At 37.1% G+C, this 144179-nt stretch overlaps 5 protein-coding genes and 3 long non-coding RNA genes across 8 annotated transcripts; 3 read left to right on the forward strand and 5 right to left on the reverse strand.

The window, feature by feature from the left end:
• Positions 1-393: 393 nt before the first annotated feature.
• LOC116725869 (complement factor H-related protein 4-like) lies at positions 394-2098 on the reverse strand. The gene is made up of 3 exons (XM_032572267.1): positions 1884-2098; positions 1285-1470; positions 394-644 (listed from the first exon to the last, which is right to left on the reverse strand). The coding sequence occupies exons 1-3, from the start codon at positions 1951-1953 to the stop codon at positions 394-396; spliced, it is 507 nt and encodes a 168-aa protein (XP_032428158.1). The 5' UTR covers positions 1954-2098.
• A 5047-nt stretch (positions 2099-7145) lies between these two features.
• On the reverse strand, positions 7146-16557 carry LOC116725188 (complement factor H-related protein 2-like). The gene is made up of 5 exons (XM_032571095.1): positions 16400-16557; positions 13645-13833; positions 8882-9067; positions 8045-8230; positions 7146-7531 (listed from the first exon to the last, which is right to left on the reverse strand). Exons 1-5 carry the CDS (start codon positions 16470-16472, stop codon positions 7338-7340), a joined length of 828 nt encoding a protein of 275 aa, XP_032426986.1. The 5' UTR covers positions 16473-16557; the 3' UTR covers positions 7146-7337.
• Positions 10423-12054, reverse strand: LOC116725191 (uncharacterized). The gene is made up of 4 exons (XR_004340342.1): positions 11837-12054; positions 11514-11708; positions 11197-11376; positions 10423-10487 (listed from the first exon to the last, which is right to left on the reverse strand). It is a non-coding gene; the product is annotated as an uncharacterized LOC116725191 (long non-coding RNA).
• Positions 16558-18393: 1836 nt separating the features above from the next.
• cfh (complement factor H) lies at positions 18394-51455 on the reverse strand. Its single transcript, XM_032572270.1, has 31 exons — positions 51314-51455; positions 51018-51200; positions 50809-50914; positions 50646-50722; positions 49361-49543; positions 48336-48518; positions 48013-48207; positions 47696-47875; positions 46824-46991; positions 45224-45391; positions 44744-44914; positions 44469-44654; positions 43101-43271; positions 42686-42874; positions 42088-42273; positions 41391-41576; positions 40665-40856; positions 37833-37889; positions 37418-37606; positions 36819-37004; positions 35988-36173; positions 35003-35193; positions 33669-33796; positions 33411-33568; positions 24011-24199; positions 22585-22782; positions 21214-21384; positions 20799-20987; positions 20201-20386; positions 19353-19538; positions 18394-18587 (listed from the first exon to the last, which is right to left on the reverse strand). Exons 1-31 carry the CDS (start codon positions 51381-51383, stop codon positions 18394-18396), a joined length of 5202 nt encoding a protein of 1733 aa, XP_032428161.1. The 5' UTR covers positions 51384-51455.
• Positions 27033-28751, reverse strand: LOC116725190 (complement factor H-like). Its single transcript, XM_032571097.1, has 3 exons — positions 28541-28751; positions 28224-28403; positions 27033-27516 (listed from the first exon to the last, which is right to left on the reverse strand). Exons 1-3 carry the CDS (start codon positions 28743-28745, stop codon positions 27329-27331), a joined length of 573 nt encoding a protein of 190 aa, XP_032426988.1. The 5' UTR covers positions 28746-28751; the 3' UTR covers positions 27033-27328.
• On the forward strand, positions 38417-40465 carry LOC116725192 (uncharacterized). Its single transcript, XR_004340343.1, has 2 exons — positions 38417-38980; positions 39530-40465. It is a non-coding gene; the product is annotated as an uncharacterized LOC116725192 (long non-coding RNA).
• A 1509-nt stretch (positions 51456-52964) lies between the features above and the next one.
• On the forward strand, positions 52965-53603 carry LOC116726515 (uncharacterized). The gene is made up of 2 exons (XR_004340610.1): positions 52965-53077; positions 53206-53603. It is a non-coding gene; the product is annotated as an uncharacterized LOC116726515 (long non-coding RNA).
• A 24174-nt stretch (positions 53604-77777) lies between these two features.
• Positions 77778-82643, forward strand: LOC116725305 (kinesin-like protein KIF11). The gene is made up of 9 exons (XM_032571261.1): positions 77778-77872; positions 80547-80682; positions 80756-80928; positions 81002-81127; positions 81386-81541; positions 81640-81779; positions 81854-82014; positions 82092-82210; positions 82286-82643. The coding sequence occupies exons 2-9, from the start codon at positions 80562-80564 to the stop codon at positions 82424-82426; spliced, it is 1137 nt and encodes a 378-aa protein (XP_032427152.1). The 5' UTR covers positions 77778-77872; positions 80547-80561; the 3' UTR covers positions 82427-82643.
• Positions 82644-144179: the final 61536 nt, after the last annotated feature.

The following is a 144179-nucleotide window of genomic DNA, read 5'->3' on the forward strand; positions in this document are numbered from 1 at the left end:
TTGAGATTGAAAGTCTAGTGATTTTTTAAAAGTCAAGTTTAAAATAGACGTTTTGAGGTTGTAGAATGATACTCTCATTGGATACTAGTCAATCAAAAATGATTGTGTTTTTAGTTTAGTAATTTTTTTTTTTTTTTACTGTTCTCAAGTAGAGTTTCTTCTCATTCCTATGAAACACTTTTTATCATAATTTTGAAAATAAGATATTTAATTGTACTTTTTTTAGATACTTTAAATGTACAGATTACTCAAGAATGTTAACCTTTTATTTTTATTGTTTTAAACAATGTCAAAAAGATCTTGTAAAAAGATAGTTATTTGCTTTGATATTATGCAATTGCACATTTTATTATTGTTGATCGCAGCTGGAAGAATCATAAGCAGCAGAGGTTTTTAAGTAAAGAACTGGAACAGCAGAAATATCAGAATGCAAAATGAAATGTTCAAATTTAACTTACTCAGGCATCTCATGTTTCCTTTCCATACACCTTTGTCGCAGGTTTTGAATGGGTCACCATCCATAGTGTACTTATTCTGACAGATATATTCAACTCTGTCACCAGTTTGATAATCTGCATCTGATCTGTTGAATAATTTGGTATCTCCATTTTCAAGAGGTGGTGGTGCTGAACAATGTACAGCAGCTGAAAGAATGTGAACAATGAGAAAAAAGTAGTTTGAGATTGTGGTTTATTAAACTTATATCATTTATGGATTTGTTGTTTGTATCCTAACTGAAAGAGATTGATTGCTGCCAATGGCATTTAGTATAAAACTCTTTTATACATTTCTCTTATCTCCATCTACAAACACTACTAAGTTTTCTTTCAAACAAATTATATTGTTCATACATAAATGCTTCTTTACCTGCGGATAGATAGACTTGGTCCTGACCCAGAATTTTGTTTGGAAATTTCTTTTGGGCTCGTTTCTTTTTTTTGCTCCATGTAGGGAATTACTGGTCAAAAAGCAAAAATCTGTACTGTCACTACCAGTATGCTGTGAAAAACCTGAAATTGTAGCTTCCCTTTGCCAAACATGCTAATGTCCAACCGTTGAGCACATAATTGGACTTATGACCAGAAATAAATAACATGTGACCTAGCCTCCTGTCTGGTGTTGTCTAGTGTTTTTAAGCATGATGACCAGAGTGTCACTTAGTCAAATAAGTTATTTTAATTGTATTAAAGTGTAAATGCTGACACCTTAAATCAGCTTGGGTGTTAAATATTTTTAAAGAAGTGAAGTTTTTAGGTAATAAAAATTGTTCAAGAAGTAATTTACTTGTGCACTCAGGCGGTGGAGTGCTCCACTTTCCGTTTCCCAAACAGCTACTTGTTGAACTCCCTTGCATGATGTGGTCTTGTTGACGACAGTCAAATGACAATGTATCTCCTTTACTTATAGCATTGCCTTGTACAGATGAAGTGATGCGAACAGAACTGGGTATGTCTGGTTTCCTGCATTTCTCTGCCAAAGAACAGAAGTTTACAACATCAATGAAGTATGTTATAACTCAGTGAAACTAAACACCAATTTTAACAGTATTTTTTTTTAAACCAGTAATTATAAAGTTGTTAATTTAAATTCATCATTTACATTACATATCACTTTTATGAAAATGACAAGAATGAGTGAGATTGTCAACTATGGGTCAAAAGTGTTGTTGATCAAAGATTTTAACCATCACAAATGTAAATGTTGCTTTACAACAATGCATGCAAATGGAATTATTTTGTAGTGGCATTGTGGATTAATTTGAAACATAATATGAAGTCAATAAAAGTTTAAAAACTATTTTTAAAATTAATTGATGTTAAAAGCATTCTATAAGTGGATTGGTTCTGTGTTTGCAAGCTGCACCAAATAGGAAGTGAACACACCAGAGCAGTTTGGAAACGGGGTATCCCACTTCCCCGTGTCCAAGCACTGAACTTCATCAGAACCCTCCATGTCATAGTCATCTCCACAAAAAAAACTTAATTTATCTCCAGGATTCACTAGATTATTTCGGGATGCACTTCCAAAACGTCTCAGTCCGTCACCCAATGGGTAAACTTCACAAGGAATGCCTGAGAAAACCAGAGCAGATCAGATGAAACACAAGTTTTACTAAAAATTCTGTTTAAATTTTATTAAACCTTTTAGTTCATAAGCAATAAAAAGTGCATCTGTCAAACTACCTGTCATTTTCTTGAAGCATCTGTGCTTCAAGTGCATCTGTCATTTTCGTGAAGTGATGTAAAAATAAAAAACTAAATTCTATTTTTCCTATTTTTAGCACCATTTCCTCTTACCTGGACATATTTCCATTACGTGAACGCTAACAAATCCTTTTGTACCAAAGTACTTAACTGTACTGGTGTTATTTATATATTTTTTGGAAAATAAGTATCTCACAATTTAGGGGAATTAACATAAATACTCAGGGAGAATTTATATTGTAGTGTTTCCATTGGCTCTGGCTCTGATCTTAGATTAGGCTGGCTGATTTAAAAAGATCTGACTTTATGAAACTTGACGTAAAACAATGAACTAGAACAGAATAGAATAACTTTATTGATCCCCAAGGGGATTGGACCAAAAAAGTTAAATAAAAACTCTTTTAATAAGGGCAAAATAATATGTTTTAAAATACTTCGGTGCAAGTGAACAGAATAAGAAGAATAATATCATTTACTTTATTATCGGTTGTTATTTAAATTGCAGAAATATATAAGTAATAAAAAAACATCCAAGATTACATAAAATGATTTTTTTATTCTTGGATTTTTATGCACCACAAATCTGGAATAAGCTTCCTGTTCACTGTAGGAGTTCTCTCACAGTGAGCACTTTGAAAATAAGGTTGTTACTCTTACTCTATTGTTTTCTTTATTTTTACCTTTTTAATCTTAGTTTCATGCATGTTTCTAACTTCTTTATATAAGCAGATTGAGTCTGAAAGGTGCTATATAAACAAAGTTGCCTTGCCTGAAATAAAACTTTCTTTGTGTTTTCTATAACAATGGCTTTAAAACATGAATAAAAAGCAGTTTCTTACCGTTCTGTGACCAGGAAAATTCCACGCTTAGAAACGCCTGGAGAACCCAAAAAAATGCATTAATTTCCAACTTGCAAACTTAGTCCTCTGAGTGATACAACTCTACTTAGTCCTCTGAGTGATGCAACTCTACTTAGTCCTCTGAGTGATGCAACTCTACTTAGTCCTCTGAGTGATGCAACTCGGCCTAATTATAAGTCCGCTGGAGATGAGTCAGTCTCCAGGCTGATTCAAGCCCAAACTACCTTTGATACACAATTTCCCAAATTACTTTAAAAGAGGCACAGTCATGAATCCTCAGGGGAAAGAAAATAAATAAGAACCCCAGCATTTACGGCAGAGTTAGCGCAAACTCCTCTGTCTGGATCAGCCACGATCCCCTGTAATGTGTATTTTTCCATCCAATTTCTAAACAACAGACTCTTTTAGAAACAAATCTATCTAACCCTGCAGCTTCGAAACTCCGCGTGGCTGCACACACCCACAACAATCAAGCTCCCCCCCCCTTTCCAAGCACACGGCGCTGCAGACAACAAAGGAGTAATTAAAAAGTGTCTTACCGCACCGATCCGAACGGATCGATCGGGGAGAAACCGCCACCCGCCAAGATTCCGCACCGGCCGAGCCCCCAATTATTAAAAGAGGATAATTTAATGTTAACTTTGGACAAAACGTTTGGCTCTTTCCTCCTTAATCTCCCGGATCCTCAGCAGGCGGCGGCGTGCTGCTAAAGTGAAAACAACAACAAAGCGCGTTGACGTCACAGATCACAGAGTTTAATCTCATACAAAGCAATCAACAACAAAGCTGCAGAGGAACAGAGATATGCATTTTTTCTCATAAAAATAAAGACAGACAAGGGGAAGACAGACAAACACAAAACAAAGACGAACAAAAAGGCAAAGACGCATCTTTGGAGAGAGCCGATATAAAAAAGGCAAAAGGTTGGCCGCTCTCTGTATTTTTTCTCCTGACACGTAATCTTATAGTAAGGAGGTGTTTTTCTATTTAATTTATGCACTCAAGGCGTTCCTCCTGTTGACCAACTGGAGACTCCCTTAAGCACTCAGAGAAACTTGGAACTCCCCTAATTTACAGCAAAGATCAAAGGCCATCTGGCTTCTGGCGAAACAAAGAGCGCATCGCTGCGCCCTGACCCCCCGTGGCTCCCACGGTCATTCTGAGTACAGAACAATCCTGAGATAAAACTTCACAGATACCTGTGAAATCTAAAGTCTCTCTGCCCTGCCGGGAATGCTAATTTTATGGCCTCCTGTGCTGTGGGTGCTTGCCCATCTGGCTTAATCCCAAATGCTCGACACAAAGCTGTTCCAAATAAGAGTGCTGAATATACCTTTTACACATGTCGTAAGATTAACTGTATTAAGCACTAAAAATAATCATTTTTCCTTAACAGTAGTAAGTAGCAGATGAGGCTGAGACTCTGGCAAATGGCAAAGAGCAAAATCTTTATTGCACCTGCAGATGGGAAACAGCACACTTCAAGCTGCAGTGAGTTCTGTTTCGACTTGGGGCTGAACGCCCTCTCATTATTTAGGATACATCACACATTACGTGATTACACAACCTGGCTCAGTGTCAGACAAAAAGAATCTATAAATTGCTTATCTGTGAGTTTCAGTTGAGCAGGTTTGCATGCACATTCGCACCCCAACTACAGAAATATGCTCTGTGTTTCCTGTGGGCAAGACGGCCTTAGGTTTATCTTAGCAAAACATAGTGGCTTGACCTTTCGATAACTTCTGCTTTCTTACTGTACCATGACGGGTTTTCCCAAAAAGGTCTCTCTGTAGGTGGATGAACAGATATTGCGTACCTGAACTTCAACTGAACTTCTGTAAAATAGGAACATTGCCTTAGCATCTCTGACCACTGAACATCCTGTTGTAACTGATTTGAGGAGGGTCAGAAGAGCATATTTCCTGTTGAGCTGCAACTGAGTGCAAACCTTTAATAAAAACATCATAAAATGTACATTTAAAATTATTAAACATTGTTAATTATTATTTTTTCCTTCACAAGACATTTAATGTGATTAAATGAGTAAAAGAATTAAATGAAAACGTAAGAAAAATGATAAAACAATTTTTAGTTCACAGTTCCGCTCCTTCAGCAGGCGTCTTCTACAAAAAAAGCTAGAGGCATCCATTTATAGGCCTTTTTTATGCACCTCTCATTCCACACAGTATAGGCAACATTGGAGTTGAATCCAGAACCCTTTCTCTTCATTAACTAAGAGGGATCTTCCAGTTCAGACTGACAAATTCTCCTCAAAAAGTGCTAACAAACAAAAATGACACCCCAAGTCTCAGGCTGCATTCACACTGCAGCACCAAGTGACCCAATTCCGATTTTTCTTTCGTTTTTTTTTCTTGCCTTAATGCAACTTGTATCTGATCTTGTTATGACACAGGTCCGATTCTTTTCGAATGTAATGCATCGGATATCCAGTCCACTTGGATGTCCGATGCGTATCTCCTGATACGCATTGGACTACGTATGTGGGGCACTTTCAGGTCATTTGGAGTTCACACCAGAGAACACATACAAGTTGTGACCACACCAAAAAAATCCCATTTGACAAAAAAAATTGGGTCACTTCGGGCTGCAGTGTGAATGTAGCCTTAGACTCTAAGCAGCTCAAACCCACAATAATCCCCTTCTAATGAAAAGTTTTGGACATAGTAATAATTAATCATCACTGATGTAAAAAACCCAACAGTATAATTTCTGATAATTTAAGAGGTGAACCTTAATGTAACAAAAAGATCTTATCTTTGCTGAGAAATTACATAACCAAGCTCAGATAAGTCAGCTGAATCATTTAGGTGCACAAAAACTGCCTGAAATTGAGCACATCGAAAATTTTTATTTGTAAGCAACAAATTAGAAAATGTCCCTGGTGAGATAAACTTGGTTGCAAACTGAAACAAGCCCTATTACATCACAGCTCTCTCCCCTAGGTGTTTCCTTCTTATTTTGATCCGGCCATTGTTTCATGAAAACCAGACCATACTCGAAATGTATGTATTGGCATCACAAATTTGTTTTTGTTTATTTGTTTTAAAGTTTCACACATAAGATCAATGCCACTTTGCGTGTTTTACACGGATTGTCCACTTGACATCGCAATAGAGTAACTGAAGCACCACAGAGCGTCGGCTCGTTAGTCGATTAAATGGATGAAAAGCCAAATATATCATGGACATTCTTCTTACCATCACAACAGAATATCTTCTGATAAATTATTATTTCAGTTCAATCTAGTAGAGCAGTGTTTTCAAACTTTTTCAGGCTGAGGATCACATCACAATCATTTAACAAACACTCACAGACCATCTGACTTGAAACTGACCCACAATTACACAACCAACCTGAAATGGAAATATTAGTTTCTTGACTAATCTATAAGGGTGTTGCTGTTTTATAAATGTGACTGGCTACAACAAAACCACGTACAAGTCTCTTTGGGGCATTTTGAGTTATTTTAAGATTCTTAAAGTGTGGACTCTTATGTTTTACAAATTTTGTCAAACACATTGAAATAAAAACAATAAGTTGCTTTACTACAAGTGTTGAGTGAATTAAAAAACATTTAGGGCTATTTGTAATTTAGAAGCATAATAAAAGAAAAATAGACTTGAGTTCTGCACCATTAAATTATTCGCCCATTTCTATCAACTGCATTAATCTATTGTATTTATCTGCAGATTAAATTATTGTTCACTAAATAAAATAACTGTTGACGTGTGGTAGAGCATTATAAGCAAATAAAGTCATAAAAGACAAAGAACAGTTCTTACCAACTGAGACTCATTCAAAATCAATCAATCAAATTTTATTTGTATAGCACATTTCAGCAGCAAGGCATTTTAAAGTGCTTTACATCATATCAAACACAGAAACACAATGCTAATCTATAAGGGTGTTGCTGTTTTATAAATGTGACTCTCCACAACAAAACCACAGGAAATAAAAAAAAATGACACAACAGCAATAGCTTCTATTGGGGTGAAAATCACAGTGAAATGTTTTATTTGAATAAGCACATATTAAAAGAAGAATGAATAATATTTCACCATAATGAGCATAGAATTTAATATTCTTTCAGTTATTTCACAATTTCATTGTCATATTTTTATCCATTATTTATTAATGTAGTTTCTTGTTTTACAGTGTAGTATTTATTTGTTTAATTTTCAGCATTCTGACGTTCCATAGTGGTTTACATATTTTTGTGATTACATGTCTATATCTAGCTCACTGAAAACTTTTACTCGCAGGTAGGCAGGGTCATCTGACCATCAATACACTGAACACGCAACGGCACAGAGCCAACACGTATTTTACCCCTCACACAAAGAAATGTGAGATGATCCAGATGTGGTGCATACATCTTAGTTATATCACCAAAACGAAAGGTAATACCATGTTCACTCAATGATTCCTCGTTCACAGTGCAGGGTTCTGAAAAACAAAAAATAGTAAAATAGAATTAATTTTGTTCTATAAACTAAAACAATAAATACTTGCAAATATTAATATATTTACTTTTTAATATTTACAGACGTTTTGAGGTTGTAGAATGATATTCTCATTGGATACTAGTCAATCAAAATTGATTGTGTTTTTAGTTTAGTAATTATTCTTTATTTTTTACTGTACTCAAGTAGAGTTTCTTCTCATTCCTATGAAACACTTTTTATCATAATTTTGAAAATAAGATATTTAATTGTACATTTTCTAGATACTTTAAATGTACAGATTACTCAAGAATGTTAACCTTTTATTTTATTGTTTTAAACAATGTCAAAAAGATCTTGTAAAAAGATAGTTATTTGCTTTGATATTACGCAATTGCACATTTTATTATTGTTGATCGCAGCTGGAAGAATCATAAGCAGCAGAGGTTTTTAAGTAAAGAACTGGAACAGCAGAAATATCACAGAATGCAAAATGAAATGTTCAAATTTAACTTACTCAGGCATCTCATGTTTCCTTTCCATACACCTTTGTCGCAGGTTTTGAATGGGTCACCATCCATAGTGTACTTATTCTGACAGATATATTCAACTCTGTCACCAGTTTGATGAACCGCATCTGATCTGATGAATAATTTGGTATCTCCATTTTCAAGAGGTGGTGGTGCTGAACAATGTGCAGCAGCTGAAAGAATGTGAACAATGAGAAAAAAGTAGTTTGAGATTGTGCTTTATTAAACTTATATCATTTAGGAAATATATTATTTGTTGTTTGTATCCTAACGGAAAGAGATTGATTGCTGCCAATGGCATTTAGTATAAAACTCTTTTATACATTTCTCTTATCTCCATCTACAAATACTACTAAGTTTTCTTTCAAACAAATTATATTGTTCATACATAAATGCTTCTTTACCTGCGGATAGATAGACTTGGTCCTGATCCAGAATTTTGTTTGGAAATTTCTTTTGGGCTCGTTTCTTTTTTTTTTTGCTCCATGTAGGGAATTACTGGTCAAAAAGCAAAAATCTGTACTGTCACTACCAGTATGCTGTGAAAAACCTGAAATTGTAGCTTCTCTTTGCCAAACATGCTAATGTCCAACCATTGAGCACATAATTGGACTTATGACCAGAAATAAATACCATGTGACCTAGCCTCCTGTCTGGTGTTGTCTAGTGTTTTTAAGCATGATGACCAGAGTGTCACTTAGTCAAATAAGTTATTTTAATTGTATTAGAGTGTAAATGCTGACACTTTAAATCAGCTTGGGTGTTAAATATTTTTAAAGAAGTGAAGTTTTTAAATAAAAAAAATTGTTCAAGAAGTAATTTACGTGTGCACTCAGGCGGTGGAGTGCTCCACTTTCCGTTTCCCAAACAGCTACTTGTTGAACTCCCTTGCATGATGTGGTCTTGTTGGCGACAGTCAAATGACAATGTATCTCCTTTACTTATAGCATTGCCTTGTACAGATGAAGTGATGCGAACAGTACTGGGTATGTCTGGTATTCTGCATTTCTCTTCTAAAGAACAGAAGTTTACAACATCAGTGAAATATGTTATAACTCAGTGAAACTAAACACCAATTTTAACAGTAAAATGTCACCTAATTTGTTTTTGGCCCAAGCGTTAACAAAACGATACAAATGTGGTTCTTGTATGTATCGTGGGCATGTAACCTCTGGAGTGGGAAAAAAATACATTTTCTATTCAAAAAGTCGAAATCAACAGTATAAATCATACATAGGACTAATGGAACATTAGCACAAATACTTTTTTAACTGAATAATCAATTGATGACATTTGGGCTTTTAATACCTTGGCATATCGGATCCGTATTCCAGTCTCCATTGATTCCACATGTAACATCAGCCACCGTTGTTTGCGTGTCCAGAATCCAGTGTTTCTCCCCACATGTGACTCTCACTGTTTCTCCAGGTAAAAACATGTTTTTGTATGGAGGGTCGTGGGTTGTCCCAGGGATTGATGCCAGATTCAGTTCACATTTAATTACTGGAATCATTGAACATATATTATTATTTGTCAGTTTGTTAGAAAGGGATGCACTTCATATGTGTACCTCAGACTTTACTCCTCTGTTCAATCAAGTCATTTGTTGTTGTTACTGTAATCATACTCACGTTTACATGCAGGTGTGGGACTCCAGTCTGCTTTTCCTGCAAATTTTGTGCATCTTGGAGTTCTCTCATCAGCCCGTTTATAAGAATGATCACATCTAAAATCTAAGATTTCTTGTTCTTTGTACTCCTGAGCGGCACCAAGCACACGGCCATGTTCAATCTGAGGGACGGAACATCTTATTGCTGTTGATATCAAGCACAAGTGTTATTAGTGCAATTCTAATGGAAAGGTAGACTGATAATTATGCCTTTCAATCAGTTTGAGATTTGATTGGCTTATTTTTAAAACATATTAAGAAGGTATGTAGGGAGGTGCTATATAAAATCAACTTTTTTGAGTGTTGTATTATGTTGTAATTCAGTCAACAAAACATACACAAGGTGTTGCTTTTATTCTTTTAATAAAAAGAATAAGAAATCCTTGAATCTGCCATGGCAGCCATTCCAGGGCGCTTACACTCCAGCTTCCACTTAACAGACCACCTGTCCCTCGCTTCTTCCCCACTCAGCTCCTCCAGACTAGCGGCAGCAGCAATTGACAAACACCCAGTAGAATTGTGAGTCTGCTGAGCACAAAATATGAACTACCTCTCAATCGAACGCTCCTAAGAACGGCTGTAAAAGCAATTAAGGCTAAGATTGTTGTGATGATGTGCTGAAAGCGAATGTCGGAAAGATTAGAAGGTTCTTAAAGACAAGGGGGCCAATTTCAAGGCATCAAATTGTGAAATTACATTTCTTTCTCTACTACTGCTGGTAATTCTGGAGTTTTCAATATTAGGGTTTTCACACTGTCTCCCTGACAAAGAAAATAACATTAAACATGGAGTTTAAACAGCATGATATTTGCTAACAAAAAGATAATAAGGAAGAATCTAAATGCAAAAAATGTGAATAGAAATTTTGCTTGAGGAGCATTTGAAATTGTTGCAGTTATTCATTGATAAAGTTTATTTTTCTGCTTTTTTTCCTCCTTGTTTGAGATTTTTGCGTTGCTACTTTTAACTAATGATTTCATCAAAACATTTTTTCTAAATAATTTGGGGTATATAGAACATCAACAAGTGTTTATTCAATAGTGTATGAGTCCGAGTCCTAAGATTTTTTTCAATATCTATTTTTTATTCCATATCATAATAAATATAAATTTTTTGCTTCTACTTGGCAAAGAAGTTGAGTTTAAAAAGGGTAACCTCTAATGTTGGTGTTTTATGCTTAATTTCTTTACTCTAAGCAAGAAGAAAAGATGCCAAGTTGGTTTTTGTTCAGGTTGTTTGTTTTTTGAGATTTGACTCGACCTTCCAGATAACCCTGTCACAAAATGATCCACAGAAGGACTTCTCTCTTTAATGGAAGTGGATAAACCACCTTCTTTTTAAAAGTAAAGAGGATAATTTACAATTTTTTTTTCAAGATTATGAAGTATTTCATGTAAAGTGGCCAGGTAAATAAAATGAAAATCTAGTTTTACAGTAAAACAACAAAAGACCATTTAAAGTGAACAGTACCACGACAAAGTGGTTTCGGTGTCCATCCGTCTCTGGTACACGTCGCTGTTCTGTCTGAACTTGCAGGATCGTAGTTGTAGTCACAGCCATACTGTACTCTGTCACCTAATTTGTTTTTGGCCCAAGCGTTAACAAAACGATACAAATGTGGTTCTTGTATGTATCGTGGGCATGTAACCTCTGGAGTGGGAAAAAAATACATTTTCTATTCAAAAAGTCGAAATCAACAGTATAAATCATACATAGGACTAATGGAACATTAGCACAAATACTTTTTTAACTGAATAATCAATTGATGACATTTGGGCTTTTAATACCTTGGCATATCGGATCCGTATTCCAGTCTCCATTGATTCCACATGTAACATCAGCCACCGTTGTTTGCGTGTCCAGAATCCAGTGATTCTCCCCACATGTGACTCTCACTGTTTCTCCAGGTAAAAACATGTTTTTGTATGGAGGGTCGTGGGTTGTCCCAGGGATTGATGCCAGATTCAGTTCACATTTAATTACTGGAATCATTGAACATATATTATTATTTGTCAGTTTGTTAGAAAGGGATGCACTTCATATGTGTACCTCAGACTTTACTCCTCTGTTCAATCAAGTCATTTGTTGTTGTTACTGTAATCATACTCACCTTTACATGCAGGTGTGGGACTCCAGTCTGCTTTTCCTGCAAATTTTGTGCATCTTGGAGTTCTCTCATCAGCCCGTTTATAAGAATGATCACATCTAAAATCTAAGATTTCTTGTTCTTTGTACTCCTGAGCGGCACCAAGCACACGGCCATGTTCAATCTGAGGGACGGAACATCTTATTGCTGTTGATATCAAGCACAAGTGTTATTAGTGCAATTCTAATGGAAAGGTAGATTGATAATTATGCCTTTCAATCAGTTTGAGATTTGATTGGCTTATTTTTAAAACATATTAAGAAGGTATGTAGGGAGGTGCTATATAAAATCAACTTTTTTGAGTGTTGTATTATGTTGTAATTCAGTCAACAAAACATACACAAGGTGTTGCTTTTATTCTTTTAATAAAAAGAATAAGAAATCCTTGAATCTGCCATGGCAGCCATTCCAGGGCGCTTACACTCCAGCTTTCACTTAACAGACCACCTGTCCCTCGCTTCTTCCCCACTCAGCTCCTCCAGACTAGCGGCAGCAGCAATTGACAAACACCCAGTAGAATTGTGAGTCTGCTGAGCACAAAATATGAACTACCTCTCAATCGAACGCTCCTAAGAACGGCTGTAAAAGCAATTAAGGCTAAGATTGTTGTGATGATGTGCTGAAAGCGAATGTCGGAAAGATTAGAAGGTTCTTAAAGACAAGGGGGCCAATTTCAAGGCATCAAATTGTGAAATTACATTTCTTTTAAGTTTTGATTGGTACATACAACTTTTTTATAACAATTGAAGGCAACAGTTTGTTGATTGTACTATAAAATTGCATGTTTTGCATGGAAAAATAATCCCTTCATTTAATAAATGGTATCAAATATATTTCAAAGTAATAATTTGATTTTAAAAATGTCAATATCTCTCAGTTCCTCTTTTCCCAAGTTGTTTTTACCAGTTTATTCATAGCTTCTTCTTGTTCAAGACAAGCTAATTTGTCTATTAACGACTTAAATATCCCAAAATCATCATGGAAGGATACTTGAATAAAGTCTTAATAAAATAAAATCTTTTCTAAAACCAATGATTATAAATTTGTTCATTTAAACTTCTCATTTACCCAATACACTTTTATTAAAATGCCAACAATGAGTGAGATTGTCAACTTCGGGTCAGAAAGGTTGTCAATCAAGGATTTTAACTATCACAAATGTAAATGCTGCTTTACAACAATGCATGCAAATGGAATTATTTTCATAGAGGCATTGATTAATTTTAAACATGATAAAGTCAATAGAACCTTAAAAACTATTTTTAAAATTAATTGATGTTAAAGGCATTGTATAAGTGGATTGATTTTGTGTTTGCAATCTGCACCAAATAGGAAGTGAACACACCAGAGCAGTTTGGAAACGGGGCATCCCACTTCCCCGTGTCTAAGCACTGAACTTCATCAGAACCCTCCATATCATACTCATCTCCACAAAAAAAACCTTAATTTATCTCCAGGATTCACTAGATTATTTTGGGATGCACTTCCAAAACGTCTCAGTCCATCACCCAACAGCTCAACTTCACAAAGAAAACAACAAAAATGAACAATATAGACACAAATGAGGTAAAACATTACAACTTGTTGCTGGTTCAACAAATCCTTGGTGGAAATCTAATCACTAATCTAATAAATAAAACCATCATTTAAAAGCTCCATTTTTTATTCACATACATAATCTTTGTCCTGTATTAAAATTTGTTTTTGAGCACAAAAAGGAAAATCTCCAAGGAGGCAAATACTTTTTTTTACATCACTTCAGATGAACGTACCAGAGCATGATGGGAAGGAAGCATTCCATTGGCCGGTTGGTAAACATTCAATTTCCTTTGAGCCGTCCAGCTGATAATCAGGACCACAGAGAAAACGCAGCTTGTGTCCAGGTTTCATCGTTCCACCAGTCGGTGTTAGTTCAGATACATACAGATTAGGATCCGGTACACCAATTTCACAAGTGTTCACTGAAAGAAAAACAAGGAGTTAATAAAATAAGAGAATATGTCAGAAATGTAAATTATTAAAAAAGAAACCAGAAAATATCAGGATCTGGATTAGTTTCCCCCTTAGAACGGCCATTTAACAGCCGTGCATTGCCTTTTTGTCCAAGAATATTTCCATTACGTGAGCGCTAACAAATCCTTTTGTACCAAAGTACTTAACTGTACTGGTGTTACTTATTTTCCAAAAAATATATAAATATCGCACAATGTAGGGGAATTTACATAAATACTCAAGGATAATTTATATTGCAGTGTTTCCATTGGCTCTGGTTCTGATCTTAGATCAGCGTAACCCGGGTATAAATTTTAACTTCCATTCCCACATTATCCGGTTTCTCCACTCCCTGTCCCATTTATCTCAAATCTCGCGATATCTTTAATGTAATGTCAGCGATTCTCGCGAGATTTCTACACAACCAATCGCTGTTGGGAATCAGTGTCACATGTACCATCGCAGCCTATCTGCTAGGTATATTAGCAGAAGCCGGGAGGTATGAATCATTAGGACGCGTTGGGAGGAGCAGAGCGGCAGGTTAGTTGAGCGTTGTGTCATTCATCATTCACCTTAAATCTGTATGATGCTTACATAATGTGCTGAACTGTAGGAGCCAACTACTGAGAGCCATAAAGGAGGTGAAAAAAATCTGTTTGTGTGAGATAAAACTGCGGAGTTTGTGAGTGTTTCCGTGAGTGATTTAGCGTTAGCTCATTGTCACTGTCTGTTGGTGTAGCTGCTAAATGACTGACTGTTAACCCATTTGATGGACAATAAGGTGCCTTAAATATTTATTGAGCACTTGTTTAGATTTTTTTTTTTTTTTTTTTTTACATTTCATGTTAACTAATTTATATGGTGCATATTTATTGGATTTTTCATGGATGTAATTTATATTGAATTTTATAATTATTGAAAATGCATATTAACTGAAATGGACTGTTTTAGAATTATTTATAGTGCATAGAGTGCCATTTAATGAATTTGTGTGCACACCATAATGTTTTGATTATTTATATATATATACTGAGAAAATGGTCCTGTTTCTTATTCAGACCAGGTTTGATGGCGAGCTAGAGCCCAAGAAAAGATTGCACTTTTGGTGCTGGAAGACTTCTGCTTCTCCTGCCAGGCTGGTAGGAGGCTCCTTGCAGCTAATGAATAATTTTGTCCCCACTCTGATCTGACTTTAGTCAGCTGATGACCTGCACTGCACCAAGCACTTTAATTGTAATCTGCTTGGGACCTCTAATCAACCCCAGCTTGGGGGTAGATGAACTGAAGGGTGTGGGTCCATTTATGTTGGAACTGTGGGATTGATACAATTTGTTTATTGTTTTGTTTGTCTTTTTTTGCACATTTTTATATGGCCATTTGGATGTTTCCACTGTTGTAAATATGTATATAATTTTTTCACACTATAAATACAAGACACTCGCAAGTGCAACTTCTAGTCTGTCTGCTCCTTCATGAGTCGCACTTACCTTCTGTGAAAACTAGCCCATTGATCTTATTGGTCACAATTCATTTACATTTATTGAAAATATAGTAAATTATCTTTACAAATATGCTACATTAGGCTGGCTGATTTAAAAAGATCTGACATTATGAAACTTGACGTAAAACAATGAACTAGAATATAATATACTTTATTGATCCCCAAGGGGAAATTGATTATTTGTTGAGAGCTTCTCCATCTTAGGTAATAAATACAAAGTTTGTAAAATATATATATACTGTACCTAAGAGTGATAAGTTCAAAATGACTAGATATAAATAAATAACAAGCAATCACATGCAATATATTAATCAATAAATAACCTATAAATGAGTGCAAGATGAGTATAAAATAACTAAGCTATTTCTTCCCCTCATGTAATAATTATCATAAGTATTTATAGTGTTTGATGCATACTAGATACAAAACTCTGTTCAGAGCCCAACTTTCCAATGTCCTGCCTTTTTCATAAAATTAAGTACAAAAGACATAGTTAATAATAATGTGTGTGTAATGACTGACACACAACATGCATAAATCTTTCATTGCAGTTAATGAAACAGTGGGTTTGGACCAAAAAAGTTAAATAAAAACTCTTTTAATAAGGGCAAAATAATATGTTTTAAAATACTTTGGTGCAAGTGAACAGAATAAGAAGAATAATATCATTTATTTTATTATTGGTTGTTATTTAAATTCCAGAAATATATAAATAATAAAAAACATCCAAGATTACATAAAATGATTATTTCTTCTTGGATTTTTATGCACCACAAATCTGGAATAAGCTTCCTGTTCACTGTAGGAGTTCTCTCACAGTGAGCACTTTGAAAATAAGGTTGTTACTCTTACTCTATTGTTTTCTTTATTTTTACCTTTTTAATCTTAGTTTCATGCATGTTTCTAACTTCTTTATATAAGCAGATTGAGTCTGAAAGGTGCTATATAAACAAAGTTGCCTTGCCTGAAATAAAACTTTCTTTGTGTTTTCTATAACAATGGCTTTAAAACATGAATAAAAAGCAGTTTCTTACCGTTCTGTGACCAGGAAAATTCCACGCTTAGAAACGCCTGGAGAACCAGGAACATAAACCACAGAGGCTTCATTGCCTGTGTTGACTTGATGTTTTCTGAGGAAGTTTAATTAGGTTGCCCCATTTTTATTTCAGCTGCAGCTCAAAAGGGTGACATGGACAGCCCACATATACGTCACTGTTTTTCTTCTACCAAGATGAACCCACCACTCATTTAAAGTCTCACATCCTCACACATTTATCAAGACTTAAACTTATATATATTTTTAAAAACAGTTAGGTTAGTCTTCTCTGTTTAAATATAACCTTTGCCTTTAAGCTACTGATTATTTCTAGGAATCTTGAGATTTTGTTTTGCTTATCAACTTTTGAAGGTCAGACTGGATTTGTTTACTATTAAACCAACGTTTCTGTCTGAACTGTTAGTTAATCATGTACATTTTTGTTTGCTTGGTTATCTTGTTCACGTTTATTTAAAATCCCCTGGCACCTTCGCCTTGTTTTCATGAAGGACAGTGGAACACTGGACTCAGTATTGTGAAACTAAAGCAATTTAGTGGTAAGATGATGATCAATGTATAAAGAACACTGTCTTGTGCAGTTTTATCAAACATAATTTTATATAGCTCTCTAGCAAATGCTGAGAAATGTATTACAATATATGCAAAATAAAAGTTTTGCTGATAAAAGTCATGCAAAAACTTGAATAGTCCAAGCTTAAAGTCCAGTGCTGACAGGAAACATAAACCCTGAGCTCCCCTCTTTTGGTTCCACTCCTTCAGCAGGCGTCTTCTACAAAAAAGTCTAGAGGCATCCATTTATAGGCCTTTTTTATGCACCTCTCATTCCACACAGCACAGCCAACATTGGAGTTGAATCCAGAACCCTTTCTCTTCATTAACTAAGAGGGATCTTCCAGTCCAGACTGACAAATTTACCTCAAAAAGTGCTAACAAACAAAAATGACACCCCAAGTCTCAGGCTGCGTTCACACTGCAGCACCAAGTGACCCAATTCCTATTTTTCTTTCGTGTTTTTCTTTTCTTCTTGCCTTTATGCAACTTGTATCTGATCTTGTTGTGACACAGGTCCGATTTTTTTCGAATGTGACCCAGACCACTTGGATATCCGATGCGTATCTGATCTTTTCAAATGTGACATGAATCCTAAAACGTTATTTATACTCGACAAATGTCACTATTCCTTGCCCTGATACGCACAAGCGAGAAGAAAAACAACAACTATGGTGGACTATAGTGAGGATTAAGTTGTTACTGTGCTGGTTCCGGTCAGACAACAACTTCAAAATCGCAAGATGTTCTCCATCGTTAGCATCCATGAGCACCAAACACTGAGCACTTCTTCTTCTTCTTTATGGTAATTGTCAAAACACTGAACATGCTCTCTATTATTATATTGTTATTGTGCCCTCTACTTCGTATGTGGGGCACTTTCAGGCCATTTGGAGTTCACACTACAGAAGACATACAAGTCGTGACCACACCAGAAACATCCCATTTGACAAAAAATTGGGTCACTTCGGGCTGCAGTGTGAATGTAGCCTTAGACTCTAAGCAGCTCAAACCCACAATAATCCCCTTCTAATGAAAAGTCAAGGACATAGTAATAATAAATCATCACTGATGTAAAAAATGTTTTATAAATGTTACTGGCCACAACAAAACCACAGGAAATAAAAAAAAATGACACAACAGCAATGGCTTCTATTGGGGTAAAAATCACAGTGAAATGTTTTATTTGAATAAGCACATATTAAAAGAAGAATGAATAATATTTCACAATAATGAGCATAGAATTTAATATTCTTTCAGTTATTTCACAATTTCATTGTCATATTTTTATCCATTATTTATTAATGTAGTTTCTTGTTTTACAATGTAGTATTTATTTGTTTAATTTTCAGCATTGTGAGGTTCCATAGTGGTTTACATATTTTTGTGATTACATGTCTATGTCTAGCTCACTGAAAACTTTTACTCGCAGGTAGGCAGGGTCATCTGACCGTCATTACACCGAACACGCATCGGCATAGAGCCAACAGGTCTTTTACCCCTCACACAAAGAAATGTGAGATGGTCCATATGTGGTGCATACATCTTATTTTCAACACCAATTCTAAAGTAAATACCATGTTCACTCAATAATTCCTCGTTCACAGTGCAGGGTTCTGAAAAACAAAAAATAGTAAAATAGAATTAATTTTGTTCTTTAAACTAAAACAATAAATACTTGCAAATATTAATATATTTACTTTTTAATATTTACAGACTACTGTAGGATCGTATTCTGGTTCTAACCTGACGATGAAGATCAGTAAGTTTTTGCATCTTACTTTTTACATTTTACTTCTCATTTATAAAATATTCTATCATTCTTTTTTATCATTTAAAAAAATGTATCCAAGGAAAATAACTGGATGATAGGTTTCATCTTTAAAAAGTTTTAAATTATAATTTACAAATTTCTCAGGGGTTGAGATTGAAAGTCTAGTGATTTTTTAAAAGTCAAGTTTAAAATAGACATTTTGAGGTTGTAGAATGATATTCTCATTGGATACTAGTCAATCAAAATTGATTGTGTTTTTAGTTTAGTAATTATTCTTTATTTTTTACTGTACTCTTGTAGAGTTTCTTCTCATTCCTATGAAACACTTTTATCATAATTTTGAAAATAAGATATTTAATTGTACATTTTCTATATACTTTAAATGTACAGATTACTCAAGAATGTTAACCTTTTATTTTTATTGTTTTAAACAATGTCAAAAAGATCTTGTAAAAAGATAGTTATTTGCTTTGATATTATGCAATTGCACATTTTATTATTGTTGATCGCAGCTGGAAGAATCATAAGCAGCAGAGGTTTTTAAGTAAAGAACTGGAACAGCAGAAATATCACAGAATGCAAAATGAAATGTTCAAATTTAACTTACTCAGGCATCTCATGTTTCCTTTCCATACACCTTTGTCGCAGGTTTTGAATGGGTCACCATCCATAGTGTACTTATTCTGACAGATATATTCAACTCTGTCACCAGTTTGATAAACAGCATCTGATCTGATGAATAATTTGGTATCTCCATTTTCAAGAGGTGGTGGTGCTGAACAATGTGCAGCAGCTGAAAGAATGTGAACAATGAGAAAAAAGTAGTTTGAGATTGTGGTTTATTAAACTTATATCATTTAGGAAATATATTATTTGTTGTTTGCATCCTAACGGAAAGAGATTGATTGCTGCCAATGGCATTTAGTATAAAACTCTTTTATACATTTCTCTTATCTCCATCTACAAATACTACTAAGTTTTCTTTCAAACAAATTATATTGTTCATACATAAATGCTTCTTTACCTGCAGATAGATAGACTTGGTCCTGACCCAGAATTTTGTTTGGAAATTTCTTTTGGGCTCGTTTCTTTTTTTTGCTCCATGTAGGGAATTACTGGTCAAAAAGCAAAAATCTGTACTGTCACTACCAGTATGCTGTGAAAAACCTGAAATTGTAGCTTCCCTTTGCCAAACATACTAATGTCCAACCGTTGAGCACATAATTGGACTTATGACCAGAAATAAATACCATGTGACCTAGCCTCCTGTCTGGTGTTGTCTAGTGTTTTTAAGCATGATGACCAGAGTGTCACTTAGTCAAATAAGTTATTTTAATTGTATTAGAGTGTAAATGCTGACACCTTAAATCAGCTTGGGTGTTAAATATTTTTAAAGAAGTAAAGTTTCTTTAAAACTTCACTTCTTAAAAAAAAATTGTTCAGGAAGTAATTTACTTGTGCACTCAGGCGGTGGAGTGCTCCACTTTCCGTTTCCCAAACAGCTACTTGTTGAACTCCCTTGCATGATGTGGTCTTGTTGACGACAGTCAAATGACAATGTATCTCCTTTACTTATAGCATTGCCTTGTACAGATGAAGTGATGCGAACAGTACTGGGTATGTCTGGTTTCCTGCATTTCTCTGCCAAAGAACAGAAGTTTACAACATCAATGAAGTATGTTATAACTCAGTGAAACTTAACACTAATTTTAACAGTATTTTTTTTAAACCAGTAATTATAAAGTTGTTAATTTAAATTCATCATTTACATTACATATCACTTTTATGAAAATGACAAGAATGAGTGAGATTGTCAACTATGGGTCAAAAGTGTTGTTGATCAAAGATTTTAACCATCACAAATGTAAATGTTGCTTTACAACAATGCATGCAAATGGAATTATTTTGTAGTGGCATTGTGGATTAATTTGAAACATAATATGAAGTCAATAAAAGTTTAAAAACTATTTTTAAAATTAATTGATGTTAAAAGCATTCTATAAGTGGATTGGTTCTGTGTTTGCAAGCTGCACCAAATAGGAAGTGAACACACCAGAGCAGGTTGGAAACAGGGCATCCCACTTCCCCGTGTCTAAGCACTGAACTTCATCAGAACCCTCCATGTCATAGTCATCTTCACAAAAAAAACTTAATTTATCTCCAGGATTCACTAGATTATTTCGGGATGCACTTCCAAAACGTCTCAGTCCGTCACCCAATGGGTAAACTTCACAAGGAATGCCTGAGAAAACCAGAGCAGATCAGATGAAACACAAGTTTTAACTAAAAATTCTGTTTAAATTTTATTAAACCTTTTAGTTCATAAGCAATAAAAAGTGCATCTGTCAAACTACCTGTCATTTTCTTGAAGCATCTGTGCTTCAAGTGCATCTGTCATTTTCGTGAAGTGATGTAAAAATAAAAAACTAAATTCTATTTTTCCTATTTTTCGCACCATTTCCTCTTACCTGGACATTTTTCAGATGTTTTCCACTGGCCATTCTCACATGTTGCGTTGCCTTCTGCATTGGCACCAGGCGCAGTGCACGCATATTGGACCACTTCTCCTGCCAAGTATCTTTTATTAATCATGTCTGCTCTCACTGTCAGTCGGGGGTCACTGAACTGCTCACAAAAAGCTGAAACACATTAAGACAGTTTTGTGAGAATTTGCATCACAGAGGTTGTTTCAAAGGACGGCCACTCCTCTAAATCACCTGGAAGTCTTATTTTGGTTTGCTTACAGAGCCCTGTTCTTAATTGCAAATCATGTTATTACTCCAATTTCTCATTTGTTTTTACTCATTCTTCACACTGCAGTTCTTGCTGGACCTTTTTATGAAACCTTCATATTTTTTTATGTTATTTGAGGGAAAGAAATGTATAAAGTGATTTTCAGTGAACTAGAATATGCATTCTGATGAAGCTCGTTTTACAGATTAAATAAACTTTTTCAAAATAATCTTTAAGAAGGTATTAGAAATACCCTCATTTCTGTATTAAGATGTTTATTTGTCTGATGTAATGTTTCCATTCAATGTAAGTTTAAAATCATCTCAGTTGAATACAACATAATTTGTTTCAGTGAGTGAATTGAGTTACTGAAATAAACAAACGTTTCAATAATACTCTGTTGAATAAGACTGCATGTTATGAACAATGGGTAACATAAAGGAGGGCATAATTTAGCCTTTTCTGCTAAGAAGAAAAACACTCAGCCAGATAACAGCTGAGTTTGCATTTTAGGTTTCAAAATAAGCTGAACCATTCTAAGGTACAATTTTAAAATGGGCTTTTTAAAAAAATAATATATTTTTTATTTTCATTCAGCCTCTTTGCCGTTTCATACCTTTTGGTAGTTTGCCACATCTGGATGGTGCCATCCAAACAGATGAAGCCTGTTTTATATGGAATGTGCTTCAGTTCATGCCAACCATTGAAATGTTTTTTTATATGGTTGATAAACCACAAACTTAAAGTAATTTGCACATTTTACAATTGCCAAAAATAGAGGTTTAATGAAAATAGAAGTTTCATAATTAATAATATTTACTGGCAGGAATCCAGTCAGACTTCTTTTGGTCCAATCAGATCATAATCTGTCATATATTTTGGTGTCATTTTAACTAAACTATGGCTTAGTAAAATTTTCTACAAGTTTCATGTTTCTTAGATTTTATGTGCAGAAATAATGCAAATACTTGGTATGTACGCAATAACTAAAGATGGCGGGAATGAAATGGTTTGCTTACAAGTATCAAAGGAAGGAAATCGTAACTCAGTCCTAAAACAATGCCATTAATAATATTTTGAGAACACTTTGAATGAAATGCACATACGGACACATGTGATGTTTCTCGTTTCCCATTTCCCAGCTCTGCATGTAATGGTGGCTTGTTCCTCCATCGTATACTTGTCACGGCACTGATAAGTCACAGAGGAGCCATCCAAGTATTCCTTCTGGTATAAAATGGTGACAATTGCATTCTCAACTTTGGGTGGTGGGCCACAGTGTTCACGTTGAGCACATAATTGAACTTATGACCAGAAATAAATACCATGTGACCTAGCCTCCTGTCTGGTGTTGTCTAGTGTTTTTAAGCATGATGACCAGAGTGTCACTTAGTCAAATAAGTTATTTTAATTGTATTAGAGTGTAAATGCTGACACTTTAAATCAGCTTGGGTGTTAAATATTTTTAAAGAAGTGAAGTTTTTAGATAAAAAAAATTGTTCAGGAAGTGATTTACTTGTGCACTCAGGCGGTGGAGTGCTCCACTTTCCGTTTCCCAAACAGCTACTTGTTGAACTCCCTTGCATGATGTGGTCTTGTTGACGACAGTCAAATGACAATGTATCTCCTTTACTTATAGCATTGCCTTGTACAGATGAAGTGATGCGAACAGAACTGGGTATGTCTGGTATTCTGCATTTCTCTGCTAAAGAACAGAAGTTTACAACATCAGTGAAATATGTTATAACTCAGTGAAACTAAACACCAATTTTAACAGTAAAATCTTTTTTAAAACCAATGATTATAAATGTGTTCATTTAAACTTCTCATTTACCCAATAAACTTTTATTAAAATGCCAACAATGAGTGAGATTGTCAACTTCGGGTCAGAAAGGTTGTCAATCAAGGATTTTAACCATCACAAATGCAAATGCTGCTTTACAACAATGCATGCAAATGGAATTATTTTCATAGAGGCATTGATTAATTTTAAACATGACAAAGTCAATAGAACCATAAAAACTATTTTTAAAATTAATTGATGTTAAAGGCATTGTATAAGTGGTTTGATTCTGTGTTTGCAATCTGCACCAAATAGGAAGTGAACACACCAGAGCAGTTTGGAAACGGGGCATCCCACTTCCCCGTGTCTAAACACTGAACTTCATCGGAACCCTCCATATCATACTCATCTCCACAAAAAAAAACTTAATTTATCTCCAGGATTCACTAGATTATTTTGGGATGCACTTCCAAAACGTCTCAGTCCATCACCCAACAGCTCAACTTCACAAAGAAAACAACAAAAAAGAACAATATAGACACAAATGAGGTAAAACATAACTTGTTGCTGATTCAACAAATGCTTGGTGGAAATCTAATCACTAATCTAATAAATAAAACCATTTAAAAGCTCCATTTTTTATTCACATACATAATCTTTGTCCTGTATTAAAATTTGTTTTTGAGCACAAAATGGAAAATCTCCAAGGAGGCAAATACTTTTTTTTACATCACTTCAGATGAACGTACCAGAGCATGATGGGAAGGAAGCGCTCCATTGGCCGGTTGGTAAACATTCAATTTCCTTTGAGCCGTCCAGCTGATAATCAGGACCACAGAGAAAATCCAGCTTGTGTCCAGGTTTCATCGTTCCACCAGTCGGTGTTAGTCCAGATACATACAGATTAGGATCCAGTACACCAATTTCACAAGTGTTCACTGAAAGAAAAACAAGGAGTTAATAAAATAAGAGAATATGTCAGAAATGTAAATTATTAAAAAAGAAACCAGAAAATATCAGGATCTGGATTAGTTTCCCCCTTAGAACGGCCATTTAACAACCGTGCATTGCCTTTTTGTCCAAGAATATTTCCATTACGTGAGCGCTAACAAATCCTTTTGTACCAAAGTACTTAACTGTACTGGTGTTATTTATATATTTTTTGGAAAATAAGTATCTCACAATTTAGGGGAATTTACATAAATACTCAGGGATAATTTATATTGCAGTGTTTCCATTGGCTCTGGTTCTGATCTTAGATTAGGCTGGCTGATTTAAAAAGATCTGACATTATGAAACTTGATGTAAAACAATGAACTAGGATTTAATATACTTTATTGATCCCCAAGGGGAAATTGATTATTTGTTGAGAGCTTCTCCATCTTGGGTAATAAATACAAAGTTTGTAATATATATATATATATCCATCCATCCATCCATTTTCTGTTCACCCTTTGTCACTAATGGGGTCGGGAGGGTTGCTGGTGCCTATCTCCAGCTACGTTCCGGGCGAGAGGCGGGGTTCACCCTGGACAGGTCGCCAGTCTGTCGCAGATCAACACAGAGACATACAGGACAAACAACCATGCACACACACACTCACGCCTAGGGAGAATTTAGAGAGACCAATTAACCTGACAGTCATGTTTTTGGACTGTGGGAGGAAGCCGGAGTACCCGGAGAGAAACCACGCATGCACAGGGAGAACATTCAAACTCCATGCAGAAAGATCCCGGCCGGGAATAGAACCCAGGACCTTGTTCCTGCAAGGCAACAGTGCTACCAACTGCGCCACTGTGCAGCCATATGTATATATATAATATATATACATATATATATATATATAAAGAGTGATAAGTTCAAAATGACTAGATATAAATAAATAAATAACAAGCAATCACATGCAATATATTAATCAATAAATAACCTATAAATGAGTGCAAGATAAGTATAAAATAACTAAGCTATTTCTTCCCCTCATGTAATAATTATAAGTATTTATAGTTTTTGATGCATACTAGATACAAAACTCTGTTCAGAGCCCAACTTCCCAATGTCCCGCCTTTTTCATAAAATTAACTACAAAAGACATAGTTAATAATAATAATGTGTGTGTAATGACTGACACACAACATGCATAAATCTTTCATTGCAGTTAATGAAACGGTGGGTTTGGACCGAAAAAGTTAAATAAAAACTCTTTTAATAAGGGCAAGATAATATGTTTTAAAATACTTGGGTGCAAGTGAGCAGAATAAGAAGATTAATATCATTTACTTTATTATCGGTTGTTATTTAAATTGAAGAAATATACAAATAATAAAAAACATCCAAGATTACATAAAATGATTATTTATTCTTGGATTTTTATGCACCACAAATCTGGAATAAGCTTCCTGTTCACTGTAGGAGTTCTCTCACAGTGAGCACTTTGAAAATAAGGTTGTTACTCTTACTCTATTGTTTTCTTTATTTTTACCTTTTTAATCTTAGTTTCATGCATGTTTCTAACTTCTAAATATAAGCAGATTGAGTCTGAAAGGTGCTATATAAACAAAGTTGCCTTGCCTGAAATAAAACTTTCTTTGTGTTTTCTATAACAATGGCTTTAAAACATGAATAAAAAGCAGTTTCTTACCGTTCTGTGACCAGGAAAATTCCACGCTTAGAAACGCCTGGAGAACCAGGAACATAAACCACAGAGGCTTCATTGCCTGTGTTGACTTGATGTTTTCTGAGGAAGTTTAATTAGGTTGCCCCATTTTTATTTCAGCTGCAGCTCAAAAGGGTGACATGGACAGCCCACATATACGTCACTGTTTTTCTTCTACCAAGATGAACCCACCACTCATTTAAAGTCTCACATCCTCACACATTTATCAAGACTTAAACTTATATATATTTTTAAAAACAGTTAGGTTAGTCTTCTCTGTTTAAATATAACTTTTGCCTTTAAGCTACTGATTATTTCTAAGAATCTTGAGATTTTGTTTTGCTTATCAACTTTTGAAGGTCAGACTGGATTTGTTTACTATTAAACCAACGTTTCTGTCTGAACTGTTAGTTAATCATGTACATTTTTGTTTGCTTGGTTATCTTGTTCACGTTTATTTAAAATCCCCTGGCACCTTCGCCTTGTTTTCATGAAGGACAGTGGAACACTGGACTCAGTATTGTGAAACTAAAGTAATTTAGTGGTAAGATGATGATCAATGTATAAAGAACACTGTCTTGTGCAGTTTTATCAAACATAATTGTATATAGCTCTCTAGCAAATGCTGAGAAATGTATTACAATATATGCAAAATAAAAGTTTTGCTGATAAAAGTCATGCAAAAACTTGAATAGTCCAAGCTTAAAGTCCAGTGCTGACAGGAAACATAAACCCTGAGCTCCCCTCTTTTGGTTCCACTCCTTCAGCAGGCGTCTTCTACAAAAAAGGCTAGAGGCATCCATTTATAGGCCTTTTTTATGCACCTCTCATTCCACACAGCATAGGCAACATTGGAGTTGAATCCAGAACCCTTTCTCTTCATTAACTAAGAGGGATCTTCCAGCCCAGACTGACAAATTCTCCTCAAAAAGTGCTAACAAACAAAAATGATAACCCAAGTCTCAGGCTGCGTTCACACTGCAGCACCAAGTGACCAAATTCCGATTTTTCTTTCTTCTTTTCTTCTTGCCTTAAACATAGTGACATAAATCATGCAAAATTCAGGCAAAGTAGGTAAATTTGATCAACACGTCAGGAGAGGGTCGGTTGGTTTGTAAGCTAGCTGTTTCAAGCTTCTGTAAATACCGCCGTCTATGAGCCCCAAACAGGTGTGTTACGTTCACAGACAAATTAGCTCGAAAAAATGAATAAACTGGCAAAAGCAACTTGCCAGTTTATTCATGTTGGGAAGACAACTCAAGTGCTCCGTTCAATACTCCTGATCGTCACTTCCGATGTACATCATGGCACTTCAAATTGAGTAAGTGGAGTTGTTGCAGAGGGTCAATATTTCCTTTAAGTGCCTTTCAAACCATGACAAGGTTCTCACAATAGTTCGCAAAACACAATTAAATTACTCACAGATGTTCTTACCTGGACATTGCTTTATCCCTTCCCAGACTCCTCGATTACAGGTGATGGTAACAGATTCCTGATTCCCTCTCAAACATTGGTATGTGAGTCGGTGATTGTTGGAGTAAGTTTCTCTACTACTGCTGGTAATTCTGGAGTTTTCAATGTTAGGGTTTTCACACTGTCTCCCTGACAAAGAAAATAATATTAAACATGGAGTTTAAACAGCATGATATTTGCTAACAAAAAGATAAGGAAGAATCTAAATGCAAAAAATGTGAATAGAAATTTTGCTTGAGGAGCATTTGAAATTGTTGCAGTTATTCATTGATAAGGTTTATTTTTCAGCTTTTTTTCCTCCTTGTTGTTTGAGATTTTTGCGTTGCTACTTTTAACTAATGATTTGATCAAAATATTTTTCTAAATAATTTGGGGTACATAGAACATCAACAAGTGTTTGTTCAATAGTGTATGAGTCCGAGTCCTAAAATTTTTTTCAATATCTATTTTTTATTCCATATCATAATAAATATAAATTTTTTGCTTCTACTTGGCAAAGAAGTTGAGTTTAAAAAGGGTAACCTCTAATGTTGGTGTTTTATGCTTAATTTCTTTACTCTAAGCAAGAAGAAAAGATGCCAAGTTGCTTTTTGTTCAGGTTGTTTGTTTTTTGAGATTTGACTCGACCTTCCAGATAACCCTGTCACAAAATGATCCACAGAAGGACTTCTCTCTTTAATGGAAGTGGATAAACCACCTTGTTTTAAAAGTAAAGAGGATAATTTACAATTTTTTTTTCAAGATTATGAAGTATTTCATGTAAAGTGGCCAGGTAAATAAAATGAAAATATAGTTTTACAGTAAAACAACAAAAGACCATTTAAAGTGAACAGTACCACGACAAAGTGGTTTCGGTGTCCATCCGCCTCTGGTACACGTCGCTGTTCTGTCTGAACTTGCAGGATCGTAGTTGTAGTCACAGCCATACTGTACTCTGTCACCTAATTTGTTTTTGGCCCAAGCGTTAACAAAACGATACAAATGTGGTTCTTGTATGTATCGTGGGCATGTAACCTCTGGAGTGGGAAAAAAATACATTTTCTATTCAAAAAGTCGAAATCAACAGTATAAATCATACATAGGACTAATGGAACATTAGCACAAATACTTTTTTAACTGAATAATCAATTGATGACATTTGGGCTTTTAATACCTTGGCATATCGGATCCGTATTCCAGTCTCCATTGATTCCACATGTAACATCAGCCACCGTTGTTTGCGTGTCCAGAATCCAGTGTTTCTCCCCACATGTGACTCTCACTGTTTCTCCAGGTAAAAACATGTTTTTGTATGGAGGGTCGTGGGTTGTCCCAGGGATTGATGCCAGATTCAGTTCACATTTAATTACTGGAATCATTGAACATATATTATGTTTGCTGTAAGGAGACAGACTGTACTGGACACGTGTGCATAATAACTAAATGTTGTGGTTTATAATTCGCAAAGCACTTTAAGGAACAGCAACAAGATTTTTTTGTTTGTAAAAAATCAATTGATGTCTGCGTCTTGAATTCTGTTTGTAGCTTAGTATGCAGATTCTTCACATTCATGACTGAATATTTAAAATACATATGTTATGAATCCAGTTTCAACAGTTTCTTTTAAGTAAGCAGCATAAATAATAAATAATCATTGTGTATTTAGCTAAAAAAAATATTCACACTCTGAACCTGTAATGCTAAAGCACAAAGATAAGTAGCGCTTCTTGAACCTACCTTGGCATTTGACAGAAGTCAGTAACTGCAGCCACAACAGCAGGACAGAGTTTTTAATCATCTGCATTTTATCGTCTTATCCTGAACCGCCAAACAGAGTGAGACACCACAGAAAGCTACACTGTTTTTAGAGCGCGATTCTGCAAGAACGAAACGGATCACTGACCCGGTGTAATCATTGACCAGTGAGCTGAACTTTTCTTCCAATCCCAGATAGACATAAACATTTAAACAGATTTTTTTGCTAATGGATATTACTGCTTTTGTCACTTTAATGATTTTGCCACCCTCAAGTATTCTGGAGGCAGTTTATTTTGACAAGATCATTCAAACACTATAATTTCAGTCCTGTACTGGTTTTTCCAAAGTTGAACCTTAAATGCGCTGCATGCCGATTCATCTTTACACTGTGAAACATGGCAGTAGCAGCGTAATGCTGTGGGAATACTTGTGTTAAGATGGGAAGATGGATCAGGCTTACTGCAGCAGAAGATTTGTAAATATAATGGAGGAAAATCTACCAGGGAATGGTTCATAATAGTTGCCAGGTTTGTTTATTATAAATGTTTTTGGTCTTGTTTTTTTCTAACACAACCTGGAGGTTCGGACAAAAAATGGTGCCCTTTTAAAAATAGCTTCATTGAAAACCTAAGAATTAAAATCTTATTTAGTTTTCCAGACAATAGTGGAACACATACAAAATGACACAAAAACTCCTAAAGTAAGTTTTTTTTTTTCTGGAGTGTTGTAATTATTAAACTACTTTAGTTATCATTGATTTTCCCTGATTAGTAGCATAAAATACAATAGTGGATGTTACATCCCCAAGGCAGTCTAGGGGTTTTGGACAGGGGCTGTAACAATAGATAAACCAGGGAAAAAAGAAGAGACAAAACCAGGAGGGTAAAGTTTAAAGGGTTTATTCTTTAAGTGGGATCGGAAGAAGTCTCAAAGGTGAAAATGAGAACCTAAAAGAAAAGAAAGAGGAGAACAACAACAAAAAACCGGGGTTTCTAGTAGACAAATCCTCCATCACAGCACCACATAGCTGCAGCACACATGCTGTCCAATTGGCCAAGAGGCCCTGAAAGTCAGTTTCCCAGCTGGGCCTGCTTAACCCGCTGGAGCTCAGCAGCAACCTGAATTGGGGGGAAATCCTACATGCAGCCACCACTGCATGTAACTGGATAATTACTGGGTATATGGCTATTAAGTTTCAGTTATATCTATTTTTTTTAAAATATATGTATAATTTATATTGTTTACAAGCTGCCATATTGTCTCTCTCTCTAGCTCTGTTAGATTTTTTCTATCTAATATTTATGATTACTTGCCTTAATTGCTTCACTGTTAAGCACTGTTAAGCCTTTTGACTTTTTATTTATTTTTTATATAAAACACTTCGTAAAGCTTGAGTTGTTTAAAACGTGCTATATATTTGACCTGGACCTACATTACACTCAAAACAGAAAACATTGTGTGCAATTTCCCTGGTTACCTTGCTCCATATACAGTATATATGGCAGTATCTTAGTTATGTGCAAATATTTTTAGAGCTTCTCCAGTCTAATTAAACTGTAAATTTATGCTGTGCCCTATCTGTGTAGTTTGTCGTTAATAAGTTACATGTTTGTCTCAGCAGCTTATGTCACTTCCAGTTAGCCAAAGCTTTCTCTGCCAAGAGACCCGGGTCAGCTGTCAGTCGGTCTATATTTCTCCGCTTAGTACATTTAACATCAAGTTCATTAAACTTATGGAAGTTTGTGCAATTTGTTTTTGCACTATTTCACAACACTACGATGCCCAGATTACTGAAATGCATCCATGGGTAAAAAAACACAAAAAGATAAATTGAAACTCATCTCTGTCTGTTCAGGTGATGCAACCACCTGCTTAAGTCAACAGGATGACCAAATATGGAAATGAAAAATTTAGATATCTTTCTGACTTTTCATCAAATGATCAAGAACTAAAGAAAAACTAGTATCACTCCTGAACAATACATTTTTATAATTGTTTATTTTTGCTGTATTCTTTAAAATGTGCCACGCTTTTTGTCATATTGAGTAAATTCAAATATTGTTTAAAAGTGTATTTATTTGAGAAAGAAAACAAGCAGTCAGTCTACCCTGACTGAGTAGATATATTTAATTGAAATGACCATTAATTAATTGCATCTAGCAGTTATTATGAATGTTTTGTGATGCGATGAAGTGACAAAGTGAAGATAGAAATATACAGAAATGACATTAAGTGTGTTTGTGAGATCTTCTGCCCTGTAAATAACTTGTAAAATAAGAATATTCACTCTGGAACAAAATGTTAAAGAAAACAAAAGGATGTACCAAGTAGGGATTTTTATTTAAATATTTTTCAGCCGTTGATAGATCCGATAGATTGATCAGTAGCTAAGTAGCAATTTAGCTAGATAGCTTGGAACTGAGCTTATCCACCCAGATGGTTTTCCATATGTTAATTTTTATGTTGTATTTTATGAAAATATGTAACTCCCAAATATCAGTTAATTGGATCTGGGTCAGTTAGCAGAGCCGCCATTTTGTGCCAGCTGTTTGTTTTTTTCACCAAAAATGACAGAATTAAAAAGAAAGAGTAAAAGTAAAGAGATTAATACACTTAAAATGCAAAAATGTATGAAAAAATAGGTTTTTCCTTTAATGATAGAAACATTTATATATTTTTTTATTTAAAGGGGAAGTATTGTTGGGCCATTTTAAAGAACAATCCAGTAACTATATTATATTACCTTCAGTTATAAAATGCTTCATATATGAAATATGACTTAAAATAAATTTGACTTTGTGATTTAATGCCTTGAAATTGGGCCTTTGTCTTTTTAAGAAACTTCTGCTGTTTCTGAAGGCAAACATGGCTCCTCTATTAACCCTTGAGGGTTTTTACCAGCGTTGCACTGAGAAGTAATGAGCTCAGAGGATGTAGTTCCACCAGGTGTTTCCTAACTGCTATGGAGAACTAAAACATGCAGGATGCCGGCCCTCAGGACTGACTTTGGGCACTCCTGATATAAAGGATGTAGAATTATGACCCTTTCCTGTCAATAATCATGTACACATTTGTTTGCTTGGTTAACTTGCCCATTTTCATTAAAAAAGAAACTGCACTTTTACCTTTACTTTCACAAAAGACAGAGAACTCCATGTTGCAAAATCAAAGAAATTGAAAGAAATTAAAGAAATTTAGTGGTAAGAAGATGATTAATGTATAACAAACAGTGTTGCCTACCTTTCTCAAACATTTTCTATAGCTCTAGCAAATGCTGAGAAACGAATGTCACAGAGGCACATGTTTGTAATCAAGTGGAGAAGACATAAATTTATTATAGTATATACATAAAATAAAGGTTTTGCTGGTAAAAGTCCTGTAAAAACTCCAATAGTCCAGGCTAAACCTCAAGTCCTGGCAGCAGACATTCAGAGAAGAAGCCTTTAGGTCCTTTGAGCACTCCATTTCTGGTTCCACTTCTTCAGCAGGAATATCCTAGAAAGAGGAGGAGAGCAACAGCACTGAAGCACTGGCAAGGACAAAATGCGTTTGTCAAGCTTTGGGTACTAAACTCTACCCTTCTCTACTGTTAGTCATGACCTGTTGCCCTTCATCTTTCTTAGACGCTTCTTCTTGCTGCACATTGTTTTGTTTTTTTCCCCAACATGCCAACTCCTCATTGGTCAGCCAAGTCGCCACCAGGTGCCTCATTCATGGATAATCAACGTCAACAAAGTAAAAACTTATGCTGTGTCCCAGCGTTCTAGTTAAGAAGTTGGAATTTCAAAATGGCGACATCCATAAACATTTCATCTGGCAAACATAATTTTAAGCTCTGCTTTCCATAAGCAAACACCATTTGTAATTTGTTCAGTTTAGAGCTGCAGGCGCTGCACGTAACATTTATTTTAGACACTTTTCCCATGTGGTTTCACCACATCTTACCATTGTCGATGCGAGGAGCGGCCATATTGAACAGGGTGTAACCAGAGGTAGTCGGAGTTGACCCTTTTTCTGTTGCCGTCAGTAACTGTGGGGCAGTTTGATCTGCTAGAGTAAGTAGAGCTAAACAAACTTTATATATGCTGCCATTCTTCATGACCCTTGACCTAGCAAGCTATTGCTGGTAAAAGTCCTGTAAAAATGTTATGTTCCGGGGTTCTCTGGTTCTCTTGGTGGGGTTTTCCTGTCCACCTCTTACCACCAGATGGCGACAGGTTCCGGTTGGAGTGCGGTGGTGTCATCAGCCACAGCTGTCATCAATTACCCTCATCAGCGGAGCATACTTAAGGAGTTGACCGCCAGTCCAGCGTCGCCTGAGTGTTTGCCAGTCACGGTACCTCTGAGCCCCCTTGAGCCCTGTCTCTGTGTTCCTCGTTGCCTTGAGCCTTCTAGTGATTCTCTTTGTGTTCCTCTGTTGCCTTCAGGTGATCCCTTTGACACTCTGGACCCGTGGACGAGAGCCTGGCAGCTTTCCTGGTTTTAGAACCTCCCTCGTGACGCCGTGGAAGATACCCACTGGTTGCCCGAGTTCCCAGACTCACCTCTCCGTTGTTTTGCAAGTATCTCCTGGACCCCACGGCTGGCGGTCAAACCACTCCGCTGTGTCTCCGTTGCACCCGAGCCTACCTGTCCGTTCTCCGCCGCACTCCTCCGTTTGTTCCTGGACCCACTAAGAGACCGAGACCCTGGACATACTCAGTTACCCTCCAAGATTCAGATCCAACCACCACCAAGTAAGAACAACCTGTGTTTCATCTGAGTTTTCCATATTCCCACGACCCCTGAACTCACCAGTCTGCTTTTTCCCCTCGCAGTGAACCACTGCTGCCCGTTACAGTTGATTCCCTGGACCAGACCACCTTCCCACACTCTGATAATTGTGTACCTTAATAAATCACTTAAACTGATTCTTACTCTCCTGTCTTGTGTTCTGCATGTGGGCTAGAAACCTTTAACCCATCATGACAAAAAACCCCAATAATCCAGGCTAAACCTCCAGTCCTGGCAGCAGACATTCAGATAAACCAATATCCAGAAAAAATAATCAATGCTTAAGGATCTTTCAGTGGGCATGCTGGTCCAAAACACTGACACTGATTGACAGTTGTTTAATAAGCACATTTTAAAATATTTCACAATAATGGGCAAAGAATTATATATTTATTCAGTTTTCACAGTTTCATTGTCAAATAGATATTGTACACTGAAGTTTCTTGTTTTACAATGTAGTATTATGTTATTTAATTTTGAGCATTTTGATGTTCCATCGAAGTAATTTACGTATTTTTGTGATTACATGTTTATATCTAGTTCACTGAAAACTTTTACTGGCATTTCAATCTGGAGACTCAGACGGAGAAAAGAAGACAATTAGAAGAGTTTATTGACATACAGAAATTAAAATCTTTGGCGCTCGGTCCTTATCAGCTGGGACTTGGTCGGTGATTGGACGGGACGTGGCTCGGTCCAGCTTGATAGGACGTCGACGGTAGGCGGGACACTCCAATTAGAGGGTGCCGGTGGGGATAGAAAGAGTCTTCCAGTTTGAATTGGTGCCTAGGCTTCATTACATCATTACTGACCATCTGACCATCATTACACTGAAGACGCAACGGCACAGTGCCAACACGTCTTTTACCCCTTACACAAAGAAATGTGAAGTGATCCTTCACTTCACAGGATCTACTGTATTTATCCGCAGATTCAATTATTGTTCATTAAATAAAAATAGCAATAGCTGTGGACGTGTGGGAGAGCATTAAGCAAAGTCTTAAAAGACAAAGAACAGGTCTTACCAGCTGAGACTCCTTCAAAAGCCGTTCAATCGCTAGTAGTGACATGTCAATAACCTCAAATCATATAAATCATACTTTTACTCGCAGGTAGGCAGGGTCATCTGACCATCATGACACTGAACACGCATGGGCACAGGGCCAACACGTCTTTTACCCCACACACAAACAAATGTGAGATGATCCATATGTGGTGCATACATCTTAGTCACATCACCAATTTTAAAGGTAATACCATGTACACGCAATGATTCCCCATATACAATGCAGGGTTCTGAAAAACAAAAAATAGTAAAATAGAATAAATTTTTGTTTTAATTTAACATTTAATCTAATTTAATTTTGTAAACTAAAAAATAAATACTTCCAAATATTAATATATTTACTTGTTAATATTTACGGAATACTGTAGGATCGTATTCTGGTTCTAACCTGACGATGCAGATCAGTAAGTTTTTGCATCTTACTTTTTACATTTTGCTTCCTATTTATAAAATATTCTATCATTCTTTTTTATCATTTAAAAAAATGTAACCAAGGTAAATAACTGAATCATAGGTTTCATCTTTAAAAAGTTTTAAATTATAATTTACAAATTTCTCAGGGGTTGAGATTTAAAGTCTAGTGATTTTTTAAAAGTCAAGTTTAAAATAGACGTTTTGAGGTTGTAGAATGATATTCTCATTGGATACTAGTCAATCAAAAATGATTGTGTTTTTAGTTTAGTAATTATTTTTTATTTTTTACTGTACTCAAGTAGAGTTTCTTCTCATTCCTATGAAACACTTTTTATCATAATTTTGAAAATAAGATATTTAATTGTACATTTTCTAGATACTTTAAATGTACAGATTACTCAAGAATGTTAACCTTTTATTTTTATTGTTTTAAACAATGTCAAAAAGATCTTGTAAAAAGATAGTTATTTGCTTTGATATTACGCAATTGCACATTTTATTATTGTAGATCGCAGCTGGAAGAATCATAAGCAGCAGAGGTTTTTAAGTAAAGAACTGGAACAGCAGAAATATCACAGAATGCAAAATGAAATGTTCAAATTTAACTTACTCAGGCATCTCATGTTTCCTTTCCATACACCTTTGTCGCAGGTTTGGAATGGGTCACCATCCATAGTGTACTTATTCTGACAGATATATTCAACTCTGTCACCAGTTTGATAATCTGCATCTGATCTGTTGAATAATTTGGTATCTCCATTTTCAAGAGGTGGTGGTGCTGAACAATGTGCAGCAGCTGAAAGAATGTGAACAATGAGAAAAAAGTAGATTGAGATTGTGCTTTATTAAACTTATATCATTTAGGAAATATATTATTTGTTGTTTGTATCCTAATGGAAATAGATTGATTGCTGCCAATGGCATTTAGTATAAAACTCTTTTATACATTTCTCTTATCTCCATCTACAAATACTAAGTTTTCTTTCAAACAAATTATATTGTTCATACATAAATGCTTCTTTACCTGCGGATAGATAGACTTGGTCCTGACCCAGAATTTTGTTTGGAAATTTCTTTTGGGCTCGTTTCTTTTTTTTGCTCCATGTAGGGAATTACTGGTCAAAAAGCAAAAATCTGTACTGTCACTACCAGTATGCTGTGAAAAACCTGAAATTGTAGCTTCCCTTTGCCAAACATGCTAATGTCCAACCGTTAAGCACATAATTGGACTTATGACCAGAAATAAATACCATGTGACCTAGCCTCCTGTCTGGTGTTGTCTAGTGTTTTTAAGCATGATGACCAGAGTGTCACTTAGTCAAATAAGTTATTTTAATTGTATTAGAGTGTAAATGCTGACACTTTAAATCAGCTTGGGTGTTAAATATTTTTAAAGAAGTGAAGTTTTTAGATAAAAAAAATTGTTCAAGAAGTAATTTACTTGTGCACTCAGGCGGTGGAGTGCTCCACTTTCCGTTTCCCAAACAGCTACTTGTTGAACTCCCTTGCATGATGTGGTCTTGTTGACGACAGTCAAATGACAATGTATCTCCTTTACTTATAGCATTGCCTTGTACAGATGAAGTGATGCGAACAGTACTGGGTATGTCTGGTTTCCTGCATTTCTCTGCCAAAGAACAGAAGTTTACAACATCAATGAAGTATGTTATAACTCAGTGAAACTAAACACCAATTTTAACAGTATTTTTTTTTAAACCAGTAATTATAAAGTTGTTAATTTAAATTCATCATTTACATTACATATCACTTTTATAAAAATGACAAGAATGAGTGAGATTGTCAAATATGGGTCAAAAGTGTTGTTGATCAAAGATTTTAACCATCACAAATGTAAATGTTGCTTTACAACAATGCATGCAAATGGAATTATTTTGTTGTGGCATTGTGGAATAATTTGAAACATAATATGAAGTCAATAAAAGTTTAAAAACTATTTTTAAAATTAATTGATGTTAAAAGCATTCTATAAGTGGATTGGTTCTGTGTTTGCAAGCTGCACCAAATAGGAAGTGAACACACCAGAGCAGGTTGGAAACAGGGCATCCCACTTCCCCGTGTCTAAGCACTGAACTTCATCAGAACCCTCCATATCATACTCATCTTCACAAAAAAAACTTAATTTATCTCCAGGATTCACTAGATTATTTCGGGATGCACTTCCAAAATGTCTCAGTCCGTCACCCAATGGGTAAACTTCACAAGGAATGCCTGAGAAAACCAGAGCAGATCAGATGAAACACAAGTTTTAACTAAAAATTCTGTTTAAATTTTATTAAACCTTTTAGTTCATAAGCAATAAAAAGTGCATCTGTCAAACTACCTGTCATTTTCTTGAAGCATCTGTGCTTCAAGTGCATCTGTCATTTTCGTGAAGTGATGTAAAAATAAAAAACTAAATTCTATTTTTCCTATTTTTAGCACCATTTCCTCTTACCTGGACATATTTCCATTACGTGAACGCTAACAAATACTGGAATAAGCTTCCTGTTCACTGTAGGAGTTCTCTCACAGTGAGCACTTTGAAAATAAGGTTGTTACTCTTATTCTATTGTTTTCTTTATTTTTGCCTTTTTAATCTTAGTTTCATGCATGTTTCTAACTTCTAAATATAAGCAGATTGAGTCTGAAAGGTGCTATATAAACAAAGTTGCCTTGCCTGAAATAAAACTTTCTTTGTGTTTTCTATAACAATGGCTTTAAAACATGAATAAAAAGCAGTTTCTTACCGTTCTGTGACCAGGAAAATTCCACGCTTAGAAACGCCTGGAGAACCAGGAACATAAACCACAGAGGCTTCATTGCCTGTGTTGACTTGATGTTTTCTGAGGAAGTTTAATTAGGTTGCCCCATTTTTATTTCAGCTGCAGCTCAAAAGGGTGACATGGACAGCCCACATATACGTCACTGTTTTTCTTCTACCAAGATGAACCCACCACTCATTTAAAGTCTCACATCCTCACACATTTATCAAGACTTAAATTTATATATATTTTTAAAAACAGGTTAGTCTTCTCTGTTTAAATATAACTTTTGCCTTTAAGCTACTGATTATTTCTAAGAATCTTGAGATTTTGTTTTGCTTATCAACTTTTGAAGGTCAGACTGGATTTGTTTACTATAAAACCAACGTTTCTGTCTGAACTGTTAGTTAATCATGTACATTTTTGTTTGCTTGGTTATCTTGTTCACGTTTATTTAAAATCCCCTGGCATCTTCACCTTGTTTTCATGAAGGACAGTGGAACACTGGACTCAGTATTGTGAAACTAAAGTAATTTAGTGGTAAGATGATGATCAATGTATAAAGAACACTGTCTTGTGCAGTTTTATCAAACATAATTTTATATAGCTCTCTAGCAAATGCTGAGAAATGTATTACAATATATGCAAAATAAAAGTTTTGCTGATAAAAGTCATGCAAAAACTTGAATAGTCCAAACTTAAAGTTCAGTGCTGACAGGAAACATTAACCCTGAGCTCCCCTCTTTTGGTTCCACTCCTTCAGCAGGCGTCTTCTACAAAAAAGTCTAGAGGCATCCATTTATAGGCCTTTTTTATGCACCTCTCATTCCACACAGCATAGGTGTCAGGTCTAAATACCTATTAGACAATTTAAACAAACACAGGAAAGACAAGAGAGTTAGATTCTTTGTTTCTCGCGAGGAGAGCAGACAGAGATGTGCTTTCAGTTACAAATCTCCCACCGCTCTGAAACACATCTGACCGCTCCTCTCTTTTTATTACTTTCAGAAACCCTCGTACATTGGGCGCTTGCAACTTCTCAAAGGAAGGGGGAAAACAATTCATCACTAGTTGCAGCGCTAATGACATTCACTATTTAGACACATGTTATCTACACTCTAAATCCTTCTATTCCAGTTGAGTTCCAGACACGGCCGGCGTTGAGTAAAACAAGTTGTATATCACACAGGAGAAACTCTGCTAGAAGAGTTGTCTCCGCTTCACTGCTTCACAGGAAGGAATCAAAGTTATTTAACACACAGAAACATTACTTAAAATAGAAGAAAAAGAGAAAAAGCATATAATTAAACATTATCTAAATGTAACTACAAGGCTACATGATACAACGAATATTTGATAATTACTAAAAATACAATTTATCCAACAATAGGCAACATTGGAGTTGAATCCAGAACCCTTTCTCTTCATTAACTAAGAGGGATCTTCCAGCCCAGACTGACAAATTCTCCTCAAAAAGTGCTAACAAACAAAAATGATAACCCAAGTCTCAGGCTGCGTTCACACTGCAGCACCAAGTGACCCAATTCCGATTTTTCTTTCGTGTTTTTCTTTTCTTCTTGCCTTATGCAACTTGTATCTGATCTTGTTATGACAAAGGTCCGATTTTTTTCGAATGTGACCCAGACCACTTGGATATCCGATGCGTATCTGATCTTTTCAAATGTGACATGAATCCTAAAATGTTATTTATACTCGACAAATGTCACTATTCTGTGCCCTGATACGCACAAGCGAGAAGAAAAACAACAACTATGGTGGACTATAGTGAGGATTAAGTTGTTAATGTGCTGGTTCCGGTCAGACAACAACTTCAAAATCGCAAGATGTTCTCCATCGTTAGCATCCATGAGCACCAAACACTGAGCACTTCTTCTTCTTCTTTATGGTAATTGGCAAAACACTGAACATGCTCTCTATTATTATATTGTTATTGCGCCCTCTACTTCGTATGTGGGGCACTTTCAGGCCATTTGGAGTTCACACTACAGAACACATACAAGTCGTGACCACACCAGAAACATCCCATTTGACAAAAAATTGGGTCACTTCGGGCTGCAGTGTGAATGTAGCCTTAGACTCTAAGCAGCTCAAACCCACAATAATCCCCTTCTAATGAAAAGTCAAGGACATAGTAATAATAAATCATCACTGATGTAAAAAATGTTTTATAAATGTTACTGGCCACAACAAAACCACAGGAAATAAAAAAAAATGACACAACAGCAATGGCTTCTATTGGGGTAAAAATCACAGTGAAATGTTTTATTTGAATAAGCACATATTAAAAGAAGAATGAATAATATTTCACAATAATGAGCATAGAATTTAATATTCTTTCAGTTATTTCACAATTTCATTGTCATATTTTTATCCATTATTTATTAATGTAGTTTCTTGTTTTACAATGTAGTATTTATTTGTATAATTTTCAGCATTCTGATGTTCCATAGTGGTTTACATATTTTTGTGATTACATGTCTATATCTAGCTCACTGAAAACTTTTACTCGCAGGTAGGCAGGGTCATCTGACCGTCATTACACCGAACACGCATCGGCACAGAGCCAACACGTCTTTTACCCCTCACACAAAGAAATGTGAGATGATCCAGATGTGGTGCATACATCTTAGTTTCAACACCAATTTTAAAGTAAATACCATGTTCACTCAATAATTCCTCGTTCACAGTGCAGGGTTCTGAAAAACAAAAAATAGTAAAATAGAATTCATTTTGTTCTATAAACTAAAACAATAAATACTTGCAAATATTAATATATTTACTTTTTAATATTTACAGACATTTTGAGGTTGTAGAATGATATTCTCATTGGATACTAGTCAATCAAAAATGATTGTGTTTTTAGTTTAGTAATTATTTTTAATTTTTACTGTATTCAAGTAAGATAAGATTAGATTTTCTTAGAGTTTCTTCTCATTCCTATGAAACACTTTTTATCATAATTTTGAAAATAAGATATTTAATTGTACTTTTTCTAGATACTTTAAATGTACAGATTATTCAAGAATGTTAACCTTTTATTTTTATTGTTTTAAACAATGTCAAAAAGATCTTGTAAAAAGATAGTTATTTGCTTTGATATTATGCAATTGCACATTTTATTATTGTTGATCGCAGCTGGAAGAATCATAAGCAGCAGAGGTTTTTAAGTAAAGAACTGGAACAGCAGAAATATCACAGAATGCAAAATGAAATGTTCAAATTTAACTTACTCAGGCATCTCATGTTTCCTTTCCATACACCTTTGTCGCAGGTTTGGAATGGGTCACCATCCATAATGTACTTTGTCAGACAGATATATTCAACTCTGTCACCAGTTTGATAATCTGCATCTGATCTGATGAATAATTTGGTATCTCCATTTTCAAGAGTTGGTGGTGCTGAACAATGTACAGCAGCTGAAAGAATGTGAACAATGAGAAAAAAGTAGTTTGAGATTGTGCTTTATTAAACTTATATCATTTACGGAATATATTACTTGTTTGTATCCTAACATAAAAAAATGAATTGCTGCCCCTGGGATTTAAGCTAGAACACCACCGTGACTAGATTTCTCTTATCTCCATCTACAAGGAGTACAAAGAGTGACAATTTGTTTCCTTTTTATTACATTATATTATTGCTTATACATAATTATTTCTTTACCCAGAGTTTTAAAGTTGCTCCATGTGGGGAATTATCGGTCAAAAAGCAAAAATCTGTACTGTCACTACCAGTATGCTGTGAAAAACCTGAAATTGTAGCTTCCCTTTGCCAAACATACTAATGTCCACCAGTTAAGCACAAATGACCAGAGTGTCACTTAGTTAAATATGATATTTTAACTACATGCATCACAGTGACACCTTGAATAGATATAGTTAGGTTAAATAAATGTTCAAGAAAAGAGTAAGACAAGAAGTAATTTACTTGTGCACTCAGGCGGTGGAGTGCTCCACTTTCCGTTTCCCAAACAGCTACTTGTTGAACTCCCTTGCATGATGTGGTCTTGTTGACGACAGTCAAATGACAATGTATCTCCTTTACTTATAGCATTGCCTTGTACAGATGAAGTGATGCGAACAGTACTGGGTATGTCTGGTATTCTGCATTTCTCTGCCAAAGAACAGAAGTTTACAACATCAATGAAGTATGTTATAACTCAGTGAAACTAAACACTAATTTTAACAGTATTTTTTTTAAACCAGTAATTATAAAGTTGTTAATTTAAATTCATCATTTACATTACATATCACTTTTATGAAAATGACAAGAATGAGTGAGATTGTCAAATATGGGTCAAAAGTGTTGTTGATCAAAGATTTTAACCATCACAAATGTAAATGTTGCTTTACAACAATGCATGCAAATGGAATTATTTTGTTGTGGCATTGTGGAATAATTTGAAACATAATATGAAGTCAATAAAAGTTTAAAAACTATTTTTAAAATTAATTGATGTTAAAAGCATTCTATAAGTGGATTGGTTCTGTGTTTGCAAGCTGCACCAAATAGGAAGTGAACACACCAGAGCAGTTTGGAAACGGGGCATCCCACTTCCCCGTGTCCAAGCACTGAACTTCATCAGAACCCTCCATGTCATACTCATCTCCACAAAAAAAACTTAATTTATCTCCAGGATTCACTAGATTATTTCGGGATGCACTTCCAAAACGTCTCAGTCCGTCACCCAATGGGTAAACTTCACAAGGAATGCCTGAGAAAACCAGAGCAGATCAGATGAAACACAAGTTTTAACTAAAAATTCTGTTTAAATTTTATTAAACCTTTTAGTTCATAAGCAATAAAAAGTGCATCTGTCAAACTACCTGTCATTTTCTTGAAGCATCTGTGCTTCAAGTGCATCTGTCATTTTCGTGAAGCGATGTAAAAATAAAAAACTAAATTCTATTTTTCCTATTTTTCGCACCATTTCCTCTTACCTGGACATTTTTCAGATGTTTTCCACTGGCCATTCTCACATGTTGCGTTGCCTTCTGCATTGGCACCAGGCGCAGTGCACGCATATTGGACCACTTCTCCTGCCAAGTATCTTTTATTAATCATGTCTGCTCTCACTGTCAGTCGGGGGTCACTGAACTGCTCACAAAAAGCTGAAACACATTAAGACAGTTTTGTGAGAATTTGCATCACAGAGGTTGTTTCAAAGGACGGCCACTCCTCTAAATCACCTGGAAGTCTTATTTTGGTTTGCTTACAGAGCCCTGTTCTTAATTGTAAATCATGTTGTTAGTCCAATTTCTCATTTGTTTTTACTCATTCTTCACACTGCAGTTCTTGCTGGACCTTTTTATGAAAACTTCATATTTTTTTATGTTATTTGAGGGAAAAAATGTATAAAGTGATTTTCGGTGAACTAGAATATGCATTCTGATGAAGCTCGTTTTACAGATTAAATAAACTTTTTCAAAATAATCTTTAAGAAGGTATTAGAAATACCCTCATTTCTGTATTAAGATGTTTATTTGTCTGATGTAATGTTTCCATTCAATGTAAGTTTAAAATCATCTCAGTTGAATACAACATAATTTGTTTCAGTGAGTAAATTGAGTTACTGAAATAAACAAACGTTTCAATAATACTCTGTTGAATAAGACTGCATGTTATGAACAATGGGTAACATAAAGGAGGGCATAATTTTGCCTTTCTGCTAAGAAGAAAAACACTCAGCCAGATAACAGCTGAGTTTGCATTTTAGGTTTCAAAATAAGCTGAACCATTCTAAGGTACAATTTTAAAATGGGCTTTTTAAAAAAATAATATATTTTTTATTTTCATTCAGCCTCTTTGCCGTTTCATACCTTTTGGTAGTTTGCCACATCTGGATGGTGCCATCCAAACAGATGAAGCCTGTTTTATATGGAATGTGCTTCAGTTCATGCCAACCATTGAAATGTTTTTTTATATGGTTGATAAACCACAAACTTAAAGTAATTTGCACATTTCACAATTGCCAAAAATAGAGGTTTAATGAAAATAGAGGTTTCATGATCAATAATATTTACTGGCAGGAATCCAGTCAGACTTCTTTTGGTCCAATCAGATCATAATCTGTCATATATTTTGGTGTCATTTTACTAAACTATGGCTTAGTAAAATTTTCTACAAGTTTCATGGTTCTTAGATTTTATGTGCAGAAATAATGCAAATACTTGGTATGTACGCAATAACTAAAGATGGCGGGAATGAAATGGTTTGCTTACAAGTATCAAAGGAAGGAAATCGTAACTCAGTCCTAAAACAATGCCATTAATAATATTTTGAGAACACTTTGAATGAAATGCACATACGGACACATGTGATGTTTCTCATTTCCCATTTCCCAGCTCTGCATGTAATGGTGGCTTGTTCCTCCATCGTATACTTGTCACGGCACTGATAAGTCACAGAGGAGCCATCCAAATATTCCTTCTGGTATAAAATGGTGACAATTGCATTCTCAACTTTGGGTGGTGGGCCACAGTGTTCAGCAATTGCTGCAAGACATAAAAATATGTAAAATTATTATTAAAATCTTTGTAAAATTTAATCATATGAGTATTTTAAAATGATCTGGATGTCTCACCACTACAGATCGTTTTTGGTGTAAACTCATGATAATTCCATCTTCCATTTACACAAGTTAGTTCAGCAATCTCTCCAGTGTATCCTTTATTGCATTCAATCGTAGCACGTGTCCTTGTAATTGTCACTTTTCCATTGGAAATTGCAGGAGCCTCTCCACACAATGTCTTTGCTTTAAGACAGCATTGACAAAGCACACATGTCAATAATGCACTGTTACTGTAAATAAGTAACAATAAGTAATATTACTTATTTATTGTAAATAAATAACTGTAAATAATATGAAAACATGTTTTCAGCTAATTTACTTTATAGAATAATTGAAAATAAAACATTACATGTCCAAAAATTGTGACTAATTTATAATGACCAAAAATTACACAAACTAGGAAGTGTCTGAAGTTTAGCTAATTGGAAGCATTGCATTTAGTTAAATTCATAAAAGTAAAATTTTGTCTAAGAGAAAATAGAGTTTAATTACCTATACATGAATGAAGTTGGCCAAACACACCGCCTTCACATTTGGCATGACCCCACCAGCTTTTGGTAGGAAGTTTGAAATGTTCATTACAGGCGTAGTAAATTGTGCCTGTACTGGGTTCAACTGCAAATCCATTTGTAATTTCAGGTTTCTGGCAAAGTGCCACATCTGTTAATGATTCAGAAAAAAAACTCATATTCCAGTTGCAGGGGTCAAAAGATAAATGCAACTAATATGTATCCATCTTGGAGGCCTGATTTTAAAAATGTCAATATCTCTCAGTTCCTCTTTTCCCAAGTTGTTTTTACCAGTTTATTCATAGCTTCTTCTTGTTCAAGTCAAGCTAATTTGTCTATTAACAACTTAAATATCAAAAAATCATCATGGAAGGATACTTGAATTAAGTCTATGCTGCTGTAACCAGATATTTAAATGAACTGTTTTGATGTCATAAATTAAAATGATGTTTAATAACTGCTGGACTAATAAAAAAGTATTTTAAACATTTCTTAGTTCTTCCTACTCCTTTTTGAGCATGTTAAGATTATTGTGGTACAAAAAAATATGTCATTTGCATTCCTTGTTTAAGTGTGTTATTTTACACAACCATCATGTTTGAAATAAATAAATAAAAATAAGGTTTTTTAAAACTTTCTTCAAATTCAAATGATTTTACTTATTGACCCTTTGCACGTGACGTCACTCTCTTCGAGCTCGGCCCAGCTCCGCCATGGATGTCAAAACAGCTACTATGCTCCTGTAAAGCCTGTCAAAATCGTACATGAGGTGGCCTTATATTGCTTTTATTCGATTGATTTTGTAGTAAAAATTTTCACAGGTTGCTGGCGGTCGGCTGCACAAACAGACAATGGTGAAAACCAAACTTGTCATTTAATTTTATAACGAGGAAAGATGCGGGGTGATGGACAGCAGCTGTCAATCATAATGACTGTCAGCCCTCGGTGTAAGCGCGGATTTGCACTTTTCTACAAGGTAAAAAGATTAACGTTCATATACTTTATAAGTAAGTATGATTTGATAATGCAATATCAGATATTTCATTATGGCGAAGGTATGTGTCTAACCGTTAGTAACCATGGAAACAATGCCCCCCATCATGTAGCCTAGCATGTACGGAAAAAACTGGTTAGCATCTCGTCTTTTGTACGTTTTTATGGCTGCTCCGGTTTAAGGGTGTTAAACATAGTGACATAAATCATGCAAAATTCAGGCAAAGTAGGTAAATTTGATCAACACGTCAGGAGAGGGTCGGTTGGTTTGTAAGCTAGCTGTTTCAAGCTTCTGTAAATACCGCCGTCTATGAGCCCCAAACAGGTGTGTTACGTTCACAGACAAATTAGCTCGAAAAAATGAATAAACTGGCAAAAGCAACTTGCCAGTTTATTCATGTTGGGAAGACAACTCAAGTGCTCCGTTCAATACTCCTGATCGTCACTTCCGATGTACATCATGGCACTTCAAATTGAGTAAGTGGAGTTGTTGCAGAGGGTCAATATTTCCTTTAAGTGCCTTTCAAACCATGACAAGGTTCTCACAATAGTTCGCAAAACACAATTAAATTACTCACAGATGTTCTTACCTGGACATTGCTTTATCCCTTCCCAGACTCCTCGATTACAGGTGATGGTAACAGATTCCCGATTCCCTCTCAAACATTGGTATGTGAGTCGGTGATTGTTGGAGTAAGTTTCTCTACTACCGCTGGTAATTCTGGAGTTTTCAATGTTAGGGTTTTCACACTGTTTCCCTGACAAAGAAAATAACATTAAACATGGAGTTTAAACAGCATGATATTTGCTAACAAAAAGATAAGGAAAAATCTAAATGCAAAAAATGTGAATAGAAATTTTGCTTGAGGAGCATTTGAAATTGTTGCAGTTATTCATTGATAATGTTTATTTTTCTGCTTTTTTTCCTCCTTGTTTGAGATTTTTGCGTTGCTACTTTTAACTAATGATTTGATCAAAATATTTTTCTAAATAATTTGGGGTACATAGAACATCAACAAGTGTTTATTCAATAGTGTATGAGTCCGAGTCCTAAAATTTTTTTCAATATCTATTTTTTATTCCATATCATAATAAATATAAATTTTTTGCTTCTACTTGGCAAAGAAATTGAGTTTAAAAAGGGTAACCTCTAATGTTGGTGTTTTATGCTTAATTTCTTTACTCTAAGCAAGAAGAAAAGATGCCAAGTTGCTTTTTGTTCAGGTTGTTTGTTTTTTGAGATTTGACTCGACCTTCCAGATAACCCTGTCACAAAATGATCCACAGAAGGACTTCTCTCTTTAATGGAAGTGGATAAACCACCTTGTTTTAAAAGTAAAGAGGATAATTTACAATTTTTTTTTCAAGATTATGAAGTATTTCATGTAAAGTGGCCAGGTAAATAAAATGAAAATATAGTTTTACAGTAAAACAACAAAAGACCATTTAAAGTGAACAGTACCACGACAAAGTGGTTTCGGTGTCCATCCGTCTCTGGTACACGTCGCTGTTCTGTCTGAACTTGCAGGATCGTAGTTGTAGTCACAGTCATACCGTACTCTGTCACCTAATTTGTTTTTGCCCCAAGCGTTAACAAAACGATACAAATGTGGTTCTTGTATGTATCGTGGGCATGTAACCTCTGGAGTGGGAAAAAAATACATTTTCTATTCAAAAAGTCGAAATCAACAGTATAAATCATACATAGGACTAATGGAACATTAGCACAAATACTTTTTTAACTGAATAATCAATTGATGACATTTGGGCTTTTAATACCTTGGCATATCGGATCCGTATTCCAGTCTCCATTGATTCCACATGTAACATCAGCCACCGTTGTTTGCGTGTCCAGAATCCAGTGTTTCTCCCCACATGTGACTCTCACTGTTTCTCCAGGTAAAAACATGTTTTTGTATGGAGGGTCGTGGGTTGTCCCAGGGATTGATGCCAGATTCAGTTCACATTTAATTACTGGAATCATTGAACATATATTATTATTTGTCAGTTTGTTAGAAAGGGATGCACTTCATATGTGTACCTCAGACTTTACTCCTCTGTTCAATCAAGTCATTTGTTGTTGTTACTGTAATCATACTCACGTTTACATGCAGGTGTGGGACTCCAGTCTGCTTTTCCTGCAAATTTTGTGCATCTTGGAGTTCTCTCATCAGCCCGTTTATAAGAATGATCACATCTAAAATCTAAGATTTCTTGTTCTTTGTACTCCTGAGCGGCACCAAGCACACGGCCATGTTCAATCTGAGGGACGGAACATCTTATTGCTGTTGATATCAAGCACAAGTGTTATTAGTGCAATTCTAATGGAAAGGTAGACTGATAATTATGCCTTTCAATCAGTTTGAGATTTGATTGGCTTATTTTTAAAACATATTAAGAAGGTATGTAGGGAGGTGCTATATAAAATCAACTTTTTTGAGTGTTGTATTATGTTGTAATTCAGTCAACAAAACATACACAAGGTGTTGCTTTTATTCTTTTAATAAAAAGAATAAGAAATCCTTGAATCTGCCATGGCAGCCATTCCAGGGCGCTTACACTCCAGCTTTCACTTAACAGACCACCTGTCCCTCGCTTCTTCCCCACTCAGCTCCTCCAGACTAGCGGCAGCAGCAATTGACAAACACCCAGTAGAATTGTGAGTCTGCTGAGCACAAAATATGAACTACCTCTCAATCGAACGCTCCTAAGAACGGCTGTAAAAGCAATTAAGGCTAAGATTGTTGTGATGATGTGCTGAAAGCGAATGTCGGAAAGATTAGAAGGTTCTTAAAGACAAGGGGGCCAATTTCAAGGCATCAAATTGTGAAATTACATTTCTTTTAAGTTTTGATTGGTACATACAACTTTTTTATAACAATTGAAGGCAACAGTTTGTTGATTGTACTATAAAATTGCATGTTTTGCCTGGAAAAATAATCCCTTCATTTAATAAATGGTATCAAATATATTTCAAAGTAATAAAATATATTATTTAAGTCTTGAATTTTGCTTTTATCTGTTATAAACTTACGCTGCTAGGTTAAAACATATCTTGAATAACGCTATATTCAAAAGAAAGTTTTTAACATATTTGGTAATATTTAGTTTTGACATCTTGTTATACCTTTGCATTTTGGAGGCTGGCCACTCCACTCTCCATCATCCTTGCAATAAATCTCTTGTGACCCATACAAGATTTCAGCACTTGACTTGCAGCTAAACCGAACAACATTGCCAGAGGTGGCTTCTTCTGCACCCCCTAAAACCTGTACGTTATTGTCTGCATGAACGACTGGACATTTCGTGGCTGGAATGACAAAAATTGAAACACAAGACAAGGAAAGCTTAATATACATAGCGATCCAAAATAAATACATAAAATAAAAAGAAAAGCTATAGAAATGCCAAAATTGATTTGAATAGCATTACATAAAAAAAACAAAATATTACAATCTTATAATTCATGCATCAATTGCATCAGAGATCAGGCAAACCATTTCTTTGTGAGACTCTACACTGCAAAAACACAAAATCTTACTAAATAATCAAAATAAGACAAAACTAACTTACAAGTAACTTTTTAGGAAGATACATAGGAGCTTGTTTTAAGTCAATAATTCCATAACATTGATGAAAAAGTACTGCCACAGGCAAGTTATTTTGCTTACAGGAAAAATGTCTTGTTATAAGAAAATAATCTGACAGTGCACTAAAAACATATCAAAAATGGTTGGTAAGACTTTTGCAGTGTAACAAAAAGTACAGTAAATAATAATGTATTCCATTCTGATTTAAAGGTTTTAAATGCTGCCTAATTTTGTTTAGTTCTGATCAGTAGCTATGTTTCTATTCGAAATTTGTGCAAAGGAACACAATTAAAATCACGTGAATAAGTTTGTTCACACGATAAGCCATCGAAAAACACGCTGCGCTAAGATCCTCAACTACTTCCTGCAGTATTCGTCTTCATGGTTTGTACCAGTGATAACATCCTGTTGCTGAAAATGTGACTTGTGTGATGCGACAAAAGGGTTTATCCATTACAGTTTTGTGAAATAAACCAAATTTGATATGGCCAAGAAAAAACAACCTCCTCATCCTAACGCCAAAACTTTTTAATGAAAAAGATTTTTTTTTTCAAAGAATGTTTCCATTAAACAAAATTTAAGCTAATTTATTCTCAAAATGTCAAATTGCGCAATTATATGTTCAATGGAGAAGCAGCTACTGGTCACTCCCTCACATAAGTATATTTAGGGTGTTTCATCTTTGACAAGCAGTTTGAAAACAGGCAATTGAATAGACTCACAAACTGCTTTACTACAGACAGAGAAATCTTTTTTTTTTCTAAATGAAAGTGGCGTCCTTATTCATATCCACAAAAAATTAACTTCATATTCAACTCATACCTTCACACACTGGAATCTTGCCATCCCAGCCTTCTGCCAAGCAGCGCCTGCGGCTTGACCGACTCACCATCTGATAACTGTAAAAAGTTTTTAATGAAAGTAGTAAGAATGCTCATAATAAAACTCACAAAGAGAAAGGAACTTTTTTTTTATCTTATCATACCCTGGGTTGCACTCGTAAACAATTTGAGATCCAAACACATAATCATCTCCGACCTCAAGTCGGAAATCTGCAAATTGTGCATCTCCGGGATGTCCGCAGGATTTCGCTTAAAATATTGGGATAAGAACAAAACATGTGTAAATATTCTGTGGTGGAAAATAAAGTAAGATAAAAATGGCAGAATGAATGGAAAAACTTTTTAAACTTACGTTCACATTTAGGGCTAGAAGACTTCCAGGTCCCCTCACTACAGATCATCTTGAAAAAGCCACTATACCCAACATTGCAGGGAACTCTGACTTGTTTTCCTCCGCCGTAAGTGGCATCCAAACCACTTATGTCAAAATTTCGATCAAAGTGACGGCTGTTAATAAACTGTTCACGTGTACAGTCTGTGTGACGGCAACAAACAATTTCAGTGGGTTTATAGCAATAACAAATCATCAAACGATAAATGCAAAATACTTTAAAATTAAAAAGGATGAGCGGAACTACTAGGACTTACCTTGGCATTTTACAGAAGTCATTAATTGCGACCACAGCAGTAGGACGCAGCTTCTCGTTATCATGTGCATTTTAACCTTCTACTCTGAAGCACCAAACAGAGCAAGGCACCACAGACAGCTACACTGTTATACAGAGAAGGGGCTGTGGATTTCACAAGAGGGAGAGAGAAAAGAAGATTGCTCAATGATTGCACAAGTGGGTTCAGCCTCCAATCCCTAAATCACAGATAGCGGAAAAAAGGAAGTGACCAAAAACAGCCCCTTAAATCATGCACCAGCTCCTCAATATACAAAGAGAAAAAAAAGAATCTATATATTTTCAAAAATAGGTTTGGATTAAAAACCTGGGAATGGTTAAGCAAATGTGATATCAAATCAACAGTATTTAAATAGTAGTCCTACTGTACATAACTGCATGCCCCGGTTTGGTCATTTTTTCATCAATAAATCTGGGGTAAAAAAAACAAACATGTATTCCTGTAAAGTTTTGTTTGTATTGTTTTCTACTTTTCTGGTAATCATTTGCAGGAATCAATTAAGCAAACAAAACTCACTGCATTTCCCAAACTAGTTCAATAGATTTCATTCAAAGTAAATCAGATTTAATTTAGGCGAAAATAAGTTTTTCTTATATATTTAAAAGCAATATCATCAGACTTGAAAATATAGTTTCAAATGCACCTGAGTTGTGCTTTAGAGAAATTAAGAACTGCCATAGAAAAAGGTTTTCAAACAAACAGAAGATTGACTGTGTGACCTGAGTTTAAAAACAAATAAAACCGAATGTTCATGTTGAGCAATGCAGAATTTACCTATCTTTCTCAATACTTGATGTCATTTGTACAACTTCTTTGAACTAAACGGAACAACACTTTGTTACTTAAAAAACTAGTCACACGAAAACAAATTTCTAAAACAGATATGGCTCAGAATTGCAGATCATCTCATCGTATATGAAATCCCAAGGAGCTCTGCAAGCCAGGAAATCATTTCTGAGAAAAAAATACTAACTTGCAAACAGTATGTATTTTCCTCTGACATCCGTTTGCCTGTAACATAGTTTGGTCTCGTCTTTTATTCACAACATATTTTGTTAATTAGTTGAGTTGATTAGTGGTTTTCCTTGACAGTGGACTGGAAATAGACGTGTGTTTTGCAAACGGCCTTGCCTCAGTTACTGCTGACAATGCAGAAAGAAAAAGTGGAATGTGGGGTCATGCTTGCCTAACAATGGTCTGCAAAGACTGCAAAACTCGTATCAAGCAAATGTTTTACATTTCAGCATGAGAATATTTACAAAATGTTAAATGCGTCTCATTGTGAACAGATTAGTAATGAGTTTGAAACGGGCTGAGAAGACTCCCTTTTATTTTTCTTGCTCAAGTTATATTTGTTTTAATTTGTTGCCAGATGCACACAAATCCACACCTACTACAATCTGAACAAGATTAGAACAAAAGGCTTTCATAATTACATTAATCTAAAATAACTTGACTTGTTTAAGCTTTACAAATAATTGTGCTCCTGTTCTTTTCTTGGTCAGAATATTTTCGTTACATTTTTGCCTCCAGCCAGTCTTACGCAATCCAGGCTTTGTTTATTGAAGTCAAATTTTTTGGCTAGTTTATGTTGAGTTGTGACCAACTCTGTGCAAGTTTCCTGAACCAAACTCTGAGGACTCAGATAAAAAGAGTATGACGAGAGTTTGAGCAAAAAGGCAGCAGAAGATGGACTGACAGACCAGAAAAGACATTGTGACAGAGGTGATGTCTCATTTTTAGGACTAATTAACCTGTGGATTTAGCTGGATTGATTTGTTTACTGTAAGTTTTGTTCTTGCTCATCATGTAAACTTTTAAAATTAATTACATTTTAAACTTTTTAAATTCAGTCCCAGTAGAGATGCCACCAGCCAGTCTGAGAGGGACTGCGTGCCGAGATATTCCCTAACAGCAGCGTCAGAGATGGAAGAGTGAAAACTACACCTGCTGAAGTCCAAATTCAGTTCCCAAAGAGAAGTGACACCATAAACTGGTTTGAGACCAGAGTAAAAACACTTTTCATCAGTTTTATTGGTGGCCAGAGACGATGGATCCGAGGCAGAACACTACAAATCTTCTTTTCTCACATATGTATTTGTAGTTATGTGGACATTTTATCTTTAAATGTCTACAAGCAATTAATAGAGTATATCTGTAAAGTGCTGGAAGTTCATGTCTTGTTTAATCTGTTAAAGAAAAATAGTTTTTCACTGTTTTACGTCATCACCACAAACTATGCACACATTTCGAAAACTAACTCCATCAAGACTCACTGGTTTTACTGGATGAACAGTGACACTCTGAGGAGGTTAACAGATGTTACACCACATCACAGAATTAAAGACAAAAATATATATATTATTCTGTTTTGTACCTATATCTGCATACTGCTGTGCATTTAGATCAATAAATGTATTGACTTTCTTTATTTTTCCTTTTTCTTAATCACAGAGATAATTTCTGGGACACAGACATCCAAAATATCATTACATGTGCCGATTGGTTTTGTGAATATATTTGTGAAATACTTTAATAATCTATAATAGTTATCTCCATAACTAATAGTAGAAGATGGTTCAAGAGTGAGATTAATTTTCACTCAGAGAATTTTATGTCTGTCCCAGTAAATAAGAAACAAAAACTAATATTTACAGCTGAGGTCAAGCAAACTTATTGTGTGAATCAATGTACTCTGTAAACGACTTCGTCACTAAAGTGTTTCTGTAATATGTCAGTCCAATATTATACTTTCACTGTTTCAACTATTACTGGAAATTTGTTAAAAATGTGAGACAGATGAAATTACTGCAATATGGAAGAACACAAAAGTGCATTTTTTGTTGTTTTTTTTACAAGTTTTGTGAAAGAAATCATTTGAAAACAATGTTTGCGAGCCAATCTATTTAAAAATACAACTGTAAGGTTGAAACAGAGGATGGATTTCTTCCTGTACCCTTAACACTCAATCCCACAGGAACTGACAGTACAACATGTATGCATTTACTGAAAGCCTGGCTAAAAATATTCACCTGCAGCACAGGATGAATTATTAATGAAAATTATAACATTTCTGGGAATACTGCGCTCTCTGTATTCCAGATTTGTTTTAATTTTCCAGTAAAAGTAAGATCCACTGTTTATTCATAAGGGTCACCATATTATTGTTACCTAACGCTTTTTCTCTGTGCAGTTTCTAATTTCTCCACTAGAGGACAGAAGAGATCCATTCGGTTTCTGAAGCCCCAAGCACAAGCTGGAAAAAAAGAGATAGCTTATAATTGCAAGAATGAATTATTACATTTAAATTACACATATTATCATATAAAAGCATGCAAGAAAGAAACTACAGATGGAAAGAAGAAGATTTTATTATTCCAAGTAACAGTTTTATCCTCTGCCTGCTGGTTTTGGATGATGTGTAACAAAAGTATTAGAAGAGCGTCTTCTGTTCCCTGGGCCTTCAATTCTGCAGGAAAACGCAGAACTATTCAGCTGTTTTCTGTCAGCAAAATCAATACACCTTTTTACATTATTTGTATATCTTAGCTTTTTTTTCCTTGAGACTGGCAAATGTAAAAATCAGATTAAAGCTGCACAGAACTATTACGAGCAAAGATGAGAAAACGTCCATGTTTTTAATTCAGTATATTTAAAATATGCATTACGCTCCTGATTTGCAGACGTATAACATTCATCTGACAGAACTTACTTAAAACAATAAATGAATTACTTACGGAATCATTTTAGGTTTTTAGACATTATAAGTCATTTTTTATTTATTAATGAACGAGCAGATATGTCTGCAGCACACACCGCTGTGGTATTAATCAGCACAATTTCTTCCTGAGTCTGTTTGAAGATGCTGAAGCATTTAGCACGTCGGGATAAGATAATCCTCGTCTGTTTATTTAACAGGATGAACATGATTATTTGAGCCCCTCGTAAATAAGCAGCTCAGTTCTCTCCAAGGAGTCGAGCTTAATGCTAATGATATACAGTAAGCAGTAACAATAATTTCACAGGTTATTGAACTGTGTGTCTTGGTAAGTGAGAAACTCATTCGCCTTTCCTTTTCAAGCACAGTTTGAAAATAACAGCGAGTCGAGATAAGATAAGTCTTTGCTGTGGCTGCCGTTCTGGAGAATCTATTCTCATTTAGTTCCAGCGCTTCCTTTTCTTCAAACCTGTTATTTCTTACAGCAGAGGCAGAAAAGAAGCAGAGTTAAAATACATAGTTTAACTAGCCTATGTCATTTTTTTTCTCCCTGCAGCTTTTTCTTAATTTTTTTTTTAAAGTTAAGTCCATCGGCCCTTTTTCTCACAAAAAGAATAATAAATGAATCAAAATGATGAAACATGGGGTTGCTGCAAAGTTCAGCTGCTTCTTTCAACAAGCACATGCATGAGCCCATCACTGCACTGACAGTCTTTACTCAATGCAAATGCATCTAAAATTAAAAATATTATCAAAAAGGTTAAATTAGTTTGATAATTAGATTTTTAAAAATGTAATACGTATCTTTATTACACACAAAGAGATGCATTTCAACTAAATTTAGTGTTACTGTTAATTTGGTGTTATTATTGTGTTTTACAACAAAAACCTAAGATGTGACTGAATTGAAGGTGGCTACACTGACTTTGGACTTGATAAAACACAGTAGATCTGATCCACTGTGGAAACTTCACTCAGGACCTGAAATAACTACACTCTTTTTCTAGACCTTGAGTATATATAAAGTACTTATATGTACAGTACAGACCAAAAGTTTGGACACACTTTCTCATTGAATTCAATGAGTTGTGTCCAAACCTTTGGTCTGTACTGTATGTAAAGTAAGAGTCCAGGTAAGAGGCATTTGTCCAGGAACAACCTAACACCAGAAAATGCAACACCTGTCTAAGCCTTGTCTCCCCAAAAAGTCTTGGATTAGCGTCAGAATCATTTCAAAGCTGTGGTTGTCCTTTGTTCTAGTGCAACCGTTTCTGTTGAACTTTTTCCTTCCACTCAACTTTCCATTAGCATGCTTTAATTCCACAACTCTGCCAACATCCAGCGAAATTGGTGTTTTTGTGGACAATGCATGCTTGTCCACTTGCTTGTGCAGGTCATAATAAAATATTTATGCATCAAATATATTTGTTGCATAATATTGGAATGTTCTGAGTAATAGGTGCGTGGGTTTTTAGGAGCTTTCAGCTCCTAAATTGAGCAGAAATAGATCACTTTGTGTTTTCTAAAGCTTTGAGTTTCACTTTTTGTTGCACATTGTAAATTAGTTTCCATCGTAGCTGAAAGTCGTTTGCATAAGAGTCACTGACGTGATAAGAATTTCTCTCATGCTCTCATGTTTTTTTAGTACCTCTACAATCACTATTTTGTCAGGTCCAGACATTATGAAGTGGCATGCAGCTTAAAATTAAAGGGAACACCTAAAATCCCTTGTCAGTTACTTTCAGGCATGCATCTCTTTGTCTTTCTGTTCTGCAAATTGTCAAAAAAAAAATTCAAAAAGTGAAGAACTTAAAGGCTTCAACAAATGAAACAAAACAATACATCACAGAGAGCTGGACATCATGTATCAGTTATTTAAAGACAAAGAATGCACAGATAGCTGTAAATTTTGATTAGCACTGATTTACATGAGCTTAAAATGCTCAGATTCACCAACTAATTTGCTGAACTAATCCTATTCAAGCCTGCAGATGCAGAGCTTGGAAATATCAAGCTGAGATGATGTCACAAAGGAGCCGGACTGACAGCACAACCTTGACCGGATATCTTCCAAGACATGAATGACAAACGGATATTTCCTGGACGGAGTGAATGACATGGTTGTCAGGGCTGGTGAAGTATCCTGAAACATTTTGTTACAGCACAAGCACATTATTCAGAGTATTTATTTATTCTATATACTTAAATTAACACAAATTACTGCCTAATTGTTAAATGGAAAATTGTGAAATTTTGAAAATCCTCTGCCCCAAACCCCTAGTCACCTATAACCATCAATTCATTAATCACAATTAAACTTACAATTCTTTAGGGCGGTGGTCTACACCTCCTGTCCTCGAGTCCTGCAACTTTAGGAAGCATCACTGCTTCAGCACACTTGAATTAAATGAAGGGTTAAATCTGAATATTTTATTTTCATAAAAAATAGAATTAAAAATAGTTATCAGTCTATTGCATTGTTCCCAGTTGAGTGCTTTAATGCCTGAATAAGATTAGAAAACTCCAAAAAGCCATGTTTTTAACTCAAACATCAACAGAACTGGACAAGATTATTGATTAATAAAACTATAGGTTTATCTATACCAAAAGTCGTGAAATAAGCCACAGTAATTTTTCCTTTTTATGCTTCCTTTTTCACTAATTAAACAATATTTCTAAATATGACCCTCGTTGCCACCATAAAGTAAAACGCAACAAAACGTAGGAGGGTCTTCTAAGAAGCACTGCGCCAATTTGGCAGAGTGGACTTCAGCAGTGGAACGACCGGCTGCTGTGGTTCTGGATCACACCTAATCCCCAGTACAGTCAATTAACTTTAATTCCTCTGCGAGGCAGACAGCGACAAGGTCTTCCTGTGCTCGACTAACCTCAGTAATAATTCTTCATTAGTTCAGAGAGGGCTGAAAAGAAATGAAAGAGTTGCTTGGTGAGATGCTCCCAGTGAGCCAAATGACATTGCCTGATTTGTGTGATGAATGTACATAGTCTGTTCAAAAACACTTGTCAGTTCCTTGAAAATTAAGGCTTCATCTCAAGGTTTGGGAATTGGGCTTAATGAATTTACTCCAATTATTGCACCACCTAATTTGACTGAGAAATGACTTGAAAAATATACAAATGAGTTTTTTCCTCTAGCTATTGCTTTCATTATTTGAGGAAATTAAGTGCAGAAGCACCTAATAAAAGCAAAATAATGTAATTTTCATGGAATATGTGCTAGCTAAACATCTCAATTAAAGTATTTAAAAGCCCATTTATCAGGTTACACTTTTCTGAGGCTTAATAGGTTAGCTAACTGGCAATTGTGATGGTAAAATGATACTTTATGCTGGCAATAAATGAAACCTGCTGAAAAGTGCAATTTATTTTCTGGTGTCTAAAGCTTTTGAAGCTTTTAAAATCTTTAAAAAAAAAAAATCTTGTCAATAATAATTATTTATTTTTTTTATTTATTATGCAATTCATTCCCATATCTTGTTTTTGTGTCCTGTAAAAGTATTAGTCAATTTGTTTGCTGAGTTTTATGCCGACGAAAACAGTTGCAAAGTTTCAGTGCTAGGCTGTTTATTCTACCTAACCTGGTTGATTAAGATATATCTTCTGCAAAAATTAAGATGTCTATAAATAAAAAGTAATTAGAATATAAAATCAATGTTGTCCCTGAGTATGATATGCTTTTTTTCTTTGCAAAAGTAGTGAGAAGCATTGCTCTATATTTCCTGAGAAAAGATGTCGAGCATCTTAAATGTAAGCCATTTAACCCAAATGGGTTCCAGAGTAAGAGATTCTGTTTAAAAGTTACATTTTTATTGGAAAAGGTACAAATATGGACTTTAATGTGCCAAATAGTTTATCAAATCAATCAATCAATCAAATTTTATTTGTATAGCACATTTCAGCAGCAAGGCATTTCAAAGTGCTTTACATCATAACAAACACAGAATCACAATGCAATATAGAATCAATCATTAAGTCAAGTTACATCAATAAATTTGTAATTGATTACATTTCAAATACAATTCTAAACAGGTGGGTTTTCAGTTGAGATTTAAAAGAAGTCAGTGTTTCAGCTGTTTTACAGTTTTCTGGAAGTTTGTTCCAAATTCGTGGTGCATAGATGCTGAAAGCTGCTTCTCCTCGTTTGGTTCTGGTTCTGGGGATGCAGAGCAGACCAGAACCAGAACATTTCTCTTTATACATCAGTGCTGAAACAGGGCGTCGAGGTAATTGATGTCTGCAGAAACCTGTTAATGTGGCATTCCTGTTTTGGACTGCTCATGTAGCCGGTTACAGAGGGAATATTACACAGCAACGCCTTCAAACCTACAATTCTCACAGCAGCCGGGAGTTTACTGCAGACCTCTTATACAGCAAATGCCTCAGTCTTTCACAGATGTCGGCTGCTCCTCCTGAGACCCCTTTAAAAAAATCCATCACTCTGCAGACGTGCAACAAAATAGGACCAAACCTCTGCAGAGCTATTTTTTATTGATGGCTACGTCTTACCCAACAGTGACAAAACCAGGTCACTGTGTGTTTGGGAATCCTCACTCATGCTTTTAATGAGCTCAGGCAGTAAATGTTCTCCGAAGATGTGACTGGATGCCTTGGGGTGCAACATCTACACATTTAATGTATCATCTCTGCTGATGACTCATAGATGTGTATATATTTAGTAATTTTTAAACTATACTTTGCTGACCCAGTCTTGGCCCCCTGGCATGCTCCCTCTATAAATCTTCCATTTTCTCTACTCGGAAAGAATCTGTGTGTCAGTGTATTTATAAAAAATTAGCTTGTTAGCATTTGGCAAAATTGTACAAACTGAAATATATTTTGAACTAAAATTCTCTATTATTTTATGTTTATTTTTTCCATATGTAAATTCTAATAAAATTGTGTTTGGGGATTCATGGTAAAAAGAAAGTTTTCACATGACATTTTTTCCACATTCTTCACACCAATTTTATGCCAGGCCAACTTACTGCTGCTTTATTTATGGCTCATTATCACACTTATCTTTTTTTTTTTTTTTTTTTTTTTTACCCCTGTGGTAACAAAAAGAGGATTGAGAAATTTATTTTAAACTGATTACTTTGGTTTTCTGTAGTTCTTTAAAAAATCAGTGAATAACTTATAGAAAAGTGCTCAATAGCACTAAAAGTTGCCATCTGTGAAATAAAAGGATTTTACTTCTGCTTATGTTAAAAATCAGCTGTGCATAGAAATTTTAATTTTGTCCAAACCTTTTGTCACGTCGGCCAAAATCATAGTCAAAAGTATTTGTGGGCCAAGAAAAAAAAAGTCGGCCAATTTTTATAGTATTTTTTTTTGTGGTAAAGTGATGTTATTCTATGTAAACCTAAAATTTAAAAAAAGATTTTGCACATTTTCTGTATAAAAAGAAAGAGATCTAGTATTGATTGAACAAATTTATTCAGTCATAACAGAATTTCTTTCAAAAACATATATTTAGCCAAGTTTTAATAAATTATCTAAAAGCTAATTCAGGTGAAGCAATCTCTGGATTAATATCTGTTAATCCAGAGATTTTTACTCAGAAAATCTCTGGATAAACACAGTTCTATTTATTATTAAAGTTTTTCTATTGCAAGAAAATTCAATCGAATAATTTTACGCTGATTTAAAAAGAAAAAAGTTTTATGAAGAAATTGATATCTTTCCTGAACTGGAGTTGAGTGCCACAGAAAATTAGTCAGAGGGCCACAAATGGCCCTCGGGCCACAGTTTGGACACCCCTGTTGTAAAACATGAATTTAACCATCCAGTTGTTAAAATCTTAAACAGATGTGTTAAGAAAAACTTTTTCTTGTGCGTTAATAATTGACAGTGTGGCTTGTATTACACTGACATTTTATCTCTTAACCTTTGATGTTTTTTAATTATTATGTTTTTCTTCTCGAAACTCAGAAAAATGAACGGCTCCGAGGCTTTGCGACTGTCAGCCAAAGCCGACCCGTGTTATCTTGGACACTGTGTTGTCACTCCTTATCTGCTTTTTCGCTGCTGGTGATGAGTGGAGTTGGGTCGAGCAAGTCTCTGCCAGCTCAGATCTCCTGAATGCGGCATCATGGTGTGAAGAGGCATAAAAGACCTTGTCATGAGAGCGTGATGCACCAGATCTGCTCTAATGAATCATCAGATCCAAAGAGGAGTCTCTGGGCAAAGGTGCAGCTTCTATCCATGCCGCACAGTTAAAGTGATCCGTTTGTTCCCGTGTTCCTTTAAGGATTTGTTTCTCCGCTTTTCAGTGAGGACTGAGATGTGGGGTATATGTATGTTTTCTTTAAGAACCAGTTATTTCTCCCCTCTCATTTACCATCAATCACATTCAGCAGGTGTAGATTTAAACGATGCGGTAATTCAATTAACAATTTATGCTTTAGTGTACGAATGGACATTCAAAATTGACAAACATAGAGTTAAATAATATCACATCCTAACAAGGAGTAGACATTGACTGTTATGGATATGAAGATATATATACAAAAAAGACCAGCAAATTTTGCAGTAAGCTTATTGCGAGGTAACGCAAAAGTATTTGTCTCGATAAAAAGTTACCAAAGAGACAAATTTTGTAGAACAGCTCCTTCAAAATAAATGTGAAGTGGGTTCATTCTAGGTTTTGCTTTACTACACAAATCAAATATCAGTACATAACCGTTGTAGATAATATTATTACAGATATAAGTGCAGAAATAGAAGACATTTCCTCTTGTAGATGTTTCTCTAAGTCGTGGAGAAGAAGTCCAAGTGTCATGTCCTACATTAGTGAGATTTTATCAAAGTGATGTATTATTTAAAAAATATAAGAAACAATAGTTCCTGTTGCTTTTTAAAATAAAAGCAAATAGAATATAATAGAATATAACTCTTTATCAAAACATAATGTGAAACTGGAGTGTTTCTACTCCAGATTATCATGAGACAATCATTCAGAACTCTGCGTAATAAAAGCACATATAGTTTAAAGTTTCTAGGTCTCATTTTGGATTTCTAATTAAAGTTTTAAATAACTTTCTCACAGCTACATCATAGCAGGTGATAAAACCCTTAAAAAATGGAAATGATGAGAGAGAGGGAGAAGAAGTGATCTTTTATGCATCCCAGTTTAAATGTGTTACTTTTTCAGAGATGGGAGAAACTAGCACAACCTTAAATAACATTTTTATCTAAAAAAAACCCCAACAAAAACAACAAAAAAACACAAGCTTATCAGCAGAATACCTCCATATGAAAACCCTACTCAACTTTTAATACTATTTAATAATGTTACACTGCACAGCTTCCAAAACCAGTTTATATTTATGGAGATGGTGGAATGAGAGCACAGCAAAAACACAAACTCTAACAAAAATATTTTTAGTCTAGTTTCTTAGTGCACTTGAAATAAGACAAAATTAACTTACAAGTAACTTCTCAACAATATATAAGAGCCTGGTTCTACGGCCAATAATTTCTTTATAATGATGGAAAAAAAAACTAGTTCCACTCGCAGATTATTTCACTTATAACATAGGAAACTTATAACAGTGGAACTAGTGTTTTTCTTTAAATCTAAGGAATCATTTAATAAGATATTTGCACCAGAAACTAGATAAAAATACTTGGTAAACTTTGCAGTAAAAACAGGTCAATGAAAATAAGTTATAACCATTATACAGTTCTGGAAAAACTTAATAGACCAAAATGATCAGTTTCTCTGAATTTACTTTTTTATAGGTATATGTTTGAGTAAAATGAACATTATTTTTTTATTCTACGAACTACTGATAACATGTCTTTGAAATTACAAGAAAAAATGTTGTATTTATTTGCAAAAAATGAGAAATGGTCAAAATAACGGAAAAGATGCAGTGCTTTCAGACCTCAAATAATGCAAAGAAAACAAGTTTATATTCATTTAAAAACAGCAATACTAATGTTTTACTCAGGAAGAGTTCAGAAATAAATATTTGGTGAAATAATCAGGAGGTTTCCAATGGGGTTCAGTGCAGTGGGCTCTTAATTTTTATATTTAATAAGCTGACTGCTTAGCTTATTAATTGCAATTAACTGCTTAGAAAAGCAGTTACTTACAAATAGATTTCCAGTGTTTTTCTCAAACTGGGGCGATTCCTCTCGCTGAAAATGTTGGGATCTTAACAAAGTTGTCCATGTGAATCTTTGTGTTGTTTTGTGGGAAAACACGTCCAGTGATCTGTCTTCCATCTGCTTCACTGGCTTCATTTTAATAACATCTTGTCATTCTATCACACCTCCAAAAGCAGAAATCAACAAGAGAAACAGCCGCAGACATCTGGAATATCTTTGAATGCTGCAGCTTCTCTTATGGCTATTTATATAACACCTGGTAAGAGTGTGAAAGAAAGAGAAAAATAGAAAATACACATAAAAGGTTGGCAAAGTTTCCTTCCTTACTTTCTAGTCTCACCAAAAACAAACCTTTCTGGTCACTGAGCTCAATCCATCAGCTCTTGATCCGGTCATCTATGAGCATCTCTCAGACAGGTCTCATAGGTTCTGGATGAGTTCTCTCCCCCCGGGAACAAACCTGGACCACAAAGACATTTCAGAAAAAAAGAAGATAGTTAGACCCTTTAAGACAGAAAAGTTGCTGCTTGTTTGAGACTCAATGAATTGTTTAAAGTTACAGGAACAACCAGGGGAACTAGTATTAAGAACTGAATATTTAAAAAGGGAATAACGGGTAGAGAGCATGAAGGTTAGGATTTGTGAGGTCAGCAAGGGAAGGTTGAGCCTGAGAGGAAGAAAATTAGGGATTAGTTTTAGATTAGATGAGCCATATTGTCATTAAGTCTGAAATTTCTTTTCGATTTCTCCTTGTTTTTTCTTTTTTAAAGCAGAGAGAAGAAACACGAGTGAATTGTCAGTGTAAGAATGAATTATTTTATTATGTTCCTGATGGTCAACATCAAATCCAATATGTTTATGGAGATTCAAATGGACTCACTGGCTAATAGTGTCACCTTTCTGGTACTCCAAACTTCACTCAAATTAAACAGATGAAACTTGGACACAGTTGGATGTTCTCACAGGGAAATAATTTCAATCACACCTAAAAAATGTTTTTCAAATGGATAACACGAGTAATAATATGCTAATGTTCCAACCTCAACTGTATGGATGGAGCGTGCTCAGAAACCAAGTCTGTGCCGTGAAATAAAACCAGTCTAAAATTAGCTCTGCCAAGAAGACTGGTTAGATATCCAACCACTACAAAACCAGATGCATACATCAGATGAACCTGCTGATGGCTACAAAAACATGCTGCTTGACTGCAAATTGGCACAAGATATTTCACAAAAAGTAGAAATGCATGTATATACAGCTCTGTTTAAACTAAGTGTCCCCTGCACTGAACCCCATTGAAAACCTCCTGGTTATTCCACCAAATATTGGTGTCTGAACTCTTCCAGAGTTAAAATATTAGTATTGTTGTTTCTAAATGAATATGAACTTGTTTCCTTTGCATTATTTGAGGTCTGAAAACACTGCGTCTTTTTCATTATTTTTGACCATTTCTCATTTTCTGCACATAAATTCAACATTTTTGCTTGAAATTTCAGAGACATGTTGTCATTAGTTCATAGAACAATGTTCATTTTACTCAAATATATGCCTATAAAGAGTAAAATCGGAGAAACCGATCATTGTAAGTGGTCTCTTAATTTTTTTTCCAGAGTTGTATTTCTGCATATGCACTATAAGACCCTTTGTGAAATAAAGAAAATTCACACTCGTAGATGCAAATGTTTTTAAAAATCATTGTATTCAGTTCAATTCAATTCAGTTTATCTATATAGCACCAATTCACAACAAATGTCGTCTCAAGTCACTTTACAAAAAAATCATTTTCATTCATAATACATGGAGTCCAGTTTATCCTAGTTACCAAACAGTACTAAATGTTCAATTAATCAGTGTAGGTTAAAAAGTTTCTGTCTAAGGAAACCCAACTGATTGAATTGAGTTATATATGTTTGCTGTTATATAGACAGCTGATACATGTTTCATGCTAAATCCTCATAAAAAGATGTAAAGCAGTTTCACACAGAGCAGGTAGAGTTTGTTCTGATGACGCCTAATCAGCAATGGGGAAAAAACCCCAACAACCCTGAATGGTGTTTGAGCCAATTCCACCGTTATTTCAGCAGAAAAACGGCAGCATATACTCTGCTTAAAGGAACCAAGCAGTGGAGAAAAACATGCCTTACAGATACACAGATGTGAACATCAGATTGCATCAATATCAAGAAAGGGAGAGTACAGGCCTCCAAGTCCTGCGGGGATTCAAAGAGACTGTTTTAGTTGTAAAGAGAAAACAAACATTCACCATCCGAGTAAAGCCCGCGCACCAAAAGCGTCAAAACAGACGTCCTCCTTCTGTTCAACACACATGAAGATAACTTCAAAGAAATGCAGTCAGGGTTTAAGTTTTTCTGCAATAATATTTCAGTTAATTAAAAAAAAAAAAAAAAAATTCATAAATTCAAAGCAATCTTTCTTGCTTGTGATATGTACCAGAAGCTTCTCACAGCTATAGGTGACGGGTTGCGAAATCTCTCCACCGCTCCAGTTTTCTCCTCTGTTTAACTATTTTATACATTTTCCCCCAAGGTCACACATTCCCGGTTGTGGTTTTATTGATATTATATACCGTTTCAGACATTTTAAAGTCATTTTGTGATCTTTAAAATGTCTGAGAGCTACTCAAAGCATTATCTTTCATGATAAAATGTTGCATTTTGATCCCATTAAAACAACCGTCTTACTGTAAATCAATTTTATAAATCACTTTTATGTGTGTTACAGCATATATCTCCTTAAATATATCTTCTGTTTATATAATACAACTCATGATTGCTCAGCTCAGCTCACAGAATATAAATAACCAATAAAAGTTGAGATAAAAATAAAATAAAATGGACTTTTTCTTCTTGTCAAATGTGCAACATTAAAAGCAAGTCTATTTTAATCAAATAATGAAAGTAAAAATATAAAAAAATAAGAGTTAGCAAGTTAAGCATGAGGTATTGTAGAATAAGACCCCCATGTCTTTCATTCTGCTTAATTTCAGTTTCTTTCCATCGATCATTAGTGGTCAAGCGATCAGGACAAACCCTCAAACGACCTGACCATATTCAACTTTTGCAACTTATTTTTCATCTGTTTGTGCTTGCTGCTGCTGCTAGTTATATTGTTTTCCATGCATCAACTCTGGGTACCGTTCAAAAAAAGCATGAAAGAAAACAAACAAGAAAAGGCCGACAGGAACCTAAAGCTAAAAGTGATGGTAACACATCTGCAACACCGACGACAAACATTGAAACGCAGCACAATTGCCACCCAAGACAAAAGTAATGATTGCAAAGTCTGCTGCTTGAATGTAACTTGAAGTGGAGATTCAAAGGCTGACCTATCCAATGACGACGGTAAATTGGGGAAAATGCTGTCTTTGAACTGCGATTTAATAAACCATCACCCTCCCAGGGTCTAAAAGGAGCGGCGTGACAAGCCCACTCTCTCTGTAATTTGTTACACTGAAGACTGAAATATTTGGATAAAAACTGTAATTTGAATATGTAAATTCTGGCAGCATTCAGTCAGATGTTGCCACTTCTGCTCTCTACATATAGTAGCTGGAACAGAAATAGTCAACTCACAACCATAATTCTCCTCCATTCAAAGATTTCTTTTCCTTTATTTTGACTCATGAAATATTATATAACTGAAAACAAATATTGAGAGAAAATATGAACATTTATAAAGCAGTTATTAATTCCATACGGATGTCATGTGATGTTTTACATTAAAAATGGATGAGCAAAAATAAAAACCAAAGTTCATGGAGGTATTTTCTTACCTGATGCACTTTATGCTGACAAACAACACCTTTGTGGTCTGACTGTTGACTCCACGCTTCACCTATTGCTCCAATGATTATGAATCATCACTGGGCCTTTTCACAGGATTATGATTCAAAAACAACATAGACGCAAAATCAGTCTACTTCTACAGTATGGTTATTTAAATCTACAAGTCTGAATACTTTACAAAAGTTAAGGGGTGAGTTGATAAATATTTACAACTCTAGATTGTGTAAATCCATCTTTGTTGGTATACAAACTAATTTAAAAAAAATCACATACTGTCACACTTTATGGCAAAAGTTTGCATAAACATTAACGCAAGTGGTGGTAATAACTGCCATCAAACAATGTGTTAAAAACAATTATTATGTCATTTGTTTCTTCTCCATTAATTTTTTTCTTTTGGTGTGCCAGTATTGTTAAATGCAGCAAGCAGATGTTGTGTCTGAACTGCACAGATACAATGTTTAACAGAGTAGATGTTTGGCAAATTAATAAAATGAGTAATTACATTTCACAGTGGTTGTAAAACAGAGACACTCTCGTGCTCCTAATTAAATAACTGTGCTAAATGTATCCCTTAACAAAGCTAATTGATACCTGCTGCAAATGCGAACAGCAGGAACACAGTGGAGCTCTAACTGGTAGATGTCATATTCCAAAACAAAATAAGCAGAGCATTGCCAAAAATACTCGTTTCACGATTTCCTCTTCCTTAGCTTTAAGCTTTCACAACCTTCACTTACTGCTGTTCAAACTGAAAGTTTATATCTAAGTGTTAAAAGTTCAGTTGTGAGGCTATACCTTTGAAGAGTTGGTGAAAGATTAGGTTTTTGAAAGATATTTTAGAGGTTGGAGGGAGAGCAACTCTATGTGATAAATCACCCAAACTGTAGATAAGATAGCAAAAAGGCATCAGCTGCCGCTTTCCACACACACTGTGCTGGCAGTGAATATCACTGCAGCAAAGACTTGAATTATTTACTGAGAGTGAAACATCAAAACACTTTGCTAATGAGAGAGCCCACATGTTCAGAAGCGCTTTGAAGGTCATATTTCATGTGATTATGTTTTAACATTTATATTCCTAGCTTCAAAAGTGCCAGTCTCTCAATCAGCAGCCCATCTGGCATTCGTGCAGCAAATCAGCCAATCACAATTAGCGCATGAGTCGTTAGGCTTATGAAAACGTGTGCGCTTCATCTTGTTCTCCTGTCACTGTGAATATTAAACCCCCCTTTGTAAAATGCTAACCCTAGCTGAAGTTAGAACTTGGCAGGATGCTAATAAGTGCAAGATGGTTTGCCTGCTTGGGAGAATTTGAATAAGCATCAGACCCCTGCTCTGTCTGTCTCCCAACACCTCAGCTCTCTCTACAAGAGATGGAGAAGCTAATGGGAGCCAATATAGGCCAATGGTTAATGCATGAGAGGCGGTGCTTTAGACTAATGGCTGCTGCAAAGTGCAAAATCAGCCCAGAAGAAGAAAAAGAGGTGGAAATAAATAAAAAATGTAAGCAAGGGGAAAAAAATGGCGGTGAAAGATAATCAAACGTGAGGAAAGGTGAGCGGACATGAAGCTTGACAACAGCTGGATTGGAAACAAATAAAACATAATAATGAGACTCCACATTCAAACTCCTAATTTAGCAATATGAAAGATCAGGTAACTGAATTTGCATCTTGTTAAGTAAATAAATGCATGAAAATACACATTAACCCTCCTGTTATGTTGCGGGTCAAATTGACCCGTTTTAAAGTTACATTTTTTTTTTTAAATGGTTGGAAGTATTTTTTCTGCATGAAACCTTTTCTATTTGTCTTAATCGGTGCACTCTACGTATAAATTGAAAATGGTTCATTTTACACATTTGGGCAACATTTTATTTGACGGTTTGTAAATAAGACAGTCATGACACTGTCATAAACAGGACATAACACCTGTCATAAACATGACATAACACCTGTCATGAACATGACATAACACCTGTCATAAACATGACATAACACCTGTCATGAACATGACATAATACCTGTCATGAACATGACATAACACCTGTCATAAACATGACATAATACCTGTCATGAACATGACATAACACCTGTCATAAACATGACATAACACCTGTCATGAACATGACATAACACCTGTCATGAACATGACATAACACCTGTCATGAACATGACATAACACCTGTCATGAACATGACATAACACCTGTCATGAACATGACATAACACCTGTCATGAACATGACATAACACCTGTCATGAACATGACATAACACCTGTCATGAACATGAGGAAGTAAATATTTATGACTGTTGTCATAAAGTGTCATTCGGTAAATCATGACACTTTTAATACAAAGTTGACATTATTCAAAATCTATTTAAGTTTAATATACTTAAAATATCTTAAAATAATATATTTCATTATTATATTAAAATATTATCTATGAAGATAATATTAATGGTGTGATTGTTCTATGCATTAGCGTTTATAACAACTGACAAATCAACTGACATATTTCTCCAAAAATCTAGACTGTGTTGATATGCCCAGAGAATCAATAACATATTTAAATCAACTTGATCCTCTTCAAGAAAACAGACAAGAGTTAAGCATCTCTGCACTTTACACACATTTTCAATTTCTCTGCTCTTGCTTTTGAGTGGATATCTGTAAAACATGTTACTGTTTCTCAAATATATATATATATATATATATATATACAGGGACGATAGTTCATAGAGGTGAGGGTTGTGAATTTTTAAATCTTCCATGCTGCATTATTTCCTTCCAATTATTTTTTTATCACTCAGAGATTCCCTCTGTTTTGCCTCCAGCAGCAGCTGCAGGCTTTGCCATGGCTGCAGCTTGAGGCTTGAGCTGAAACGGCTCTGAAGCGCTGTGGTAGCCACTGACGTGTGCTTTGAGGGTTTTTGAGAGAGCTCCAGAGTCATGCTTTGTTATGGATGTCTCTTATTTTTCATTTATACTACAAACCGGTTTTGTATAGATTCTCTATGTCTCCTGTACTCATTTTAGCTTCTTTTTTTTTTTTTTTTTAATAAAAGATTATACTTATATTAAGGTCAGATTTGAAATGAAACCACTTCAGGACGTGACTATGTCTGTAAACAACAGCCTCTAACTATTTAGAAAGAGGCAGACTTTGGGGGATGCAGTGGAATTAAAAAGTAATGGCCTGCTTGCAGATTTCTTCTCTTTTAAAATGTTTCAGATCATACAGCCGATTTTAATATCAAATAAGATAATTTGATTAAATAAAAACTGCAATTTTGCCCTGCGACAGACTGGCGACCTGTCCAGGGTGACCCCGCCTCTCGCCCGGAACGTAGCTGGAGGCACCGGCAACCCTCCCGACCCCATTAGGGACAAAGGGTGAACAGAAAATGGATGGATGGATGGAAAAACTGCAATTTTTCACGAGATAATTTTATTCATCATGGTGAAAAGGTTTTCCAATCATGGCTATAAAAGCAGGTTTGTAACTGAAACGGTTTTGCAACTATTGGTGGCAAAAAGGTCATCAAGCTTTTGCAATAACAAACCTCAGTTCTGACTCACTCTCTTTTAATTTAATTAAAAATTGTTTTAAATTAGCCACATTGAAGGTTTTTTGTTTTTTTTATCATGAATGGCCTGTTTAAGGTCAAGCCATGGCATCTGAATCACATTTAAAGCTGAACTTTAACTATGTCACTCTAAAAACTCACATTCTCTCTCGCTCAGATTTTTTTGAGTCGACTTGCTGGTGTGCTTAAGGTCACAGAATGATTGTCTGACATTACAGAATATTCTTTTAGAGAGCAGAAGGCATTATTCTCTCAATTATGACAAGTTGTTCAGGTCCTGGTGCAGCAAAGCAGCCACAAAACCTTACAGTACCTCCACTATGTTTTCCTTTAGTTCTGTTCGGTTCTAAAATGCAGCTTTACTTTTAAATCAGATGTAACAGGATCAACACCTCTTCATAAATTAATCATCTATTTTCTTGGGCATTTTTGTGAGCTTTGATCCTTTTGGGTTCTGTTTGGTCTGCAGTGGCCTTTGACCTCTCTTAAGGATGTGTTTAGATGTTATATACAAAATTTTGCTTCTTTAAGTGATTTATTGAGTTTGCAGTTTAGAAAGTAATCAGACATGGATGTAATTAGTGAAATTAAACAGTTTTTGTGGTTAATCTCAGCTAATGTTTGATGAAACAGATCTGATCACGTTGGTTTAGACAACTTTTTTCCTTATAATTTCAAAATTGCGTTTTGTATTTAACTTTAACCAGGTTATCATTGTGTAACATAAAAATTTGTTTGATCTGAAACAACGAATTATGTAGAAAAATACAAAATTATAGATATTTTTAAAAGAGCAAATATTTCTTCATGCACTGTGTAATTATTTAAAAGGTCAGCCCAAGCACAGTATTTCATGTAAGATCACAACTCATGAACTTATAAAGTAAAGTCATCCAAAACCATTAAGATGAGTTAAGATGAGACATTTTGTTGTCCATGTACAATGAAATGGAAACGGGACAAGCGGTTCCGATACAATTTCTAATATTTACAGCAGTGAGTGTCTATATAACCCAATAAAATCGTTCAAAAGCAGTTTTATTAATATGAGTTTTCTTTATGGTACCAAGTGACCGGTGCTAAGAGGGGAGGACTGGCCTGTGGTTAAAGTCAGTATGAAGAAGGGATGTGTCTCTGTGTTCATGAGGTAGAAAGCTCTTAGATAAAAGCTGTTCTTGAACCTACATGCTGCCCCTTTTGCAACTGGCAGACCGCAGTGGAGCAAGTGAGAAGGGTCTCTGATGATTGATGTGGCTTTCTGAGTGCAGCGCCTTATGAAGAGCTCTTGGGAGCCTGGAGCTCACGATCCTCTCAGTTGTTGTGATAGTGCCCTCAAGAGACTTTATACATTTTTAAGGTGCAGCTGGAGTACCATGCTGTGATGCACTAGGTGATGACAGGCCCAGTTGCTCACCTACAGAAGTTCACCAGCAGCAGTTTTGCGTTTTTCAAGCATTTCAGGAAAGGACTGTCTGGATACATTTCTTGACTAGTGTTGTGGATTTGTTGGGTCAAGGTTGTTAATGTATGAGTTTGAGTCCGATCATGTTTCAACTACCGCATTTTGCTGACTACAAGTCACTCGAGAGCATAAGTTGCATTAAAAAAATGCATCATGAAGAGAAAAAATAAGTTGAACTAGAGTCTAAGTCATATTTGTTCAGAAATTGTCAAATGTTAAGAGGACCTTTTCCATGACATGATCCAGTGACACGTTTTGTTCAGTTGCTTTTCAATAAATTGATTCAAAATGCCGACTTTGGCTTTAATGTTTGCTGGCAGTTTTTAACACAACGCCCATGCTCTAATTCAAGATGATCAGGAACGACTACACTCCGCTGGTGTAGTGTGAAGAGGAGCGGAGACGCATTCAGTGTAAGGTCCATCTTTTTATGCTCCAATCAGACACAAAGTCTCGGACTCAACGATCTGTCAACGCACCACCATATGAATACGAATCAGAAATCCTGCCAGCGTAAACACAAGCCGGTCTGATGGTACACAGAAAGCTGCAATGATCGCTGTTTCAGTCTTTTATTTTTTTCTGTACTTCTGAAGTTTTATCAGGTTTAGGTACATTACATTTTTTGCGAATAAAAGATATTAGTTTATATTTTCCTCCAAGTCATATCCATTTTACTTTGCCACTGCAGCTCAGTTCCTGTCTGTCTCGGAACAAATTGATGTGTAGCGCCAAATAATATGGATTCCTGGTTTATCTTTGTCAGACTGTTGGTGTCAGGATCTGTGTTTTTCCGTGTTTAGTTAGAGTTTTTTGTGTCCTTAAGTCTCTTCGTTGTCCTGTCCTCCCCTTGATTGTTCCCAGGTGTGTCTCGTCTCTGTGATTACCCTCCTGTGTATTTAACTCCACCTGTGTTCCTTGTTCCTCGTCGGGTCCTCGTCAATTATTCGTCAATGTTAGCGTCTATGTTTCGTCAGTATTTCCTTGTGCCTGCTGCTTGTGTACTGGACTTATTTATTATTAAAACACCATAATTCATCTTACCTGGGTCCGCTGCGTCTGCCTCACCACCAACACCACCCGCACCTCATGACAGAAGGACCCGACCAGAAAGTACGGTGAGGCACGCTATTTTTATATCATGGACCCAGAAGATGTTAAGGAACTCACGGAAACGATCGGGGAATATAAGGAGGCGATGGCGAAACCATACGCTGCCTGCAGACGGCTCGGTTTCGCCATCCGCTTGGGGCTCCTGTTGGATTACTGGGTTCCTCGTTTTCCGCACCCGGGGTTGGTGGAGTTGCAGAGGGAGGCAGAGTGGGAGCGTATGGCGGCTCTAGCCGTCATGGCTGGCGAACCTCTGCCTCCCAAGCCGCACACGTTCTCCGCCAGCCCAGATCCCGCTCCAGTTCCGGGACCAGCACCCCCAACCGGTGCGGCCGGCGCACCCGGGGCCGAATCAGCCGGCGTTCCAGCCGGCGCACCCGAGGCCGTTTCAGCCGGCGTTCCAGCCGGCGCACCCGAGGCCGTTTCAGCCGGCGTTCCAGCCGGCGCACCCGAGGCCGTTCCAGCCGGCGCACCGCAGGCCGAATCAGCCGGCGTTCCAGCCGGCGCACCGCAGGCCGAATCAGCCGGCGTTCCAGCCGGCGCACCCCAGGCCGCCCGGAGACAGCGACGTGAGCCGCCGGTGGACCCGGCCCCTCGTCGCCTTCCGGAGCTGTCACCTCCGCAGCCGGTTCCCAGGCTTCGCTGCGGCTCGCCCCCGCAGCCGGCCCCGAGGCTCCGCTCCGGCTCACCTCCAGCCGGCGCACCCGAGGCCGAATCAGCCGGCGTTCCAGCCGGCGCACCCGAGGCCGAATCAGCCGGCGTTCCAGCCGGCGCACCCGAGGCCGAATCAGCCGGCGTTCCAGCCGGCGCACCCGAGGCCGAATCAGCCGGCGTTCCAGCCGGCGCACCCGAGGCCGAGTCAGCCGGCGTTCCAGCCGGCGCACCCGAGGCCGAGTCAGCCGGCGTTCCAGCCGGCGCACCCGAGGCCGAGTCAGCCGGCGTTCCAGCCGGCGTTCCTTCCGAGACTCCCAGTGTTCCTTCCGAGACCCCGACTCCCGAGACCCTCTACGTTCCCTCTGAGACCCCGACTCCCGAGACCCTCTGCGTTCCTCCTGAGACCCTGACCTTCTGCGTTCCTCCTGAGACCCTGACCTTCTGCGTTCCTCCTGAGACCCTGACCTCCTGCGTTCCTCCTGAGACCCTGACCTCCTGCGTTCCTCCTGAGACCCTGACCTCCTGCGTTCCTCCTGAGACCCTGACCTCCTGCGTTCCACCCGAGACCGAGACTCCCTGCGTTCCACCCGAGACCGAGACTCCCTGCGTTCCACCCGAGACCGAGACTCCCTGCGTTCCACCCGAGACCGAGACCCCCTGCGTTCCACCCGAGACCGAGACCCCCAGCGTTCCACCCGAGACCGAGACCCCCTGTGCTCCACCAGAGACCCTGCCTCGGGGGGCTCGTCGTCGCCGTCTGTGGGCGGCCCCCGGGACTCATCGCCACCTCCAGCGCCGCGGACGGCCGCCAGACGGCCTCCGTAGTTCCCGCCTCCAGCGCCGCGGACGGCCGCCGGACGGCCTCTGTGGTTCCCGCCTCCAGCGCCGCGGACGGCCGCCGGACCGCCTCCGTGGTTCCCGCCTCCAGCGCCGCGGACGGCCGCCGGACCGCCTCCGTGGTTCCCGCCTCCAGCGCCGCGGACGGCCGCCGGACCGCCTCCGTGGTTCCCGCCGCCGCGGACGACCGCCGGACCACCTCCGTGGTTCCTGCCTCCTTTGCCTCCGCCCACCCTGTGGGTAGTTTTTTGTTTGTTTTTGGACTCTTGGCCCTTCTTGTGTTTCCGCCCACGATGGTGGGTTGTTTTTTGTTTTTCTGGACTCTGGCCCCCCGTCCGGCGCCCCTCCGCCCACCCTTGTTGTGTTTTTTCTGGACTCTGGCCCCCCATCCGGCGCCCCTCCGCCCACCCTTGTTGTGGTTTTTTTTTTTGGGCGTCTGGTAGCCGCCCTTGAGGGGGGGGTACTGTCAGGATCTGTGTTTTTCCGTGTTTAGTTAGAGTTTTTTGTGTCCTTAAGTCTCTTCGTTGTCCTGTCCTCCCCTTGATTGTTCCCAGGTGTGTCTCGTCTCTGTGATTACCCTCCTGTGTATTTAACTCCACCTGTGTTCCTTGTTCCTCGTCGGGTCCTCGTCAATTATTCGTCAATGTTAGCGTCTATGTTTCGTCAGTATTTCCTTGTGCCTGCTGCTTGTGTACTGGACTTATTTATTATTAAAACACCATAATTCATCTTACCTGGGTCCGCTGCGTCTGCCTCACCACCAACACCACCCGCACCTCATGACAGTTGGAGGCAAAGTTGCAAAAAATCTTGAGCGTTCTGCAAGGTTCCATCAACTTTGACATGTTCTAATTGCAGCAACGTTTGGATTCTCAATATGTGGGCAAGCCTGCACCTTTATTGAGGTAATTTGGGGGATTTTGTTTGTGATTATTATATATAGTGTTAACTGTAATCCCATAGCTTCTATTTTTTGGTTGGATGCCTTAGCAGTAGGTTTTCATAAATGTATTCAACTTCTTTAATTCCTTAGGTGCCTTTTTGCTGCATCTTTTAACATCTAGAAGCGATTTCTTTCTATTTGTGGTCATATGACATATTCCAACATGAAATATTAAAGCCTTGCTTTTCAAAAAGTAACATTCCTGGTAGCCCTGTTTAGTATTCCATGTGGAAAACTTCTCATCCAATTGCTTGGTAGCTTCTAACTCTGATAAGAGATGCCAGAGGTTGCCAATCAGATTTTAACTGAGTCTTATGACTCCTCGTCCCCCCCATAGGCTCTTCTCTGTAAGTTTAGTGAAAAGAAGACAGGGAAAGATATGCATGATGTCAGTCGACAGCCCTTTCCTCAATGTGCTTGTCTTTAAAAGATTCCTATTTCTCTGGGCTGAAATTAGAAGCTGGTGTTGGGACTGTATCAGAACTATTTTATGGTAGATAATAGAGCAGAGGGGACCTGCAATAGAATCACGTTGCAGCCTTATAGCCAGAAAATGAGGGCCTATGACAGGTTTGAAGGGGATGGAAAATGTTCATGACCAAATAAGGAATCTTTTTTTTTCACAGCAGCATTTATGCAGTGTTAATGAGAAGCTTAAAGCATGCAAACACAAATGCAAACTCTAGAAATGCAAAACGAGACAGACAGATGGAGAGATGGGTTGTGATATAAGAGAAGGAAGAAAAAAAAGAGAGGCAGAAATAGCTATCATCACTATGATGAATGAGGGTGGTGGCAGAAACCCCTGCGGCGACCACTCAGTCACTGATACAGGCTTCTCTGGGCCTAACTTCATTATCATGACACACACACATCAACACACCCCTTCAGACGAGCACATGTGAAAACGCAGCTCCACAGAGGATCCGGTTAAATGCTTGATGCTTAGTGAGTTCTCACAGTTGCAGAAGGACAACTCAGGCTACAGAGGCACATTGTGAAAGGTGTCATTTACTGGGATAATAAAAAATAAACTGAATTGAATCATCTCATTTTAAAATTTCACATCCCACAACTAAATAAATCTTGTTTGGCAAAATGGGGAGGAGATTGAATGCTATAAAAGTGTGTTTTATAGCGTTCAACTTTTTATTTGTGAAAAGCTTTGAAAACCACGAATCATCTTCTTTGCTCTTGACAACTTTGTGATGATTTACATTAGTCCATCACATAAAATCCCTATAAAATACACACAGCTTTCTGTTTGTTTCAAAGTTCAAAGTGTATAAATAAATTTGCAAGTCAGTGTAAATGGTGATGAATGATGACTATCGAAGAGTGGTTGCAGCAGGAGTATATATATATATATATATATATATATATATATACACAAAAAGAGAATAAATAAAACTAAAATCATGCAAGGAGCATTGTAAGAGCACCATTCCTACAGTCATGCACATTGAAAAGTGCAAATAAACTCATTTATAACCAAATGGGTCAAATTTGGACCTAACCAACCCTGGGTAATTTTATATTAGCAACCTATCTCCAGCAGCCATTGGATGAGAGGTAGGCTGTGAAATAATCTAAATGATGTGTTTTAATTTAATCTGAGATAGTGGACTTTTCACTAATGATGTAATTAATTAATATGACTTTAGGTTCAGGACTACCTGGCAAAGCTCATGATTACCTGAGGTTTTCTCATTTTTTTGATTGATAATATGCAGGTAAGAGAGGAAGTAAATGTTATTTATATATGAAGTGCTTTGTTGGGTTAACAATATTCCATAAAGACTTTGACGCAAAACATACTTATTGTTGTGCCTGAAATACAGAAGATAAACAAGATCAAGTTAAATTAAAGTACGCTGTAATTCAAAAAATATCTGAATAACGTCTGGCTAATTTTTGTTTTATTTGATACATTTTTTATCAATAAATATACAGGGACCAAAACCTCTGCTTCCCTGTAAATAGTTAATCTTTGATTTCCACCTGTTTTTATCGAGCTGTTAGTTCTTTATTTGCATTACAAAATGGGGATTAAATCAAACATCATGTTATCTTGATGATAATGTAATCCGCAATTAGTCAAGGACTTTTATTTTTGCGGGGCCACTTCCTGTGTTGCCCCAAAACCCTGCTAGCTTATTTAAAGCCCCGCCTTCCGCGCGCACTCACCTGTTTCCGGTTTGCTGTTGGCGTCTTCCACACAAACTGATCCAAATCTTTGAACCTACTGATTTGTTTGCCTGGTAAGTCTGTTATTTGATAGCAGTGTTGCTTTTATATGTGAAACTTCTGCTCATTGGAGCGTCGTTTTGCCAGACTTGTTGGTGGTGTTACCTGGAACTCACCTGGATTCTATCACAGCTAATTGTGGCTAAGTACACCGCACGAGTTTAACAGGGGGGGCGCGCTTATTCGGGGGGCAATATCAATCTACGTAGCAATAATAATAATATTACTCAAGTAAAAGAAAAAGGTGCAGTGTAGTAAAACTACTCATAAGTACCTTTTTTCCCAAAAAGTTACTCAAGTGAATGTAACAAGTACTACCCACTTTTGAACATGGACAACATCAGTAGCCTATAGGCTACTTGTTAACAAGCTTAAGGTGCTGTATTGTTATTAGCTAGTCATCATTTAGCTAACACTACCTGCAGCCAACAGCATTACTCAACACATTCAGTTAGTTTGGGGGAAAAACTGTGCGGAGTTCTTTGCGTTTTGCTGGTTTGCTGCCATAATTTTAACACGCACCTGTCTAGCTCTAAACAGCAGCAGCAGCAGGTCTCTTCCACAGGTGTAAACCCCAGTGTTGTAAAGTAACGAAGTAAAAACACTTCACTACTTTACTTAAGTATATTTCGGAGTACTTCATACTTTCCTCGAGTATGAAAATTTTTGATAACTTTCACTTTTACTTAACTATATTTCCGAACTTAATTGCATACTTTTACTCCGATACATTTTCAATGTGTGGTTTAGTTACTCGTTACAAAAAAGCGAGAGAGAGAGAGAAACGCAATTGTTTTGACCCCATCTACTGATTGACTGCAACAAAGTCGGTAGCCTGCTTGCCTGGGCTTGTTCATCACCACCAATAGGTTACACCTGTTTCGCTTCTCCCATTAAACACAAAGCAAGTCTCGCAATCAGCAGCAGCCACATGGAGGAGGAGACGGAGACCACAACGACTGCAACTACGTTGGACACGGCTCCAGGGGAACCACCAGCTGGTGATGAGAGCCCATGGCCTTATTTAAACACAATATACTCTTTCGTGGGTGTTAAAGATTCGTCGTACCGCATGCAGTGTATGTTATTCCTGCCCAAAGATGTGGAAATTCTATCTTACAAAAACTCCCCGTCCAACTTGAAGAAACACATCGAGGTAACTTCTTATGAAATGGTTATAATCCTCCTGTTTCAGTAACTATAGCTTGGTCACTAGGCACTATTGAGAAATCTTGAGCATAACGTTACCTGTATAAATGAACTTTGTTTGGCATTGTTTCAGTTCCACACGTGGTGTATTTAGCTGAGGCCTAATGTTGACTGTAGCAGGCTACCTAGACTCCTCTGTTCAAGGGGGGACGGAAGCCATAGCGATAGCAATTTAGACTGAATTTAACGAATAATAATCGGTTGTAAAGCAGGTTAAGTTAACCTTGTGCTATAGGGAAAGCACCTAATTTTCTTAACTAAATGATGCCTGCAGGTATATCTATTAGCAGGTTTAATTTTACCTGCACTTGGTTGTGTACATTATTTTAAGTGTATTTGACAAGTTTACCAAAATATAAAAGTCATTCAAACTGCATTTGCTTTTTTACTTTTTACTTATACTTTTCATTACATTACTTGAGTACATCCATTTTTACAGTAATTTCCATACTTAAGTACAAGAAGTTTCAGATACTTTAAGACTTTAACTCAAGTAACATTTCAGTCAGTGACTTGGACTTTTACCAAAGTCATATTTTGGAGAGGTACCTATACTTTTACTTGACTCTGAGATTTCAGTACTTTATACAACACTGGTAAACCCTGCGCCCCACTCACTATGAGAAGGTAACTTGTTTGCTGATTATTTTGCGTGTTCTGGCACGTTTGCATTGATGCTGAGGCAGTGAAGTTTAAAAATGAAATTGATCAGAACAGAATGTAGCTACACCTAAGTTTGATATTGCGCAGTATATTTATTAAAATGTTTCTTTCTCTCTGAGTATTTGACAATTTATTTCATTTTTCTTTATTGATATATTGAAAGTGCACTTTAACTTTAAATTGATTAGCTTGAAATATAATTACTTTTAAAAACTTTATTTAAATTGGTTAATTTAACCTGATTATTGAAATGTTGTTAAAAATATTAGAAATGTAATAATTGCATTTGCATTTAATATCCATAAACCAAATGCCTAAATTTAATACTTATTTCCTTTGTATGTTTGTACATAATAGTTTTGGATAAAACACTTAATGGATTTTTCTGACCTTTTAGGTCGGGGTTCCCCCCCCTGTTGGATCAGGTCCTCACCTGGATCTGAAGATGGCGAGCTCGATAAAGGATAATGGACTTTATGATTTTGGAATAAATTAATTTTGAAGCAATTATCTTGTCTCTCATTGTGCTGCTGTAATTTTCTGTTTTGATTCAAATCACTTAATATATAGACACCAGAACTAAAAGCACTGCCTCCTGTTTTCATTCACACCTCAGGTTCCTTAAGAAAAGAAAAAAATGTGCAAAAAGGAGTTTCGAATGCATTTTTATTCATCTCAGTGACTCATTTTCTTTTACTTTTCTCCAGTGAACAATTTAAGAGAATGTACAATACAAAAATATGAAAAATAACCCATTCAACATTCAACGTCCGCAGGCTGTCACACCGGGTCTAACCGGGTCCTCTGGTCCTGCAGGTGGAGCAGCACAACATGCAGACGCAGCAGAGCTTCTCGCAGAGGATGGACGGCGCCTTCAGCAGCATGCAGCGCAGCTTGCAGCGTTACGGCGCCGCCCACGACCGCATGCTGACCGGCTACGCCCACGCCATCGGTAGGTGGCGCCCTGCGTCCAGAACCGGGCCGGGCCGGGGTTCTGTGGGCTCATGTTTGCTTCTGTCATCCAGACGGCCTGCTGGTGGGGAACGAGGCCACGCTGCAGGGCGCCCTGGTTGTTGTGGAAACGCTGGTGGGCAGAGTCCAGGCGCTGGTGGCGGACGGTGCCGCCCGCTGCCGGGAGAAGGTGGAGCGGCACGAGGCTCTGACCCGGGAGCAGAGGGAGGTTCTGCTGCAGCTGCTGGTGAGCAGAGCGCTGGGGTTCTGATGGTTCTGATGGTTCTGACCCTGACCCGCTGGTTCTGGTTCTGATTCAGGAGGAGCACCAGCAGGAGGTGCAGGATGTTCTGGACGTGCAGACGCTGCCGGGTCTGACTGCCATCAGGGAGCTCAGTGACGCCCAGCAGGTTTCCATGGAGACGCAGCGGGATCTGGCCGATCAGGTGGGTCCAAACCCGGATTCAGGCCCGGTTCTGATCAGAGGAAGACTGGGTGGCACCAGGTGACCCAACAACATCTATTTTATGTTAGAAAATGTAATGAACACAAATATAGTTTAAAAAGTTCAAATTAAAACTTAATTATTCAGAAAATCAGCAGCTGAAACTTTAACCACCAAAGATCTGCAAGAGATTAATGTTTATCTAGACCTGCTGATGACCTCTGACCCTGTGACCTCCTGACCCCCCGACCCTCTGCAGGTGGAGGCGATGAAGGAGACCGGAGTCTTCCTCAGGGCTCTGGTTCTGGACCTGGCGGCGCTGCGTCAGGACGCTCGGACCGGACTGAGCGCGCTCCAGGAGGAGCAGGAGCGGCTGAAGGAGCAGATCCAACAGGCCCAGCAGCGCCACCAGCAGGTGAGCCGGCCCGGTTCCATCAGAACCAGCAGGAGTCCGGGGGGGTTCGGCTGGGGTTTGGGTCCGGCTGAGCTTGGTTCTGGTCGTGTTTCTGCCAGGGGATGAACCAGACCCTCCAGTTCCTGCAGGACCAGATGAACCTGGTTACCATGGAAACCCAGCAGAACTACAGCAAGCTGCACTTGGCCTCCAGTACGCTGTGGGGCCCGGTTGAGGAGCTGCAGCAGAACCTCAGCAGGTCAGAGCTCGTGATGCTCTTCCTCTTCCTCACCGTGTCCCTCCTCTTCCTCATCTACTTCTTCCTCCCTGCAGCCGCTGCGGCGCGGTGGAGCAGCGTTCTTCGTCGCAGGCAGAGCGTCTGCTCTCCTCTTCTTCCTCTCTGGCCTCTTCGCTGCGCCAGGCTGCCCATCAGAACCGGGTTGTACTGGAGGAGATGAGCAACCGCTGTTCGGACCTCCACGGCGCTGTGTCAGGTACCGGTACCGCCTCCTGTGATGCCCCGCCCACTCCAGGTGGAGATGAAGGTGATGATGATGATGTTCTGCTGCAGGCCTGGTGGACTGGGACGCGGAGTGGACCTCCAGAACCAGGGAGCAGGCGGCCTGCCGGGCCCAGGACCAGCTGGTTCTGATGGAGCAGCTGGCAGAAGAGGCCCAGAGTCTCAATCAGGTACAGCGTTAAACCGGGCCGCAGGCCGGGTTCTCCTGGGTTCTGCTCCTGCTAATCGACCCAACCCGTGTTCAGGGTGTGGAGACCCGAGGGGCCGCCGAGGAGGACCTGAGAGGCCGGCAGGAGGAGAACCAGCGGGTTCTGACGGATCTCCAGAAGCAGATGGGTTTGGACCGGGCGGTTCTGGAGCGGCAGCAGGCGGAGCTGCAGGAGTAGCTGGATGCGGGTCAGCAGCTAGTCCGAAGCTTCCTGCTGGAGGAGCTGCAGCAGAAAAACCATTAAAAATAAAAATCATTAAAAAGTTATAATACTAAATAAAGAAATCAATAAGTGCTTAAAATAAAAATAGTAAATAAAGATCCATAATAATAATAATAATAATGTTGTTGTTGTTCTGTTTTGGTAGCCCAGAACCCGGACCGGTTCTGGTCTGTTCTTCCTCACCAGTAGGAACGTCCTGCTGCAGTAATAAAGAGAACAGACACATGTGGCCTTGTTGGACAGGTCCAACTAACTTCTGGAACCTTAAACTGAGTCCATGGTCCTACTTAGAACTAGCCATGTGCCGAACCAGTCTGGTGCTCTATGCCGGCACCTGGATCGTCGAACCGGCAGGCCCAGAGGAGGTGAATATCCCACCACGCCCCCACTATCCTCATGGTTGACATGGGAAGGGGATGATGGGACAAACACACCCAGATTGGGATCCTTTGCAGTTGAGGTAGGCAGCAGAGAACAGCCAGTGCCTCCACTGGTTGCATCAGAAAACAAACCCTGTAAATCCAGGTCACCATCTGCAGAGTCCTCCTCTAAGGTTGGTGGTGGAACCCCAGTAGGTTCCCAGTGTTGACTTTGCTCCAGGACCCACACGTTGTCCAGAGGCTGCGGTAATGCTTTAGCTGGTCATGGTGGACGACTTTCACCTTGGACCTTGGTTTTTGTATCCGGTAAACTAGATCATCCAGTTGGCCTAGGATGAAGAATGGGCCTTCATATGATGGGAGGAACTTTTTGACTTTATTCTTGACATGACGTATTCCTTTAATGAGATACCACACAGGGTCTCCAATTTTATACTGTGTGTGGCAGCAGTTTTTGTCGTACTGTCTCTTTGCACGTGTGACCGAGTCCCTCAGGGCTTCTCTGGCGATTTGGTGGGCCAGCTCCAACCGTTCCCGCATCTGCTGCACATATTCTGGAGCAGTGAGCTGGTGTTCCGAATCAGGGGGCAAACCTGCGACGAGGTCCACTGGTTCACTTACTTCTCGGCCTAACATCATAAAGTTTGGAGAGAAACCTGTCGCACTATGTTTGGTTGACCGGTACGCCATAACAGCATAAGGAATCATCAGGTCCCAATCCCAATGACAGCGTGCTGCTGTAGTAGCCAGGATCTTTTGGAGGGTGGCGTTGAAACGCTCGACCTGACCGTCTGACTGCGGCCTGAATGGTGTTGTGTGAGTCTTGTCTATCCCAACAAACTGCACATCCCTTGAAACACCTCAGACTCGAAATTGCGTCCCTGGTCACTGTGTAGCGCTTGAGGGATTCCATAGCGGCACACCCACTCACTAGCAACGATACCTGCAACTGTCACAGCTCGCTCGTTCGGAATAGGAAATGCTTCAGTCCACTTTGTGAAGTAATCTTGTATCACAAGCACGCTCAGTCTCATTCAGTGGACCCATAACGTCCAGTGCAATGCGTTCCATAGGGGCTCCTACCTGGACTGTTCCCATAGGAGCTTGCGGTGTCTTCTGGGGTCGAGCCCTGGATGCACAGCTGGTACAGGTTTTACACCAGAGGGCAACATCCTCCCTCATGTGGTACCAGTAATACCGGGTTCTTAATCTGGTCAGGGTTTGCTCTACACCAAAATGTCCACCCACTGGCCCCTCATGCATCTGTCTCATCACATCAAGTTGTAGTTTACGCGGCAGCACAATTTGTGGGTAGAATTGGGTGTCATCAAGGCAATAGAACCGACGGACCAGAACTCCATCTCTGAAGTAGAGTCGTTTCCATTGAGTCCAGTATGTCTTAGTGGCTGGGCTGCATGGTGAGACAACAGGCCATGGGGGGTGTTTATCACTAGCCTTCATCCAGCTGTGTATGGGTGCAATGTCCACATCAGCATCCTGGGCCTGGCTCAACTCCCCCATAGTCCAGCCATGAAACAAAATCGTGTCAAGAGTCTTAGCCACATATATTTTCTCAGTCAATTTCACAGTGCATCCATCAGTTTGAACATTGTGATGCATTCTATCTGTATCAGTGGAAATGCTTTGGTCTAAAGTCTCTGTATCTGTTGTAAGGGTGTTTTGACTTACCCCCACTGGACAAACCTCTGGTGGATGGTTGGTCCTCCTCCCCCACTGAACTCAGCAACAGGGAGCTGTTGTCAGAGTTCAACTCACACTGGACAGCCTGATGGTTGACAGGTTTGGGTGATGTTGAGAGGTCCTGCACTTTACATGGGCAGGACTGGCGGCAGGGTCTCCTGGAGAGGCTGTCGGTATTAGTGTGCTGTCGACCCGGACGGTGGATAATCTCAAAGTCGTATTCAGCCAGTTTCTCAAGCCATCGAGCTAACTGTCCTTCTGGCTCTCTCATTTTGGTCAGCCAGCGCAGACTGCTGTGGTCCATACGCACCTTAAACGGCCGGCCGAGGAGATACTGACGAAAATGGGATGTGAAATCCACTATAGCCAGAAGTTCACGTCTTGTTGTGCAGTAGTTTTGTTCAGGCTTTGCCAACTTGCGACTGCCATAAGCCAACACTCGTTCCACACCCTCCTGCCTTTGCGACAGTCCAGCGCCGATGCCGGTGTCACTTGCATCAGTATCGAGTACCATTTCACCGCAGTCCAGGGAATAGCCGAGAATGGGAGCTGAGATGAGGAGACTCTTTAATTCGTCGAAAGCAGCCTGGTGCTCAGCATGCCACTGGAAACGAGCATTTTTCTTGGTGAGGTTGTGAAGGGGTTCAGCAATGGATGCAAAGTCTTTCACAAATCGGCGATCGTATGAGGCCAAGCCAATGAAACGTCGAACCTCCTGAATGGATGACGGCGTGGGCCACATTCGGACTTTTTGGACCTTGCTGGGGTCCGTAGCTACACCATGTTCAGACACTATGTGACCTAGGTAGGCCACCTCCCGGCGGAAAAGGCAGCATTTGGCAGGTTTTAGTTTCAGGTTAGCTTGTTGGAGTCTGTAAAACACCTGGCCAAGCCGCCGCAGCATCTCTGGCACATCCCTCGCCAGGACGATGATGTGATCCAGGTAGACTAAACTGGTCTCCCACTGCATGCCAACCAGGACGCGGTCCATCAGCCGCTGGAATGTCGCCGGGGCATTACACAACCCAAACGGCATGACATTCCACTCGAAGAGACCCGTTCTGGCACAGAATGCAGTTGCTTTGCGTGCTCTTGGCGTCAGCTCCACCTGCCAGTAACCCGAGGTAAGGTCCAACGTGCTGAACCATCTGGCAGTAGACAGTGTATCCAGCGTATCCTGGATGCGGGGCAGGGGGTACGCATCCGGTATGGTTCGCTCATTGAGAGCCCTGTAATCAATGCAGAGCCGATATGTCCCATCCTTCTTACGTACCATAATTATGGGCGAAGCCCAGCTGCTGTGGCTGCGTTGGGCGAGACCGTTCTGCAGACTGTTGTGTATCTGCTGGTTGGCATATAGCTGCTTCTCTTTCGCCATTTTACATGGATGTTGTTTGATCGGGGCACATGGACGAAGTACAATATCGTGCTGGACGAGGTTGGTCCGGCCCAGGTCAGCAGGCCCAGTAGAGAACACATGTCCATAAGTAGAAAGCAAACGTTTAAGTTGGAGGCGTTCCCCATCATTGAGGTCTTTAGAGCTCTGAGTATAGAGCTCCTCTAGGTGCAGAGGAACCACCGGAGAGCTGACTGGCAAGTCTGCGGCTGGGGAGGCACAGGGAGGCTGCAGGGCCTCAGCTGGCTGGAGGAGACCAGCCAGGGATCCTTCTTTAATGGTCACAGCTTTATTGCCAGGAATAAAGAGGCGAAGGGGGACCGTTTTGGACGTCTGGGGATGAACTAAGACTCTAGCGAGGAGCACTTTGTGCTTCTCAATAAAACCTTTAGTAGGGCTAAGTATCATATCACTGCGGGCTGTCCCACTTAGATGCATGCTGCCCCTCACAACATACTCCTGTCCTGGTTCCACCACCACAGTTCTGGATATTTTCACTGCATGCGACTTCAGGTTAGATTCAGGTTGGTAGTAGGGCACTTCTTCACCAAACAGGGTGATGCGGTGTCTGCCGAAATCAAGACGGGCTTCAGCTTGTGCGAGGAAGGGATGGCCCAGCAGCACTTCTAACCCTGCTATCTCTGCTACAAAAAAATCCACATCCACCTGACGGTTGTTGATGTGGACAGGTATCTGGGCCTCACCCAGCACTGGCACATCTACAGGTCCCACCCCAAGTAAAGTCTCAACATTTGATGGATACAGTTGAGGTCTCACGTCAGGGTGGATGGAATTATAGTAGCGCAGCGGCAGCACATTTCTCCGCGCCCCACTGTCCAACACAGCACACACCTCCACTTCGTAGATTTGCATGTGGATACTCATTTCTTGACTTTGGTCTTTCAGGTGGAGCACAGTGGGTTCTTGGGTGTCACAGGGGGAGCTGCTGGATGTCAAATCTTTGGTGGTCTTGTGGGGAGAGGGGCACTGCTTCTGGATATGACCCCAACCTTGACAGTTATGGCAGCGGACTTTCCCTTTTGTAGAATTTTTGCGGTTATTAAAGGCCGAGGGTGTGTGTGTGGCAAACCAATTTGGTGAAGAACTGATTACAGGTGTAGTTTTGATAACTCTTTCATGTTTGTCATTTGCTCTGACCACAGCAGTTCTGGGTCGTCGTTCAATCATGCTACGGGCTCCTGGCTGCATGGCACTGGTGACATAAGCTGCAGCCCTTTTGGTGGTTTCATGAGCATGTGCTATTTCATATGCACGGGCGGGTGTGACTGGTCATTGCGCTAATAGTTTCTGGACTATTTCTGCATCACCCAGCCCATTTGTGAAAACTTCGACAGCGATAGAGTCCTGTTCAACTTCTGCCCTGTCACCATAAGCCACCGTCACTTTCCCATAAATATCATCTCTGAATGCATGCAGGGCCTCTCCATGTTTTACTCGCTGCCTTAGTTCTACTGCCACTGCAGTGGCATGATCAGAGGATGGACCATATGCAGTTTCCAGTTCGTCCACCAGGCGGCGGTAGTCCCACCTGGAAGAGCGAGGATTTCTGTGGACAATGGCCCCTGCTGCGCCAACCAGGTAGAATTTCAACTGCACTGTCATCGTCTTTTCGGACCAGTAGTTCGCTTTGGGGCAGCTCTCAAACCGGTGCAGAAATTCTTTCCATGGTGTGGTGCCATCGTATTGTCCCGGACGCAAAGTGGGGACCCTCTCCCTAGGATCTCCATCCTCCTCACTGTCGGACAAAGGCTGCTGCAACATGAAACGGGTTTTATTGGCTTTTAATCGGGGTTGGGGCCGTGCAGGGGTTTGCCTGTAGCTTATAGTTCCATCCAGTTTAGGGGTACATTGCACGGCGGGAAATGCCACAGGGTTAAATGGGGCCAGAATGGGTTGGAGTCGATACAATTATCTTTCATTTGAAACGTGGGGGCTGGGTAGTAATGCGTCCCGTGGCCTGCATCTCCCCCATGGGCATAACCTTGACATTCGGTAGGAACGAATGGGTTGGTAGAGCTAGCCTGTGGTTGAGCGGGGCCGTATCGCGGTGCGAGCATGTCCCCTCCTTTGGCGTACGAGCCGAAACAGCGTTCGTCACACAGAAAAGGGTTGTAATGTTCACATTTCCCCACTGCCACATCTTCAGTAGCTTTTCTACACTCTGCACCCTCGCAGGACATATCCAATGTCATAAACGGGTTGGAATAATCTGTTTCAAGCCCATAGTTTTCACGGGAGTGACGAGCGGCAGCGTCCATCTTGCAGTTGTTCAGCAACGGGCTAATGCAGTCTCTCGGCTTTATTGCTAGCAGCTACTATCTCTCTGATTCAAAGCTCACCACTCGTCCAACAAGGCGAAGAAGTCCCTTCGTGGTCGCCAGTGTTAACCTTTCCTGCTCAGTCTTCTGACCGTGGTCGGAGGACACAGGGGAGCTCTTCCTCCAGGGCCGAAGTGAAGTCTACTTCGGGGTTAACTCCTTCATATGCCTTGAACATGAACCACACGGTGGTTTAGCTACCTCCTCCAGTCGTCGGCTACGCTCACCCCTCCCACATACTGTCTCTTCTTCGCTCCCCCAGCATCCCGGTTCTTCTTGTTAACAGCACGCAGCTCCCCCCTTCGGACCGGAGGACGGTTGCCACACATCTCGCTCACCTACACTCAACATACACACCACTTACTGAGCTATCATCTCATACAGTGGAGGCACTTTCCGCAACATTGGTGTTTAAAATTCAATTAAGCTGCTTATATTGGGGGTTTAGTGAAGACGGGTCGTTTTGACCCGAAGAACACAGGGTGTATACAGAAAATGAGGACAACAGGAGGGTTAAAAGGACACTCTTCTGATGCTGCTTTTGTAGCTGCTTTAGTTTGCTGCCTAGCCATAAGTGTTACAATAAGCATGACACTAGGAGCAAATTTACACGAACAAAGATCACCACTGGAAATGTACATTTTCTATAAGACCATAAAGGACATTTCCTCCTTTATGCCTTTTAAAGAATCCATTGCCAACAAACAAGCCTGTATGCCTGGAGACACAGTATTTATCATAATCGTAATTCATATCCAATTTTGCACCAGTTGTTTCATCTTTGTCAATTTGGTCTCAGGGGTAATTTTGCCATACATTGATTTCCGTCCTCTTGGGCGATTTGCAGCAATCGGAGTCTCATTACACAGGGTTTGATTGATGATGTGCTGTGGCTTTCTGTAACTTTGGTCTTTCATTGAAACTGATGTAGTTGCTCCTTTAAGATATCTTGACATTTCAAACAGTGAACACTATTTTGAGTACCACAAAATATTCTGCGGCTTTTTATGGATGGAGTTGGAGTTTGCATATGAAATTGCTTGTTGAAGCTTTGCAAGGTCAGTCGTTGGGTAAACCTAGTTTTAGTGATAATTGGTGAGGGCTGATTTCAAGAAATCCGAGAAATGATTATAAAAATAATCTTCCGGGACATTGAGCTAAAAGACTGACATTTTTTTTTGCAGTCAATTGAAATGTTGAAAGTTGGAATATAAAAGGGCCATATGAAATATTTATACAGTGAATTAGCCTCTTCTGAGATGTGAATAAGAACATAACATTAAAGAAGTATGAGAAGACAGATCCCTACAAATTAACTTTGTCCCCTTATTTTGTTATTATACAAAACGGTGAAATAAATTATACACATAGGTAGACTATTGTGAAAAGGAAAATATTAAAATTGTAGGTAACGGTATGAATATTGAAATAATCCACAAAGCCGTGTGCCTATTTCTGGGAGACTGACATAAATTATGCACATTGCCAGGCCTCATTGAAGGCCAAAATGCCCTGCAGGGATGAAATTAACCACATGTTGCAGCCTTCATGTCTGGAGTGTTTCCCGACGAATGCTTTCTACATGCAAATGCACGAGAAGTGAAGAAATTTCTATTCCTTCAGTTATTCTTTCTTGTAACCACAATAAATGACAGTAAATCTTATACTGTTGGGAAATCTGTTTATTTATAGTTGCTATATTTGTGATGTAGCAACATATCCGTGGGTTTGGCAGCAGAATTATGTATGTGGATTAAACAAACAAACAAAATGTATAATAAAAGCTGCCAAATTTTTTTTTATCATGTCCAAATTGTCTGTTTTCCCTCATTAATGCTTTTAAGTTATTTATTTACAGAAAGGGTCTCATGAGCTCCAGGGGAAACTGCACACAACCACAGTATGTCGCCATCTCTTCCTCACGCTGATCACCATCTTGGTTATATAGTGGTGTTGGATGACATCCCAATATTTAACTACAATTTTTAAACCCTCCTAAAAGCCTGCACAGCTGACAACAAAAGTGTTAAATGGTGCTGAGGTCAGGACTAAAAACACACTCTTACATCCTTTCCACCCCTTAAATTACAAAGGCAGTCTCTGGTAAATCCAGTCTGAGTGCAGTAAGCATGGTCATCTTCCCCTCGTTGCAGAAACTCATATTGAACTCTCTCCTAATTATTAATTTTCCAGTCAGGAAAGGGTTTCCACCATCAAAAGCTGCTTGGCACTGGTAGAAATGATTTAGCAAGTTGCAACAAAATACTAAACTCTGCTGCACAACCCACACATTTTCCTCAGAAATGTGGCACCATTAATGGGGAGATAAGTTGGCTTTCTAGCAAAGTTATATTTATTGCCCAGAAGAATTGTTACAATGAAAAACATCAACTAAACTCACAGTTCCTTAGTTTTTGTGCCAAATCATGCTTGAATTCACAAAATTTAGAAAATTGAGGAAAGTTTGGCCTGATCACCACATCTTGGGAGACACATTAACATGAATTTATACCTCCTTTCATGATTTACAGTCAGTTTAATCACAAATCTGAAAGAGAGCAAGAGAGAAAATACAGAGAGAATGTAAAACAGGTCAGAGGAGCAGTAATGCTGTCGGTCCCAGTATATAATTTTGATTAGGACCCCACACAACCACAGGCAAGCTCTTAACACGACAAAGACTATTCCATGTTTTATTTTGTGTTACATAAATGAGACTGTCTCCAAGTGGCAGCAACACACTGTGGTCTAATATCTAGACCTGTGTAGCAGGAAAGCACGACCGAGTGGATCTTTATGCTGTTAGCCTCCTTACAATTAGATTTGCAAGAACTAACCATTTGTTCATTTGCTGTGCTTGTTGATTTGCTTTGCCTGGCTCTAAGTGGAAAGTTTTTGGAAACATAAACAATATCATGTCCACTCCTCATTTAACTGAAAAAGCATTCGATGGGATTTCCATAAGCAAATATTTAAGACCTAACACCCAAAAAACTCCCAACCTAATTACTGACATCTGTGGAAAGTGGAGAGGGGGACACCTTAGAAAATGCGATCTTCATAAAGCCAATGAGGCGCTCAGACCTCCCAGCTTACTTGTGGGAGCAATATTAGAGTTAAAATGTATTGGTTCCATTAAGAGCAGCTGTTGTTTGTAAAAGCTTAGAAAATTAAGGGACTCCGAGTAATCCAAGCAAGCTCTGCTAAGTGAGGAGAACTACAGAGACATAGTTTACAGTTCTGCTGGAAGTGTTGTGTTTTTGCTCTCTTAGTAAATAGCAATAAAGCTCATTGTTGGGAATCAGAAAGCACCAGTGATCACAGTAATGATTTGTTAATTAAAGCTATAAGTCTCAACAATGGAGAAGTAATGCAGATTTCTTTCCATTATGTCTTCATGAATCCTAATTAAAAATATGAATCTGGTAAAACTGGCTCATATTGTTTACGTTCTCTGGACCAGTCTGACTTTATGGTATACCAGTTCTAATCCGCAGAGCCTTGAAATGGTAAAAACTGAGCGCTTTCTCCACCCCGTCATGTTTCCCGCTGTTAGTTTCAGGAGATTTAGGATTGTAGCCAATCTACAGAACAAAGAAAACACCTGAAAATAAAACATGAAAGGTTTTGAAGGAGTTCTCTTTGCTTCAAATATTGCCAATATGTTCTGTTGCTATAATAATTCACATTTTTTGTGACTTGAATATAAAATAGTATTTCCTCAAAATTACATATATACAGCTCTGGAAAAATGAAGAGCCCACTGCACCGAACCTCATTGAAAACCTCCTGGTTATTCCACCAAATATTGATTTCTGAAGTCTTCCAGGAGTTAAAACATTGTTTTAACTCAGGAAGTTTTGATTGTTTCTAAATGAATATGAAAACTTGTTTCCTTTGCATTATTTGAGGTCTGAAAGAACTGCATCTTTTTCCTTATTTTGACCATTTCTCATTTTCTGCACATAAATACTAAATTTTTGCTTGGAATTTCAGAGACATGTCATTAGTTCATAGAACAATGTTCATTTTACTCAAACATATACCTATAAAAAGTAAAATCAGAGAAACTGATCATTTTAAATGGTTTCTTAATTGTTTCCAGAGCTGTATTTGTAGAGAGAAATAGGTTCACCGTTGTGTTTCTGTTCTGTTTTTGGTAGAAATGAACCCAAATGCAGAGTTGGGGATAAGAGGTGCAGTAAAAAATGGGGAAGGATTTTAATAGCAGTAGGGAAACCAGGAACAGACTGTAAATACAACAATTTAAGGGTCTGATATTGGAGCGACTGAACCAAGAGTTATTTATTCTGAGTGAAATACGTAAATGCAACACAGGCGAGCAAACTGTGAAGCAGTAAAAACAAAAAAAATACAACACACTCAAATTACAGAAACTAAGAATTTTACAGACAGACTACAATAATCAAACAAGGCTCTAAATCCTTCAGATCACATTATGATATAGCAGGAAAAATACAATCTAGAATACAGCATAGCATGATGGAAAGCTTGTTTTGACTATTTACAAAAAAAAGAAAAAGGTTCTGCACACCTTTATACACTAAACCGTTTTCAACTCAGTTTGGAACTATATTGACTTAAAGAGGTTAGACTTTAATGAAAAATGTGTCTAATGTTTTCCTAGCAACACATGGCAGCATTTCACAGTCCTTGGAGCCCACTCTGATTTTTAGATGTCACTCCCGATTCTGTGTGTGTGTGTTTTAACATATTCGTTTTAATTATACACTTTAAAAAAGGGACAAAACTAAAGCAACCACTACAGCTGGCCCTGAGAACATGGATAGCAAGGTATGCCTGCAAAACTCAGCGACAACAACAATAATAATAAAATAACAGATTGTTTATTCATTCTAGCATTTTGAGCTCAGACATTTTAACAGAAATGCAGTGAAACTTTAAATAGTCCTGAAGAATAGATCAACAACTGGGGAGAAACATGGACGACCAAATGACAGCAGTTCTCATTTCATATACAAGACAAAAGAAAAAGCCATTCATCTCCTCAGCAATGAACTGAAGTGTGGATCCTATTTGTGCTCTGTTCAAGTGTGTTTGGTAAATGTTATGTCTGGTTTGGATGGATTTCCGCACAGGGAGGCACAGCCTGAAGAACACAGAAAGACAAATAAATAAATAAATAAATAAATAAATAAATAAGAGAGGGAGGCCAAGCTTTTAGATTGGGCTGGTGTCACAGCTGAGGTTGATGAGCGTGATGCATGGCAGGTGTGGAGCTGCTGCAACAGAGCTCAGCTAAGAAGAAAAACAAAACAAAGTATGGTGCGGGAAGGCTTACAGAAAATTAAGCTTCACCTTGGGACGGATCAACCTGGAGGGGAGTGTCGGATTTTTGCCCAAACTGAATTTTCTTATTTAAATTTTTAATTATTATTGTTTTGGTTTTGGAGAAAAGCCGTCTGGGCTGTTGGATTGCTGCACCGGGGAGTTTGCACGTCTGCTAGCTACAAGGGAAGTCCCGTTTGCTGTGTTTCAGGGGAAAGAGGAGGAAAAAAAACTATATTTAAAAGAGGAAACTTTTGAACTAAGCGTCTGGTGGACTGTAAGGGCTGGTGAACTTTTCGAGGAACTCTGAACCGACACAGAATAAGTTACGTACCACCTCTCTGTGTTTTCCTTCAAATGCTTGTTTTGTTTACTACTTTTTCCTCTAATAAACACACCTGTTGTTGCTGCTCTACTTCCGGAAGCAGTCACAGTTGAAAGGCGTAAATCAGAGCCGTCCAAACGCATCACGTCAGAATTACTTATAGACCAAAAATATAGAATTTCTAAAATCACAAAGATTTTTTTACATTATGACCCTTTTCACCTGCTGAACAAGAAATTAAGCATGAAATAATTAAAATACATAAAGTAGTAAGATATTTTGTATACCCAAAAATAAAAAAAAGGATTTTCCACATTTCCTTTATTAAAAGAGAAACAATTCACAAATGTTTCTAGGCTTGTTTGGTTTAGCTATACAAACTTGATTTGGGATGCTTTTTGGATCAAATTTTGTTTAATAAATTAATTAAAAGCAGTTTTTGGTGAACCAAAGTCTGCTTTTGAGTAAATGTCACTAAACTATGTCTTCATCACATCCAGCGATTAGACAACCAAGGTGGCTCAGGGAAAGGTAGACGGCACACGTCTGACCCAGTAAGGTGCTGTTTTTCTTGTCTCAGAGTCCTGGCGCTGAAAGCTGACATATTCAAAACTGGTTTCAAATCTTGGTTTCAGTTCTGTCTCAGTTTTACCTGCCCTTTTAGAGTAAAGTAGGTCAGACAACTTAGAAATAGGCCATAAAATCCCAAACTGTTTGCTGTTAACAGACTAACAAACCCTTGATAATTTTAGATTTTAATCAGTGGTCTAACAGTTATTTCTTAAATTTATAATAGTGGGTAAGTGATTAGCTTTTCCCCTGATGATTAATCTGTTCGTTGTTGCAGCCTGGCTCAATAACTGTAAGAAGTAGGACAGACAACATCTGACGCTAACATTTAGAAAAATATTTAAATAAGTACAAAATAGCATGTTTGAATCAGTTTCTCAGTGATGACTGATTTTGGTTTATAAACATTACTACCAACTAAAATGGTGTCTATTGCTACAGGACCATAATTTCTATAATATACTGTAATAAAAATCTTGTTTAAGGCAACAGTAGGACCTTTTATTATTCAGCAAGAAGGTGCTGATATATCCCAAGGAGAATATGTGCTTAACAGGACATAACAAGCACATGAAAGTGCCAGAAGAAGCATTTAAATTATTTTTGTGAGCAGTGCTTCTCTACTTTAAACCCCGTCTTTGTTGAAGGCATCCAAAGCAGATCTGCCTCACTTCAGAGGTATAAATCCTGCTTAAACCTTGCAACCAAACAAGTGGGGACCAGCGAGACATTTTCTCGTTTTTTTCCATGTCTGTGACAGTAACAGGAACATGTACACACAGCCAGGCTGAGGAGGCACATTGTGTGCAGCTGTGATTTGCTGTCTGTCTGAGAAAAATGGTTGTATGCCAGTCAATGGATTTCTGACAGCTAACGCAGAGCCTGTTTTCTCCTTAAAAAGAAAAAAAATAACATGAGATCAGCAGTGCCTCTAATCAAGTATTACTGTCAGGCTGAGGGACAGAGTCAAGACAGTTCCCCCTGTTGCATCTTAAAACTTAACAAGGCTCTGACATGTATAAGCCCAAAGTCAGAGCTTTTGTTGATTTACTAGCAAGTCCGAATGTTAGTAGCAGTGAAGCAGGTTTAAGCATTGACCAATTCCTGGTATGGAGGTAGGGCTGAGCTGGAAAAGTATCACGATATAATCGTTTCTTCTCAGTCATTATCAATAATTATCGATTCGTTTTTTTATTTTTATTTAATTATCTGAAATATTGCCAAGCTGATGGCATGACCATTTCGCTTCTGTCCACATTTATTTTTAAGCACTTATGAGGCAAAACGGTGTTGAAACATTAAACTGCTGCTGCTCAACAGATTGTTGCTAGGTAACCAAAGAGCGAGTTAGTTGATGCCACCAACCTAAATCCAAAAGCCTTTTCTTTGCTTACATCCCCCACAATGCTTTGAGGCTCTGGATTGGAGTTCAGTGAAACTATTGAACATTCTATCAGACGTGTAGTCTATTGATATTGATCATGTATCTATGGGGTTATGTTATTGATTTATTATTCACCACTATGTCAAGGTATGCCAAATATTTCAAATTCTTGCTATAAAACTGCTAAACTTTTCTTTTCTGCCTCTCTGATATGCTTCCAATGACTTTTAATGAGATGCCAGAAAACGTTCCAGAGTGACTGGAGTTTTCTTATTACAGTAATGCCACATTCCTCCCTGCTTACCTGTTGCTTGTCAAACTCATTCAGTGAACAGCTTGGACACCTTCAGTTGTATGACTGATGGTCAAGGGCGGTGCTGGTGCAGTAAAAAGAACTCACCTTTGGAAAAAGAAACTAATTAAAAAATAAATCAGTTTTGTGTTGCTTTTCTAGTATAGTTCAGTATTACTGTTGGACCAGATGAGACTAAATTAGTGCTACTAGTACTTTAGCTTTGGGCTGTAAATTTAATTAATTCCTGTTTGGAATCACTCAGCAACAGGAACTTCTGTGCACACAGTTTCAGTGAAGCGAGAAATAATATAATAATGCAGCACATCTTTTGGACTGGGACAGTGCATGATTAGTACAATAACTGCAGAATATGTCTCTTAAGGAAACATGTGCTGTAATGACCCAAAACTGGCCTATAGGGATCCCACATCATGCATGTGCATGAAAACAAGAGGTGTCTAAACACTGAATTTTACATTTAAAGTATGAAGATCCTTTTTTAGACGAACCAAACCACAGGAAGCTTAAATTTAGCATGCGTGTCAGAGTTCATTGACTGTTCATTGCATGACACGGGTTGGCTATAAAAAATTATGTTAAATGCATTGCAGCTCAAATTTGGAACCCTCTTGATGGAGGGGATTGCAATAAGCTTTAAAAACTGGAAAAATAAACGGTTCGGTGCACATTTTGTCAAGGGGAATCTGTAATGTTACAATCTGTCATGTAGTCTGTGTGTGACGTGTCTGAGGAATTTGCACAGGCCCAGAATTTACAGCCTCTCGAGCTAAAGTCTACAGGAAAAAAACTGAATCAAGCATGAGAGGAAGGTTTTATAGCAAGGACTGTCCTGACCCTCGATAGCAAAGGTTACTTTGTGCCTAACTTGCTCCGTCATGCAGGGTTGGTTGAGGTCAAGTTTAGTTTTTCATTTAAAACTCTTGAGTCAATGCAATCAATAAGAGTGTGATCCTGCGCTTCAGGTCATTGCATTATTTGAATAAAAAAATCCTAATGCAGATAAATCTGTGTTGAACGTTAAGCTTATATTAAACCCACTCATCATGAGCCGGGGTAAGTGGGTGTATTCATGTTTACGCTTTGTTTTATTTCCTAAAAACAGAAGGAAATCACTAAAACTGCTGTGTGATGTCTTCTATGCTGCAGCATAGCAGTCAAAGATTATCCATAGCCAACACTTCAGTCACTTCTATAACGTCGCTTCACCTGATCCCCTTTCTGCAACACCTCTGCTAAGGTTACAACCATGAAAAGACTCTTGAGTGAAACACTGACCCATTGGGTCCACAGCTGAACAATTCCTCATCCCTGAAAGAAGTGAGATGAATTCTGAACAGGCAGGGCTGTGGGGGTTTGTTGCTGCTATCCAAGGTGAAAACAGCCAGAAGCCGAGGTGGCTGCATTTAGTGCTGCTCAACTTGTGTGCACCCTCCCAGCCTCCCCTCCTCTTTTTGACTTTATGCCAGTTTTGGAAGAAATGTTTTTCTTTTCAGCTAAGGACTGTAAAACCCAAACACCTCAACATGACAACAATGTAAAAGGTCCTTTGCTTCAGTGCTATATGTGATGCTAAAAGAGGTGAAAACAAACTGAGTGTCCGGCCTGCTAATAATCACCAGAACAGACATATAGTCCAGTACAGACTTTAGAGAAGATGCAGAGAAATGACAAATTTTCTCTTGCCTCATGATAATCATAAACTTGTACTGATGCAAACTGACTGAAGGAGAAGTTGAACTCCAAACAACCTCATACATAAAGCAAACATTTACATATTTAATCTTGTTTTCCCAGCTAATATATATATATATATATATATATATATATATATATATATATATATATATATATAACAGTGGTGTAAATATACTGATTTCTTATGCCAAACTTTGAGTGCTTGTCTATAGATTGTTACATTATCAAAATATTAATTAGTCAATGATCTCATCGACAAAGGATACATAAGAGAAAGTACACATTTAATGCAAAGAAAATGTATTTTCCCCTTACAGATTTATCCTTTTGGCAAACTAAAATGTTTCAGATCAAATTTAAATGTAAAAAAAAAAATAAAATAAAATAACCTTATCAATACAAGAAGTACTTGTCATGCATTTTATTTATCAAGGACAAAAAGCTGTGAAAATGTCAAAATATAGCGATCCCTACTGTTAATTCAGTTTGTGCCTCAATTCTTTGGATTATTTATGTAGCACTGATTCACAGTAAATGTCTCAATGGAATCTACAATGTAGACAAACACAATCTATAGATCTCCAGACAAAAAGGTTCAATCACATACATAGATTTGAAATCAATAACATGCGTTCCAGTTCGATCCTTGTTATAAAACAACTTTGTTTTATTATTCAAACTGATATAAAAATCGACAGGGTCTAAACCCTTTTTTGTTTATTGTTCACCTGAACAATAAACTAGACTGGAGCAATAACTGATGCTTTTTACAGGAATGGTCAGAGCAGACTAGACTTTTCTGTGAATATTCATGTTCCCGTTTACCAATTTGCTACTGTGACACTTGAATTTCCCCCACTACAATAAAGGATATTTCTATTCTATACTTCTGTTCCATATTCAGTAAATTAGAATGCTGTAAAAGGTTAATTTGTTCCAGTAATTCAATTTACTACAATAAACGGATGTTGTTGAGAATCATCAGTTGTCACCTTATAATTTCAGCTGATGAAAACACAACATTTAAGAGTAGCACATTGCATCAGACCAGTAGAAAAAGATTTATTTAGTGCAGTCATTCATGCTTAATTAAAATTTAGAACCAGTTCCACAAAAGGTCTGCTTCCTGTTCTACTTTTATAATAACAAATCTCAGTTTCTGGTTAAATTTGACATAAAATATATTATTGTAAATTCACCAGTGTGTAGTTATCGGTGCAAAGTGCAATATATATATTTTTTAGAAATAGTTAAATACGGTTATTTTCTGTTCATATTCACATCCCACATAAACCTATTTTAAACAGTTTGAGATCCCAAACCCACCATAACGATTATTATGCAACTTTGCAAATCCTGACAGACGGAAAGGAGCTTTGATATCTGCAATATTGCTGGACTAAATACTTTTTTACGTTTGAAGATCATTTCATGCAAAGAGGATTTAAAGCTAATGAGATTGCTGCACAATCTGGAATTACATAATAACATTGATGGTGGGAAATTAGTCAAGACACCATTTTAGTGCTCTCACAAGGCTGAAAGCACCATCATACCTCTGAGTGATGATCAATTTAGCTGAAATTATTTAAATTAGCTGATCTTGGTGTGGAGATTTTACTGTAACAATAATTTTGTGTAAGTTGTAAAACAACCACTCATCATGTTATAATTAAAATGTGATAGCCCTTTCAACTTTACCGCATGATGAACAGTTGCTGCCACAATATGGATGTGAAACTGTGGCTCCTCCACACCACACTATCTGCCTGCCTGACATTCATTTTCTGTCCCCGACATTCATCTTGCCGTCTTCACTTTTCTATCTCTCAGCTGTCAGAAGCCTCCAGTCAGCCATCCCATTACTGTACATCAGCATTCATGAGGTCGTTTGCATGGACCATTTCTGGTTGAATGTGGGCTTTTAAAGGGCACGACATAAAGCAGTGAACTTTTCCAGGTGGCTTGGTACTAAAGAAACAAACGCAGAACATGAACATGTGCACAAGATTTTAGCAACCTGCTTGTTTATTCATTTATATGTAACTTGTGGAAAGTGGTTTGCCCCACTGGACACAGATATTTTGAATGTTTTATTTTATTTGCAACCTGCGTCCTAACACCTGACTTCACGTCACTTTGTTTTTTAGAAAGTACTGACTGCTTAACACTTAGATGAGGTTATGAAGACATTTTTTGACAGATTAGTTGTACGCTCACCGTCCACTTTATTAGGCACACCTTGCGATTACTGAGTTGGACGCCCTTTTGTCTTCAGAACCGCCTTAATCCTTTGTGGCATTGATTCAATAAGGTGCTGGAAACGTTTCTCAGAGATTCTGGTCCATATTGACATGATAGTGTTGTGGAAAAAAAACTATTTCCAAGCACTGTTCAGGTGAAATCACCCAGGTTTATTCATATATTGTGCACAATACAGAGAGCTTGTAGGACAATAAGTAATGAAGCAAGTCTGGATGAAAAGCTCCGCCAGGCAGAGACAACACATGAGTTTTATACAAAGGGATAAGGGATCCTAAGCATGGGAAACAGATTGGCTCCCATGCAGCTTTGGAAAACAACTTCCAACCTTGTACATGTAACCAAAATAGTTTAACTTGGTGGGAATATACTGGAACTTAGAATAAACATATAGCAATACAACTAGCAGGTGTGACCTTACTTTAATTTTTCCACTACAATAGCATCACGCAGTTGCTGCAGATTTGTCGGCTGCACATCCATGATGCAAATCTCCCGTTCCACCACATCCCAAAGGTGCTCTCTTGGACAGAGATCTGGTGACCGTGGAGGCCATTCGAAAACCAGTCTGAGATGATTCACGCTTTATAACACGGTGCTGGAAGTAGCCATCAGCTGATGGGTGCACTGTGGTCATAAAGGGATGGACATTGTCAGGAACAATACTCAGGTCATCTGTGGCATTATCCAGATTCAAACCCCAGCGTGGATAAATCACAATACTTACATCTAGAGCTTGTTTTCTTATGATTGATCATTAACTAGCAATATTTCACCTTTGATGTATGATGTATGGATTTTTTTATATGTGTGTTTAGGTAATGAAATCTGAACGGATGAAAGGTCCTGGAGGACAGAAGGAGTTTTGGATGTTCTCCTTTATAACAAGGTCAGCAAACTTTGAAGTCATGCTCTGAACAGAAAGCCCTGAGGCTCATGCTTCATTAAAGGTGAGGGGCATCTATTTTTAATGTTACCAGAACACTGTCAACAAGGAACCCTTTTGATGCGAGTCATCAGAGTCTTGTTTCCAAAAATGTAAATGGTGAGCAGAGGCTGGCCTAGGTAAATCGCATCACACTGGATTAATGTCTTATTTAATGACCGGGTTCATAAATTGTGCCACATTCTGTTTTGTGCAGGTTTTAATGAAAAATGCTGTGCCTCACTTGCAGCACAAAGTAACCCTGCTTTATTGTATCTCAGCATAAAAACGTTAGAACCAGCTGAGCACGAGGTGTCAAACTTTTTGTCATGTGGGACAAAATCATAGTCCAAAGTGTTTGAGGACCAAGAAAAAGAAAGTCATCCAATTTTTGTTCGTAGAAAAGGGATGTTATTCTTTGCAAATCCAAAACTTAAGAAGAATTTTGCACATTTGCTGTATAAAGAGAAATGTATTTATTTTTGATTGAACAAATGTATTCAGTGGTCATAACAGACTTTCTTTCTGTATAGCAATATAACAATTGCTATATTTAGCAGAGATTAATAAATTACATAAAAGCTGATTTAGGTGCAGCAATCTGGATAAATCTCTGTTTACACACTTGGTTCTACTTATTTTTAAAGTTTGGTTGTAAAAGACAAATTATTTTTCCATTACAAGAAAATTATATTTAATAATTTGTATGTTGATTTAAAAGCAAAACATTCAGTAAAGAAATTAATATCATTTTTAAACTGGAGTTGAGGGCCACAGAAATCAGTCTACGGGCCATAAATGGCCCCTGCACCACACGTTGGACCTAATCCATTTTTAAGCTACGTACTATTAGAATCAGTTGAGCTTTTATACCCATTTCTTTCTACCTGATGCCTGACAGTATCATATTAAACAACATCTCAATTTTTATATGTTGTTATTTCCAGATGATCAGGCAATGTTGATATAAAGGCCTACTTTTTATTATAATTGCTTTTGGCAATTATTTGTAGTTATTCATAGCCAAACCAAACCTATTGTTGCGCAACAGTAGAGGGTGAGGATTAATAAACATCAGAAAGTGAGGCATCATTTATATAAAGACATATGGTATGTTTTATTTATGACAGGATTCGTGCTGGCTGTTAAGTTCTTATAGATTCTTTTTGTTTGTTTACTTTTTACATAAGATCATCAACTGTGCAAAAATATTACTAGAAATGACACACATTCTGTCTCATTCTGAGAACAGATGATTTTAGTAGGTTACTGTGACTCAAATCATCCAGTTCTTTAAATTGTTCTTCCTGGATTAATTTTCTTATGCTGCATTGTGTTGTAGCTATAAGCTAAACTTCTCACATATTAACTGTGCTGCTACTTTTTTCTATTCAACCAACCAAACAAATAAACCCACATCACCCAAAAAAAAACAAACATCCCACTTTCAATATGGAGTACCGACAGATGCTCCCAAAAAGGAAGCCGATTTTAGCTTCTTGTATCTCATGATTTGGTCACACTGCATATCTTATAGGTGAAGTTTGGACATCAGTTGATGCACATTATAGGTCATGGCTTAAAACAATCACATTTGCAAAAACGAATATGAGCTCCTCAAAATGGACACTCTCCTCTCTATGAATATGTTAGAGATCCTGAACACTACAAACAGGACACAGTCATAATTCATGCAAATGGATTATAACACAATACACAATTTAGGGGTGATGACGAATTCACCGCTAAATTCAATTCATCAATTCAATTCATCCAACAGTCATTGGGTGAGAGGCAGGATGAGAGGTTGCAGAAGAGACGAGCATTCATGAAAACATTAGGGGCCGATAATGGAAAAATAAAGAAGTTGTGACGAATTAGGTATGATTTTGTGATTGGATGATGTAGGACAGGGGCGTCAAACTCATTTTCATTTTGGGTTATATCAAAAATCAGAATGTTCTTAAAGGGCTGGTTGTGCCAGAATGCATTGATAAAGTCGATAAACTGTTAAAATATCAATGAATAGCTGTTTCAGCATTCAAGTGTTTCTTAAAATGAAATAATATTGATCATCTTTTCACACCGATCAGTCCATAACTTGACTTATATATATAACTATAACTTGTTATAGTTATATGTATAGTTATAACTATAACAAGTTTATAAGTTATATAACTATAACTTGACATCAAGTAAGGCTGAGGCAGCAGTCACTTAGTCCCAATGTTTTTGGTCAATTATGAGAAAAATTTGCAGTTAAAATCAGAAAAAAATGTGGCAACGTTTTGATTTTGAGTGAAATTTGCATATTTGTGAAAAACTGGAGGAATTTATTGATACAATTTGGAGTCTAGAGGGCCACATTAAAAAGCTACAGCGGGCCAGATTTGACCCCCCGGGCCTCAGGTTTACACCTGATGTAGGACGACATCGAATAGGTACTAGAAAATAAACAGCAGCAGTTCAATGTTTCATTTGGTTTTCAGAATAAACAGCAGGCTTATTGCATTTAAAATAAATATATAAATAAAAGTCACTCCTTTCTCCATTCCCACAAGATACACCTGTACAGGGGAATACAGGTGTGTCATGCCTCCTCAGCGATTCTGTGAAGCTAAATACGTGATCCACTGTTGCACAGGAATAATGAAAGGCTCTCTGGACCCCTTGATTCATAAATCTGAGTTAATCACAGCCTCCTCTCCTACACCAAACAGTACATTTTCTCAGGGAGATTGAGAAGGTCCACATCTCTCCAGTCCCCGTTGTTGTTTTGTAAGTCGGTTAAAACTTATGATTTCAGCTCTGCAGGGAGTTTTTGTTTTGTTCCTGACTGCGTCAGACATTTGGTCATTGTCTCCCAGATCTCCGTCCAAACTGGAATCTTACATCCCAGTCTTTATGCGACAGCGGCCTGTTTTGTTCACTCTGCATTGTGGGTCCTGGCAGCTCCATGAATCCAGAGTCTGCTGCTTTGTTCTCATGATCAAAGCCTCTTTAAGTGTCCATGGTGAAATATACATTGACATAATGCATACAGCACGACTGTGCAAGCTGGCTGTAAAAAGATTCAGATGTTTGAATGCTCTTTTTAAGATAATTTTCTTGACAATACTTTTGATTTGCTTCAAAGCCATATTTCTAGAGTTTCTGTATTTCATGGCATTCGCTGATTTCTTTTCATCCCTGATTAATTTATTCATTTCGTCAAATAAATGCTAATAATTTTTCTCTTCTGTATTCTGCGCGTGACATTTTCTGTCCTTTTCAGAGTTTCCACTCTGCTAAATCAGGTATCTGCCTGCTGAATGGCGGAGCTAAAAGACTTTGTGATGGATAAAGAAAGGAAGTGCAGCATTATCAGCAGACGGGGACGGGGCTGGAGCTGCAGCTCCTTTGTGTCTGCTGGCAATGCAGAGAAAATGAGCCCAAGTTTGACAGACAACATAGTTTCCCTCAAAAGGCCTTCACTCTTGTACTAATAATGCAGTTTTGCACATTTACATATTGATGTATTTGTCATTGTATTATTATTTTCCTCCTACAGATAATACTTTGTATTTCTGTACAACTTTCATTTTTCCCTTCTGTTAGGTGGTTAAGTTGTGTCCATTTAGAGAGATCACCTTCAGTTTCTGAATTTTTAAGTTGTGCTTTTTGTTTCAGTTTGATTATTCTAGTCATTTCCCGAGTTTCCCTTTCAGCTGTGGATTTTTTCTCTTGAATCTTGCTTGGATTTTACTTTGGTTTTCACAAGTTTACCTCCTTCCTTGTCTCCTCAACACATTACATTGTGACAGCAGCTTTACCCTAATATTTTCTACATTGAATCGCCTGTTTTTTTGGTCCAAAGCAAAGTTTGCTTTGGTAAATAATAACTTAAATGTTCAGTTGAAGGAATATTGTTTATATAAATAAATAAATCAGATTATAATACACAGTATATGTGATTTGTGAATTTATTTCTTTATGAATTTGAACACCTATGACTACTGGGGTCTGCTGGAATCACATTTTTGAAGTCATGGAAAAAAACTCTGCTGAAATGTGAAATCCAAATTTGTAAAATCTGTAAAGACCATGAAACTCATGCAGTGTGATTCCTGGCGATTGTATAGTTTCATAAATTTTATTGCAGTGACATTCATTGTTGATGCGGAAACTCTGAGCTGCATTGATCACATCACATATTTTCTCTGTATCAGATGCTGCTTTGTGAGGACAAAAGACAAACAAATAAGAAATAAAAGACGATAAATTTGATGGTTCAAAAATAATTTGGTACATTTGATCCATTTAAACACTATTCGGATGTTTTGCTGTTGGTTTTGCACACACTCACTCCTCAGTAATAAGTAAGCTCTGCAAACATTTTATTGACAATGAGAGCAAAGACTACAGTGGAGAAGGAGCTTTTCTGTTTTTCTGGCACTGACTCTTGCTCTGTTGAGAATGACAAATGATGCAGATTGCAGCTCATAACAGCTGTCACCGTAACCCCCCTTGGCACTGGACAAAGAAAGCTCTCCATGCTGTCTAACAACGGGCTTTTGTCTGCCGTTTGAAACTGCTCAGTCAAAATTCCCATCGTGTGTGCTGCACCTGTGGTTTTAGGGGCTTTTAAAGACTATGTTTCAAAACACGTTTACTAGCAGAACCGTCACACAGAGCCTCCCAAACTGACAGGAGGATGAAGTCGTGGAGGCCAACATCCCACTCTTTATTGAGCTCTGCAGGACTGGCTCACACTGTAAAGCCCCCCAAAATGATAAAGTAGCATAATCTTGTCAGAAAGTCATGCTTAGCACAAATCCTTTCTCCAGGAAGGCTAAATGCAATACCTTTCTGAGGTTTGGAGGATTGTTTCCAGGAGCAATAATTGGAAGGTGTTTCCTGTCCACACATGTTCTGAAGGGCCTCCGTGTCAATTTAATAGAGAAAAAAACGACATCGGCTCCTCAGTAAGAGGTTCTGGGGGGGAAAAGCTAATGAGACCATGCTTGACATGTGACATTTGGCAGATAATTTCATGGAAAGCAAGAATGAACAGTTCTGCCAGACTTGCTGCTCCGTACCGTTTTCAGCATATCTATACATTGCTTCTAGTTAGTTCTACAATATTTCTGGGTTGACCAAAAGTTCTCCGGTAATGGTGTCCGCCTAGTATCAGTCCTTTCTATGGAGCTTCATTTGCCATTCCTGACATGATTTTGCATCATGTCCAGTCTCATGTGAGCTCTGCTCAGGCACCAGAACTGCTCTTGCCACTGTGAGGTGAATGTGTGTGCAGGAAACTGAGCAGACATCCAGTTTAAAAAAAAAATATATATATATATATATATATATATATATATATACAGGTTCTTTGGTTTTATGTGTGGGGACAGACTCATTTAATTTATTTAGTAAGACCTTCCAGCCAACTTCTTCCTATGGGGTTTGTGGTCCAAATAATATCTACACAATGAAGATATTTTACAAGGGACTATTTTATTATTCATGGTTTATATTCCTTTGCAATAGGATTGTATTCACTTCTGCCTTATATTAAAACTTGGGCTGTCAATGTTAACACATGATTAATCTGGAATTTTAAATGTATTAATATTTCACAATGCAACCAAATTACCTATTTTGACCTAAAAGCCTCTCTCCTGCAGAGGGTTACCTTGTTCGCATGTTGCCTCTTTGCACATGTTTCATATTAAATGAATGGAGAGGGACATTTATAAAATGTTTAAAACAAAATGACTTCCTTTAACCCATCTTGAATATAAAAACCTGGAAAACTGAGAATCCTCAGACATGTTTAGTTTGAGGATATTTGTATCGTCTTGTGTTATGTACATTTTTAATGTTGCTCCGGTTTAAGGGGAAACTCTGTTGATGACACAATGATATAAATCATGTGGTGTGAATTCAGGCTTAGTAGGTAATTTGATCAACAGTCAGGAGGGAGGAGGTTCGGGTCGGTTTGTAAGCTAACTGTTTCTAGCTTCTGTAAATACCGTCGTCTATGATCCCCGACCAGGTGTGTTACGTTCACCGACAAATTAGCTCGACTTGAGCAAGTAGAAACCATAAACTGGCAAAAACAACTTGGGAAAACAACCACAGTCGCTCTGTTCAATACTTCAGATCCTCACTTCCGACGTCCATCATGGAGCCTCGAATGATTAAGTGACGTAGTTGCAAAGGGTCAATATAGGCAGTTGCCTAGGATGGCATCAGAAAGGGGCGAGACACCCAAGAACCAGAAAATGAAATATTCTATTTGTCAGCTGTTCCCTTAATAAATTTGCTACTATTCTGCATGTGTAGTGGAGTAAGTTTCCGTTAGTTTGTGTTGAGTACTGGGAGATTACGTTACCTGCTTTCTGCTACAAAAACAGATAATTGGTTGTATTTCAGTTGGTTAGTTGCCCAGGGGATCATTCCAGCAAGATTTATATGTCAAGCTTAAAAGTTAGGCACAGTGATTGATTACAGCACTAGAGTGATTAATCTGATTGAATTTTTTAATTGATGGACAAGACATTTTGATAAGATCTTGAGGTTACTATCTCGTCGTCTCAGCACATTTGTTTTTACAGTGAAAACCAAATTTCTTTTTTAACTGTTAGGAGTTTCAGGACTCTATGCATGGATGCCGTCCTGACAACGATAACAACTGACTCACACTGAAAATGTCAGATGGCAAAAAATGGATGGCCTAATGTCTTTAGCACTTACTTCGCCCACTAGGCTTTATTTGAGCTGCTGCTGGCGGAAGTAGAGTTGGTCATCCTGTCATCTTGGCCTAATATAATAAGAAAATGTCTGCCCTAATAACTTAACAGCACTCAAACAAGACCAGGCAGTAATGCTTTCACTTTTTTTCTTCTTCTTTACAATAGAGGAGACAAAATTGTGATCCAATGCACCAGACATCTATTAAACAACTCTACTGACGTCATCACTTCATAAGAGAAAAATATTTCAGTATTAAACAAAATAAACTTTTTTCTATCAAGAGAAAACGTTACAAAACTGTGCTTTTCATTTTATTAATGTCTTAAATTCCTTCACGTTGAGCAAAAAGAGATGGCATAGATCATAAAAAGTGAACACGTATATCTTAAATTTTTATTGAGTTTAGTATTTCCAATTTAGATTATGCCACAAGTAGTTGGTTACAAAACTCACCCAGCTTACAAAACAACACACAAGCTGTTTTTGTCACATTATTCTTTGGTAACAGATTAGAAACAGTGAGGAATAATTTTAAACCATGGATAAGCACAAATCCTTTCTATGTAGCTTGTTTATATATACGGTACAGACCAAAAGTTTGGACACACCTTTCTAATTCAATGGGTTTTCTTTATTTTCATGACTATTTATAAGGCAAGAAATCCCACTTATTAACCTGACAGGGCACACCTATGAAGTGAAAACCATTTCAGGTGACTACCTCTTGTAGCTCATCGAGAAAATGCAGAGTGTGTGCAAAGCAGTAATCACAGCAAAAGGTTGCTACTTTGAAGAAACTAGAATATAAGACGTATTTTCAGTTGTTTTACACTTTTTTGTAAAGTGCTTATTTCTACATGTGTTATTCATAGTTTTGATGCCTTCAGTGTGAATCTACAATATTAATAGTCATGAAAATAAAGGAAACTCATTGAATTAAAAGGTGTGTCCAAACTTTTGGTCTGTACTGTATATAAGAACAGAAACAGTTGATAAAAAGTCCTTGACACAGACCAGTGGAGCATGCAGGTAACCAGGGGGGTCCAGGTTGTTATGGATGATAGACAGCCGACAGTGCTGACCTGAAAGCCCTGGACATGGCTGTGTTTGACTGTCTGTGAAGTTCAACACCGGTGTGAGCAGCATTCCCACTGGCTGTGCAGACGCTCTCACCTTGACTGCCTGCTTTGCGCTGCCTGAGGTCTGCCGGCTGCGTGCGAAGCCGTGTGCTCCCATCGCTGTCCAAGGTTCTGAATCGTTACAGGACGGCTGATGCTGCTTTGAGTGGACCGATGGGAATACTTTTAGTTTTATTCACTTTGAGTACAAATATTATATTGATGTTCTAAGAAACTCTTTAACTATTTCTTCACATTTTACTAGCATTGAACCATATGTTGTTTAGAAATTAATGCCTGAATGTTTCCGTCTATGCATCTGATGCTGTAGAACCAGGGTGTCCAATGTGAGGCCCTCCCTCATGCCTCTACTGCTTTTCAAGAATTACAAATTTGACCCATCAAGCAGAAGCAGTTGACGCAGATGGAGACTTTTTATTTTTGATAAGGGTAATATTATCGATATGTTTAACATTTCCTTTTGTTTGACTATTTTTTTAAACAAAGCTTTTGTAGTAGAGCCACATTTTCAAAGAGAGTTTTGCTTAACAGCAGACTTTGCTGCACCTAATTCAGTTTTTTTGATTTAGCAATTGGCTAATATTTAGCCAATTGATTGAAATTGTATAAATATTAGCAAACGATTTGAAAGAAAGTGACCCAAATCCTGTTTTGACAATTGAGAATAAATTTGTTCAATTGAGCCCAAAAGAAGATGTCTTTCTTTTAATATAGCAAACATGCAAAAGATCTAGGATGAATAACATCCCTTTCCTAGAAAAATACCCTCCCCCTTCTAAAACGAGAGGAAGAAATCTGACTAATATTTTTACTTGATTTTAGTTTTATTTATTTTTGGCCTATGTGATAAAATGCATGGACACCATTGCTGCAGAATGTGATTTGATCTCTGGCCAAGCCAATCTGCCACAGATACTTTAAAAAAGACAAACTCTTGTATCAGCAACCTTCGAGTTGCACAAATTCAACTTGTTGCAACTCGAAGATTTCAGCAATTGCCCAATGTCAACATGATTTAACTGCAATATGACACCATGCTCTGAATAAACTCTGTTGAAGACTCATGCTGAAAGCATAAGGTGGTAGAAAGGACAGCATACCTGGCTTTAAACATTCTGGTTAAAAATAAATTATATCTATTTTTTAAAGCTAGAATGCATCTCACTAATACTGAAAATGGATCATTTTAAGCCTGCTTCTCTCAGTGTCAACTTGCTCACTAAAGAGGGAACCTTTTGGCACAGCCTGACGACTCATAGGAATGTTAATAAACTTAAGTTTTGTCTGTATACTCCCAATACTCCAAAAACTATTTCTCCTCCCTCATTTTTCACTTTAATTAAATAATGAACTAAAACACATGCTGTCATTATAAGTTACAAGACTTTTCATTCTTGGTTCCGGTTACAAATCTTTCCACCATTGACGTCTGATCATTTGCCACCAGTCAGATATTAATGCCAACGTGTTTAAAATGAGCATTGAACTTGGACAAACTATTTATGTTCATCCACTAAGTTTCCTGTTGACTGATCTGATGTATAAAACATGACATCGCTGATAAAAAATAAAACCTAGCAGGTATTTGAAGCTGCATCCAAATCTCTGTTGCTTTGGTAAAATACCTTGAATCATAAAAACATGATTTATGTGGTGGGCACTTTAGACAGCTCGAAAGCTTTACATAATTTGTCCAAACCAAAATGTAATTTTTTCCAATTCTTTTGTCGTATGAAAGGTTGGTTTATGTAGTTAAATTTGAGTTTCCAGTAGAATTATACAAAAGCAGGACATAATAGCAAACATGTGAGCAAAGATCAAAACTGAAATGTGTCTCAAACTTTTCTTTTCAGGCCTGTTTTAATTTTATTTAAGTAAAGAAAAGCAGCCTGAATATTACATTTAATCCAATATAAATTTGCAGCCACACCCTAAAGAATCTCAGTGAGAATGAAAAAGTTACTACAATCAACTTTTTGTCTTTGCTGAGTCATTTGTTTTTCAGAAATGTACACATGCAGAAATCCTGCATTAACAGGCAAACAACCACATTTATTACCTGAGGAGGCTTCAGATCTCAAGGATTGCTCATTTAATCAAACAGCAGACAATTGTTATGTTTACTTTCATTCAAACAAATAGCCCTGCTAAAGGAATGATTTTTATTCTAATCCACGCAGCCTTTGAATGCTTCCACCAGCTTTATGGGAAAATGATGAATATTTGACAGCAAAACCCCAGTGGAAGAAGTCTTTATCATCAAACTCATTTTTTTCCGGCTTTCCAGAGAGCTCGGCAATAATTTCACAGAACAATACCACCTTCATCTAGCATGACTGTTGTAAGCCACCAGACAGAAGGGAGAAATCAAGGATTTCAACAAAGGAGGATGACATCTATGCATCTCTAGAGAGGAACAAGCAGCTGTTAATTACTAATAAGGAAGGAAAAACTCACTGGGGTTTCAGACTCAAGGTCGACTAAATGGGACGAAACAAAACAAAGAAGAAAAAGAAGCCCAGAGGATATATTAGCGTGCAATTAAACCAGACGTAATGAAAGTAATGGTATTGATTTAATTAAGATTATTTTAAATTACATATAGCCCATGAACTGTTGAGGTCTACATATAGTCATTGCTGTTATTCATTCTTTCAGCTGCAGTAAAACAAATCTCTTAATTGAAAAAAGGTGTCAGTGCAGGTTAAGAATCATTATTATAACAAGAGCCGACCGCACTGCAAGTAGATCCTTAATGCCACTCCAGCAGCGGCACTAAAAATGCAATTAACTTTTTTTTTCTTCAACAGTACAGTTTGTTGACATGATAACTAATGACAGTAATAACACTGTCATAAATTATTTCACAAAACTCTAAAAATGCTACAATAAAAATACAAACTTTAGTGCACAGTTTCTTCTGAGTTATTTTGCTTTTAGTGCCAAATGAGATGTAAACTAAAACCAGAATGTCAACTAATGAGGCATATTGAATAAATGTTATATATATACCATAATATCTTAAAATGTAGTCTTTGGAAAATGTGCCTTAAAAGCAGACAGTGAAACATAATTTCATATATTCTGAATTATAAGTCATTTTTAAATTGTTTAGAATCTGTTATGTTTTTATAGACATGTGGAATGGCCAACAAATATTGTTGTATAACAATCTTATTTTGTTTTTACCATCTTTTCTGCTGTATTCCTCAGTGTTTGCAATGCAGTTCATTATTTTTTATTTAACTAACTTAACAACTTTGAAGAACATCTGTATTTATATTGAAATGAAATTACCGCTAATGTCTGAAGACATGTGATTGCACAGGATTTGACCATTTTTCTCACTTGCTTTAGTGTAATTTTCACATCACTATTAACATTTGAACAGCAGCTACTGCATTTCTCAAATCAATTGGTACAAACTACAAAACACAGCTGATCACCTGCGAGTGCATGTCACTTGGTAAAAATTGATAGTTTATTCCTCTAAAAGCAAATATTAATTTAAAGGAAAATGACAACACCAAATTTCTTTGTCATGTTTTCTTTCTGTTTTCTGATAAATAATAGAGATCTTGGTGATACAACCTGAAAATGCCCAAAACAGACATTTGAAATACTCAGCTACTGTAAGTTACTGAATTTAGTAACAGAAATGAGAACAAGACACTGAAAACTTTCCATTTTTACTGCATATGCTCTTTGTAATTCTAGCTGGGTCACAGTCTTGTGCAAAAGCAAACAACAAACTTATTTACAACATAAGAAACAGATTTTGGGTGAAGCTGTGCTCAATTGTAAACAACATCATCAGAGAAAGTTGAAGAGAAATTATTCCTTTGGGAGACATGATGGAGAAATTCATTCAATGGACAGATTCTGACAAGAAGTTCAATATTTTTGTGTGAAATGACTCAAGCAATGAAATGAGGACTGTTAGTTTTATAAGGAATGGTTATTCAGCATTCATATGTGTAATTTACACAACATAGGCAAATGACAATGTTACAAAACAGCAGAGAATTGTATGGAAGCAATTGATGCATGTCCGAAAGCATTTGCAACAAAAAGACTGCTGCTGTGATTTGCACAAATAACAAAATGTTGTGGAGGCTGAACTAGTTTTTAATTCTGATGTAAGAAATGCTTTGAAATAATTGAGGACATCTGTAACTAGTGTGAAATGAGCGCAAGGGGACACACTTTTCACTACTTTATGCTGGCCTTTATGTTGTGACATGCAAAAAATATAAATTGCAAAAGTAGGAGCAGGAAGAGTTTTGCAATGCTCTGTGTGGGCATCATGCAATCTCACCATGATAACTGATTCTCTGAAGCGTATTAGTGTTAAGCTTAAACATATTGCAGTGCTTGAAAAACGAAAAAGCACACAAACACCTCTAAAGCACTTTCTTAAGAGCCTTGTCAGGTTTCTAACCACTGAATGAAGCTGCTTCTGACGCTTCAGTGTTTTGAGCTGTAGAGTTTTCCTTCAAATCTCTGCTAATTAATTTCCCACTGAATTGCTTTCATTAGTTTCCAGTGTGTGGACTAGTATTGCATAATTTGATTAAAATGATTGACTGATAGAAACTCTTTTGTATGCTCCGGATGGGGGTGGAAGGGAGGGGAGAACGTCTCATTAGAGTGACAGATAAGGCACAAACACCAGAACAGTTAATAAGAGGTCTGCAGCACGACGCTTCATTAAAAAAAAGAAAAGAAGGCAAATTAAAAATCAGACTTTTCATGAACTATATCACACAGACATCACTGGTGAAATAGGAATTCACTGCCAAGAGACTCAGTTTGTGGAAAGCATCAATGAAAGTGCTAAATTAGAATTTCTCCTGTTTTGTGCACCAACGTGCTCAAGTCATTAACATGGATGCTGACGTGATGCGAGGTCTGGACACTAACAAGAGATGATGGAAAACACAATCTAAAGGGTGTTATATGGCTTCTCTTTGATCCATGCTCATTATTTTGCAGTCATTTACATAACAAGAGAAGATATATATAATCTCCCTAAAGCCTTTGATGGATGTTTACTAATTTCACAGCCCTCTATATTAGTGAAGGGAAAGCTTTAACCTTTGACCTCGCAGTTCACTAGCTCACTTTTCTCAGTAATGGCTGTCATGGGAACATCATGCATCATACATAAACATGAATCTGTTCACTAACCGTAAGATTCTCTGTTTTTCTTTTTACTTAAAGGACTCTTTCTGCAGAGGCGTAGTGAATGAAATTCCCTTCATAGCGGAATGAGTCTGCTTATTAGATTTAAGGTTAATTTGTCTGAGTCTGGATGCTAAGTGAGTTATGCACAAATTGTATGAATTTGTTGGTTGTGAATGGAAACCTCCTGAATTATGTTTTTTTTCATATGATGGTGTCTAACATGGTGGATACTTCAGTCTGCTAAAATATAGCTTTGGAAAAAAATGAAGAGATCACTTAAAATGATCAATTTCTCTTTTTTTACTCTTTATAGGTCTATGTTTTAGTAAAATGAACATTGTTTTTTTTTTTATTCTGTGACCTACTGACAGCATGTCTCTGAAATGCAAAATAAAAATGTTGTATTTATGTGCAGAAAATGAGAAATGGTCAAAATAATGAAAAAGATGCAGTGCTTTCAGACCTCAAAAAATGCAAAGAAAATAAGTTTATATTAATTTAAAAACAACAATATTAATGTTTTAACTCAGGAAGAGTTCAGAAATCAATATTTAGTGGAATAACCAGGAGGTTTTCAATGGGGTTCAGTGCAGTGGGCTCTTCATTTCACAATTAAGTGACCTGAAAGTTTATTTAAGCTTAATATTTGAGCTCAGGAATGATAGAAATCGATACAAAAGAGCTCAGATAGAAAACTTTCAGCATCTGTTACTAAAAATCTGTGAGCTGAAATTGTTGTGGTGGAGTCATGCGTCATGAATCTCTTTTTTTAATGTGTTTTTATCTGTTTGGCATTATTTTTTTGTTGTCTTTGAAGTCCAAGCATTTTGAGGTGTGGGTTACTGTCGCAGCTTGTTTCTGACAGTTTAGCTCATTGTTGAAACAAAGAATAACGCCATAAATTAAGACAAATTCAAATAAGTAAAACCTAAACTTTCTTTAACAGAGACATATCCAAAGGTAATAGAGAAGGAGTTAATAAACTGCAACTAAAACTAAGGAGCTAATGACATTCATCTGTTTATTGGGCACTTCCAAAGGCATTAACTTAAAATTAAATCGGATATGTGGTGCTTCAAGTTTAGGATTTTTGTGCCAATTATCCTTAAACATCATCTAAACCAAAGATTATCTGTGGCCCCAACTGCAATTCAAATATCTTACAGAACATTAATATTTTAGGATGAAAAATAGAAATAAAATATCTTCTTTAAATGTAAAGTTTACAAAACATTTGTTAGCTATTGTTGTTGCTTTCATTTTAATACAATAATATGGCCAAAAACATGAAATAAATTTTACTCAAAAGCAGATTGGTCCATTTATTAAGCCTGGCTAAATGTCGCAAGTATTTGGGAAGAAAGAATGACATTTATCCTTTTCTTATTGCTGAAACATTTTAAACTTTTTCCAGAGCAGCAAATGGGAAACTGCTTACCATCGTATGCCTCTCTAAGAAGAGCAAAGGGTCTCTTTTCCTACAGCTTGAATGATTTACAGATAAGTAAATCTTTCCAGAATTTGATGGTTTTGGCCTGGAAGGCAAAAAGTTTGGACACCACTGATTTATCTCTCAAAAAGAACTTTCAAAGGAGTCCTTGAGTCTTAGTGGAAGATAAAACTGCATCATCTCATTGCAGTAAAATCTAATGTCATACAACCTGATAATATATCGACATCCCCAATAAAAATAAATTTCATTCACATTCCAAAAGTACATCCAGGCAAGGTTGCTGCTGTTGGATACTTTGGATTTTGTTTTTTTTACTGATATTTTCAAAACAAGAAGTGAGAATCAAAATTAAATGTTAGGTTTAGATGTGTGTTTTTGTTTTAGTTAGCAATTAAAACAGATTTGCTATTTCAACAATCACCCAAGCAACAAAAGATATGTTTAATTGTTATATAGTTTTTAGATGCCTGACTCAAATGCACAAATGAGACCAAAAGAACGTTTTCTTTAAAAGGTTTATTAAAATATAATGATGAGGGTTTTTTTTTCTGAAAACACAGGACAGCAGAGTTGCTGAGGAGAAACAGAAACGCAAAGTAATATTGTCTCATGTTTGAGAAACCTGTCAACCATCTTAATCCCGTTCAGTAAAAACAATAATTATTAAAATAAATTTGTGTGCTTTAGATGAAAACAAAATTTAATACAGTTCTAGTAACAAACTGAAAGTGTTTCTACTAATCTGTCTTTCCTGTCAATACAAACAACAACAGTGTTAAAAAAAAAAAAAAAGCTGAACTCGACAAACTTAATGGAGCCCTACTGCTAAAGTGTTGGGCGGATTTGCATGACAAGGTTGCCATGAGATGTAAAGTGCTTTCCAATTAAATTCATGTTGTTGTGCTGAGTCAACATTCATGACCGGGCCCATCTATCCAGTAATAAGCCCAGAGTGCATGACAAATGAGTCCATATTAAGCAGGGAATGCTGTCTTTGACACATGGAGGAGTGTCTCAATGTTTCTCTGGACTAATTGTCTCTCATTAGTATGAAAAGCATGACAAGATGTGGTTTATGTTGAGAGGCAGCGAAGCGTGGTGGAGCTGTTTACCCAAATGGCGGCTGCTTCATTTGCTCTAATTTATTTTCTTTACTTTCGAAAGAGTTGTCATGTTTAAATGTTTGGAGGGCTCTCGAGCTTTAACATTTAAAACTTTACAGTTTGTGTGTAAAGTAAGAAACCATCAACTTCAACACAATATAGAAAAAATGTTTTGTGGCAGAGAGGAGAAGGAAATTTTAAAGAACAATGTATCAGAACAGGGGTGTCAAACTCATTTTTGTTTTGGGCCAAATCAAGATCATGAACACTCAAAGTGTTCATGAATGCAACAACACCATATATTCTGGTTGTGCCAGAATATATTGATAAAACCTGTTCACAAACTGTTAAAATATCAATTAATTCTTAAAATTAGAATATATTATTGAACATCTTTTCAGTTCCTCCAGGATTTTGTAATTCTTTGTGTGATTTGTTGCAATAAAAATCAAAGTGTTTGTGGAACAAATTTGGAAATTTTTGTGATATTTGAGTTTACTGTAAATGCAGCTTTTTATTACTCACTGTGTAGATCATGGACTATAATCATCAATTAAGGCTGAGAAAGCTGTTTAGTAAAGTACGAAAGTTTTGGGGAATATTTGAGAAAAATCTGCAATAAACTCATAATTTTGTTATTTTTGCTTGCATTTCCATGGTAATTCTCAAGAAAGTTGAGGAACTTATTGATTAATTATCCAGTTAACAGATAAAATCTGCACTGATTTGATTGATGACATAACATTTAAGCACATTTAGTGTTTAGTCTAGAATCTAGAGGGCCACATAAAAAGCTGTGGCGGGCTGGATTTGGCCCACGGTCCTTGGGTTTGACACGTGTAATAGAACAACCAAAAAGAGATTTTGTTTATCAGTGTGTGGAATAGATTTATAGAATGGATTAAATGATGAGTTTTTAAAAAAAGTACAAATAAAAACCAGTTTGAAAAGCTGCTTAAAAAAAAGCATATTAGGAAATATGTTGCATATGTTTCAAAGTCTAAAAATGCTATTGATGATTTTAAAAATTTATAAAATACATTTAAGGATGAGAAAGTGAGATTTAAGTGCCAAGCAAAGTGATGATAAATTATAAGTTGATGAATCTGAGAGGGACAGGAAATCTTAAGATCTTGTATCTTCTACCTGCTCCTTTTCGAACAGATAATGTAAAATTGCATTTCAATTGGGCTTGATAATTTGTTCAAAATTGTAAATTTTTCTTGTTTTTACTTTTTGTCTGTTCAAGATAAATTAAAAAAATAAATAAGAGAGATATATTTCTGTTCTATTGTAAATAATTCAATGCCATAGTAGACTGTAGCCCTTGCCCATGCATGGGTACTTTACTTTAAATTTCTGTTTTTCTGTAAAATTTAATGTTTTTTGTGATACACAAGGGGTATTATGAGATGTTGCTATATGAATCGTGATATACGAAGCTTTCAAAAGATCAAAATATTCAGCATTGATGTTAACAAGTCACTGGTGATTTTGCAGGTTTGCCGACTATTGAATTCCTTTCAATGCGACAGACTTGAGGGAGTAGCTGTGAACATAATTGAAATAGCCACACATTCTAACATTTGTACTCTTGTTTGGGAAATTAATCAGCTGTTGTTCATTTTGGTAAAGGAAACCTTTCCTGTTATCCTTCCTGGTCTGGTTGCTTTGCAGATTTTTTTTTCCAGCTACCCAGAGGTCATTATGTTGTATTCAGCTTGAGCTGAGTTTTTTAATGGATTCTCATTAAATCCAGTCCCTAGAAAGCTCTGTCTCCCAGCAAATTCCCCGCAGCCTGAGTAGCTGTGCCAATATTTAAACAGTGGCAGGCAGCTAATACTTGAACTCTAAGATTTTAGAATTACAATACAACATTAAAATGCATAAATTGTATTTGTCTGCTTCCACTCTGGAAGTCATGCGGATCTTCATGGCTCATAAACATGAATAATTTTGAATAAATATGTATTATCCCCTAGAGCACAGTTGCTGGAGTATATTCATTTGGCATAGTTGATTGCCTTTTTCATAACCTTCGTTATCCTCCTGTCTATGTTTTGAGGCAAATAATAAAAACTAGGGGAAAATGGTTTGCCCCTAAGCACTGCTAAAAGACATTACATTCCTTTATCTCTCACTGAAACTGATTTTGAAGACCTTCTAAATTTTTATGTTAAAGTAAATCTATTTTGTTTTTCCTCAACCACACTTTCAACATTCTATTAGACTCCAGTAGTTGCTGAAATAATTGCTTATTGAATAGTAATGAAACATCATTTGAAGCTATTTACAGGCTCCTGTCACTCTGTAAATAGCCTTTCACAAGATCTAGTCAGACTCATTTTCTTGTTGGAGGTTATTCAAAAATGGACCCCATAAGGCACTGCTATTAGTTTTATATAGATGACAAAATTACAATTTATAATATGGTTCTGAGGACAATATTCTGTAATAAAAAGTATTTTTGTCTTCTTTCTCATCCTCACATCTAACTTTTTATACCTTCTTTAATATGCTCATGTGAATTTCCTGCTGATAAGCCTGCCATGAATAAATTAATAGATTTGGAGAGTTCACTTTGGTCCCACAGTTACTCCACAGCATCAATTTAACGGGCCCCAGTTGCCGCATCAAACAGGGTCAGGCTAATTACCATTCGCCTTTTCTAGAACTAAATAATAAATAGACTAGATGCTTATATAACAGAGGAGAAGGTTGATAATTTCTGTCAATAACAACCATAAACAGACTCCTGCAAATAAGAGAAAATATTACATTTTTAAATGCAGTGTAACCTTAGAGGTTGTTTTCATACGAGGATACAGAAACAATTTAAAATCACCATTTTGTGGTGAGAATATAACAAGAAAAAGTTCAGAGTTTTTGAAATCATGCCAACCTTTCTTCCTCTGCCTTTTCAACAAAACAGAAACAATAACAACAGAAAATAATAATTTAAATCGAGCCCTGTAGATACAAAATGCTGGTTTGCAAACATAATTTTATGCTTTGCAGTTCAATTTCCACTTCAAATAAAAGCTGCCAATCTGCTCAATGAACTGAAAGGCTTGAGGTTTTTCCTTTAGACTAGTCGACTTCCTATTACTCACCTTGAACAAACAGACTGCCCATGGCTCCTTCACTAAAACACATGTTGCATTCAGTTTCTGGTCCCTCTTTGTCAAATAATCACCACAATTTGACCACCCATAACAGTTTAAAAATCACAAAACTAAAAAGCTGCTATGTTACTTGCAGGTGTATTTTTCTAAAAACGCGAGTTGTGGCTTTGATAAAAGTGACAACTTTCAAAGGGATCTGCAACATTTGGTCAAACCTTCATTGTTGAGGCAGGATTGGACTCAAACGCAGACATGAAAACATCAGCCTGACCTTAAAAATTAAAACTGATTCTATTGTTGTCAGATGCCAGAGCGAATGTGGAGTTGATGTTAAAAGGTCACACTGTCACGATAACACGTTTTGCTGGACGACAAATTGTCCCACAACTTACTGCAATTAATGATAATGTTGTTGTTTTGAGACCATTTTCAAGCAATATAAGAATAATAATGGCATAAAAATGCAAGAACACATTCTCAAGAACCAATAAACTAGAAATTCTAATAAACATTCAAACACTGGGACTGAAAGACATTTTAACTATCCAAATTAAATAAATAAAACAACAGAAGCAACAAATGAAATGAATTATGAAGTCTATGTAAACAACATTGTCTTAAAAAAGGGGATAGTTAAGGCCAAAGCACCAGAATGAAGACTTTAATCATTCAGTTTTTGGTAAAAAAGAGAAAAACAATAAATCAAATAAATGAAAATTATTCATTAAATAATTAACAATAAATTAACTGATTTATTGTTTATTGTGACCGGCCTACGTACATATATTTACACATATTTGCAGGGGTGGTGTTTAACATTTGTGTTAGAGTTTGGTTTGACTTTAAATCACACTCTGGTTGAGGCCCCACTCTACCTTAGGCCAGCATCATTTATAATTAACATGAATGGTGCAGCTACTCATTACTGAATCCTTTTTTAAATTTTTAATTCTATTTTAGAGTTGTTTTTTTATTTTTAGATATGGTGATCAGCTGATGAACAGTCTGTTTCAGTTTAATGGTTATTTGAAATACTGTCATTTCTTATTTTGAAGCTATATATAAAACCTTCATATGATCCAACAATGCAAAATGTGAATTCTCACCATTTGTCAACTGAAATTAAGATGTTAATTCAAATGAGAAAAAACGTAAAATACTCGCAGTTCATGAAACACTCTATTCTTTTAGTAAAAGCTGACAGTATTGATGCTACTTTGTGATGATTGTCTTTGAGAGCAATGTTAAAGTTTGATATAATTTAATCTACAGGGATAATAGGCAGCAGTCACACATTACCTGTAAGGCAGGAACAAGATGACAATCTGAAAACGTGTCGGAGTCGTTTCCCTGAAGGAATGACCTGTCACTGCATGTTCAACTGTCTTGGTGTAAAAGTATTTTCTTTACAATCACATTCACAGAGCTTGGCTGTCATTCAGAGATTGTGCTCTGTTAGTCTCCTGATTTCTCTTTGTGCAGTAAGAACATGACATTTCTTCAAACTATCTTCATGTCATGCAGAAGTATGTGCATAGAAAAGTGCTGAAACAATGACTGTAGAGCATCTTATAAGGTGCAGGCTGAGCATTCTTCAGTTTTGCTTTTTATTTTCTTTGAGAAAGATGCTTTCTTGTTTTTCTAAACTAAGGAAAATGTATGAACACTTAATGTTTCCTTTCTCTTATAGCTGATTAAAGCTCTATTAAAGCTCTATTCTCTCCCATGTTCTCCTGCTTCTCCGCTCTACATCTACATTCGGCCTTTATGATCCATTCCTCACCTGCTCGGCTCCTGTGGGTTTGCCTCGATGGAAACACTGTGACCCAAAGACCTCTAAACCAGTCCAGTAATCTTTTTTATCCATGCATGCAAGGTGGTATTCAGAGGCTGTGTGAGAGGAGTAAATTCTGCGATAGTATCTGGTGATGATATCAGGGACTGCACGCTCCATGCTCACCTCCTGGATGTCACCTTGCACAGATGGCTGGGCTGATCTCATGAATGAGGTGTAGGTCCGTGTCATTCTTTGCTTGAGGCAACTCAGGCAGCATAAAAACCTTAACAGGTGAGAGGCGCAATAAAAAAAATATACACAAACGGGTTAAAAATCAATCTACACAGCTATGTGGACATCTTTGCATTAGAACCATGCAGTCCGAGCTAAACCTTGATTAATTTAGAGCTAACTCACCAACAAACATCTTCAATGCAGTCCTTGGTTTTTAAACATATATATTTCTACTAGACTATCATAATAAAATAGATCATTTTATCATACCTTTATTATTTCTGGTGTTGCTGTGTGAAGCATGCACTGATTATTTGGTGTAAATGAATGTGAACTGGTTAAAGCTAATGGTAACACTTTATTTGAAGGGGTATGCATAAGACTGACATAAACAGCTGTCATGAACATGAAGAGGCTTCATGAATGTTAATAACTGCTGTCATGAAGTGTCATTTGGTAAATAATCACAGTTTTAATGCAAAGTTGCATTAAAAGTCAATTAAAAGTATAATCTTTGCATTGTTTAGTAAATAACAACAACTTTGTAGAAAAGTTGCATTAAAAGTTGTATTAAAAGTCAATTAAAAGTGAAACCTTTGCATTAAAGGTGCCATTATTTATCAAATGACACTTCATGACAGCAGTCGTAGACATTCATGAAGACTTCTTTATGTTAATGTCAGTCTTATGCACATCCTTTCAAATAAAGTGTTACCAAACTAATTCATTCACTCCAAATTCCTGAAGAAATAAATCTGGTTTCTCAATATTCACAGTTCATACTGAACTGAGGCATCATTGCATCATTTAACTGGTTCCATTTATATACTTTACTGTTGACTTTTAGTAGTTTTTAGGTTTATAGTTTTTTAAATTCTTCTCAGTAGTTTAGGGAGTGTTACCAGAATATAATTTGCTCATTTTTAAAGGTTAAATTCTTGCACGTTTGAGAGAATTTGATTGTATTTATTCCATACACATGTGTTGTTTGTTGCTGTTCAGATATCATCAATGCTGGATTTCTACTTTCATCTGTTGTTATCAAACCCAAGCCTTACCAGGCAGGTATCTTTAATCAATAACTGAGACTGAAATATTTGGCTATTTTCTTGATAATTGGGTCGTGCCTGGACTTAATTTTGATGTATATTATTAGTTTATTAATAAATGCCTTAAGAAATTATTATAGTTATTCATAGCCAAAGCCGGACTCCTATTGCTGCACAACAACTTTGACTGGGGAAATGCTTGTCCACACAAACAAAACAGAGAAAACTGTTAAATCAAATACAGCAGCAGGACAAAATCCAAATACTTCAAACAAAAGACGTGCCTGATTTATGTTGTGTCCAGTTGTTGCAGTGTGAGGAGACATCCTCTGGCCATGCACACACCTGGGACTCTGCTCCATGGCATGAGTTTCAGAAAACGAATCTGACATCTACAGGCCCGAGCATACATGTTAGCATCTGTAGCACTATGTGTCACTATGTGTCACACTCCGTTTCTGAGACAGATACACACACTACGGAAACTGAGAGGCATCAGCAAATTTTACATGCACCCACGTATGTATGAGTAATTTTAGTATGTGTGACCTGCCATGTGAGTAATAAGCTTCTATTTTCCCCTGGCTATTGTGATAGATATTTCAGAAGGTAGTGATAATATTTAGTCTTCTACATGTTCAAATCATTTTAATAAATGTGACACAAACAGCTGTGTACGTGTGATAATTTTTCTCTCAAGTCATTGTTACTTTTGTGATATTTTTTCACTTTCGTTGCATCAGATAACTAACTACACCAGTGAATTTAATACCAGAATTTAAAATCACACCAGGAAAATTATTGATGTCTTTTTAAAAACTATAGTTTGGATTCCTAAACTTTGTTGTTTAATTGTGCTCTTGGTTCAGTTGAAGTAACCGCAATAGAGATGATTGAATTGCAAATATGTGTAGCGTGGATTTGCTGGAAAAACATCAAACGGAGGAGGAAGTTGATGCTTTTCAAAATAAAATACTTTACAAACTGAAGTTAAGACAAACATCTTATTAGATGAGTCAAGTCGCTGCGAGCCGCACAAGATAGAGAAAAGAGCGCTAATCATTTCTTCCCTAGCCATTATGTAGAATTTGATTCAAATATTCTCTGAAAATTATTGTTTTTTTTCTTTCAGGCCATGTTTGTCAACAGATCTTGGACTTTTTCAAGGACTTTTTCTTATATCCATCTTTATAATTTCCAATAACCGGTTCTGAAAACACCTATGCACTACAAAAACTGTGTAGAGATGAAAAAAACATATTTTGTTATTTATAAAAAAGCATTTGCTTGCTCTGCAGGTTGTAAAAGTGACTTCATGATTCTGAACCATCCCACTCAATTTCACATCAGTTCTTTTCATTGTCTTTCTCACGCCTCTCATTAAATTTAATTTGCATAAAACAGTAGAAAAGAAAAGTGTGTTTCATTTGCAGACTAAATTAGAACGTTTTCAGTTTGGATGCTGCACACTGCAAATTAAAATCTTAAACCTGGAAAGGCTGGTATTCTGTATGTTTTAGTTCTTTTGCTGGTTTGAAACACCTGGATTAAATGAAGATTCATTAGCAGAAGTTTGTCAGACACACCCAAAGGTTTCTGGCACTAATTCACCAACTCCCATGGTGCATAGGGAGGGTTTGTAGTATTTCAAGTGTTGCTGGAGTCTTTAAAACATCTAAAACAGACCAAAAAGAACTATGGACGCACAAAGTTTTTACTTTTTCTGATTTTCCATTTGTTTTTTGCAGTAAGGTTAATATCTATATCAACTAATGTCTCTTGAATTTGCTCTTTTTTTACATTTTGAAGCTCAACCTACAACCCGGTAATCAGTGGTGGCTGGTGGTGATATTTGAAGGGTGAGCTAATATATATATATATATATATATATATATTATTACGTTTTCACATAAGAATGGTTAAAGTCACGGGATGTGCTGTGGTGGCGCAGGGGTTAAGCACAACCCACATAAGGAGGCCTTAGTCCTCGTTGCGGCTGTCGCAGGTTCGATTCCCGGCCTGGCGACCTTTGCCGCATGTCTTCCCCCTTCTCTCATTACCCACTTTCCTGTCAAGTAACTATCAAATAAAGGCCACTGGAGCCAATAAAACCTTTAAAAAAAAAAAAAAAAAAAAGAATGGTTAAAGTCTCGGACTTGGGCTAGTATATATATATATATATATATATATATATATATATATAATTCCGAACGCTATTACGTTATAACGTGATACGTATCTTGTTTAAACGTGATAGTTATCTTGTTGTAAGATAACTGTCACGTTTAAACAAGTTACGTATCACGTTATAACGTAAAAGCGCTCTGAATTTTTTATTCCTGCGTGATAGCAATGTACAATCACACCGATAAAATTAAACAAGATACAATATGTTTTCAAATGAGGCCTACCTTATTTAAAGAGAAGCTCACTTTTCTGGGACACAAAATGGTTAAATAATCCACCACCAGACAGTAACACTGAATGGGGCTGTCAGGCGGTTTGACACCAGGTTTGTTGAAAATGTAACAAAATGTGATACATTGTTTCTAAAATGTATTTATTTTTAGGCATTTCATTTTAAGTTATTTATTTTAACAACTTTATTGTAAATAAGGCTAAGTCAGGGAGGGCTTAGCCCTACTAGCCCACTTATACCAGCCGTCCCTGCCGGTAATGATCCAGCGGTGCAAAATGTGAATACATCAAGCCTTTTGTACAAGTCCTATGCAGAGTTCATATATTTATAAATAAAACTCCTCAGGCTTTAATTCCTTCACAGCAAAATTGGTTAAAAACCAATAATCCCAAATCCTGACTATATGCAGCTGTGAAATGTAAATTGGACTGGGAGAATGTAGAATACAATAATGGTTCAGACTGTACTTAATCTTCACCTAGTTATAGATTTCCTCTTGATAATGTTTTATTAAAAGAAGAAAAAAAAACATCTATTTGAATTGTAACTTACAGTGAGATGGAACTGTGTTGTATTAAAATGGAGGAAATAAAACAAAAAGTATTTTTCCTTTTAGACTAAATATAAAAATACAGTAAAACAAGATTAAGTTTTAAGGATATCATACACTATCAGACTAATTAGAGTGAACTCAGCCTCTCTTCACTTCTGATTACTGTTGCTCATTTTGTTTCAAACATTGGGACTAACAGTGTCAGGAGGAAATTATGTCACTTCCAGAACTTCCTGCCAGTTCAACAAATCCACTTGCTGTTTTTTAAATCGCGCTGCATCTTGAAATGTACGACGATGGAGAAACATGGACACACATACACACAAAAAACACGGGACTATTTTGGTAATGGGGTGAACTGCCTCCAGCAATGTCACTACAACAGCTTGTTTGTCAGATATATGTCCTCATTTATCACTGCGCTGAATATGCGATTTTGTCATCTTTTCCTGCATCAGTGGAAGGTTGCTGTTCACATAAGGTGGAGGGGAATGCTGCTTGTGATGCCAATATGGCAGAGAGGTGGGAGACCGGTGGGGGGTCGGTATGGGGGATGTATAATTATCTGCATCATTGCATTAGCCTTTGGAAACAAACAAAAAAAAAACGAGCAAGGACAGAGAGGTGAGATGGTGGAATCTGTAATATACTGAGCCAGGGAGAAAAGTGTTGAGCAACAAGAAGAGAATGACAACGTGAAGCAAAAGATGTGATATTTCTTCATAAAAGTAAAAGCTTAAGCATATATCAAGGGCAGAATTTTCCAGTTTACAAAAACATCTGGACAATCACTAAGATGATGTAGTTTTCCTGTTTTCCTCTGCAATTCACTTACTAGCATGGATTTTAATTCCTAACTGCTTGACTGTAACAAATGCACACCACACTTTTTACATTATGTCTGAAAAAATGAAAGCCATCAATCATTATCATACCATTTTGCAACAATGAACTTTTTGTGATGGTCTATAGCATATGTGTGAAACTCGAGGCCTGGGGGCCAAATCTGGCCCAATGTAGCTTTTTATGTGGCCTTCTAGACTCCAGATTACATCCAGAGATCCTCCAGTTTTTCACAAATCTGCAAATTTCACACAAAATCAACAGATCCCCACATTTTTTTCTGATTTTACTGAATTGTTTTCTGAAAATTTTCTCTTCAAAAGATGCATTTAAGCTCCCAAACGAGCCTCACTTGAACACATCTTCCAATTTACTGAGGTGTACCTGAAGTCGCTGCAGCACTTTAATCTGTCAGAGGCAGCCAGGAGCCTCGAAGCAAATCTAGGCATTTTGTTAACTCAGTTTGGGAACATAAGAGAGGAAAATCAATCAAGAAAATCAAAATCAATACCGAATTATTTTCTTATCGACACTGGAGCAGATGTAGCAAGAGACACAGGTTTGGATTTAATGGTTTTGTTCTCATGGTTCAAACTGATGAACAGTCAGTGACAGCATTGGAGTTGGGTGGAAATTAACATCTAATCAAAGCAAGACATGATTTTTATTCGGTGAACATGTAACCACTGCTGAGCCACTCTGTAAGCCAGCCGCAGTGTGTAGCCTGCAGCCAAAGATAGCACCATTCACCACTGATGACATGAGATTTGGAAAAAACAAGCAGAAATCCAAATGGCCTGGAGATAACACTGTGCCTGTTGTTCACAGTAATGTTTCTTGCCACAGCAATGAGTCCAGGAGAGGAAAAGACAATCCTTAACAATCCACAGGCAGCAGTATCAGGGTTGTTATCGGCAAATGCAGAAGTCCAATGGTTTATATTTATCACTAATGAGATAAATAATACAGCTATTTGTCCATAGTTTAGGCCTGGAGAACTACATTTTTATGTGCAAACACAAAATAAAACTGAAAGGGAAAGATGCCACAAATACAGATGGGCCTCATACAGGTGAACAGCAGAAAACACCCTCCCACAGGCATGCTCACTGTAAAAATACAGTACTAAAATACTAAAATCATGTGGGTGGCCACACTGTAAAATATCTGAAGGTGGTTTAACTTGAAAATGAAAGTCCACCTGCTGCCTTGAAAATACAATTTAAGTCAACAAGAAAATTGTTTTGCTTTTAACTCAGAAATTAAACTTCATGAAGTTGATTTAACAAGAGGCAAGTTGTTGAAACATTGTTTTCTAAGTTCATTAATCTTGAATAGTTCCCTCTCCTGTCTTTTTCTTCTTTCAGTTTTTTAATCGCTAACCCAAAAACTCTAGTTTATTAAACTCTTGGATGTTTGACAAAATTGATAAAAAGCTAACACAACTTAGCTTTTGTAAGTTTATCTTTAGCAAACTCACACATTTAGTTTCAAAATCTAAAACTCACTAAATTCATTTGACTTAAAGAGTAGAAGATAGTAGACACAACAAAATATGGCTCGCATGTTTTACAGTGCAGAAAAAAAAAGACTGCAAAAATTACAGGAGTAATATTACCTGTTAGCTTTCAGATCATGTTACAGGTGACTGGGTAGCAGTATGTAAATAGTTAACATCGAATTGCACCTGGATATACCTCCATCATTCCAACAGCTGCCACTTATGTGACTGATACATGTGATGAAACCAGTAAGAAGCGGAAAGCAAATACTTCAAGACTTTCAGCTAACACGTGCATCTCTCTGTTATTGCCTTGGGAGCTGAAGCTCTGCAAAATTTCAGCACATACAAAGAAACACAGAAAGCTGTCAGAACCATTTGTGGGTGGGATCCATGTCTGTTGTTCCTATAACAAGCTCAGTGTGTATCACGTTCCCCACAGGTTACAGCTGTTACATGCTGTCTTTTTTTATTTTCACTTTTTTATTTTCTTCTTCTACGCAACTGTTACTGCATGTAGGTGTTTAATGGGGTGCTTGACATGCAGAAGGGCTGGAACAGTTTGCAATTAGGGTCGGGACTTTAATGTATTCATTTTGATTATCAATTACATAGATTTTAATGCGCTTAAAATTTTACTGCACATTTGTGCCTGTATGTTACGCATGTTAATCTGACGCACAAGTGACATCTTCAAAAAGCAGTGATGGACAATAAAGCTGCTTGTCTTGGTCCACTGAGGCCTAATTTTTGCTTCAAAAACAACCAGATGAGAGGCTGAAAAAGAATATTATTGTGTGGAAGTTGTGGAAAAAAGGAGTTGGCCTATCACCAAAGCTAATGATCAAGCTTAAAATTATGCAGCAGCAGTACAGACGTCCCCAAAGCTAATGTCAGCTTTTTAAAAAGAAGTTACTTTAATTATTATGAAACACGTAAAAGCTGAATAGTTATAATAACACTTTCATAACAGATAAAGACAAAAATATCTTTGTTGGAAAACTCATTTGTCTGTTTTCTTTTCTTACTTTACCTCACGTTTATGGGGGAACTTTCCTGCCATAATTTGAGAGCACACATTTTTAGTTTGAAAGCAGGATTTCATGTCTTTCTTCTCAAAACTTGCAATGCTTGTACCCCAAACTTCTGCTCTCTTTCAAATATTCACTGTGATTTCTCAAACCTTTCTCCTTGCACTCAAAACTTGTCTCTGCTCAGATAAAATCTCCACTTGCAAACCTCTCTGCTCGCTTGCAAATCATTTTCTGCTCGTGTTTGGAACAAAGAAGTACCGTCGCCTGGCAACCTCTCAGCCAATAGAATGAAAGCGTTATTATACTGGGTGCGCTTGTTTCCAACTAGTGGGTTTGCATGATATGCTTAAAGTGGACACATTTTAAGCATATTCACAACTTGTCTGATGTGATTCTTTGTCTCCATTTTAAGTTTTTAATCAAATCAAGGCCTTTACATACAGCTGTATATTTAGTGAAATAAGATGACTTTCTGCACAGGATATTCAGGAGTTTCAGAGGAAATCACAAATTCTTTCTTGCCCAATTCAAATTGTTGCACTAACATTTAAAGGTATATCAGATAAAATCTAAATAATATGCTTGATTGTTTGTTTTTATGTAGTATACTCTGGAAAAGTTCAAGAGGTATGACAACATAAGTCCTATTTCCCAGGCATGCATAATTTCAATTGACTATATTTAAGTAAATTTACTACTTTTATGGACGTTGTTAGGCACATAAGGTACAGAATAAAAATAAAAAACAACAAAAATACAGACTATTTCAGTGCATACCAGATGGAGCTCAAAGGCATTCAAGAACAGTAGCTGATATGCTGACATCTTTAAGAGCTTCTTGCTGGTGTGACTGAAGTAAAAAAAAAAAAAACTACTGAAACCTGCTGGAAATAAATTAAAAAACCTTCTGCATCCTGTATGCAGTGGTGTAGTCGTGTTCTCCCTGAGCACATATGACCTTTTTGTGGCGGCTTGGCCAGGTGGGTAGACACAGGACCAATTTATTGGCAGGAAAAGGCTGGGGAAACAAAATTAACCAGCCGAGGACCAGCCCATCCAGAACAAAACCTAATTTCTACACAGATGTATACACGCTTCGCACCTCTGTGGCCTCGGCCTTTCTGTTTTCCCGGTTTCATTCTGGATGTGTCCTGACCTTCAACGCTGATCTACAGCATGCGTGAGCCGGCAGCAGCTTAGTCATGCAAGTCATTACCCTGTATGGATGTTTTATCTACTTGTAGTTCCTTCCCCTGCAGGAAGGAGAGAGAATGGCAATCTTGGGGCCACAGTGTGTGTGTGCTCAGGAAAAACATTTCTTTTTAAAAACTCCACTTTAACACACCACTGTCCTTTTTCCTTTCTTGCTTATTAGACAAGGATATGAGGGATCAGCATCTAGGGAGAAAACTACAGATAAAGAAGAATAAAACACCAGAGGTGAGGTTATGTTTTAGAATAAGTTCTCCTTTTGAACATTTTGATGAGTATGTGGACTTGGGAGATGGCCTGTAGGTCAAATGCCTTGTGGCAAAACCTTTGGCCACAAACTGGAATACTAAAGAAAAAATAATCGCAGGAAGTGGCTCCCCACAGTATTCAAGTATAGAATAAATTTTCCAGAATGACAATAGAATATTGTAAAGCAGTAAAGTTTCCATAGCAGTCATTATTTTTTAAGGTAAAAGATATGAAATGCACAGACAACAAATGCTTATTTTTATACATATACTGGACACTTTGTTGGAGACATCAGTGGAGAGTTGGACCCCCTTTTACTTTCAGAACTGGTTTAATTATTTATGGCATTAATTTAAAAAGAAATCTAAATAGATTATGTTCCATAATTACGTGACAGCATCATGTAGTTATTGAAAATTTGTCAACTGAACACCAATGGTGCGAATGGATTGAGATCTGGTGACTGTGTAGACCAGGAGCGTCAAACTCATTTTCATTTTGGGCTAAATCAAAAATCTGAATGTTCTTAAAGGGCCAGTTGTGCCAGAATATATTGATAAAACCCATGAAACTGTTAAAATATCAACAAATAGTTTTTGTTTCTGAATTCAATGTGTTTCTTAAAATTAGCTAATACTGACATTTTTTTCACACTGATCCTGGATTAGTCCATGCATAGATTTTGTGGTGCTAATTTAGACATATTTTAAGGAATTTTTATGACATTTGCTAATGCACAATGTTAAAAAGTGGCTTTTTATTACTCACCATGTCGGTCACAGACTATAACTGAGGCTGAGGCCGCAGTCAAATAAACCCAATGTTTTTGGTCAATTTTGAGAAAATTTGCAGTAAAAAATGGAAAAAAGTGGGAATTTTATGATTTTGTGTGAATTTTGCAGATTTATGAAAAACTGGAGGAACTTATAGATATAATTTGGAGTCTAGAGGGCCACATAAAAAGCTACGGTGGGCCTTGTGTTTGACACAGGTGGTGTAGGCCATAAGAAAACAGTAAATTAATGAAAAAAATGATCTTTGTGTCCATCAGCTGGCACACAAACAACTGTCTTTAGTATAGCTCCCATTCAGAATGTAAACTGTATTATCCATTTTTATTTTCTTCCTCAGGAACACACAAAGGACTTTGCCCAACCTTTACCACTGTGGCAATTAATGAGAAAATACACAAACTGTGTACTTAAGGATTATATGCCAGACCAACCAGGATCTAAATAAAAATCTAGTGACAAAATAAATAGTCTCAATTAAATGCTTTTGAAACATCCCTGTTTCAAAAGTGAAACTGAAATAACATATCCAACAAACAGACTCCACCAGTTTTAACTCAGCATTAAGTTAAAAGTTTAAATGATTTACATGTCATGATCGAATTGTATATGATCAGGAGGAATTTGTGCAAAGTCAATACTTGACCCAATCAGCATGATTTCCATAGATTTATGTATAAATAATAAACTGAACTGTACTGAGTTGTGGTGTAACTAGAATCTGTGCAAATATGAATCTTTCTGTGTGATTGAACTATGCTAACTATATATTTCTGAGTATAAACTGATTCTGCTTGCCTTTTTTAAGGGTCTTGAGATAAAAAATTTTGTGGGATGGTTCTCTGCAAATAGATTGAAATCAAATTAAATTACAAATACATTTAGATAAGCAACCCAACCCTTTGGACCATTTCATGCTCAAAACTTCTTTCTGCTCGATTAAGACTGAATATCATTATTTAAGATCGACTTGTTGTCATGATTTGAATATGCTGGGTTTAACTGTATTTTACTTTCATGGATTTAGTCATTCATGCGTTGTTTTATGATTTAGTTTTTCTAGTTTCTGGTTTCATTTTCTTCCTTTGTTCTGTTTGTCGAATTAGCATGTTATCTTCACTGATTAAGGTGTATTTAATATTGACAAAGCATCTAATATCTGAAGCACAGTGTAAGAATCTTTTCCTTGTGGATTTGTGGAGAATCTTTACATTACAGAGCTATAAGCGGTGAGAGTAACCTCCCACTGTTTTCAGATAAAGTGTGGGTTGATCAAATTATAACACATGACCAAAGATATTCTGCAATACTTGAAAGTCCTCTGACACTTAATAATGTTTACACTGAACCACATCACGATGAGAAATATACCTGCCTCCACACTTTATCAATAAAATGTATTGCCTATGAGGGCAATGTGTTGTGCTTTAGTCGAACGCACGCTCCAGAGGACAAGAGTCATTTATCCTGGACCCAAAGCAAGCTAAACTCCCCGTTTTTGTCTTCCAGAGGTGCAACCTTCTCCCTGGTCTCAGTCAATGAGAATTTGATCAAATGCACAACGCCTCTGCCACCATGATCAATCTGTGTCATCTTTTTTCCCCTCACAGTTCCTATTTGCCGCCCACTAGCATCCTGGCATCCCTGTGAGGCTAGCCAGCTGACAGCAACATAAGTCACATAGCTGTATTAAAAACACATTAGACCAGCGGAAGAAATTAAGCTTAGGTTTATCTGACAGAAAATACTTCCTCTGGAAGGAACTGAGAGTGGGCATCTTCATGCATCACCATTGCCACTCTGACAATGTTGTGACTTATGGACTCTCTGAATGCACTGCCAAGCACTTTCTGAGAGTCTATTCAATATGAATGTATTGGAGTTATGAGATCTCAAAGAATTACTGCAATGTTTTCTCCCTCTGTGGAAATAGTAGAGATACCTTTGGACAAGGAATGGAAGAGGCAGATGTGGGCACAGTGGCTGGTTTTCTAACACCCTGTGCACACATTTCTATACCCATATATCCTCTTTTAGACAAATTCATATTTCCTGCTGGAAATCTAATGATAATAAATATGCAAACTTTCTCCAAAACACAAAAATATGGATTGAACATGCACCATGTCTAAAAAGAGATATGGATACAACCCAGAGACACCTAATATAATACAAAGGGTTACCCTAACCCTAACCCTAAAACACTATAAAATAAGACACAATGTAATTTAACCTGTTCTTATTTGGATGCAAACCAACACTTTTAACTTTACTGCTAATGACTGTTTAATGTTTAATGATCCAGTGATTCTGTGTTTAGCTGTCTTTCTTTCCTGGAGCCCCTGAGGTAGAGCTATCAAACTCCAATTTACAACAAATGTCATCATAATGAAGCTAAAAAGACAGAGTTAATTTATTTACAGAAATTGTCAATTAGTTAAGAAACAATACATTTAAGTTTAGCCTATCATGTCTCATGGTAAAATAAAATGCTGCAACCATTAGACTCCACAGAGCTGCTTTTTCCCTCAATGCAGCTAAATAATGTTTAGCTGCATTGACCTAAACAACGCAGTGTAACATTTAGAGTCTCAAATGTTACACAATCTTAGTTTTTGATAAAAAAAAATCAGATAAAATAAGAAGAAACAACATTTTTCTTCCTTAAGGTTTTCAAATGAAGAGGAAAAAAGGATATTTTTTTTCCTTAGGGTTGATATTTGTGGAATATTATTTTTTTTAAAATTATTTCAATCTTCAATCTAATGTAATAAAATAGGTAAAATAGTTTGCTAGTACATTTTGTGTCAATGTTGTGGAAAGTCTGCAATTTTTCCATGAAAAACTGTTGATGTTTGCATTTGTTACTATTAGAGCTGTATTTAAAAATATTAGCTGAGCCTTTGTGGACGTTTCAAAGAGCCATTGTGGTAACAGCTTGTTCAGGGTAAACAATTTGTGTTATGTTGACAAGTTAATGCACTCGGCTAAAAAAATGGCTTACCGTAAATTATCAAATGAATTTGCCTCTGCCTCTGTGCCTTTTGTGATAAGACTTTAGTTGGACCGATGTGTCCTGTTTATCTTGTAAAGTGTCTTGATATGACAGTCCTTGTGTATTGTTGCTATCTAAATAAAATAAGCTGAATTAATTTTGTCCGAAATAATGGTAAGTAAACAAATATAAACAGATTCAATTTTCACCGGTGTTCCTCGCCATTTGTCCGAGCCTTGTTAGATTTAGCCATAAAAGTAAAAGAAAGAAGGTTTGAAATCTATAACAGCTGGGAAAAGACATGATACGTTATCACCTGCCTGATATGGTCTTTGACCATAAATAGACTGCATTTTAAAAGCTAGTATTGTAGTATTGAAGAAGAGACTTTTTATGTATCAGACAAATCAGATATAAAGATTTTTATGAGTCAGTTGTTCAGGAAATGCTGAAGCCACATTAAAAAGTTAAACACAACATAATAGTTCATACAGGATTTAAAATGATCTGGTGACCAGAAACAGAGGATAAATACATCCGTGTCCCTGAATCCCACTTGCAATTCAAGGTTCCAATTTAGGAGAAACAGGCACCAGAAAAAGCCAAGAGGAAGAGAAATGAGCAGAACGGGAAACGGGGCACATGTCTGGTGATCAGAGTGAGGCTCCTCTTGAGCTGTAATTTAATTTCATGTGGCTCATGGTGCACTGCAGTGCAGGGGGAAGGTCATAATGGCAGCCATATACCATCCATTATTGCAGTGCTGGAGTGCAGTATGATGTGTTCAGGGTGGATGAGCACATCTAACCTGCACTTGGCTCCAGTAAATTTCTAGCAATGTTGTTCATTAGTCACAGAACACAGGATATATGGTGATGTTTAGGTTGGCTTTAGGTTGAAGACAGATAGCCACTGTGGTGTTTTCATGTCAGTCGAACATGAAGATTGTTGTTAAGCTGTTTGCATGAACCTTGGATTACTTCAGTGCATATTCTTATATCACTAAATAAAATATCTCATCCATTAAGAGCAGTGTTTCTCAAACTTTTTCAGGCCCATTTAACAAACACTCATGGACCACCTAACTTGAAATTGCACATGCAATAATGCAATATCTTAATATATACAACCTGAAATTAAATATTAGTCTCTTTACTGAGACTTACAATAAAACCATGAACAAATAAAATCGATTATGGATTCTAAACTTTTCAATAATAGAAAGCACATGGTAATCAAAAAAGTCCTTTACTACAAGTGCTGTGTACACTAACAACTTTTAAGCTCTATTTGTAATTTGAAAGCATAATAAAAAATATATACACTTGAGTTATGTTGGCAAAAACATTTTCTTTCAGGCAGTAGATACCCCAACATAAATAATTTTATTTTAGGTGTTAAGATGCAGTTAGTCAGTGTGGGGTGCAGCGCTGTTCACTGCCTAGTCGCCATCAAATCACATTCAGCACAGCCGCAGACCTAGCCCTGTATCTTAATAGTGTTCAAAAACAAAAGCTCTGCAACTCACCCTGTGAAACTTTCCACTGATATCTGATATATTTCTTTTTAGTGACCTGGTCTTAAGCCATTTAGCCATTAATATTTTTAAACACAATCCTTTGGTAAGCTAACTGTAGCGTCGCACTTTGAGCTAATGTCACGGCAAATAAACGGTTGTCTACATGCAGTACCTCACAGACCACCAGGAGGAGCCCACGGACCACAGTTTGAGAAGGATTGATAAAGACTTTAGAACAGCAGGCTTTTGTAAGTAAGGAACCCAAATAACAGTGCAAACCATTAGTCTTCATCAATATCTTCAGACTTATGTTGGCGTGAAACACAGAATAAAAATAGGTTAAACCATTACCTATGAAATGGGAAGCAGTCTTAGTACCATCACCAATGTTTCATTGTTCCAGTATGTTTAGCAGGAGCAAATATTTGGGTATAAAAATCCAAGTGAGATTAAATGACATTTAAAAAAGTGTGAAAGAAACAAAGTGAGGATTAGGCAGCCGAGCATAATGCTGAAAGTTAAAGTGTGATGGTTTTACATCACTCTTCAGTAACTAGGACATCAGTACAGCGGTGGGTTTCCTATGTATATGAGCAACTCCTTTGGGAGATACTCATCTGCCATCTGACCTTTTATATTCACCATGCAAGTTTTTAATAGATTTGAGTGCAAAAACAATAAATGCCACCTCACCTTGAGCAGCTGTTTTGCTTTTTACTCCGTCAGTAGTCTCCTCTCTTGCTTTTCTCCTTCCAGCTGAACCTGAAGCTGCACTTAAACAAGCGGTTCACAGCTAGCCTCAGGCCTGTTAGCCGGGCCATGCAAATTTTATCCTTTACCTAGCGGCTTCCAAGATACATACACGTCCAGAGAAAATCTTCCATTTTGCAAGATTATAAATTTTTACATTTCCAGGTTGAGACCCGCTCAGTGTAGCACTGAGGCTCCCTAGCTAACATCAGAGCAGAGGTCCCAGGGTGACATACAGTTTGATTGATACCACCACACGGCCCTGCCTCCTGAAAACCAATCAAGAGCCAGTAAACTCTTGGTTGTGGGCGAGTAGGAGTGGGAACCTTTTGAATTCAAAAGGTTGAATGCTGACATGTGTTTTGCTCCTGCCATCAACACAGTGATTTTGAACTCATTTTGCAGGAAAAAAAATGGTGATACAAAAATTTTTAAACTGGGGCTCATGTGCTAAACTACTGACTTCAAGAAAATATTATTTTAAAACAAAAGGGTAATCATGTAACAGTGATAGTACCTGCTTGCTGGAGCGCCAGTGGGGTTGCTAGGTAACACACTGGACTTCGCTGGGATTGGTTACTAAGTGACAGCCAGTGCCTGTTGATTTGTGATGTTACAATCTGGAGGAATTACAAAAACGTGCAAAATGTGAATTTTGTATAATACGTCCTGTTTAATGTAATAAAAATAATTTGAAACATAACAATTTTGGCAGCATCCCATCCCAACAAGTGTTCACTTAAATTGTGTTTTATTCATTAACCCCTTCCTGCCGGTCAAATTGGAATTTCTTGGTCTGAGTCAGTCATCTTAAGTTTTCGTTTGGCTTTCAAACAATAAAAAAGAGGCAGACAGTGAAGGAGGTCAGCAAACTGACGGTCTGTAGGCTGCAGTTGTGCTAATAAATGTCAGTGGATCGGCAGTGGCATTTTAAATACAGATAAAACAGTGGATAATGACATTTCTTACAAGTAAGGCAAATAGTTGATAGAAAACAGCTGCAGCTGCCTGAAGGGAATGGAGAAAAAAAGATTAACAAACAGTGATAGTACAAGCAATAAACAGAAAACAAAAATTTATCTAAGGAAACTAAATTGAAATTCACAAATAAAAGATAAACTCATCAGGCAAAATCTAAGAAAGTAAATAGACAGCAAAGAAATAGCTGAAACATTAACACAAACAACATGAAAAACTATAACACCTAAATATAATAACAAATGGACTAGATATGTTTGGTTGTACCACAAAAATATATATATATATATACTGTATACCTGTTTGAGAAACTTTTGTCTGTGCAGAGACAATAACACTGTTCAATGGGCATTTATTAATGCCTAAATCCTGAGTATTATTTAACCTTCAGTGATAAATATTCTTAAACTACTGGGAATAAACAGTGCTTCCGCAGGTCGACTGAGGATTGTGGCAAAGACAACAGGACAGAATACAGATTTCTTGTGTCCATTAGGAAGTATTGACTTTGTCTCTTTTAGTGCTGTAAGGTGTGATTGCAAATGACATATTCCTTCACAAGCTTTGTCCTGAGATGCCAGGCTCAATTCTGATGCTTGTTATTAATTCTGGCCAACAAAAGGCTAATGAGGGTGTGACAGACAAGCAAAACAAACAGACCATGTAATTAAGAGACTACTTAATCCAGCCTAAGCCTGGCATGTTCATAAGATGCACAACCCCCACCTTCTTCATGATTCTCTAAACACTTTGCATAAACACATTGTTTGCAAGTCCACATGCAAACACCTGTTTTCCCTTTTAAGGAACTGCTTCATTATGATACATAAAATGCTCAAACTATGTGGTAAATTTTCATTTTTCAACAATTCAGCTCCTATGGTAATATAGGTTATGGCTTTAGATACAGTCAGAGACTGTTAGAAAATGCAAATTTCCAGGAAATCCCTCAAACACAGAGGCTGATATTCTGTACAAGCCCTGTTTTCTGCAGTGTGTGTACAGCGGGTGATTATGTCCCACTGCTGCAGCTCTCCTCCTCCGCACTGAGTATTTAAAAGAACAGAAGGAGAAACTCTAATTACTTGCATTCCCCCACCTGGCAACGTGAACACGGAGGTTTTGTGAAAAGACACCAGTAATTCATTCTGTTCTGACAATATTTATTCAAATTTTTATCTACAGAAAATTAGATTAAAGTCCTGAGCATTACTTAATTACGTACATCTAACCTTTACCCTCATCCTGATGACGAACAGTTCCATCTTTACTGATCAGAGCTGTGGCTTGTTCTCCACATGTTCAGATAGTCCTGCTGGTATATTAACAGATTACAATTGATTGATTTTCCTTCCAGTAAATGTAGCAATGGCGGGCTCCAACACAGCAGATGATAAATGAGTTTCAGAGTTATCAGGTAGATGAATCGTTGTGTGGATCAATGGCAAAATGCAACAAGGTCATTCTTGCCGAAGATAAAGCATTTAGTATGCAGATTCATTCATAAGATCCTTGATGTGAGGCCCAACTTTTCACTTTCAACTTTTAAGGTTTTACCTTTACTAGTTATTGCTTTTAGCTTGTGTCCTTTCTTCATTGTGTATTTTTATAATAAATTCCTACCTCATTTAATTTCATACATAGTGTATTTATATGAAACAATTTTAAATGAACACTTTTAAAGAACAGAGTTGAGTCATCTTCCAGGATCTACCTGAAATTTCCCAGTCAGAACAATTTAAAACCTTGATTGGAGCCCTAGTTTCAAAAAGATAATAGCCAAAGCTGTGATTCTCAAGCAGATCTGCTGTTAGAGAGAACAAACGGGGATGGAAACGGTCGCTGTGTTTTTGTGTAACACGCTAGTACCGAATTGCACAGAAGCGTCCCTGTTACAAAATGGGGCCAGAGATCACACTCATCTCTGCTGAGCACAGATGATGGCAAATTAGCAAATCTAATGTTATCAGGCTTATGCCACGACTAGGTCACTCCGGTCATCAAAGGATTGTCAAATAGTAGAGACTGCAAAACGCTCAATACAATCCAGACAATGTGTTGGGGATGAATACAGTATTTCTAGTATGTCGGGGGTATCAAACTCGTTCTCATTTTGTGCCAAATCAAGATCACAACGGCTCTTAAAGGGCCGGTGGTGCCAGAATATATTGATAAAACTTGCTCACAAACTGTTAAAACATCAACAAATTCTTAAAATTAAACAATATTAGTGAACATATTTTCACTCCAGGATTTTATGATAGTTTTTGTGATTTTTCACAATAAAAATCAAAGTGTTTGTGGTACTAATTTTAAAATGTATGTGCTTATTAATGATGGTAAATGCAACTTTTTATTACTTGCTGTATAGACTATAATCTGACATCAGTTAAAGCTGAGACAGCTGTTAAGCATAAGTAAAATAGTTTGACAATTTTGAGAAAAATCTGCAATAAACTCCCAATCATGTATTAGCACAATAAAGTACAGGAATTTGTTGATTTTGCGTGAATTTCCACAATAATTCTCCAGAAATTGGAGGGACTGATTGACATAATTTGTCAGTAAACAGATAAAAGCCGCATTGATTTGATTGATAATTTTATGTTTTAGCACATTTAGTGTGAATCTAGAGGGCCACATAAAAAGTTATGGCGGGCCGAATTTGGCCCATGGGCCTTGAGTTTGACACATGTGCGGTATGTTATGAGTTGGTACATTTCACTTTGTGAGGTTTAATCCGTAAATGTATGGATTATCCTGATCTTTGGAGAGCATCTCCAACCCTAGCACCTCCTGTATCTTCCTGCAGTCACTCTGTTTTTACCTCTGACAGAATATGACAACAGGTTTTCTTTCTGAATAAGTTCTTGTTAGCTTTAATATGATATCCTTGCTTGTAAGTTGCTTTGAGTAAAAGTGTTAACTGAAGCAAAAAATGAGCGATTGCAAGTTCAAAAGGCAAAAAAATCAAGTCGTGCTGTGAAACATAATTTATTTAGGATTTTTGCAGCAGATTGAACTCAAACCAATAAAGCATATTTTAGAGTGTCGGGTTCTGAAGAGATCGAGCAACTCCTTAAAAACTTTAAGAACATTCTATAATTATATGAAGGAAACGGCAATTTTGGCAAAGTTTTTACGCTAGAATGAAGTGGTTTCCTGACTGTATCAAAATTGGTGTATTTCAGAAAGCTGCAATGGGAAACCTTTTTTCATGTCATACGAGTTGTGATCAACAAACGAATGTTCCAGCTGGTGGAAAAGATGAAGAAGACGACAGGAGGATGTTTTTTAATGACTTATTTTATGAACAAACTTATTCACTTGCTATTTTAAATGTGGTTTTTCCTTTTTATTGGAAACACTGCAATAGCTAAGTTGTGTTTTGGCAGAATAGCTACAAAGTTTTCTGCACATTTGTGATGGAAATGCATCTCGGTGGGGGGAATTACATTCTTAATAGCATTTCTAAACCATCTCCGTTGACTGGGGTAGATGCAAACCAACCTTCCTCCAGATTCTTAACACATCGGTCAAGCTTGGCGGAGATTTCTCTTTGGACCTTACTCGCACTGAGAAATAGATGGATTTTTTGTGCTGTCAGTTTATGCAGCATCAGAATTTACACCAGAATTCAACAGAGAAACTTTAATGCAATTTGAATAATGCAAACAGTTTTGTTATGGCGGATTTCAGAGTAATTAGCAATTCGCATGTTATACATAAACATGAGTGGGCTTTCCAGTGGATAGATGCATAATCACTGAGAAAATCTGTGAAATCTAAGAATTAGAATACTGTGAATCAAGTTGTGGTTGATGACTGAAGCTACATGTTAGAGGAGGTCTATAAAGACACCTTCAGATCCAATTCTGATTGTATCATCATATCCTATTTTTGTTTCTTTATTACAGTCTATGTTGTTTAACAGGTTTTCGTCAAATAACACATTTGAATTATTTATGGCTAAACATGTCTTCAATTTGGTGTTCATGCTGTCATATCATCACCTTCTGCAAAAATGTTTTTTTTTAAATCTTGGGAGTGATGAGATAACATCTTCCTTGTCGAGCCAACAGGGATTCTGCATCAGTGAGACTGAAAGCAATGTCAGTATTCAAGACAGCAGTTTCCTTAGATGACGTTTCTTACATTAAACACACTGTCCTGCTTTGTTTTAAATGCAAAGCAAGGTAAAACTGAGGGAGATCCCATGAGGGAAATGCAGTGCAGCTTGAACTCCTGTTGAAACAAAGGACATGAGCCTTACAGAGTCACTGGCTTATCTGGGAAATCTGCTTTATCTTTTAACTAGGGAGTCAGAAATGATCTGTGTTCAGGTCGACACAACCAAACTCAAGACAGAAACCTTCACACTGACTGAAACAGCAAACAGGTGGCGAGGTTGGCTTATGCAGCAATCTAAGTTAAGGTCTCTGAGGTTTGCAGCAATTTCATCTTACATGATTAAGATATTTAGATTACGCTATACCTTATTTAGATGTTTTAAACTACAAAAATATTGGAGGCATAAATTAACCTTTTTTATTTTAACTGCAACCAATAACTGTAATGTTATTCTTGTAACATATACAATAGGGTATCTGTAACAAAATACAATTGCTAAGACAAAATGTCACTGATGAATTTGTAGATATCATTTCAAAGATAAATTAAAAGTTTAGATAGACTATGAACTTTGCTAAGCTTTGTATTTCAACAGGCAAAGTAAAGTAAATCCCAAAATAAGCTACATTTTGAGCTTTTTTGCATCAGTGAAGGAAATGTCTCCTAATTATTGCAAGTGAGGAAAAGGGAATAAGATAAAGGAGAATCAATCACTTTTCAATTGTACAGGGACTCTTTTTAAAGCTGCAGACCGTGGCTGCAGTATAAATTAGGTTGTTTGTTTAACTCTGTTAATCTTAATAAAATGTGTTCAAAAGTTCAGAGATCTTATTGAATAGCATGGAGATGCAAAATGCAAACAACAAAGAAGAAATTCTGTGTGAAAATGTTCTTTAACACCACGTATAGACAGTTATTTACAGTGAAAACTATTAAACCTTCTAATGAACAGCAGCATCTGTTTTTATTAATACACAAATAACAGAAGAAACGTGAACAATAATATTTCAGCTACATAGGTTATTGTTATGGCCAATTAAACATAAGTAGCATAAAATAAGATCAGAATAAGAAGAGGCACTAAAACAGAAGCCATGCAACATAATTTGATGGCTCTATCTTATTAAAAATCTTAGTTCATTTTGGGGTTCATATTTTTTTCAGGAATACAAAAACTAAATGCTGCTTCTCTGTATTTGGTTTTGATTCTGGTGATTTGAACCAATAGTGTCTTTGGGAATGTGTTGTAATTTTCCCTGCCTTTAATTTGCATAAATGCATGTACATTAAAAAAATAAGAACGAGCTGACTTTGTCAGGAGTAAATACATCATAAAGAGGTAATAACATGAAAAGTTAGAAGAAGGTAAACAGAATATTTTTTTATTTGACAGTAACAGTTTTAACTAACTTTTCTCTGGGTTTTCTCTGAGTGTGAAAAGTGTTTTTCATGCATACTCCCCACTTTTTCTGTCTTTTATTTAAAACCAAAATATTTACACAACCAGTTTACTAAAACCCAACTGAGAGCATGCTAAATAATTTCTAAGATGTATCTAATTTACGCAAAATCTTTCAGAGTTGCAGAGACGGCAGTGTGTTCTAGTCTCCTAAAAAGTAAGAACTTGATATCTGAAAACTGAAAGAAAAAAATATGCATGTAGAGTCTAATAGTCGGGCAACAGTTGAGAATGTTGATTAAGTATCACAAGGTGTAAAGAAAAGATTGTGCAAAAGGTTTGCAACCAGGAGTAAAAAAAAAAGAAAAAAAAAGTAGCTCAACAGTGATGGAGCGACATCTACCTTGCTGAATCTTTTACTAAGTTCACTGATAAAACAACTACCGTGTTCCAAACTCGCACTTTTGTGTCCTAGATTTTAAAATGTAACTAAGTACTTCCAAAGAGCTTGAGTTCAAAGTGAATACTGACTGAACAGCCCTCACAAGTTATTTATATCTGCTGCACCAGGGTTCAAAAAGGCGGTTCAGTCTTCTCTTACATGAAAGGATAAAAGAAATTAGTATTCAGTAGGAAGAACTTTGGTTTATCCTTGCGCAGGGGCCTTAGTCTGCGCTAGAATCTTAATGTTGTAATCGTTTTCAGTGTATGCTAATGCCCTTGTTCATCTATTGCACCCTTAAGCACCTCAACTTAGCCACACCAGCAAATTACATGTAAGCATTTTATCTAGAACTGCAGAAAATGAGGTCATACCAGTCTGATTATGGAAATAATTTTCATTTTTTCTGTTTTTAATGAATTGGTATTTACAAATATGATATTTAAGCGAATGAAGTAAAAAAAAAAAAAGGATTTGTTTTTGAGAC

The sequence above is a fragment of the Xiphophorus hellerii genome, chromosome 9 (assembly GCF_003331165.1).
Source record: "Xiphophorus hellerii strain 12219 chromosome 9, Xiphophorus_hellerii-4.1, whole genome shotgun sequence".
Classification (NCBI taxonomy): domain Eukaryota; kingdom Metazoa; phylum Chordata; class Actinopteri; order Cyprinodontiformes; family Poeciliidae; genus Xiphophorus; species Xiphophorus hellerii.

Excerpts from the sequence above, each read along its gene's own strand:
- LOC116725869 (XM_032572267.1), bottom strand. The coding sequence starts at position 1,953 with ATGGAGGGTTCTGATGAAGTTCAGTGCTTGGACACGGGGAAGTGGGAT. Across the intron at positions 1,471-1,883 it reads CCCGTTTCCAAACTGCTCTG|AGAAATGCAGGAAACCAGAC; the intron begins GTGTGTTCACTT and ends GTTCTTTGGCAG. Across the intron at positions 645-1,284 it reads TCCACCGCCTGAGTGCACAA|CTGCTGTACATTGTTCAGCA; the intron begins GTAAATTACTTC and ends ACATTCTTTCAG.
- LOC116725188 (XM_032571095.1), bottom strand. The coding sequence starts at position 16,472 with ATGAAGCCTCTGTGGTTTATGTTCCTGGTTCTCCAGGCGTTTCTAAGC. Across the intron at positions 9,068-13,644 it reads TTCCTTCCCATCATGCTCTG|AGAAATGCAGAATACCAGAC; the intron begins GTACGTTCATCT and ends GTTCTTTAGAAG. Across the intron at positions 8,231-8,881 it reads TCCACCGCCTGAGTGCACAC|CTGCTGCACATTGTTCAGCA; the intron begins GTAAATTACTTC and ends ACATTCTTTCAG.
- LOC116725190 (XM_032571097.1), bottom strand. The coding sequence starts at position 28,745 with ATGATTCCAGTAATTAAATGTGAACTGAATCTGGCATCAATCCCTGGG. Across the intron at positions 28,404-28,540 it reads TACGGATCCGATATGCCAAG|AGGTTACATGCCCACGATAC; the intron begins GTATTAAAAGCC and ends TTCCCACTCCAG. Across the intron at positions 27,517-28,223 it reads ACCGAAACCACTTTGTCGTG|GGAGACAGTGTGAAAACCCT; the intron begins GTACTGTTCACT and ends TTTCTTTGTCAG.
- cfh (XM_032572270.1), bottom strand. The coding sequence starts at position 51,383 with ATGCACATGATAACGAGAAGCTGCGTCCTACTGCTGTGGTCGCAATTA. Across the intron at positions 48,519-49,360 it reads CCAGCCTCCAAAATGCAAAG|CAATAAGATGTTCCGTCCCT; the intron begins GTATAACAAGAT and ends TGATATCAACAG. Across the intron at positions 43,272-44,468 it reads GAGAAACATCACATGTGTCC|CTTTTTGTGAGCAGTTCAGT; the intron begins GTATGTGCATTT and ends AATGTGTTTCAG.
- LOC116725305 (XM_032571261.1), top strand. The coding sequence starts at position 80,562 with ATGCAGACGCAGCAGAGCTTCTCGCAGAGGATGGACGGCGCCTTCAGC. Across the intron at positions 81,542-81,639 it reads CCCAGCAGCGCCACCAGCAG|GGGATGAACCAGACCCTCCA; the intron begins GTGAGCCGGCCC and ends TGTTTCTGCCAG. Across the intron at positions 82,015-82,091 it reads CCTCCACGGCGCTGTGTCAG|GCCTGGTGGACTGGGACGCG; the intron begins GTACCGGTACCG and ends GTTCTGCTGCAG.